Genomic DNA, 144,179 nt, shown 5'->3' with positions numbered 1-144,179 from the left:
AGCGTTATTTTGACCTGAAAATGACGGAATATGAGTATTTTAGATTCATTTGTATTTATTTGTCAAACTGTCATAGAATGACATTTCCACTTTAGAAACATCAATTCTTGCATGTTTTTGAAGGCCAGCATGTTTTCTTTTGAATTCGTGTTGAGTTAGTGTGAAAAGTGCAGTATATGTTCATTTTGTGCTTTTCTCGCTCAAATAGCGTTATTTTGACCTGAAAATGACGGAATATGAGTATTTTAGATTCATTTGTATTTATTTGTCAAACTGTCATAGAATGACATTTCCACTTTAGAAACATCAATTCTTGCATGTTTTTGAAGGCCAGCATGGTTTCTTTTGAATTCGTGTTGAGTTAGTGTGAAAAGTGCAGTATATGTTCATTTTGTGCTTTTCTCGCTCAAATAGCGTTATTTTGACCTGAAAATGACGGAATATGAGTATTTTAGATTCATTTGTATTTATTTGTCAAACTGTCATAGAATGACATTTCCACTTTAGAAACATCAATTCTTGCATGTTTTTGAAGGCCAGCATGGTTTCTTTTGAATTCGTGTTGAGTTAGTGTGAAAAGTGCAGTATATGTTCATTTTGTGCTTTTCTCGCTCAAATAGCGTTATTTTGACCTGAAAATGACGGAATATGAGTATGTTAGATTCATTTGTATTTATTTGTCAAACTGTCATAGAATGACATTTCCACTTTAGAAACATCAATTCTTGCATGTTTTTGAAGGCCAGCATGTTTTCTTTTGAATTCGAGTTGAGTTAGTGTGAAAAGTGCAGTATATGTTCATTTTGTGCTTTTCTCGCTCAAATAGCGTTATTTTGACCTGAAAATGACGGAATATGAGTATTTTAGATTCATTTGTATTTATTTGTCAAACTGTCATAGAATGACATTTCCACTTTAGAAACATCAATTCTTGCATGTTTTTGAAGGCCAGCATGGTTTCTTTTGAATTCGTGTTGAGTTAGTGTGAAAAGTGCAGTATATGTTCATTTTGTGCTTTTCTCGCTCAAATAGCGTTATTTTGACCTGAAAATGACGGAATATGAGTATTTTAGATTCATTTGTATTTATTTGTCAAACTGTCATAGAATGACATTTCCACTTTAGAAACATCAATTCTTGCATGTTTTTGAAGGCCAGCATGTTTTCTTTTGAATTCGTGTTGAGTTAGTGTGAAAAGTGCAGTATATGTTCATTTTGTGCTTTTCTCGCTCAAATAGCGTTATTTTGACCTGAAAATGACGGAATATGAGTATTTTAGATTCATTTGTATTTATTTGTCAAACTGTCATAGAATGACATTTCCACTTTAGAAACATCAATTCTTGCATGTTTTTGAAGGCCAGCATGGTTTCTTTTGAATTCGTGTTGAGTTAGTGTGAAAAGTGCAGTATATGTTCATTTTGTGCTTTTCTCGCTCAAATAGCGTTATTTTGAGCTGAAAATGACGGAATATGAGTATTTTAGATTCATTTGTATTTATTTGTCAAACTGTCATAGAATGACATTTCCACTTTAGAAACATCAATTCTTGCATGTTTTTGAAGGCCAGCATGGTTTCTTTTGAATTCGTGTTGAGTTAGTGTGAAAAGTGCAGTATATGTTCATTTTGTGCTTTTCTCGCTCAAATAGCGTTATTTTGACCTGAAAATGACGGAATATGAGTATTTTAGATTCATTTGTATTTATTTGTCAAACTGTCATAGAATGACATTTCCACTTTAGAAACATCAATTCTTGCATGTTTTTGAAGGCCAGCATGGTTTCTTTTGAATTCGTGTTGAGTTAGTGTGAAAAGTGCAGTATATGTTCATTTTGTGCTTTTCTCGCTCAAATAGCGTTATTTTGAGCTGAAAATGACGGAATATGAGTATGTTAGATTCATTTGTATTTATTTGTCAAACTGTCATAGAATGACATTTCCACTTTAGAAACATCAATTCTTGCATGTTTTTGAAGGACAGCATGGTTTCTTTTGAATTCGTGTTGAGTTAGTGTGAAAAGTGCAGTATATGTTCATTTTGTGCTTTTCTCGCTCAAATAGCGTTATTTTGAGCGGAAAATGACAGTATGTGCTTATTTCAGATTCATGTGTTTTTATGTATCAAACTGTGTGAGAATGACAATTCCACTGTAGAAACATCAAGTCTTGTATGTTTTTGAAGGACAGCATGGTTTATTTTGAATTCCTGTTGAGTTAGTGTGAAAAGTGCAGTATATGTTCATTTTGTGCTTTTCTCGCTCAAATAGCGTTATTCTGACTTGAAAATGACGGAATATGAGTATTTTAGATTCATTTGTATTTATTTGTCAAACTGTCAGAGAATGACATTTCCACTTTAGAAACATCAATTCTTGCATGTTTTTGAAGGCCAGCATGGTTTCTTTTGAATTCGTGTTGAGTTAGTGTGAAAAGTGCAGTATATGTTCATTTTGTGCTTTTCTCGCTCAAATAGCGTTATTTTGACCTGAAAATGACGGAATATGAGTATTTTAGATTCATTTGTATTTATTTGTCAAACTGTCATAGAATGACATTTCCACTTTAGAAACATCAATTCTTGCATGTTTTTGAAGGCCAGCATGGTTTCTTTTGAATTCGTGTTGAGTTAGTGTGAAAAGTGCAGTATATGTTCATTTTCTGCTTTTCTCGCTCAAATAGCGTTATTTTGAGCGGAAAATGACAGTATGTGCTTATTTCAGATTCATGTGTTTTTATGTATCAAACTGTGTGAGAATGACAATTCCACTGTAGAAACATCAAGTCTTGCATGTTTTTGAAGGACAGCATGGTTTATTTTGAATTCCTGTTGAGTTAGTGTGAAAAGTGCAGTATATGTTCATTTTGTGCTTTTCTCGCTCAAATAGCGTTATTCTGACTTGAAAATGACGGAATATGAGTATTTTAGATTCATTTGTATTTATTTGTCAAACTGTCAGAGAATGACATTTCCACTTTAGAAACATCAATTCTTGCATGTTTTTGAAGGCCAGCATGGTTTCTTTTGAATTCGTGTTGAGTTAGTGTGAAAAGTGCAGTATATGTTCATTTTGTGCTTTTCTCGCTCAAATAGCGTTATTTTGACCTGAAAATGACGGAATATGAGTATTTTAGATTCATTTGTATTTATTTGTCAAACTGTCATAGAATGACATTTCCACTTTAGAAACATCAATTCTTGCATGTTTTTGAAGGCCAGCATGGTTTCTTTTGAATTCGTGTTGAGTTAGTGTGAAAAGTGCAGTATATGTTCATTTTCTGCTTTTCTCGCTCAAATAGCGTTATTTTGAGCGGAAAATGACAGTATGTGCTTATTTCAGATTCATGTGTTTTTATGTATCAAACTGTGTGAGAATGACAATTCCACTGTAGAAACATCAAGTCTTGCATGTTTTTGAAGGACAGCATGGTTTATTTTGAATTCCTGTTGAGTTAGTGTGAAAAGTGCAGTATATGTTCATTTTGTGCTTTTCTCGCTCAAATAGCGTTATTCTGACTTGAAAATGACGGAATATGAGTATTTTAGATTCATTTGTATTTATTTGTCAAACTGTCATAGAATGACATTTCCACTTTAGAAACATCAATTCTTGCATGTTTTTGAAGGCCAGCATGGTTTCTTTTGAATTCGTGTTGAGTTAGTGTGAAAAGTGCAGTATATGTTCATTTTGTGCTTTTCTCGCTCAAATAGCGTTATTTTGACCTGAAAATGACGGAATATGAGTATTTTAGATTCATTTGTATTTATTTGTCAAACTGTCATAGAATGACATTTCCACTTTAGAAACATCAATTCTTGCATGTTTTTGAAGGCCAGCATGGTTTCTTTTGAATTCGTGTTGAGTTAGTGTGAAAAGTGCAGTATATGTTCATTTTGTGCTTTTCTCGCTCAAATAGCGTTATTTTGACCTGAAAATGACGGAATATGAGTATGTTAGATTCATTTGTATTTATTTGTCAAACTGTCATAGAATGACATTTCCACTTTAGAAACATCAATTCTTGCATGTTTTTGAAGGCCAGTATGTTTTCTTTTGAATTCGAGTTGAGTTAGTGTGAAAAGTGCAGTATATGTTCATTTTGTGCTTTTCTCGCTCAAATAGCGTTATTTTGACCTGAAAATGACGGAATATGAGTATTTTAGATTCATTTGTATTTATTTGTCAAACTGTCATAGAATGACATTTCCACTTTAGAAACATCAATTCTTGCATGTTTTTGAAGGCCAGCATGGTTTCTTTTGAATTCGTGTTGAGTTAGTGTGAAAAGTGCAGTATATGTTCATTTTGTGCTTTTCTCGCTCAAATAGCGTTATTTTGACCTGAAAATGACGGAATATGAGTATTTTAGATTCATTTGTATTTATTTGTCAAACTGTCATAGAATGACATTTCCACTTTAGAAACATCAATTCTTGCATGTTTTTGAAGGCCAGCATGTTTTCTTTTGAATTCGTGTTGAGTTAGTGTGAAAAGTGCAGTATATGTTCATTTTGTGCTTTTCTCGCTCAAATAGCGTTATTTTGACCTGAAAATGACGGAATATGAGTATTTTAGATTCATTTGTATTTATTTGTCAAACTGTCATAGAATGACATTTCCACTTTAGAAACATCAATTCTTGCATGTTTTTGAAGGCCAGCATGGTTTCTTTTGAATTCGTGTTGAGTTAGTGTGAAAAGTGCAGTATATGTTCATTTTGTGCTTTTCTCGCTCAAATAGCGTTATTTTGACCTGAAAATGACGGAATATGAGTATTTTAGATTCATTTGTATTTATTTGTCAAACTGTCATAGAATGACATTTCCACTTTAGAAACATCAATTCTTGCATGTTTTTGAAGGCCAGCATGGTTTCTTTTGAATTCGTGTTGAGTTAGTGTGAAAAGTGCAGTATATGTTCATTTTGTGCTTTTCTCGCTCAAATAGCGTTATTCTGACTTGAAAATGACGGAATATGAGTATTTTAGATTCATTTGTATTTATTTGTCAAACTGTCAGAGAATGACATTTCCACTTTAGAAACATCAATTCTTGCATGTTTTTGAAGGCCAGCATGGTTTCTTTTGAATTCGTGTTGAGTTAGTGTGAAAAGTGCAGTATATGTTCATTTTGTGCTTTTCTCGCTCAAATAGCGTTATTTTGACCTGAAAATGACGGAATATGAGTATTTTAGATTCATTTGTATTTATTTGTCAAACTGTCATAGAATGACATTTCCACTTTAGAAACATCAATTCTTGCATGTTTTTGAAGGCCAGCATGGTTTCTTTTGAATTCGTGTTGAGTTAGTGTGAAAAGTGCAGTATATGTTCATTTTCTGCTTTTCTCGCTCAAATCGCGTTATTTTGAGCGGAAAATGACAGTATGTGCTTATTTCAGATTCATGTGTTTTTATGTATCAAACTGTGTGAGAATGACAATTCCACTGTAGAAACATCAAGTCTTGCATGTTTTTGAAGGACAGCATGGTTTATTTTGAATTCCTGTTGAGTTAGTGTGAAAAGTGCAGTATATGTTCATTTTGTGCTTTTCTCGCTCAAATAGCGTTATTCTGACTTGAAAATGACGGAATATGAGTATTTTAGATTCATTTGTATTTATTTGTCAAACTGTCATAGAATGACATTTCCACTTTAGAAACATCAATTCTTGCATGTTTTTGAAGGCCAGCATGGTTTCTTTTGAATTCGTGTTGAGTTAGTGTGAAAAGTGCAGTATATGTTCATTTTGTGCTTTTCTCGCTCAAATAGCGTTATTTTGAGCGGAAAATGACAGTATGTGCTTATTTCAGATTCATGTGTTTTTATGTATCAAACTGTGTGAGAATGACAATTCCACTGTAGAAACATCAAGTCTTGCATGTTTTTGAAGGACAGCATGGTTTATTTTGAATTCCTGTTGAGTTAGTGTGAAAAGTGCAGTATATGTTCATTTTGTGCTTTTCTCGCTCAAATAGCGTTATTCTGACCTGAAAATGACGGAATATGAGTATTTTAGATTCATTTGTATTTATTTGTCAAACTGTCAGAGAATGACATTTCCACTTTAGAAACATCAATTCTTGCATGTTTTTGAAGGCCAGCATGGTTTCTTTTGAATTCGTGTTGAGTTAGTGTGAAAAGTGCAGTATATGTTCATTTTGTGCTTTTCTCGCTCAAATAGCGTTATTTTGACCTGAAAATGACGGAATATGAGTATTTTAGATTCATTTGTATTTATTTGTCAAACTGTCATAGAATGACATTTCCACTTTAGAAACATCAATTCTTGCATGTTTTTGAAGGCCAGCATGGTTTCTTTTGAATTCGTGTTGAGTTAGTGTGAAAAGTGCAGTATATGTTCATTTTCTGCTTTTCTCGCTCAAATAGCGTTATTTTGAGCGGAAAATGACAGTATGTGCTTATTTCAGATTCATGTGTTTTTATGTATCAAACTGTGTGAGAATGACAATTCCACTGTAGAAACATCAAGTCTTGCATGTTTTTGAAGGACAGCATGGTTTATTTTGAATTCCTGTTGAGTTAGTGTGAAAAGTGCAGTATATGTTCATTTTGTGCTTTTCTCGCTCAAATAGCGTTATTCTGACTTGAAAATGACGGAATATGAGTATTTTAGATTCATTTGTATTTATTTGTCAAACTGTCAGAGAATGACATTTCCACTTTAGAAACATCAATTCTTGCATGTTTTTGAAGGCCAGCATGGTTTCTTTTGAATTCGTGTTGAGTTAGTGTGAAAAGTGCAGTATATGTTCATTTTGTGCTTTTCTCGCTCAAATAGCGTTATTTTGACCTGAAAATGACGGAATATGAGTATTTTAGATTCATTTGTATTTATTTGTCAAACTGTCATAGAATGACATTTCCACTTTAGAAACATCAATTCTTGCATGTTTTTGAAGGCCAGCATGGTTTCTTTTGAATTCGTGTTGAGTTAGTGTGAAAAGTGCAGTATATGTTCATTTTCTGCTTTTCTCGCTCAAATAGCGTTATTTTGAGCGGAAAATGACAGTATGTGCTTATTTCAGATTCATGTGTTTTTATGTATCAAACTGTGTGAGAATGACAATTCCACTGTAGAAACATCAAGTCTTGCATGTTTTTGAAGGCCAGCATGGTTTCTTTTGAATTCGTGTTGAGTTAGTGTGAAAAGTGCAGTATATGTTCATTTTGTGCTTTTCTCGCTCAAATAGCGTTATTTTGACCTGAAAATGACGGAATATGAGTATTTTAGATTCATTTGTATTTATTTGTCAAACTGTCATAGAATGACATTTCCACTTTAGAAACATCAATTCTTGCATGTTTTTGAAGGCCAGCATGGTTTCTTTTGAATTCGTGTTGAGTTAGTGTGAAAAGTGCAGTATATGTTCATTTTGTGCTTTTCTCGCTCAAATAGCGTTATTTTGACCTGAAAATGACGGAATATGAGTATTTTAGATTCATTTGTATTTATTTGTCAAACTGTCATAGAATGACATTTCCACTTTAGAAACATCAATTCTTGCATGTTTTTGAAGGACAGCATGGTTTCTTTTGAATTCGTGTTGAGTTAGTGTGAAAAGTGCAGTATATGTTCATTTTCTGCTTTTCTCGCTCAAATAGCGTTATTCTGACTTGAAAATGACGGAATATGAGTATTTTAGATTCATTTGTATTTATTTGTCAAACTGTCAGAGAATGACATTTCCACTTTAGAAACATCAATTCTTGCATGTTTTTGAAGGACAGCATGGTTTCTTTTGAATTCGTGTTGAGTTAGTGTGAAAAGTGCAGTATATGTTCATTTTGTGCTTTTCTCGCTCAAATAGCGTTATTCTGACTTGAAAATGACGGAATATGAGTATTTTAGATTCATTTGTATTTATTTGTCAAACTGTCAGAGAATGACATTTCCACTTTAGAAACATCAATTCTTGCATGTTTTTGAAGGACAGCATGGTTTCTTTTGAATTCGTGTTGAGTTAGTGTGAAAAGTGCAGTATATGTTCATTTTGTGCTTTACTCGCTCAAATAGCGTTATTTTGACCTGAAAATGACGGAATATGAGTATTTTAGATTCATTTGTATTTATTTGTCAAACTGTCATAGAATGACATTTCCACTTTAGAAACATCAATTCTTGCATGTTTTTGAAGGCCAGCATGTTTTCTTTTGAATTCGTGTTGAGTTAGTGTGAAAAGTGCAGTATATGTTCATTTTGTGCTTTTCTCGCTCAAATAGCGTTATTTTGACCTGAAAATGACGGAATATGAGTATTTTAGATTCATTTGTATTTATTTGTCAAACTGTCATAGAATGACATTTCCACTTTAGAAACATCAATTCTTGCATGTTTTTGAAGGCCAGCATGGTTTCTTTTGAATTCGTGTTGAGTTAGTGTGAAAAGTGCAGTATATGTTCATTTTGTGCTTTTCTCGCTCAAATAGCGTTATTTTGACCTGAAAATGACGGAATATGAGTATTTTAGATTCATTTGTATTTATTTGTCAAACTGTCATAGAATGACATTTCCACTTTAGAAACATCAATTCTTGCATGTTTTTGAAGGCCAGCATGTTTTCTTTTGAATTCGTGTTGAGTTAGTGTGAAAAGTGCAGTATATGTTCATTTTGTGCTTTTCTCGCTCAAATAGCGTTATTTTGACCTGAAAATGACGGAATATGAGTATTTTAGATTCATTTGTATTTATTTGTCAAACTGTCATAGAATGACATTTCCACTTTAGAAACATCAATTCTTGCATGTTTTTGAAGGCCAGCATGGTTTCTTTTGAATTCGTGTTGAGTTAGTGTGAAAAGTGCAGTATATGTTCATTTTGTGCTTTTCTCGCTCAAATAGCGTTATTTTGACCTGAAAATGATGGAATATGAGTATGTTAGATTCATTTGTATTTATTTGTCAAACTGTCATAGAATGACATTTCCACTTTAGAAACATCAATTCTTGCATGTTTTTGAAGGCCAGCATGGTTTCTTTTGAATTCGTGTTGAGTTAGTGTGAAAAGTGCAGTATATGTTCATTTTGTGCTTTTCTCGCTCAAATAGCGTTATTTTGACCTGAAAATGACGGAATATGAGTATTTTAGATTCATTTGTATTTATTTGTCAAACTGTCATAGAATGACATTTCCACTTTAGAAACATCAATTCTTGCATGTTTTTGAAGGCCAGCATGTTTTCTTTTGAATTCGTGTTGAGTTAGTGTGAAAAGTGCAGTATATGTTCATTTTGTGCTTTTCTCGCTCAAATAGCGTTATTTTGACCTGAAAATGACGGAATATGAGTATTTTAGATTCATTTGTATTTATTTGTCAAACTGTCATAGAATGACATTTCCACTTTAGAAACATCAATTCTTGCATGTTTTTGAAGGCCAGCATGGTTTCTTTTGAATTCGTGTTGAGTTAGTGTGAAAAGTGCAGTATATGTTCATTTTGTGCTTTTCTCGCTCAAATAGCGTTATTCTGACTTGAAAATGACGGAATATGAGTATTTTAGATTCATTTGTATTTATTTGTCAAACTGTCAGAGAATGACATTTCCACTTTAGAAACATCAATTCTTGCATGTTTTTGAAGGACAGCATGGTTTCTTTTGAATTCGTGTTGAGTTAGTGTGAAAAGTGCAGTATATGTTCATTTTGTGCTTTTCTCGCTCAAATAGCGTTATTTTGACCTGAAAATGACGGAATATGAGTATTTTAGATTCATTTGTATTTATTTGTCAAACTGTCATAGAATGACATTTCCACTTTAGAAACATCAATTCTTGCATGTTTTTGAAGGCCAGCATGTTTTCTTTTGAATTCGTGTTGAGTTAGTGTGAAAAGTGCAGTATATGTTCATTTTGTGCTTTTCTCGCTCAAATAGCGTTATTTTGACCTGAAAATGACGGAATATGAGTATTTTAGATTCATTTGTATTTATTTGTCAAACTGTCATAGAATGACATTTCCACTTTAGAAACATCAATTCTTGCATGTTTTTGAAGGCCAGCATGGTTTCTTTTGAATTCGTGTTGAGTTAGTGTGAAAAGTGCAGTATATGTTCATTTTGTGCTTTTCTCGCTCAAATAGCGTTATTTTGACCTGAAAATGACGGAATATGAGTATTTTAGATTCATTTGTATTTATTTGTCAAACTGTCATAGAATGACATTTCCACTTTAGAAACATCAATTCTTGCATGTTTTTGAAGGCCAGCATGTTTTCTTTTGAATTCGTGTTGAGTTAGTGTGAAAAGTGCAGTATATGTTCATTTTGTGCTTTTCTCGCTCAAATAGCGTTATTTTGACCTGAAAATGACGGAATATGAGTATTTTAGATTCATTTGTATTTATTTGTCAAACTGTCATAGAATGACATTTCCACTTTAGAAACATCAATTCTTGCATGTTTTTGAAGGCCAGCATGGTTTCTTTTGAATTCGTGTTGAGTTAGTGTGAAAAGTGCAGTATATGTTCATTTTGTGCTTTTCTCGCTCAAATAGCGTTATTCTGACTTGAAAATGACGGAATATGAGTATTTTAGATTCATTTGTATTTATTTGTCAAACTGTCAGAGAATGACATTTCCACTTTAGAAACATCAATTCTTGCATGTTTTTGAAGGACAGCATGGTTTCTTTTGAATTCGTGTTGAGTTAGTGTGAAAAGTGCAGTATATGTTCATTTTGTGCTTTTCTCGCTCAAATAGCGTTATTCTGACTTGAAAATGACGGAATATGAGTATTTTAGATTCATTTGTATTTATTTGTCAAACTGTCAGAGAATGACATTTCCACTTTAGAAACATCAATTCTTGCATGTTTTTGAAGGACAGCATGGTTTCTTTTGAATTCGTGTTGAGTTAGTGTGAAAAGTGCAGTATATGTTCATTTTGTGCTTTTCTCGCTCAAATAGCGTTATTTTGACCTGAAAATGACGGAATATGAGTATTTTAGATTCATTTGTATTTATTTGTCAAACTGTCATAGAATGACATTTCCACTTTAGAAACATCAATTCTTGCATGTTTTTGAAGGCCAGCATGTTTTCTTTTGAATTCGTGTTGAGTTAGTGTGAAAAGTGCAGTATATGTTCATTTTGTGCTTTTCTCGCTCAAATAGCGTTATTTTGACCTGAAAATGACGGAATATGAGTATTTTAGATTCATTTGTATTTATTTGTCAAACTGTCATAGAATGACATTTCCACTTTAGAAACATCAATTCTTGCATGTTTTTGAAGGCCAGCATGGTTTCTTTTGAATTCGTGTTGAGTTAGTGTGAAAAGTGCAGTATATGTTCATTTTGTGCTTTTCTCGCTCAAATAGCGTTATTTTGACCTGAAAATGACGGAATATGAGTATTTTAGATTCATTTGTATTTATTTGTCAAACTGTCATAGAATGACATTTCCACTTTAGAAACATCAATTCTTGCATGTTTTTGAAGGCCAGCATGTTTTCTTTTGAATTCGTGTTGAGTTAGTGTGAAAAGTGCAGTATATGTTCATTTTGTGCTTTTCTCGCTCAAATAGCGTTATTTTGACCTGAAAATGACGGAATATGAGTATTTTAGATTCATTTGTATTTATTTGTCAAACTGTCATAGAATGACATTTCCACTTTAGAAACATCAATTCTTGCATGTTTTTGAAGGCCAGCATGGTTTCTTTTGAATTCGTGTTGAGTTAGTGTGAAAAGTGCAGTATATGTTCATTTTGTGCTTTTCTCGCTCAAATAGCGTTATTTTGACCTGAAAATGACGGAATATGAGTATGTTAGATTCATTTGTATTTATTTGTCAAACTGTCATAGAATGACATTTCCACTTTAGAAACATCAATTCTTGCATGTTTTTGAAGGCCAGCATGGTTTCTTTTGAATTCGTGTTGAGTTAGTGTGAAAAGTGCAGTATATGTTCATTTTGTGCTTTTCTCGCTCAAATAGCGTTATTTTGACCTGAAAATGACGGAATATGAGTATTTTAGATTCATTTGTATTTATTTGTCAAACTGTCATAGAATGACATTTCCACTTTAGAAACATCAATTCTTGCATGTTTTTGAAGGCCAGCATGGTTTCTTTTGAATTCGTGTTGAGTTAGTGTGAAAAGTGCAGTATATGTTCATTTTGTGCTTTTCTCGCTCAAATAGCGTTATTTTGACCTGAAAATGACGGAATATGAGTATTTTAGATTCATTTGTATTTATTTGTCAAACTGTCATAGAATGACATTTCCACTTTAGAAACATCAATTCTTGCATGTTTTTGAAGGCCAGCATGGTTTCTTTTGAATTCGTGTTGAGTTAGTGTGAAAAGTGCAGTATATGTTCATTTTGTGCTTTTCTCGCTCAAATAGCGTTATTTTGACCTGAAAATGACGGAATATGAGTATTTTAGATTCATTTGTATTTATTTGTCAAACTGTCATAGAATGACATTTCCACTTTAGAAACATCAATTCTTGCATGTTTTTGAAGGCCAGCATGGTTTCTTTTGAATTCGTGTTGAGTTAGTGTGAAAAGTGCAGTATATGTTCATTTTGTGCTTTTCTCGCTCAAATAGCGTTATTTTGACCTGAAAATGACGGAATATGAGTATTTTAGATTCATTTGTATTTATTTGTCAAACTGTCATAGAATGACATTTCCACTTTAGAAACATCAATTCTTGCATGTTTTTGAAGGCCAGCATGTTTTCTTTTGAATTCGTGTTGAGTTAGTGTGAAAAGTGCAGTCTATGTTCATTTTGTGCTTTTCTCGCTCAAATAGCGTTATTTTGACCTGAAAATGACGGAATATGAGTATTTTAGATTCATTTGTATTTATTTGTCAAACTGTCATATGACATTTCCACTTTAGAAACATCAATTCTTGCATGTTTTTGAAGGCCAGCATGGTTTCTTTTGAATTCGTGTTGAGTTAGTGTGAAAAGTGCAGTATATGTTCATTTTGTGCTTTTCTCGCTCAAATAGCGTTATTTTGACCTGAAAATGACGGAATATGAGTATTTTAGATTCATTTGTATTTATTTGTCAAACTGTCATAGAATGACATTTCCACTTTAGAAACATCAATTCTTGCATGTTTTTGAAGGCCAGCATGGTTTCTTTTGAATTCGTGTTGAGTTAGTGTGAAAAGTGCAGTATATGTTCATTTTGTGCTTTTCTCGCTCAAATAGCGTTTTCTGTGCTTCTCTCGCTGAAATAGCATCTTCTGTGCTTCTCTCGATGAAATATCGTCTTCTGTGTTTTTCTCGCTCGAATCGCGTCTTTTCAGGCTTTTCTCGCTCAAATAGCGTCTTTTTGTGCTTTTCTCGCTCAAACAGCGTTATTCTGACAGGAAAATGACAGTATGTGCTTATTTTAGATTTATGTGTTTTTATGTGTCAAACTTTCTTAGAATGACAATTCCACTTTAGAAACATCAAGTCTTGCATGTTTTTGAAGGACAGCATGGTTTATTTTGAATTCCTGTTGAGTTAGTGTGAAAAGTGCAACATATGTTCATTTTGTGCTTTTCTCGCTCAAATAGCGTTATTTTGACCTGAAAATGACGGAATATGAGTATGTTAGATTCATTTGTATTTATTTGTCAAACTGTCATAGAATGACATTTCCACTTTAGAAACATCAATTCTTGCATGTTTTTGAAGGCCAGCATGGTTTCTTTTGAATTCGTGTTGAGTTAGTGTGAAAAGTGCAGTATATGTTCATTTTGTGCTTTTCTCGCTCAAATAGCGTTATTTTGACCTGAAAATGACGGAATATGAGTATTTTAGATTCATTTGTATTTATTTGTCAAACTGTCATAGAATGACATTTCCACTTTAGAAACATCAATTCTTGCATGTTTTTGAAGGCCAGCATGGTTTCTTTTGAATTCGTGTTGAGTTAGTGTGAAAAGTGCAGTATATGTTCATTTTGTGCTTTTCTCGCTCAAATAGCGTTATTTTGACCTGAAAATGACGGAATATGAGTATTTTAGATTCATTTGTATTTATTTGTCAAACTGTCATAGAATGACATTTCCACTTTAGAAACATCAATTCTTGCATGTTTTTGAAGGCCAGCATGTTTTCTTTTGAATTCGTGTTGAGTTAGTGTGAAAAGTGCAGTATATGTTCATTTTGTGCTTTTCTCGCTCAAATAGCGTTATTTTGACCTGAAAATGACGGAATATGAGTATTTTAGATTCATTTGTATTTATTTGTCAAACTGTCATAGAATGACATTTCCACTTTAGAAACATCAATTCTTGCATGTTTTTGAAGGCCAGCATGTTTTCTTTTGAATTCGTGTTGAGTTAGTGTGAAAAGTGCAGTATATGTTCATTTTGTGCTTTTCTCGCTCAAATAGCGTTATTTTGACCTGAAAATGACGGAATATGAGTATTTTAGATTCATTTGTATTTATTTGTCAAACTGTCATAGAATGACATTTCCACTTTAGAAACATCAATTCTTGCATGTTTTTGAAGGCCAGCATGGTTTCTTTTGAATTCGTGTTGAGTTAGTGTGAAAAGTGCAGTATATGTTCATTTTGTGCTTTTCTCGCTCAAATAGCGTTATTCTGACTTGAAAATGACGGAATATGAGTATTTTAGATTCATTTGTATTTATTTGTCAAACTGTCAGAGAATGACATTTCCACTTTAGAAACATCAATTCTTGCATGTTTTTGAAGGCCAGCATGGTTTCTTTTGAATTCGTGTTGAGTTAGTGTGAAAAGTGCAGTATATGTTCATTTTGTGCTTTTCTCGCTCAAATAGCGTTATTTTGACCTGAAAATGACGGAATATGAGTATTTTAGATTCATTTGTATTTATTTGTCAAACTGTCATAGAATGACATTTCCACTTTAGAAACATCAATTCTTGCATGTTTTTGAAGGCCAGCATGGTTTCTTTTGAATTCGTGTTGAGTTAGTGTGAAAAGTGCAGTATATGTTCATTTTCTGCTTTTCTCGCTCAAATCGCGTTATTTTGAGCGGAAAATGACAGTATGTGCTTATTTCAGATTCATGTGTTTTTATGTATCAAACTGTGTGAGAATGACAATTCCACTGTAGAAACATCAAGTCTTGCATGTTTTTGAAGGACAGCATGGTTTATTTTGAATTCCTGTTGAGTTAGTGTGAAAAGTGCAGTATATGTTCATTTTGTGCTTTTCTCGCTCAAATAGCGTTATTCTGACTTGAAAATGACGGAATATGAGTATTTTAGATTCATTTGTATTTATTTGTCAAACTGTCATAGAATGACATTTCCACTTTAGAAACATCAATTCTTGCATGTTTTTGAAGGCCAGCATGGTTTCTTTTGAATTCGTGTTGAGTTAGTGTGAAAAGTGCAGTATATGTTCATTTTGTGCTTTTCTCGCTCAAATAGCGTTATTTTGAGCGGAAAATGACAGTATGTGCTTATTTCAGATTCATGTGTTTTTATGTATCAAACTGTGTGAGAATGACAATTCCACTGTAGAAACATCAAGTCTTGCATGTTTTTGAAGGACAGCATGGTTTATTTTGAATTCCTGTTGAGTTAGTGTGAAAAGTGCAGTATATGTTCATTTTGTGCTTTTCTCGCTCAAATAGCGTTATTCTGACCTGAAAATGACGGAATATGAGTATTTTAGATTCATTTGTATTTATTTGTCAAACTGTCAGAGAATGACATTTCCACTTTAGAAACATCAATTCTTGCATGTTTTTGAAGGCCAGCATGGTTTCTTTTGAATTCGTGTTGAGTTAGTGTGAAAAGTGCAGTATATGTTCATTTTGTGCTTTTCTCGCTCAAATAGCGTTATTTTGACCTGAAAATGACGGAATATGAGTATTTTAGATTCATTTGTATTTATTTGTCAAACTGTCATAGAATGACATTTCCACTTTAGAAACATCAATTCTTGCATGTTTTTGAAGGCCAGCATGGTTTCTTTTGAATTCGTGTTGAGTTAGTGTGAAAAGTGCAGTATATGTTCATTTTCTGCTTTTCTCGCTCAAATAGCGTTATTTTGAGCGGAAAATGACAGTATGTGCTTATTTCAGATTCATGTGTTTTTATGTATCAAACTGTGTGAGAATGACAATTCCACTGTAGAAACATCAAGTCTTGCATGTTTTTGAAGGACAGCATGGTTTATTTTGAATTCCTGTTGAGTTAGTGTGAAAAGTGCAGTATATGTTCATTTTGTGCTTTTCTCGCTCAAATAGCGTTATTCTGACTTGAAAATGACGGAATATGAGTATTTTAGATTCATTTGTATTTATTTGTCAAACTGTCAGAGAATGACATTTCCACTTTAGAAACATCAATTCTTGCATGTTTTTGAAGGCCAGCATGGTTTCTTTTGAATTCGTGTTGAGTTAGTGTGAAAAGTGCAGTATATGTTCATTTTGTGCTTTTCTCGCTCAAATAGCGTTATTTTGACCTGAAAATGACGGAATATGAGTATTTTAGATTCATTTGTATTTATTTGTCAAACTGTCATAGAATGACATTTCCACTTTAGAAACATCAATTCTTGCATGTTTTTGAAGGCCAGCATGGTTTCTTTTGAATTCGTGTTGAGTTAGTGTGAAAAGTGCAGTATATGTTCATTTTCTGCTTTTCTCGCTCAAATAGCGTTATTTTGAGCGGAAAATGACAGTATGTGCTTATTTCAGATTCATGTGTTTTTATGTATCAAACTGTGTGAGAATGACAATTCCACTGTAGAAACATCAAGTCTTGCATGTTTTTGAAGGCCAGCATGGTTTCTTTTGAATTCGTGTTGAGTTAGTGTGAAAAGTGCAGTATATGTTCATTTTGTGCTTTTCTCGCTCAAATAGCGTTATTTTGACCTGAAAATGACGGAATATGAGTATTTTAGATTCATTTGTATTTATTTGTCAAACTGTCATAGAATGACATTTCCACTTTAGAAACATCAATTCTTGCATGTTTTTGAAGGCCAGCATGGTTTCTTTTGAATTCGTGTTGAGTTAGTGTGAAAAGTGCAGTATATGTTCATTTTGTGCTTTTCTCGCTCAAATAGCGTTATTTTGACCTGAAAATGACGGAATATGAGTATTTTAGATTCATTTGTATTTATTTGTCAAACTGTCATAGAATGACATTTCCACTTTAGAAACATCAATTCTTGCATGTTTTTGAAGGCCAGCATGGTTTCTTTTGAATTCGTGTTGAGTTAGTGTGAAAAGTGCAGTATATGTTCATTTTCTGCTTTTCTCGCTCAAATAGCGTTATTCTGACTTGAAAATGACGGAATATGAGTATTTTAGATTCATTTGTATTTATTTGTCAAACTGTCAGAGAATGACATTTCCACTTTAGAAACATCAATTCTTGCATGTTTTTGAAGGACAGCATGGTTTCTTTTGAATTCGTGTTGAGTTAGTGTGAAAAGTGCAGTATATGTTCATTTTGTGCTTTTCTCGCTCAAATAGCGTTATTCTGACTTGAAAATGACGGAATATGAGTATTTTAGATTCATTTGTATTTATTTGTCAAACTGTCAGAGAATGACATTTCCACTTTAGAAACATCAATTCTTGCATGTTTTTGAAGGACAGCATGGTTTCTTTTGAATTCGTGTTGAGTTAGTGTGAAAAGTGCAGTATATGTTCATTTTGTGCTTTACTCGCTCAAATAGCGTTATTTTGACCTGAAAATGACGGAATATGAGTATTTTAGATTCATTTGTATTTATTTGTCAAACTGTCATAGAATGACATTTCCACTTTAGAAACATCAATTCTTGCATGTTTTTGAAGGCCAGCATGTTTTCTTTTGAATTCGTGTTGAGTTAGTGTGAAAAGTGCAGTATATGTTCATTTTGTGCTTTTCTCGCTCAAATAGCGTTATTTTGACCTGAAAATGACGGAATATGAGTATTTTAGATTCATTTGTATTTATTTGTCAAACTGTCATAGAATGACATTTCCACTTTAGAAACATCAATTCTTGCATGTTTTTGAAGGCCAGCATGGTTTCTTTTGAATTCGTGTTGAGTTAGTGTGAAAAGTGCAGTATATGTTCATTTTGTGCTTTTCTCGCTCAAATAGCGTTATTTTGACCTGAAAATGACGGAATATGAGTATTTTAGATTCATTTGTATTTATTTGTCAAACTGTCATAGAATGACATTTCCACTTTAGAAACATCAATTCTTGCATGTTTTTGAAGGCCAGCATGTTTTCTTTTGAATTCGTGTTGAGTTAGTGTGAAAAGTGCAGTATATGTTCATTTTGTGCTTTTCTCGCTCAAATAGCGTTATTTTGACCTGAAAATGACGGAATATGAGTATTTTAGATTCATTTGTATTTATTTGTCAAACTGTCATAGAATGACATTTCCACTTTAGAAACATCAATTCTTGCATGTTTTTGAAGGCCAGCATGGTTTCTTTTGAATTCGTGTTGAGTTAGTGTGAAAAGTGCAGTATATGTTCATTTTGTGCTTTTCTCGCTCAAATAGCGTTATTTTGACCTGAAAATGACGGAATATGAGTATGTTAGATTCATTTGTATTTATTTGTCAAACTGTCATAGAATGACATTTCCACTTTAGAAACATCAATTCTTGCATGTTTTTGAAGGCCAGCATGGTTTCTTTTGAATTCGTGTTGAGTTAGTGTGAAAAGTGCAGTATATGTTCATTTTGTGCTTTTCTCGCTCAAATAGCGTTATTTTGACCTGAAAATGACGGAATATGAGTATTTTAGATTCATTTGTATTTATTTGTCAAACTGTCATAGAATGACATTTCCACTTTAGAAACATCAATTCTTGCATGTTTTTGAAGGCCAGCATGTTTTCTTTTGAATTCGTGTTGAGTTAGTGTGAAAAGTGCAGTATATGTTCATTTTGTGCTTTTCTCGCTCAAATAGCGTTATTTTGACCTGAAAATGACGGAATATGAGTATTTTAGATTCATTTGTATTTATTTGTCAAACTGTCATAGAATGACATTTCCACTTTAGAAACATCAATTCTTGCATGTTTTTGAAGGCCAGCATGGTTTCTTTTGAATTCGTGTTGAGTTAGTGTGAAAAGTGCAGTATATGTTCATTTTGTGCTTTTCTCGCTCAAATAGCGTTATTCTGACTTGAAAATGACGGAATATGAGTATTTTAGATTCATTTGTATTTATTTGTCAAACTGTCAGAGAATGACATTTCCACTTTAGAAACATCAATTCTTGCATGTTTTTGAAGGACAGCATGGTTTCTTTTGAATTCGTGTTGAGTTAGTGTGAAAAGTGCAGTATATGTTCATTTTGTGCTTTTCTCGCTCAAATAGCGTTATTTTGACCTGAAAATGACGGAATATGAGTATTTTAGATTCATTTGTATTTATTTGTCAAACTGTCATAGAATGACATTTCCACTTTAGAAACATCAATTCTTGCATGTTTTTGAAGGCCAGCATGTTTTCTTTTGAATTCGTGTTGAGTTAGTGTGAAAAGTGCAGTATATGTTCATTTTGTGCTTTTCTCGCTCAAATAGCGTTATTTTGACCTGAAAATGACGGAATATGAGTATTTTAGATTCATTTGTATTTATTTGTCAAACTGTCATAGAATGACATTTCCACTTTAGAAACATCAATTCTTGCATGTTTTTGAAGGCCAGCATGGTTTCTTTTGAATTCGTGTTGAGTTAGTGTGAAAAGTGCAGTATATGTTCATTTTGTGCTTTTCTCGCTCAAATAGCGTTATTTTGACCTGAAAATGACGGAATATGAGTATTTTAGATTCATTTGTATTTATTTGTCAAACTGTCATAGAATGACATTTCCACTTTAGAAACATCAATTCTTGCATGTTTTTGAAGGCCAGCATGTTTTCTTTTGAATTCGTGTTGAGTTAGTGTGAAAAGTGCAGTATATGTTCATTTTGTGCTTTTCTCGCTCAAATAGCGTTATTTTGACCTGAAAATGACGGAATATGAGTATTTTAGATTCATTTGTATTTATTTGTCAAACTGTCATAGAATGACATTTCCACTTTAGAAACATCAATTCTTGCATGTTTTTGAAGGCCAGCATGGTTTCTTTTGAATTCGTGTTGAGTTAGTGTGAAAAGTGCAGTATATGTTCATTTTGTGCTTTTCTCGCTCAAATAGCGTTATTCTGACTTGAAAATGACGGAATATGAGTATTTTAGATTCATTTGTATTTATTTGTCAAACTGTCAGAGAATGACATTTCCACTTTAGAAACATCAATTCTTGCATGTTTTTGAAGGACAGCATGGTTTCTTTTGAATTCGTGTTGAGTTAGTGTGAAAAGTGCAGTATATGTTCATTTTGTGCTTTTCTCGCTCAAATAGCGTTATTCTGACTTGAAAATGACGGAATATGAGTATTTTAGATTCATTTGTATTTATTTGTCAAACTGTCAGAGAATGACATTTCCACTTTAGAAACATCAATTCTTGCATGTTTTTGAAGGACAGCATGGTTTCTTTTGAATTCGTGTTGAGTTAGTGTGAAAAGTGCAGTATATGTTCATTTTGTGCTTTTCTCGCTCAAATAGCGTTATTTTGACCTGAAAATGACGGAATATGAGTATTTTAGATTCATTTGTATTTATTTGTCAAACTGTCATAGAATGACATTTCCACTTTAGAAACATCAATTCTTGCATGTTTTTGAAGGCCAGCATGTTTTCTTTTGAATTCGTGTTGAGTTAGTGTGAAAAGTGCAGTATATGTTCATTTTGTGCTTTTCTCGCTCAAATAGCGTTATTTTGACCTGAAAATGACGGAATATGAGTATTTTAGATTCATTTGTATTTATTTGTCAAACTGTCATAGAATGACATTTCCACTTTAGAAACATCAATTCTTGCATGTTTTTGAAGGCCAGCATGGTTTCTTTTGAATTCGTGTTGAGTTAGTGTGAAAAGTGCAGTATATGTTCATTTTGTGCTTTTCTCGCTCAAATAGCGTTATTTTGACCTGAAAATGACGGAATATGAGTATTTTAGATTCATTTGTATTTATTTGTCAAACTGTCATAGAATGACATTTCCACTTTAGAAACATCAATTCTTGCATGTTTTTGAAGGCCAGCATGTTTTCTTTTGAATTCGTGTTGAGTTAGTGTGAAAAGTGCAGTATATGTTCATTTTGTGCTTTTCTCGCTCAAATAGCGTTATTTTGACCTGAAAATGACGGAATATGAGTATTTTAGATTCATTTGTATTTATTTGTCAAACTGTCATAGAATGACATTTCCACTTTAGAAACATCAATTCTTGCATGTTTTTGAAGGCCAGCATGGTTTCTTTTGAATTCGTGTTGAGTTAGTGTGAAAAGTGCAGTATATGTTCATTTTGTGCTTTTCTCGCTCAAATAGCGTTATTTTGACCTGAAAATGACGGAATATGAGTATGTTAGATTCATTTGTATTTATTTGTCAAACTGTCATAGAATGACATTTCCACTTTAGAAACATCAATTCTTGCATGTTTTTGAAGGCCAGCATGGTTTCTTTTGAATTCGTGTTGAGTTAGTGTGAAAAGTGCAGTATATGTTCATTTTGTGCTTTTCTCGCTCAAATAGCGTTATTTTGACCTGAAAATGACGGAATATGAGTATTTTAGATTCATTTGTATTTATTTGTCAAACTGTCATAGAATGACATTTCCACTTTAGAAACATCAATTCTTGCATGTTTTTGAAGGCCAGCATGGTTTCTTTTGAATTCGTGTTGAGTTAGTGTGAAAAGTGCAGTATATGTTCATTTTGTGCTTTTCTCGCTCAAATAGCGTTATTTTGACCTGAAAATGACGGAATATGAGTATTTTAGATTCATTTGTATTTATTTGTCAAACTGTCATAGAATGACATTTCCACTTTAGAAACATCAATTCTTGCATGTTTTTGAAGGCCAGCATGGTTTCTTTTGAATTCGTGTTGAGTTAGTGTGAAAAGTGCAGTATATGTTCATTTTGTGCTTTTCTCGCTCAAATAGCGTTATTTTGACCTGAAAATGACGGAATATGAGTATTTTAGATTCATTTGTATTTATTTGTCAAACTGTCATAGAATGACATTTCCACTTTAGAAACATCAATTCTTGCATGTTTTTGAAGGCCAGCATGGTTTCTTTTGAATTCGTGTTGAGTTAGTGTGAAAAGTGCAGTATATGTTCATTTTGTGCTTTTCTCGCTCAAATAGCGTTATTTTGACCTGAAAATGACGGAATATGAGTATTTTAGATTCATTTGTATTTATTTGTCAAACTGTCATAGAATGACATTTCCACTTTAGAAACATCAATTCTTGCATGTTTTTGAAGGCCAGCATGTTTTCTTTTGAATTCGTGTTGAGTTAGTGTGAAAAGTGCAGTCTATGTTCATTTTGTGCTTTTCTCGCTCAAATAGCGTTATTTTGACCTGAAAATGACGGAATATGAGTATTTTAGATTCATTTGTATTTATTTGTCAAACTGTCATATGACATTTCCACTTTAGAAACATCAATTCTTGCATGTTTTTGAAGGCCAGCATGGTTTCTTTTGAATTCGTGTTGAGTTAGTGTGAAAAGTGCAGTATATGTTCATTTTGTGCTTTTCTCGCTCAAATAGCGTTATTTTGACCTGAAAATGACGGAATATGAGTATTTTAGATTCATTTGTATTTATTTGTCAAACTGTCATAGAATGACATTTCCACTTTAGAAACATCAATTCTTGCATGTTTTTGAAGGCCAGCATGGTTTCTTTTGAATTCGTGTTGAGTTAGTGTGAAAAGTGCAGTATATGTTCATTTTGTGCTTTTCTCGCTCAAATAGCGTTTTCTGTGCTTCTCTCGCTGAAATAGCATCTTCTGTGCTTCTCTCGATGAAATATCGTCTTCTGTGTTTTTCTCGCTCGAATCGCGTCTTTTCAGGCTTTTCTCGCTCAAATAGCGTCTTTTTGTGCTTTTCTCGCTCAAACAGCGTTATTCTGACAGGAAAATGACAGTATGTGCTTATTTTAGATTTATGTGTTTTTATGTGTCAAACTTTCTTAGAATGACAATTCCACTTTAGAAACATCAAGTCTTGCATGTTTTTGAAGGACAGCATGGTTTATTTTGAATTCCTGTTGAGTTAGTGTGAAAAGTGCAACATATGTTCATTTTGTGCTTTTCTCGCTCAAATAGCGTTATTTTGACCTGAAAATGACGGAATATGAGTATGTTAGATTCATTTGTATTTATTTGTCAAACTGTCATAGAATGACATTTCCACTTTAGAAACATCAATTCTTGCATGTTTTTGAAGGCCAGCATGGTTTCTTTTGAATTCGTGTTGAGTTAGTGTGAAAAGTGCAGTATATGTTCATTTTGTGCTTTTCTCGCTCAAATAGCGTTATTTTGACCTGAAAATGACGGAATATGAGTATTTTAGATTCATTTGTATTTATTTGTCAAACTGTCATAGAATGACATTTCCACTTTAGAAACATCAATTCTTGCATGTTTTTGAAGGCCAGCATGGTTTCTTTTGAATTCGTGTTGAGTTAGTGTGAAAAGTGCAGTATATGTTCATTTTGTGCTTTTCTCGCTCAAATAGCGTTATTTTGACCTGAAAATGACGGAATATGAGTATTTTAGATTCATTTGTATTTATTTGTCAAACTGTCATAGAATGACATTTCCACTTTAGAAACATCAATTCTTGCATGTTTTTGAAGGCCAGCATGGTTTCTTTTGAATTCGTGTTGAGTTAGTGTGAAAAGTGCAGTATATGTTCATTTTGTGCTTTTCTCGCTCAAATAGCGTTATTTTGACCTGAAAATGACGGAATATGAGTATTTTAGATTCATTTGTATTTATTTGTCAAACTGTCATAGAATGACATTTCCACTTTAGAAACATCAATTCTTGCATGTTTTTGAAGGCCAGCATGGTTTCTTTTGAATTCGTGTTGAGTTAGTGTGAAAAGTGCAGTATATGTTCATTTTGTGCTTTTCTCGCTCAAATAGCGTTATTTTGACCTGAAAATGACGGAATATGAGTATTTTAGATTCATTTGTATTTATTTGTCAAACTGTCATAGAATGACATTTCCACTTTAGAAACATCAATTCTTGCATGTTTTTGAAGGCCAGCATGTTTTCTTTTGAATTCGTGTTGAGTTAGTGTGAAAAGTGCAGTCTATGTTCATTTTGTGCTTTTCTCGCTCAAATAGCGTTATTTTGACCTGAAAATGACGGAATATGAGTATTTTAGATTCATTTGTATTTATTTGTCAAACTGTCATATGACATTTCCACTTTAGAAACATCAATTCTTGCATGTTTTTGAAGGCCAGCATGGTTTCTTTTGAATTCGTGTTGAGTTAGTGTGAAAAGTGCAGTATATGTTCATTTTGTGCTTTTCTCGCTCAAATAGCGTTATTTTGACCTGAAAATGACGGAATATGAGTATTTTAGATTCATTTGTATTTATTTGTCAAACTGTCATAGAATGACATTTCCACTTTAGAAACATCAATTCTTGCATGTTTTTGAAGGCCAGCATGGTTTCTTTTGAATTCGTGTTGAGTTAGTGTGAAAAGTGCAGTATATGTTCATTTTGTGCTTTTCTCGCTCAAATAGCGTTTTCTGTGCTTCTCTCGCTGAAATAGCATCTTCTGTGCTTCTCTCGATGAAATATCGTCTTCTGTGTTTTTCTCGCTCGAATCGCGTCTTTTCAGGCTTTTCTCGCTCAAATAGCGTCTTTTTGTGCTTTTCTCGCTCAAACAGCGTTATTCTGACAGGAAAATGACAGTATGTGCTTATTTTAGATTTATGTGTTTTTATGTGTCAAACTTTCTTAGAATGACAATTCCACTTTAGAAACATCAAGTCTTGCATGTTTTTGAAGGACAGCATGGTTTATTTTGAATTCCTGTTGAGTTAGTGTGAAAAGTGCAACATATGTTCATTTTGTGCTTTTCTCGCTCAAATAGCGTTATTTTGAGCGGAAAATGACAGATTGTGCTTATTTCAGATTCATGTGTTTTTATGTATCAAACTGTGTGAGAATGACAATTCCACTGTAGAAACATCAAGTCTTGCATGTTTTTGAAGGACAGCATGGTTTATTTTGAATTCCTGTTGAATTAGTGTGAAAAGTGCAACATATGTTCATTTTGTGCTTTTCTCGCTCAAATAGCGTTATTTTGAGCGGAAAATGACAGTATGTGCTTATTTTAGATTCATGTGTTTTTATGTATCAAACTGTGTGAGAATGACAATTCCACTGTAGAAACATCAAGTCTTGCATGTTTTTGAAGGACAGCATGGTTTATTTTGAATTCCTGTTGAGTTAGTGTGAAAAGTGCAACATATGTTCATTTTGTGCTTTTCTCGCTCAAATAGCGTTATTTTGAGCGGAAAATGACAGATTGTGCTTATTTTAGATTCATGTGTTTTTATGTATCAAACTGTGTGAGAATGACAATTCCACTGTAGAAACATCAAGTCTTGCATGTTTTTGAAGGACAGCATGGTTTATTTTGAATTCCTGTTGAGTTAGTGTGAAAAGTGCAACATATGTTCATTTTGTGCTTTTCTCGCTCAAATAGCGTTTTCTGTGCTTCTCTCGCTGAAATAGCATCTTCTGTGCTTTTCTCGATGAAATAGCGTCTTCTGTGTTTTTCTCGCTCGAATCGCGTCTTTTCAGGCTTTTCTCGCTCAAATAGCGTCTTTTTGTGCTTTTCTCGCTCAAACAGCGTTATTCTGACAGGAAAATGACAGTATGTGCTTATTTTAGATTTATGTGTTTTTATGTGTCAAACTTTCTTAGAATGACAATTCCACTTTAGAAACATCAAGTCTTGCATGTTTTTGAAGGACAGCATGGTTTATTTTGAATTCCTGTTGAGTTCGTGTGAAAAGTGCAACATATGTTCATTTTGTGCTTTTCTCGCTCAAATAGCGTTATTTTGAGCGGAAAATGACAGTATATGCTTATTTCAGATTCATGTATTTTTATGTATCAAACTGTGTGAGAATGACAATTCCACTGTAGAAACATCAAGTCTTGCATGTTTTTGAAGGACAGCGTGGTTTATTTTGAATTCCTGTTGAGATAGTGTGAAAAGTGCAACATATGTTCATTTTGTGCTTTTCTCGCTCAAATAGCGTTATTTTGAGCGGAAAATGACAGTATGTGCTTATTTCAGATTCATGTGTTTTTATGTATCAAACTGTGTGAGAATGACAATTCCACTGTAGAAACATCAAGTCTTGCATGTTTTTGAAGGACAGCATGGTTTATTTTGAATTCCTGTTGAGTTAGTGTGAAAAGTGCAGTATATGTTCATTTTGTGCTTTTCTCGCTCAAATAGCGTTATTTTGACCTGAAAATGACGGAATATGAGTATGTTAGATTCATTTGTATTTATTTGTCAAACTGTCATAGAATGACATTTCCACTTTAGAAACATCAATTCTTGCATGTTTTTGAAGGCCAGCATGGTTTCTTTTGAATTCGTGTTGAGTTAGTGTGAAAAGTGCAGTATATGTTCATTTTGTGCTTTTCTCGCTCAAATAGCGTTTTCTGTGCTTCTCTCGCTGAAATAGCATCTTCTGTGCTTCTCTCGATGAAATAGCGTCTTCTGTGTTTTTCTCGCTCGAATCGCGTCTTTTCAGGCTTTTCTCGCTCAAATAGCGTCTTTTTGTGCTTTTCTCGCTCAAATAGCGTTATTCTGACAGGAAAATGACAGTATGTGCTTATTTTAGATTTATGTGTTTTTATGTGTCAAACTTTCTTAGAATGACAATTCCACTTTAGAAACATCAAGTCTTGCATGTTTTTGAAGGACAGCATGGTTTATTTTGAATTCCTGTTGAGTTCGTGTGAAAAGTGCAACATATGTTCATTTTGTGCTTTTCTCGCTCAAATAGCGTTATTTTGACCTGAAAATGACGGAATATGAGTATGTTAGATTCATTTGTATTTATTTGTCAAACTGTCATAGAATGACATTTCCACTTTAGAAACATCAATTCTTGCATGTTTTTGAAGGCCAGCATGGTTTCTTTTGAATTCGTGTTGAGTTAGTGTGAAAAGTGCAGTCTATGTTCATTTTGTGCTTTTCTCGCTCAAATAGCGTTATTTTGACCTGAAAATGACGGAATATGAGTATTTTAGATTCATTTGTATTTATTTGTCAAACTGTCATAGAATGACATTTCCACTTTAGAAACATCAATTCTTGCATGTTTTTGAAGGCCAGCATGGTTTATTTTGAATTCGTGTTGAGTTAGTGTGAAAAGTGCAGTATATGTTCATTTTGTGCTTTTCTCGCTCAAATAGCGTTATTTTGACCTGAAAATGACGGAATATGAGTATTTTAGATTCATTTGTATTTATTTGTCAAACTGTCATAGAATGACATTTCCACTTTAGAAACATCAATTCTTGCATGTTTTTGAAGGCCAGCATGGTTTCTTTTGAATTCGTGTTGAGTTAGTGTGAAAAGTGCAGTATATGTTCATTTTGTGCTTTTCTCGCTCAAATAGCGTTATTTTGACCTGAAAATGACGGAATATGAGTATTTTAGATTCATTTGTATTTATTTGTCAAACTGTCATAGAATGACATTTCCACTTTAGAAACATCAATTCTTGCATGTTTTTGAAGGCCAGCATGGTTTCTTTTGAATTCGTGTTGAGTTAGTGTGAAAAGTGCAGTATATGTTCATTTTGTGCTTTTCTCGCTCAAATAGCGTTTTCTGTGCTTCTCTCGCTGAAATAGCATCTTCTGTGCTTCTCTCGATGAAATAGCGTCTTCTGTGTTTTTCTCGCTCGAATCGCGTCTTTTCAGGCTTTTCTCGCTCAAATAGCGTCTTTTTGTGCTTTTCTCGCTCAAACAGCGTTATTCTGACAGGAAAATGACAGTATGTGCTTATTTTAGATTTATGTGTTTTTATGTGTCAAACTTTCTTAGAATGACAATTCCACTTTAGAAACATCAAGTCTTGCATGTTTTTGAAGGACAGCATGGTTTATTTTGAATTCCTGTTGAGTTAGTGTGAAAAGTGCAACATATGTTCATTTTGTGCTTTTCTCGCTCAAATAGCGTTATTTTGAGCGGAAAATGACAGATTGTGCTTATTTCAGATTCATGTGTTTTTATGTATCAAACTGTGTGAGAATGACAATTCCACTGTAGAAACATCAAGTCTTGCATGTTTTTGAAGGACAGCATGGTTTATTTTGAATTCCTGTTGAATTAGTGTGAAAAGTGCAACATATGTTCATTTTGTGCTTTTCTCGCTCAAATAGCGTTATTTTGAGCGGAAAATGACAGTATGTGCTTATTTTAGATTCATGTGTTTTTATGTATCAAACTGTGTGAGAATGACAATTCCACTGTAGAAACATCAAGTCTTGCATGTTTTTGAAGGACAGCATGGTTTATTTTGAATTCCTGTTGAGTTAGTGTGAAAAGTGCAACATATGTTCATTTTGTGCTTTTCTCGCTCAAATAGCGTTATTTTGAGCGGAAAATGACAGATTGTGCTTATTTTAGATTCATGTGTTTTTATGTATCAAACTGTGTGAGAATGACAATTCCACTGTAGAAACATCAAGTCTTGCATGTTTTTGAAGGACAGCATGGTTTATTTTGAATTCCTGTTGAGTTAGTGTGAAAAGTGCAACATATGTTCATTTTGTGCTTTTCTCGCTCAAATAGCGTTTTCTGTGCTTCTCTCGCTGAAATAGCATCTTCTGTGCTTTTCTCGATGAAATAGCGTCTTCTGTGTTTTTCTCGCTCGAATCGCGTCTTTTCAGGCTTTTCTCGCTCAAATAGCGTCTTTTTGTGCTTTTCTCGCTCAAACAGCGTTATTCTGACAGGAAAATGACAGTATGTGCTTATTTTAGATTTATGTGTTTTTATGTGTCAAACTTTCTTAGAATGACAATTCCACTTTAGAAACATCAAGTCTTGCATGTTTTTGAAGGACAGCGTGGTTTATTTTGAATTCCTGTTGAGTTCGTGTGAAAAGTGCAACATATGTTCATTTTGTGCTTTTCTCGCTCAAATAGCGTTATTTTGAGCGGAAAATGACAGTATGTGCTTATTTTAGATTTATGTGTTTTTATGTGTCAAACTTTCTTAGAATGACAATTCCACTGTAGAAACATCAAGTCTTGCATGTTTTTGAAGGACAGCGTGGTTTATTTTGAATTCCTGTTGAGATAGTGTGAAAAGTGCAACATATGTTCATTTTGTGCTTTTCTCGCTCAAATAGCGTTATTTTGAGCGGAAAATGACAGTATGTGCTTATTTCAGATTCATGTGTTTTTATGTATCAAACTGTGTGAGAATGACAATTCCACTGTAGAAACATCAAGTCTTGCATGTTTTTGAAGGACAGCGTGGTTTATTTTGAATTCCTGTTGAGTTAGTGTGAAAAGTGCAGTATATGTTCATTTTGTGCTTTTCTCGCTCAAATAGCGTTATTTTGACCTGAAAATGACGGAATATGAGTATGTTAGATTCATTTGTATTTATTTGTCAAACTGTCATAGAATGACATTTCCACTTTAGAAACATCAATTCTTGCATGTTTTTGAAGGCCAGCATGGTTTCTTTTGAATTCGTGTTGAGTTAGTGTGAAAAGTGCAGTATATGTTCATTTTGTGCTTTTCTCGCTCAAATAGCGTTTTCTGTGCTTCTCTCGCTGAAATAGCATCTTCTGTGCTTCTCTCGATGAAATAGCGTCTTCTGTGTTTTTCTCGCTCGAATCGCGTCTTTTCAGGCTTTTCTCGCTCAAATAGCGTCTTTTTGTGCTTTTCTCGCTCAAACAGCGTTATTCTGACAGGAAAATGACAGTATGTGCTTATTTTAGATTTATGTGTTTTTATGTGTCAAACTTTCTTAGAATGACAATTCCACTTTAGAAACATCAAGTCTTGCATGTTTTTGAAGGACAGCATGGTTTATTTTGAATTCCTGTTGAGTTCGTGTGAAAAGTGCAACATATGTTCATTTTGTGCTTTTCTCGCTCAAATAGCGTTATTTTGAGCGGAAAATGACAGTATGTGCTTATTTCAGATTCATGTGTTTTTATGTATCAAACTGTGTGAGAATGACAATTCCACTGTAGAAACATCAAGTCTTGCATGTTTTTGAAGGACAGCATGGTTTATTTTGAATTCCTGTTGAGTTAGTGTGAAAAGTGCAACATATGTTCATTTTGTGCTTTTCTCGCTCAAATAGCGTTATTTTGAGCGGAAAATGACAGATTGTGCTTATTTTAGATTCATGTGTTTTTATGTATCAAACTGTGTGAGAATGACAATTCCACTGTAGAAACATCAAGTCTTGCATGTTTTTGAAGGACAGCGTGGTTTATTTTGAATTCCTGTTGAGTTAGTGTGAAAAGTGCAACATATGTTCATTTTGTGCTTTTCTCGCTCAAATAGCGTTATTTTTGAGCGGAAAATGACAGTATGTGCTTATTTCAGATTCATGTGTTTTTATGTATCAAACTGTGTGAGAATGACAATTCCACTGTAGAAACATCAAGTCTTGCATGTTTTTGAAGGACAGCATGATTTATTTTGAATTCCTTTTGAGTTAGTGTGAAAAGTGCAGTATATGTTCATTTTGTGCTTTTCTCGCTCAAATAGCGTTATTTTGAGCGGAAAATGACAGAATGTGCTTATTTTAGATTCATGTGTTTTTATGAATCAAACTGTGTGAGAATGACAATTCCACTGTAGAAACATCAAGTCTTGTATGTTTTTGAAGGACAGCATGGTTTATTTTGAATTCCTGTTGAGTTAGTGTGAAAAGTGCAACATATGTTCATTTTGTGCTTTTCTCGCTCAAATAGCGTTTTCTGTGCTTCTCTCGCTGAAATAGCATCTTCTGTGCTTTTCTCGATGAAATAGCGTCTTCTGTGTTTTTCTCGCTCGAATCGCGTCTTTTCAGGCTTTTCTCGCTCAAATAGCGTCTTTTTGTGCTTTTCTCGCTCAAACAGCGTTATTCTGACAGGAAAATGACAGTATGTGCTTATTTTAGATTTATGTGTTTTTATGTGTCAAACTTTCTTAGAATGACAATTCCACTTTAGAAACATCAAGTCTTGCATGTTTTTGAAGGACAGCATGGTTTATTTTGAATTCCTGTTGAGTTCGTGTGAAAAGTGCAACATATGTTCATTTTGTGCTTTTCTCGCTCAAATAGCGTTATTTTGAGCGGAAAATGACAGTATATGCTTATTTCAGATTCATGTATTTTTATGTATCAAACTGTGTGAGAATGACAATTCCACTGTAGAAACATCAAGTCTTGCATGTTTTTGAAGGACAGCGTGGTTTATTTTGAATTCCTGTTGAGATAGTGTGAAAAGTGCAACATATGTTCATTTTGTGCTTTTCTCGCTCAAATAGCGTTATTTTGAGCGGAAAATGACAGTATGTGCTTATTTCAGATTCATGTGTTTTTATGTATCAAACTGTGTGAGAATGACAATTCCACTGTAGAAACATCAAGTCTTGCATGTTTTTGAAGGACAGCATGGTTTATTTTGAATTCCTGTTGAGTTAGTGTGAAAAGTGCAGTATATGTTCATTTTGTGCTTTTCTCGCTCAAATAGCGTTATTTTGACCTGAAAATGACGGAATATGAGTATGTTAGATTCATTTGTATTTATTTGTCAAACTGTCATAGAATGACATTTCCACTTTAGAAACATCAATTCTTGCATGTTTTTGAAGGCCAGCATGGTTTCTTTTGAATTCGTGTTGAGTTAGTGTGAAAAGTGCAGTATATGTTCATTTTGTGCTTTTCTCGCTCAAATAGCGTTTTCTGTGCTTCTCTCGCTGAAATAGCATCTTCTGTGCTTCTCTCGATGAAATAGCGTCTTCTGTGTTTTTCTCGCTCGAATCGCGTCTTTTCAGGCTTTTCTCGCTCAAATAGCGTCTTTTTGTGCTTTTCTCGCTCAAACAGCGTTATTCTGACAGGAAAATGACAGTATGTGCTTATTTTAGATTTATGTGTTTTTATGTGTCAAACTTTCTTAGAATGACAATTCCACTTTAGAAACATCAAGTCTTGCATGTTTTTGAAGGACAGCATGGTTTATTTTGAATTCCTGTTGAGTTCGTGTGAAAAGTGCAACATATGTTCATTTTGTGCTTTTCTCGCTCAAATAGCGTTATTTTGAGCGGAAAATGACAGTATGTGCTTATTTCAGATTCATGTGTTTTTATGTATCAAACTGTGTGAGAATGACAATTCCACTGTAGAAACATCAAGTCTTGCATGTTTTTGAAGGCCAGCATGGTTTCTTTTGAATTCGTGTTGAGTTAGTGTGAAAAGTGCAGTATATGTTCATTTTGTGCTTTTCTCGCTCAAATAGCGTTTTCTGTGCTTCTCTCGCTGAAATAGCATCTTCTGTGCTTCTCTCGATGAAATAGCGTCTTCTGTGTTTTTCTCGCTCGAATCGCGTCTTTTCAGGCTTTTCTCGCTCAAATAGCGTCTTTTTGTGCTTTTCTCGCTCAAACAGCGTTATTCTGACAGGAAAATGACAGTATGTGCTTATTTTAGATTTATGTGTTTTTATGTGTCAAACTTTCTTAGAATGACAATTCCACTTTAGAAACATCAAGTCTTGCATGTTTTTGAAGGACAGCATGGTTTATTTTGAATTCCTGTTGAGTTCGTGTGAAAAGTGCAACATATGTTCATTTTGTGCTTTTCTCGCTCAAATAGCGTTATTTTGAGCGGAAAATGACAGTATGTGCTTATTTCAGATTCATGTGTTTTTATGTATCAAACTGTGTGAGAATGACAATTCCACTGTAGAAACATCAAGTCTTGCATGTTTTTGAAGGACAGCATGGTTTATTTTGAATTCCTGTTGAGTTAGTGTGAAAAGTGCAACATATGTTCATTTTGTGCTTTTCTCGCTCAAATAGCGTTATTTTGAGCGGAAAATGACAGATTGTGCTTATTTTAGATTCATGTGTTTTTATGAATCAAACTGTGTGAGAATGACAATTCCACTGTAGAAACATCAAGTCTTGTATGTTTTTGAAGGACAGCATGGTTTATTTTGAATTCCTGTTGAGTTAGTGTGAAAAGTGCAACATATGTTCATTTTGTGCTTTTCTCGCTCAAATAGCGTTTTCTGTGCTTCTCTCGCTGAAATAGCATCTTCTGTGCTTTTCTCGATGAAATAGCGTCTTCTGTGTTTTTCTCGCTCGAATCGCGTCTTTTCAGGCTTTTCTCGCTCAAATAGCGTCTTTTTGTGCTTTTCTCGCTCAAACAGCGTTATTCTGACAGGAAAATGACAGTATGTGCTTATTTTAGATTTATGTGTTTTTATGTGTCAAACTTTCTTAGAATGACAATTCCACTTTAGAAACATCAAGTCTTGCATGTTTTTGAAGGACAGCATGGTTTATTTTGAATTCCTGTTGAGTTCGTGTGAAAAGTGCAACATATGTTCATTTTGTGCTTTTCTCGCTCAAATAGCGTTATTTTGAGCGGAAAATGACAGTATATGCTTATTTCAGATTCATGTATTTTTATGTATCAAACTGTGTGAGAATGACAATTCCACTGTAGAAACATCAAGTCTTGCATGTTTTTGAAGGACAGCGTGGTTTATTTTGAATTCCTGTTGAGATAGTGTGAAAAGTGCAACATATGTTCATTTTGTGCTTTTCTCGCTCAAATAGCGTTATTTTGAGCGGAAAATGACAGTATGTGCTTATTTCAGATTCATGTGTTTTTATGTATCAAACTGTGTGAGAATGACAATTCCACTGTAGAAACATCAAGTCTTGCATGTTTTTGAAGGACAGCATGGTTTATTTTGAATTCCTGTTGAGTTAGTGTGAAAAGTGCAGTATATGTTCATTTTGTGCTTTTCTCGCTCAAATAGCGTTATTTTGACCTGAAAATGACGGAATATGAGTATGTTAGATTCATTTGTATTTATTTGTCAAACTGTCATAGAATGACATTTCCACTTTAGAAACATCAATTCTTGCATGTTTTTGAAGGCCAGCATGGTTTCTTTTGAATTCGTGTTGAGTTAGTGTGAAAAGTGCAGTATATGTTCATTTTGTGCTTTTCTCGCTCAAATAGCGTTTTCTGTGCTTCTCTCGCTGAAATAGCATCTTCTGTGCTTCTCTCGATGAAATAGCGTCTTCTGTGTTTTTCTCGCTCGAATCGCGTCTTTTCAGGCTTTTCTCGCTCAAATAGCGTCTTTTTGTGCTTTTCTCGCTCAAACAGCGTTATTCTGACAGGAAAATGACAGTATGTGCTTATTTTAGATTTATGTGTTTTTATGTGTCAAACTTTCTTAGAATGACAATTCCACTTTAGAAACATCAAGTCTTGCATGTTTTTGAAGGACAGCATGGTTTATTTTGAATTCCTGTTGAGTTCGTGTGAAAAGTGCAACATATGTTCATTTTGTGCTTTTCTCGCTCAAATAGCGTTATTTTGAGCGGAAAATGACAGTATGTGCTTATTTCAGATTCATGTGTTTTTATGTATCAAACTGTGTGAGAATGACAATTCCACTGTAGAAACATCAAGTCTTGCATGTTTTTGAAGGCCAGCATGGTTTCTTTTGAATTCGTGTTGAGTTAGTGTGAAAAGTGCAGTATATGTTCATTTTGTGCTTTTCTCGCTCAAATAGCGTTTTCTGTGCTTCTCTCGCTGAAATAGCATCTTCTGTGCTTCTCTCGATGAAATAGCGTCTTCTGTGTTTTTCTCGCTCGAATCGCGTCTTTTCAGGCTTTTCTCGCTCAAATAGCGTCTTTTTGTGCTTTTCTCGCTCAAACAGCGTTATTCTGACAGGAAAATGACAGTATGTGCTTATTTTAGATTTATGTGTTTTTATGTGTCAAACTTTCTTTGAATGACAATTCCACTTTAGAAACATCAAGTCTTGCATGTTTTTGAAGGACAGCATGGTTTATTTTGAATTCCTGTTGAGTTCGTGTGAAAAGTGCAACATATGTTCATTTTGTGCTTTTCTCGCTCAAATAGCGTTATTTTGAGCGGAAAATGACAGTATGTGCTTATTTCAGATTCATGTGTTTTTATGTATCAAACTGTGTGAGAATGACAATTCCACTGTAGAAACATCAAGTCTTGCATGTTTTTGAAGGACAGCATGGTTTATTTTGAATTCCTGTTGAGTTAGTGTGAAAAGTGCAACATATGTTCATTTTGTGCTTTTCTCGCTCAAATAGCGTTATTTTGAGCGGAAAATGACAGATTGTGCTTATTTTAGATTCATGTGTTTTTATGTATCAAACTGTGTGAGAATGACAATTCCACTGTAGAAACATCAAGTCTTGCATGTTTTTGAAGGACAGCGTGGTTTATTTTGAATTCCTGTTGAGTTAGTGTGAAAAGTGCAACATATGTTCATTTTGTGCTTTTCTCGCTCAAATAGCGTTATTTTTGACAGGAAAATGACAGATTGTGCTTATTTCAGATTCATGTGTTTTTATGTATCAAACTGTGTGAGAATGACAATTCCACTGTAGAAACATCAAGTCTTGCATGTTTTTGAAGGACAGCATGATTTATTTTGAATTCCTTTTGAGTTAGTGTGAAAAGTGCAGTATATGTTCATTTTGTGCTTTTCTCGCTCAAATAGCGTTATTTTGAGCGGAAAATGACAGAATGTGCTTATTTTAGATTCATGTGTTTTTATGAATCAAACTGTGTGAGAATGACAATTCCACTGTAGAAACATCAAGTCTTGTATGTTTTTGAAGGACAGCATGGTTTATTTTGAATTCCTGTTGAGTTAGTGTGAAAAGTGCAACATATGTTCATTTTGTGCTTTTCTCGCTCAAATAGCGTTATTTTGAGCGGAAAATGACAGATTGTGCTTATTTTAGATTCATGTGTTTTTATGCATCAAAATGACAATTCCACTGTAGAAACATCGAGTCTTGCATGTTTTTGAAGGACAGCATGGTTTATTTTGAATTCGTGTTGAGTCAGTGTGAAAAGTGCAACAAGTGTTCATTTTGTGCTTCTCTCGCTCAAATAGCGTCTTTTCATGCTTTTCTCGCTCACATAGCGTCTTTTTTTGCTTTTCTCGCTCAAACAGCGTTATTCTGACAGGAAAATGAGAGAATGTGATTATTTTAGATTTATGTGTTTTTATGTATCAAAATGACAATTCCACTGTAGAAACATCAAGTCTTGCATGTTTTTGAAGGACAGCATGGTTTATTTTGAATTCGTGTTGAGCCAGTGTGAAAAGTGCAAAAAGTGTTCATTTTGAGCTTATCTCGCTCAAATAGCGTCTTTTTGTGCTTTTCTCGCTCAAATAGCGTTATTCTGACAGGAAAATGAGAGAATGTGATTATTTTAGATTTATGTGTTTTTATGTATCAAAATGACAATTCCACTGTAGAAACATCAAGTCTTGCATGTTTTTGAAGGACAGCATGGTTTATTTTGAATTCGTGTTGAGCCAGTGTGAAAAGTGCAAAAAGTGTTCATTTTGAGCTTATCTCGCTCAAATAGCGTCTTTTTGTGCTTTTCTCGCTCAAATAGCGTTATTCTGACAGGAAAATGACAGAATGTGATTATTTTAGATTCATGTGTTTTTATGTGTCAAACTGTCTTAGAATGACAATTCCACTGTAGAAACATCAAGTCTCGCATGTTTTTGAAGGACAGCATGGTTTATTTTGAATTCGTGTTGTTAGTGTGAAAAGTGCAACAAGTGTTCATTTTGTGCTTCTCTCGCTCAAATAGCGTCTTTTTTTGCTTTTCTCGCTCAAACAGCGTTATTCTGACAGGAAAATGAGAGAATGTGCTTATTTTAGATTCATGTGTTTTTATGCATCAAAATGACAATTCCACTGTAGAAACATGAAGTCTTGCATGTTTTTGAAGGACAGCATGGTTTATTTTGAATTCGTGTTGTTAGTGTGAAAAGTGCAACAAGTGTTCATTTTGTGCTTCTCTCGCTCAAATAGCGTCTTTTTTTGCTTTTCTCGCTCAAACAGCGTTATTCTGACAGGAAAATGACAGAATGTGATTATTTTAGATTTATGTGTTTTTATGTATCAAAATGACAATTCCACTGTAGAAACATCAAGTCTTGCATGTTTTTGAAGGACAGCATGGTTTATTTTGAATTCCTGTTGAGTTAGTGTGAAAAGTGCAACATATGTTCATTTTGGGGCGGCACGGTGGCGCAGCAGGTAGTGCGCGTGCCTCACAGCAAGAAGGTTGCTGGTTCGAACCCGGGGTCGGGCAGGGTCTTTCTGTGTGAAGTTTGCATGCAACGAAATTGTGATGACTTATGGATTTACATTTTATACAGCGATTATGCTTGTTAAGATGTACAAAAACATTACAAATTCCTCCTCCTCAAATATAAATAAATAAATCAAGTTTTTAATTGCTTGGATGTCGTCTTGTGTATCAATCTTAGTATAAAGGCTGTCCACATCAATTGTGAATAGAAAAGAGCGGACCTTGTGTGTAAAGTCCGGATCCTGGCATTGGACTCTGTTCTGAGCTGGTGTGTTTGGATTGTTGTTTGACTTACGGATGGGCTGCTGATACCGCCACGGTCGGTAGTTATTCCAGCCGTTATTGCGGTTGATGTACGGGCGCTGGTTAGATGATGAGCCGGCGGTCACACGCGGGCGTCCTCCGTCATACCAGCCGGTGCGCATCTGGCCGCGCGGCGCTGCTACAAAAGTCTTCGGGGACTGTTGGATAACCACGGCGGGACTGCTGGTCAGCTCTGGTCAATTGTGAAGTGATTATGTCAAGACATCTTGTTGCTTTGACTGAGTTGAGTCAACCTATAGTGTCAAATTTATTACACTTCAAAACACGAGTTGATGCAACATACAGTCTGTTGACTCAACTTCCTGTATCAAGTAAGTTGAACTTAAAAATATTATTTGAGATCACTTAAAGAGATGTTGGTTGAATTTATTTTATCAAGTTCCTACAACTGTGAATCAAGTTGGCTCAACATGGAATACATAATAGATACAACTTGCGATTTGTTGACTCAACTTTTTGTATCAAGTAATGTGGACTGGAAAACATTACTTAAGAGAACTAAAAAAGATGTTGGTTGAAGTCATTTTATCAAGTTAGGGCAACATTATTATATTTTTCTCATGCTCTATTGCCCAGTTACTGGAGTTTACAGAAATTGCTAGATTTCAAAAATGTAAGCAAAATAATATCTACCACGAATCTACATGAGAATTAGCCAAACTAAATATTAACAAGAAAAAAATAGCTGCAAAGACAGTTCTATAAGGACCTTTATTTAAACCCCAACAAGTACAACTTCAACCAGCCTTGCTTCAAAATAAGTGTCAATGGATGTCGATGCATCAAAAAAGACCTTCCTTGGGACATGTTAAAAAAATAGCCTTTACACCCTCTAACACACTGTTGCTTGGGACTGCTCACAAACTGAAATTACACTGTCCAACACATAAATAATAAAAATAATATAATACATAAAAAGAAGAGCACCCTTCCTTTGGGGAAAAACAATAACTCTCCGAGTTCAACAGGGTCCATTCTGAGTGAATGTTCAGAGTTGCTGCAGTAAATTGCAGAGATTCATAAAAACAAACAAAAACATGTATCTGAGAAACTTGCTCAAATTGCTGAAAATGAAAACATTCAAACATTACTGAAATGTCCACTCTCTTGACAATTTATAATATTACATGGATCAGTGTTCCTCCAAACAGAGCAATAGAAATAAGTCAGAAAATGAAAACAAGGTGGAGTGACCAACAGAAGGGCAATACATTTCTTCTCCTCGTACTAAATACTGTAAAAAATGAGAATTCTTCCTCTGCAGACAAAAAAACCTTCCCTCTTAAACATCCATGCTCTTTCAACTCTTTCAGGGCTGGTCAAAAACCAAAATTATAGTGTCCCACTTGTAAGAAAAAAAAAAAAAGATCATCCTTCCTTTGAGGGGAAAAAAACAACTCTTTAAGTGATGTGATCATACATATATATATATATATATGTATATATATACGTATATATATATATACGTATATATATACGTATATATACGTGTGTGTGTGTATATATATATATATATATATATATATATGTATATATATACGTATATATATACACACACACAGGGTTCTAAATTAACTTTTTTGATCACCAGCCAATGTGGCTGGTGATCTTCTAAAGTTACCAGCCAATCAGAATTTCCACTAGCCAAATTTTTTCCCGGTGAAAATAAGAGAGATTATGAGTGCCACTGAATGCATTTGATCATTTTATTTACATTATTGGCATGAAAAATGCACAGAAAGTACAACACATGAAACAAAATATAAACAGAAAGTGCAAATATTTAATTTATACAAACAAAAAATGCTGTCAGATTTATTATTTTCTAAAATACATTTTTCCAGTATTTAGTATCATTACATTCCTAATAAAATGTATTTTTCCTTTCAACTTAAAGTGTTTCTGCTTTCCTTCTTTAATAAGAAATATATATATAAGTAACAGCCATGACTTAAACACTTGCAAAAAATTGCATTGGTAATAAATTGAATTATGTATGTACAACTAGAAAACACAAACAGTGCAGCAGTCAGTACTGCAGACTCCTTCGGCTCTCCTGATGACTTCGGGCATTCTCATGGTCCTTTACTGCCTCCACTTTAAAATTATTAGTCCCCACCACAAAATTATTCGTCTTGTTTTTTTCTTTCGTGTACATGCGGCAATCCTTACAAAACATGACGGCATTTTCGTGATCAAACTCAAGCCATTCACGACCTGTCAGCCATTTAGCGTTAAACTTTCTTTTCTTCGTTTCGCACGCTTTGTCGACATTCTCATCCCCTGCCTCCTTCCTCTTCTCCCCCCAGACGTCTGTCCCAACCACCGCAGCATTTAGTTTAACTTTACTTTTTACTTTTAGCTAGCTCACTCTCCTTTTTTACAGTTTATACGCCGCCGTTCATTCTTCTTCTTCTTCTTCTTCGTGTTTGCGTTTCCGTGGTTTCTCGCGCCGGTTGCACTACAAACTGTAGTGTGCTTGCGCACAGCCAATGGGCGTTTTGTACGTCATCACGTAGCATTACGACAGTGTTCATGGGAACTGTAGGACGGACTGTCAGGGGGACAAATGACCAAGAACTGTAGAGCGGCTCTGACTGACATGATTGCCTAATGCATTACCGGCCAAATTGGCTAGTAAGTTTTTATTTACACCCGCCAATATGAATTTTAACCCGCATTTGGCGGGTTGGCGGGTGTTAATTTAGAACCCTGCACACACATATATATATACACACACACACACACACACATACAAATGCAGAAACATCCTCCTGAGCCATCCCTCTAACTGAGCAGTTTATTCTTTAGAGAGTGGACCGTGGGACTGCATATCTCAGACCCGATTACCATGAACAGGCGTTGAATCACCTCAAAAGTATATTTCAGGTCTTTCGGATAGTCGAGGTTCAGCATGTACAGCAGGCCCATCAGGTTCACAAAAGCGTTGGGTACATCAACTAGATGACGCATGACAATCTTTTCCTTGATGTCAATGGCAACGTCGTTGTAGGAAACTGGAAGGGGCTCCTTCACATCTTCAACGATCAAAAGGATTCCAATCACCATTCCCTTGATGACGTCCTCCTCAGGATCTGTTGGCTTCATGCAAAAACAAACAAAAAACGAAAAGGTGCCTATGCTTTAGACATGTTTTGCTATATAATGTATCCACACAGAGTATACCTGTAATGATATGTGTAACCCTGCCCATTGTGAACTAGTTTTTGTATCACTGAACAACATTTTCATCAATGTAGAAGGATTTTCCTTCATGTACCTCGGCAGTCCCTGCAAAGCTGCTGCTCTCTTCCTTTGGTTTGATGCCTGCAAAAACACGATACGTGAATTCAGTTGATATCAGAACTCTGATTTTTGTCAACCCTCAAATGACGGAAACTGAGCTTTCAGTTTAAGAGAGGTAACCGCTTATTTCAGTGGGGAAGCGGCTCATAGTTACCGGGCTGACACGTTTTTCTTATTTAAACGGTGGTCGACCCGCTTTCAAACGGCATAGAGCTCCGTTCCCACTGGCCAAAAAACCCACACGCAGCTGGTGGGCTGCGTGGCCGTTCACCCCCACTGCTGCGCGTTGCCAGGGATACAGAGTGTAACGGCACACCTGAAAACAATCACCTATCTCTACGTGTTTATACAGCGTCTAACTCTACATTAAAAAATATCCATACAGTACGGCGGTGGTCAGTGTTTTTCCACTCATCTTCCTCATGGACCATAAGTTGCTGTTATTTCGCTGTCTTATCAATGCTGTGCCAGGTTGTTTTGAGTGCGAGCAAAGCCTCTCGTACAAATCACAACGTCACGTATATTTGCGGGTTGATCCAGTTATAATATTCCCACTGTTCACACATTTTCCCGTAATAATAAGGACAGGTCTCGCACTGTTTCACTCCTATATGAGTATATTATCGGTGCCGGAAACTTGTTACAATCAAATATGAGGCTCAACCCTACATGAACTTGCTGTTTCACTCTGGCGGCGCTAGCCAACTAGCGCTACATGCTAACGTGTTTCCGAAAATGAACGATCATGAAATATTCATCACAGGTTTAATATCTTGACGGATCATTTGAGATGGAGAGACATTAGACGACCAATGCACATTACCAACAGATGAACTAACTAAGCTAAAATAATTAAAAATGTACTAACTTGGACGGCTCGGCTCAGAGGAAAAAAGGCGGCGCTCGGCTCGGATTTTCAGTTCAACACTGCGCGTGACGTCACATTGCGGGCGCATGCGTGTTGGTTGAAATGCACACGACGTATTTTCTGAAGTTAACTGAATGGATTATCATGGGTTTTTAATGAGTTTCCGCGCATTTTTCAAGTTGAAGTTGTTCTAACTCTTCTTACTTTGTTGTAGTCGGCAATGAATTCTCTCAGCTTGACAGGAATAGTCTTTCTGACTAAAAGCCCAAATCCCTTTTAACAGTGTGTTGAGTTACAGTGAAAAATGCAACACGTCTCATTTTGTGTTTGTCTCGCTGTACAGTTTGAGATTGACAGTGAAATCAGATGAATGTCACTATTTAAAACTCAGCTGTTGTTATGTGTCAAACTGTCTTCGAATGACAATTCCCCTCCCCACCCTCTGCTCTCCTCTCGACACTTTCATTAAGGCCGTGTGGATATGCTGTTCCTGATTAATTAACCCAATCTCTCTCAGCTCTTCTTCTCTGGACCATGGACCATTTTGGTTTACACTCCAGGGTCAGGGCATGTACTGGATCCCAGTCAGGGGAGACAAATGCTGGAAAACATGCCGGTCAGTATTCTTTAGAAACATCAATTGTGCGTGTTTTTGAAGGACAACATGATTTATTTTGACTTGGTTACTGTGAAAATGCAACACGTCTCATCTTGTGCTTGTCTCGCTCGTACAGTTTGAGATTGACAGTGAAATCAGATGAATGCCACTATTTAAAACTCAGCTGTTGTTTTGTGTCAAACTGTCTTCGAATGACAATTCCCCTCCCCACCCTCTGCTCTCCTCCTCCACACTTTCATTAAGGCCGTGTGGATATGCTGTTCCTGATTTAATTAATCAGGAGCAGCATATCCACTGCACCCAATCTCTCTCAGCTCTTCTTCTCTGGGCCGTGGACCATTTTGGTTTACACTCCAGGGTCATGGCATGTACTGGATCCCAGTCAGGGGAGACAAATGCTGGAAAACATGCCGGTCAGTATTCTTTTGTTCTACAATATTGTATTTATGAGATGCAATCTGTACATGTATTGTCAGGCTCCTCGACACTTTCATTAAGGCCGTGTGGATATGCTGTTCCTGATTAATTAACCAGAATCAGAAAAAGCTTTATTGCCAAGAATGCTTTTACACATACGAGGAATTTTTTCTGGTGAAATTGGTGCATGACACATCTACTAAAATATGACACATCTACTAAAATAAGAGCATAAAAAATAACAATTTAAATATATATACACAAGTCTGTTATTGTTAGAAACACAGTACTGTTTTTCAGAAAGAAGTCCCAGTTGAGCGTTAATGTAACGCATAGAGCTATATTTATATCACTCAATGTGACAGAATGAGTCCGAGGTGGAATGTGAAGAGTGTCAGGGGGGGTTCTGGGCCTTGTTGGTAAGGCTGACAGCAGACGGGAAAAAACTGTTCTTGTGGCGTGAGGTTTTGGTCCTGATGGACCGCAGCCTCCTGCCAGAGGGGAGTGGCTCAAAGAGTTTGTGTCCGGGGTGAGAGGGATCAGCCACAATCTTTTCTGCACGCCTCAGGGTCCTGGAGGCGTACAGGTCCTGAAGAGATGGTAGATTGCAGCCAATCACCTTCTCTGCAGACCGAATGACACGCTGCAGTCTGCCCTTGTCCTTGGCGGTGGCAGCAGCGTACCAGATGGTGATGGAGGAGGTGAGGATGGACTCGATGATGGCTGTGTAGAAGTGCACCATCATTGTCTTTGGCAGGCTGAATTTCTTCAGCTGCCGTAGGAAGTACATCCTCTGCTGTGCTTTCCTGATGAGGGAGCTGATGTTCGGCTCCCACTTGAGGTCCTGGGAGATGATAGTTCCCAGGAAGCCGAAAGACTCCACAGTGTCAATAGTGGAGTCACAGAGGGTGATGGGGGCGGGTGAGGCTGAGTTCTTCCTGTAGTCCACAACCATCTCCACTGTCTTTAGAGCATTTAGCTCCAGGTTGTTCTGATTGCACCAGGTCACCAGATGGTCAACCTCCCACCTGTAGGCGGACTCGTCGCCATCAGAGATGAGTCCGATGAGGGTGGTGTCGTCCGCAAACTTCAGGAGCTTGACAGACTGGTGACTGGAGGTGCAGCTGTTCGTGTACAGGGAGAAGAGCAGAGGAGAAAGAACACAGCCCTGGGGGGATCCGGTGCTGATGGTCTTAGCGTCGGAGAGGTGTTTCCCCAGCTTCACGCACTGTTTCCTGTCAGACAGGAAGTCTGTGATCCACCTGCAGGTGGAGTCAGGCACGCTCAGCTGGGAGAGCTTCTCCTGAAGCAGAGTTGGGACGATGGTGTTGAAGGCAGAACTGAAATCCACAAACAGGATCCTAGCGTAGGTTCCTGCGGAGTCCAGGTGCTGGAGGATGAAGTGGAGGGCCAAGTTGACTGCATCGTCTACAGACCTGTTGGCTCTGTAGGCAAACTGCAGGGGGTCCAGGAGAGGGTCAGTGATGTCTCTGATGTGTGAGAGCAAAAGGCGCTCAAAGGACTTCATGACCACAGAGGTCAGGGCGACGGGTCTGAAGTCATTAAGTCCAATCTCTCTCAGCTCTTCTTCTCTGGGCCGTGGACCATTTTGGTTTACACTCCAGGGTCAGGGCATGTACTGGATCCCAGTCAGGGGAGACAAATGCTGGAAAACATGCCGGTCAGTATTCTTTTGTTCTACAATATTGTATTTATGACATGCAATCTGTACATGTATTGTCAGGCTTGTTTCTCCCACATATCTTTTGCCACATTATTTACAAATCACCATATACACACATTTTTGAAAGAAATATTCCCCTGTCTGGCGCTTTTAAACCCCTCTTATTCGCGCAAATTGTCTAGCAATCCTTGTCGTTCGAAATAATTCCAAAAATGGCCCTGGAGTGCCCTCTGCTGGATAAAGCCGAGAACAGCACTTTGGTGGCTTGTTTAAAATCCTCTGTCTGTGTGTATATTCTGTGGAACCGTGATAATTGTCATTTGAAATAAACTTTTGTGTCCAATTGGTTGTGTAGAGTGAATATGGGTCCGTTGAATGTGGTTGTGTCCAAGAAATTAACCAAATTGTGATGACTTATGGATTTACATTTTATACAGCGATTATGCTTGTTAAGATGTACAAAAACATTACAAATTCCTCCTCCTCAAATATAAATAAATAAATCAAGTTTTTAATTGCTTGGATGTCGTCTTGTGTATCAATCTTAGTATAAAGGCTGTCCACATCAATTGTGAATAGAAAAGAGCGGACCTTGTGTGTAAAGTCCGGATCCTGGCATTGGACTCTGTTCTGAGCTGGTGTGTTTGGATTGTTGTTTGACTTACGGATGGGCTGCTGATACCGCCACGGTCGGTAGTTATTCCAGCCTTTATTGCGGATGATGTACGGGCGCTGGTTAGATGATGAGCCGGCGGTCACACGCGGGCGTCCTCCGTCATACCAGCCGGTGCGCATGTGGCCGCGCGGCGCTGCTACAAAAGTCTTCGGGGACTGTTGGATAACCACGGCGGGACTGCTGGTCAGCTCTGGTCAATTGTGAATGTTTGTGAAAGACAACATTGTTTATTTTGACCACCGTATGTAGTTACTGTGAAAAATGTAACAAGTGTTCATCTTGTCTCATTTTGTGCTTGTCTCGCTCATATAGCGTCATTTTGCCAGGAAAATCAAAGGAAAGTCAATATTTAAGATTCATTTCTTTTTCTGTGTCAAACTGTCTTAGAATGACAATCCCACTTTAGAAACATCAATTGTGCATGTTTTTGAAGGACAACGTGATTTATTTTGACTTGGTTACTGTGAAAAATGCAACACGTCTCATTTTGTGCTTGTCTCGCTCGTACAGTTTGAGATTGACAGTGAAATCAGATGAATGTCACTATTTAAAACTCAGCTGTTGTTATGTGTCAAACTGTCTTGGAATGACAATTCCCCTCCCCAGGGCCGTGGACCATTTTGGTTTACACTCCAGGGTCAGGGCATGTACTGGATCCCAGTCAGGGGAGACAAATGCTGGAAAACATGCCGGTCAGTATTCTTTTGTTCTACAATATTGTATTTATGACATGCAATCTGTACATGTATTGTCAGGCTTGTTTCTCCCACATATCTTTTGCCACATTATTTACAAATCACCATATACACACATTTTTGAAAGAAATATTCACCTGTCTGGCGCTTTTAAACCCCTCTTATTCGCGCAAGTGGTCTAGCAATCCTTGTCGTTCGAAATAATTCCAAAAATGGCCCTGGAGTGCCCTCTGCTGGATAAAGCCGAGAACAGCACTTTGGTGGCTTGTTTAAAATCCTCTGTCTGTGTGTATATTCTGTGGAACCGTGATAATTGTCATTTGAAATAAACTTTTGTGTCCAATTGGTTGTGTAGAGTGAATATGGGTCCGTTGAATGTGGTTGTGTCCAAGAAATTAACCAAATTGTGATGACTTATGGATTTACATTTTATACAGCGATTATGCTCGTTAAGATGTACAAAAACATTACAAATTCCTCCTTCTCAAATATAAATAAATAAATAAATAAATCAAGTTTTTAATTGCTTGGATGTCGTCTTGTGTATCAATCTTAGTATAAAGGCTGTCCACATCAATTGTGAATAGAAAAGAGCGGACCTTGTGTGTAAAGTCCGGATCCTGGCATTGGACTCTGTTCTGAGCTGGTGTGTTTGGATTGTTGTTTGACTTACGGATGGGCTGCTGATACCGCCACGGTCGGTAGTTATTCCAGCCTTTATTGCGGATGATGTACGGGCGCTGGTTAGATGATGAGCCGGCGGTCACACGCGGGCGTCCTCCGTCATACCAGCCGGTGCGCATCTGGCCGCGCGGCGCTGCTACAAAAGTCTTCGGGGACTGTTGGATAACCACGGCGGGACTGCTGGTCAGCTCTGGTCAATTGAGAATGTTTGTGAAAGACAACATTGTTTATTTTGACCACCGTATGTAGTTACTGTGAAAAATGTAACAAGTGTTCATCTTGTCTCATTTTGTGCTTGTCTCGCTCGTACAGTTTGAGATTGACAGTGAAATCAGATGAATGTCACTATTTAAAACTCAGCTGTTGTTATGTGTCAAACTGTCTTCGAATGACAATTCCCCTCCCCAGGGCCGTGGACCATTTTGGTTTACACTCCAGGGTCAGGGCATGTACTGGATCCCAGTCAGGGGAGACAAATGCTGGAAAACATGCCGGTCAGTATTCTTTTGTTCTACAATATTGTATTTATGACATGCAATCTGTACATGTATTGTCAGGCTTGTTTCTCCCACATATCTTTTGCCACATTGTTTACAAATCACCATATACACACATTTTTGAAAGAAATATTCACCTGTCTGGCGCTTTTAAACCCCTCTTATTCGCGCAAGTCGTCTAGCAATCCTTGTCGTTCGAAATAATTCCAAATATGGCCCTGGAGTGCCCTCTGCTGGATAAAGCTGAGAACAGCACTTTGGTGGCTTGTTTAAAATCCTCTGTCTGTGTGTATATTCTGTGGAACCGTGATAATTGTCATTTGAAATAAACTTTTGTGTCCAATTGGTTGTGTAGAGTGAATATGGGTCCGTTGAATGTGGTTGTGTCCAAGAAATTAACCAAATTGTGATGACTTATGGATTTACATTTTATACAGCGATTATGCTTGTTAAGATGTACAAAAACATTACAAATTCCTCCTCCTCAAATATAAATAAATAAATCAAGTTTTTAATTGCTTGGATGTCGTCTTGTGTATCAATCTTAGTATAAAGGCTGTCCACATCAATTGTGAATAGAAAAGAGCGGACCTTGTGTGTAAAGTCCGGATCCTGGCATTGGACTTTGTTCTGAGCTGGTGTGTTTGGATTGTTGTTTGACTTACGGATGGGCTGCTGATACCGCTACGGTCGGTAGTTATTCCAGCCATTATTGCGGATGATGTACGGGCGCTGGTTAGATGATGAGCCGGCGGTCACACGCGGGCGTCCTCCGTCATACCAGCCGGTGCGCATCTGGCCGTACGGCGCTGCTACAAAAGTCTTCGGTGACTGTTGGATAACCACGGCGGGACTGCTGGTCAGCTCTGGTCAATTGTGAATGTTTGTGAAAGACAACATTGTTTATTTTGACCACCGTATGTAGTTACTGTGAAAAATGTAACAAGTGTTCATCTTGTCTCATTTTGTGCTTGTCTCGCTCATATAGCGTCATTTTGCCAGGAAAATCAAAGGAAAGTCAATATTTAAGATTCATTTCTTTTTCTGTGTCAAACTGTCTTAGAATGACAATCCCACTTTAGAAACATCAATTGTGCATGTTTTTGAAGGACAACATGATTTATTTTGACTTGGTGTTGAGTTACTGTGAAAAATGCAACACGTCTCATTTTGTGCTTGTCTCGCTCGTACAGTTTGAGATTGACAGTGAAATCAGATGAATGTCACTATTTAAAACTCAGCTGTTGTTATGTGTCAAACTGTCTTGGAATGACAATTCCCCTCCCCAGGGCCGTGGACCATTTTGGTTTACACTCCAGGGTCAGGGCATGTACTGGATCCCAGTCAGGGGAGACAAATGCTGGAAAACATGCCGGTCAGTATTCTTTTGTTCTACAATATTGTATTTATGACATGCAATCTGTACATGTATTGTCAGGCTTGTTTCTCCCACATATCTTTTGCCACATTATTTACAAATCACCATATACACACATTTTTGAAAGAAATATTCCCCTGTCTGGCGCTTTTAAACCCCTCTTATTCACGCAAGTCGTCTAGCAATACTTGTCGTTCGAAATAATTCCAAATATGGCCCTGGAGTGCCCTCTGCTGGATAAAGCCGAGAACAGCACTTTGGTGGCTTGTTTAAAATCCTCTGTCTGTGTGTATATTCTGTGGAACCGTGATAATTGTCATTTGAAATAAACTTTTGTGTCCAATTAGTGAATATGGGTCCGTTGAATGTGGTTGTGTCCAAGAAATTAACCAAATTGTGATGACTTATGGATTTACATTTTATACAGCGATTATGCTTGTTAAGATGTACAAAAACATTACAAATTCCTCCTCCTCAAATATAAATAAATAAATCAAGTTTTTAATTGCTTGGATGTCGTCTTGTGTATCAATCTTAGTATAAAGGCTGTCCACATCAATTGTGAATAGAAAAGAGCGGACCTTGTGTGTAAAGTCCGGATCCTGGCATTGGACTCTGTTCTGAGCTGGTGTGTTTGGATTGTTGTTTGACTTACGGATGGGCTGCTGATACCGCCACGGTCGGTAGTTATTCCAGCCTTTATTGCGGATGATGTACGGGCGCTGGTTAGATGATGAGCCGGCGGTCACACGCGGGCGTCCTCCGTCATACCAGCCGGTGCGCATCTGGCCGCGCGGCGCTGCTACAAAAGTCTTCGGGGACTGTTGGATAACCACGGCGGGACTGCTGGTCAGCTCTGGTCAATTGAGAATGTTTGTGAAAGACAACATTGTTTATTTTGACCACCGTATGTAGTTACTGTGAAAAATGTAACAAGTGTTCATCTTGTCTCATTTTGTGCTTGTCTCGCTCATATAGCGTCATTTTGCCAGGAAAATCAAAGGAAAGTCAATATTTAAGATTCATTTCTTTTTCTGTGTCAAACTGTCTTAGAATGACAATCCCACTTTAGAAACATCAATTGTGCATGTTTTTGAAGGACAACATGATTTATTTTGACTTGGTGTTGAGTTACTGTGAAAAATGCAACACGTCTCATTTTGTGCTTGTCTCGCTGGTACAGTTTGAGATTGACAGTGAAATCAGATGAATGTCACTATTTAAAACTCAGCTGTTGTTATGTGTCAAACTGTCTTCGAATGACAATTCCCCTCCCCACCCTCTGCTCTCCTCCTCGACACTTTCATTAAGGCCGTGTGGATATGCTGTTCCTGATTAATTAACCCAATCTCTCTCAGCTCTTCTTCTCTGGGCCGTGGACCATTTTGGTTTACACTCCAGGGTCAGGGCATGTACTGGATCCCAGTCAGGGGAGACAAATGCTGGAAAACATGCCGGTCAGTATTCTTTTGTTCTACAATATTGTATTTATGACATGCAATCTGTACATGTATTGTCAGGCTTGTTTCTCCCACATATCTTTTGCCACATTATTTACAAATCACCATATACACACATTTTTGAAAGAAATATTCACCTGTCTGGCGCTTTTAAACCCCTCTTATTCGCGCAAGTGGTCTAGCAATCCTTGTCGTTCGAAATAATTCCAAAAATGGCCCTGGAGTGCCCTCTGCTGGATAAAGCCGAGAACAGCACTTTGGTGGCTTGTTTAAAATCCTCTGTCTGTGTGTATATTCTGTGGAACCGTGATAATTGTCATTTGAAATAAACTTTTGTGTCCAATTGGTTGTGTAGAGTGAATATGGGTCCGTTGAATGTGGTTGTGTCCAAGAAATTAACCAAATTGTGATGACTTATGGATTTACATTTTATACAGCGATTATGCTCGTTAAGATGTACAAAAACATTACAAATTCCTCCTTCTCAAATATAAATAAATAAATAAATAAATCAAGTTTTTAATTGCTTGGATGTCGTCTTGTGTATCAATCTTAGTATAAAGGCTGTCCACATCAATTGTGAATAGAAAAGAGCGGACCTTGTGTGTAAAGTCCGGATCCTGGCATTGGACTCTGTTCTGAGCTGGTGTGTTTGGATTGTTGTTTGACTTACGGATGGGCTGCTGATACCGCCACGGTCGGTAGTTATTCCAGCCTTTATTGCGGATGATGTACGGGCGCTGGTTAGATGATGAGCCGGCGGTCACACGCGGGCGTCCTCCGTCATACCAGCCGGTGCGCATCTGGCCGCGCGGCGCTGCTACAAAAGTCTTCGGGGACTGTTGGATAACCACGGCGGGACTGCTGGTCAGCTCTGGTCAATTGAGAATGTTTGTGAAAGACAACATTGTTTATTTTGACCACCGTATGTAGTTACTGTGAAAAATGTAACAAGTGTTCATCTTGTCTCATTTTGTGCTTGTCTCGCTCATATAGCGTCATTTTGCCAGGAAAATCAAAGGAAAGTCAATATTTAAGATTCATTTCTTTTTCTGTGTCAAACTGTCTTAGAATGACAATCCCACTTTAGAAACATCAATTGTGCATGTTTTTGAAGGACAACATGATTTATTTTGACTTGGTGTTGAGTTACTGTGAAAAATGCAACACGTCTCATTTTGTGCTTGTCTCGCTGGTACAGTTTGAGATTGACAGTGAAATCAGATGAATGTCACTATTTAAAACTCAGCTGTTGTTATGTGTCAAACTGTCTTCGAATGACAATTCCCCTCCCCACCCTCTGCTCTCCTCCTCGACACTTTCATTAAGGCCGTGTGGATATGCTGTTCCTGATTAATTAACCCAATCTCTCTCAGCTCTTCTTCTCTGGGCCGTGGACCATTTTGGTTTACACTCCAGGGTCAGGGCATGTACTGGATCCCAGTCAGGGGAGACAAATGCTGGAAAACATGCCGGTCAGTATTCTTTTGTTCTACAATATTGTATTTATGACATGCAATCTGTACATGTATTGTCAGGCTTGTTTCTCCCACATATCTTTTGCCACATTATTTACAAATCACCATATACACACATTTTTGAAAGAAATATTCACCTGTCTGGCGCTTTTAAACCCCTCTTATTCGCGCAAGTGGTCTAGCAATCCTTGTCGTTCGAAATAATTCCAAAAATGGCCCTGGAGTGCCCTCTGCTGGATAAAGCCGAGAACAGCACTTTGGTGGCTTGTTTAAAATCCTCTGTCTGTGTGTATATTCTGTGGAACCGTGATAATTGTCATTTGAAATAAACTTTTGTGTCCAATTGGTTGTGTAGAGTGAATATGGGTCCGTTGAATGTGGTTGTGTCCAAGAAATTAACCAAATTGTGATGACTTATGGATTTACATTTTATACAGCGATTATGCTCGTTAAGATGTACAAAAACATTACAAATTCCTCCTTCTCAAATATAAATAAATAAATAAATAAATCAAGTTTTTAATTGCTTGGATGTCGTCTTGTGTATCAATCTTAGTATAAAGGCTGTCCACATCAATTGTGAATAGAAAAGAGCGGACCTTGTGTGTAAAGTCCGGATCCTGGCATTGGACTCTGTTCTGAGCTGGTGTGTTTGGATTGTTGTTTGACTTACGGATGGGCTGCTGATACCGCCACGGTCGGTAGTTATTCCAGCCTTTATTGCGGATGATGTACGGGCGCTGGTTAGATGATGAGCCGGCGGTCACACGCGGGCGTCCTCCGTCATACCAGCCGGTGCGCATCTGGCCGCGCGGCGCTGCTACAAAAGTCTTCGGGGACTGTTGGATAACCACGGCGGGACTGCTGGTCAGCTCTGGTCAATTGAGAATGTTTGTGAAAGACAACATTGTTTATTTTGACCACCGTATGTAGTTACTGTGAAAAATGTAACAAGTGTTCATCTTGTCTCATTTTGTGCTTGTCTCGCTCATATAGCGTCATTTTGCCAGGAAAATCAAAGGAAAGTCAATATTTAAGATTCATTTCTTTTTCTGTGTCAAACTGTCTTAGAATGACAATCCCACTTTAGAAACATCAATTGTGCATGTTTTTGAAGGACAACATGATTTATTTTGACTTGGTGTTGAGTTACTGTGAAAAATGCAACACGTCTCATTTTGTGCTTGTCTCGCTGGTACAGTTTGAGATTGACAGTGAAATCAGATGAATGTCACTATTTAAAACTCAGCTGTTGTTATGTGTCAAACTGTCTTCGAATGACAATTCCCCTCCCCACCCTCTGCTCTCCTCCTCGACACTTTCATTAAGGCCGTGTGGATATGCTGTTCCTGATTAATTAACCCAATCTCTCTCAGCTCTTCTTCTCTGGGCCGTGGACCATTTTGGTTTACACTCCAGGGTCAGGGCATGTACTGGATCCCAGTCAGGGGAGACAAATGCTGGAAAACATGCCGGTCAGTATTCTTTTGTTCTACAATATTGTATTTATGACATGCAATCTGTACATGTATTGTCAGGCTTGTTTCTCCCACATATCTTTTGCCACATTATTTACAAATCACCATATACACACATTTTTGAAAGAAATATTCACCTGTCTGGCGCTTTTAAACCCCTCTTATTCGCGCAAGTGGTCTAGCAATCCTTGTCGTTCGAAATAATTCCAAAAATGGCCCTGGAGTGCCCTCTGCTGGATAAAGCCGAGAACAGCACTTTGGTGGCTTGTTTAAAATCCTCTGTCTGTGTGTATATTCTGTGGAACCGTGATAATTGTCATTTGAAATAAACTTTTGTGTCCAATTGGTTGTGTAGAGTGAATATGGGTCCGTTGAATGTGGTTGTGTCCAAGAAATTAACCAAATTGTGATGACTTATGGATTTACATTTTATACAGCGATTATGCTCGTTAAGATGTACAAAAACATTACAAATTCCTCCTTCTCAAATATAAATAAATAAATCCAGTTTTTAATTGCTTGGATGTCGTCTTGTGTATCAATCTTAGTATAAAGGCTGTCCACATCAATTGTGAATAGAAAAGAGCGGACCTTGTGTGTAAAGTCCGGATCCTGGCATTGGACTCTGTTCTGAGCTGGTGTGTTTGGATTGTTGTTTGACTTACGGATGGGCTGCTGATACCGCCACGGTCGGTAGTTATTCCAGCCTTTATTGCGGATGATGTACGGGCGCTGGTTAGATGATGAGCCGGCGGTCACACGCGGGCGTCCTCCGTCATACCAGCCGGTGCGCATCTGGCCGCGCGGCGCTGCTACAAAAGTCTTCGGGGACTGTTGGATAACCACGGCGGGACTGCTGGTCAGCTCTGGTCAATTGAGAATGTTTGTGAAAGACAACATTGTTTATTTTGACCACCGTATGTAGTTACTGTGAAAAATGTAACAAGTGTTCATCTTGTCTCATTTTGTGCTTGTCTCGCTCATATAGCGTCATTTTGCCAGGAAAATCAAAGGAAAGTCAATATTTAAGATTCATTTCTTTTTCTGTGTCAAACTGTCTTAGAATGACAATCCCACTTTAGAAACATCAATTGTGCATGTTTTTGAAGGACAACATGATTTATTTTGACTTGGTGTTGAGTTACTGTGAAAAATGCAACACGTCTCATTTTGTGCTTGTCTCGCTGGTACAGTTTGAGATTGACAGTGAAATCAGATGAATGTCACTATTTAAAACTCAGCTGTTGTTATGTGTCAAACTGTCTTCGAATGACAATTCCCCTCCCCACCCTCTGCTCTCCTCCTCGACACTTTCATTAAGGCCGTGTGGATATGCTGTTCCTGATTAATTAACCCAATCTCTCTCAGCTCTTCTTCTCTGGGCCGTGGACCATTTTGGTTTACACTCCAGGGTCAGGGCATGTACTGGATCCCAGTCAGGGGAGACAAATGCTGGAAAACATGCCGGTCAGTATTCTTTTGTTCTACAATATTGTATTTATGACATGCAATCTGTACATGTATTGTCAGGCTTGTTTCTCCCACATATCTTTTGCCACATTATTTACAAATCACCATATACACACATTTTTGAAAGAAATATTCACCTGTCTGGCGCTTTTAAACCCCTCTTATTCGCGCAAGTGGTCTAGCAATCCTTGTCGTTCGAAATAATTCCAAAAATGGCCCTGGAGTGCCCTCTGCTGGATAAAGCCGAGAACAGCACTTTGGTGGCTTGTTTAAAATCCTCTGTCTGTGTGTATATTCTGTGGAACCGTGATAATTGTCATTTGAAATAAACTTTTGTGTCCAATTGGTTGTGTAGAGTGAATATGGGTCCGTTGAATGTGGTTGTGTCCAAGAAATTAACCAAATTGTGATGACTTATGGATTTACATTTTATACAGCGATTATGCTCGTTAAGATGTACAAAAACATTACAAATTCCTCCTTCTCAAATATAAATAAATAAATAAATAAATCAAGTTTTTAATTGCTTGGATGTCGTCTTGTGTATCAATCTTAGTATAAAGGCTGTCCACATCAATTGTGAATAGAAAAGAGCGGACCTTGTGTGTAAAGTCCGGATCCTGGCATTGGACTCTGTTCTGAGCTGGTGTGTTTGGATTGTTGTTTGACTTACGGATGGGCTGCTGATACCGCCACGGTCGGTAGTTATTCCAGCCTTTATTGCGGATGATGTACGGGCGCTGGTTAGATGATGAGCCGGCGGTCACACGCGGGCGTCCTCCGTCATACCAGCCGGTGCGCATCTGGCCGCGCGGCGCTGCTACAAAAGTCTTCGGGGACTGTTGGATAACCACGGCGGGACTGCTGGTCAGCTCTGGTCAATTGAGAATGTTTGTGAAAGACAACATTGTTTATTTTGACCACCGTATGTAGTTACTGTGAAAAATGTAACAAGTGTTCATCTTGTCTCATTTTGTGCTTGTCTCGCTCATATAGCGTCATTTTGCCAGGAAAATCAAAGGAAAGTCAATATTTAAGATTCATTTCTTTTTCTGTGTCAAACTGTCTTAGAATGACAATCCCACTTTAGAAACATCAATTGTGCATGTTTTTGAAGGACAACATGATTTATTTTGACTTGGTGTTGAGTTACTGTGAAAAATGCAACACGTCTCATTTTGTGCTTGTCTCGCTGGTACAGTTTGAGATTGACAGTGAAATCAGATGAATGTCACTATTTAAAACTCAGCTGTTGTTATGTGTCAAACTGTCTTCGAATGACAATTCCCCTCCCCACCCTCTGCTCTCCTCCTCGACACTTTCATTAAGGCCGTGTGGATATGCTGTTCCTGATTAATTAACCCAATCTCTCTCAGCTCTTCTTCTCTGGGCCGTGGACCATTTTGGTTTACACTCCAGGGTCAGGGCATGTACTGGATCCCAGTCAGGGGAGACAAATGCTGGAAAACATGCCGGTCAGTATTCTTTTGTTCTACAATATTGTATTTATGACATGCAATCTGTACATGTATTGTCAGGCTTGTTTCTCCCACATATCTTTTGCCACATTATTTACAAATCACCATATACACACATTTTTGAAAGAAATATTCACCTGTCTGGCGCTTTTAAACCCCTCTTATTCGCGCAAGTGGTCTAGCAATCCTTGTCGTTCGAAATAATTCCAAAAATGGCCCTGGAGTGCCCTCTGCTGGATAAAGCCGAGAACAGCACTTTGGTGGCTTGTTTAAAATCCTCTGTCTGTGTGTATATTCTGTGGAACCGTGATAATTGTCATTTGAAATAAACTTTTGTGTCCAATTGGTTGTGTAGAGTGAATATGGGTCCGTTGAATGTGGTTGTGTCCAAGAAATTAACCAAATTGTGATGACTTATGGATTTACATTTTATACAGCGATTATGCTCGTTAAGATGTACAAAAACATTACAAATTCCTCCTTCTCAAATATAAATAAATAAATCCAGTTTTTAATTGCTTGGATGTCGTCTTGTGTATCAATCTTAGTATAAAGGCTGTCCACATCAATTGTGAATAGAAAAGAGCGGACCTTGTGTGTAAAGTCCGGATCCTGGCATTGGACTCTGTTCTGAGCTGGTGTGTTTGGATTGTTGTTTGACTTACGGATGGGCTGCTGATACCGCCACGGTCGGTAGTTATTCCAGCCTTTATTGCGGATGATGTACGGGCGCTGGTTAGATGATGAGCCGGCGGTCACACGCGGGCGTCCTCCGTCATACCAGCCGGTGCGCATCTGGCCGCGCGGCGCTGCTACAAAAGTCTTCGGGGACTGTTGGATAACCACGGCGGGACTGCTGGTCAGCTCTGGTCAATTGAGAATGTTTGTGAAAGACAACATTGTTTATTTTGACCACCGTATGTAGTTACTGTGAAAAATGTAACAAGTGTTCATCTTGTCTCATTTTGTGCTTGTCTCGCTCATATAGCGTCATTTTGCCAGGAAAATCAAAGGAAAGTCAATATTTAAGATTCATTTCTTTTTCTGTGTCAAACTGTCTTAGAATGACAATCCCACTTTAGAAACATCAATTGTGCATGTTTTTGAAGGACAACATGATTTATTTTGACTTGGTGTTGAGTTACTGTGAAAAATGCAACACGTCTCATTTTGTGCTTGTCTCGCTGGTACAGTTTGAGATTGACAGTGAAATCAGATGAATGTCACTATTTAAAACTCAGCTGTTGTTATGTGTCAAACTGTCTTCGAATGACAATTCCCCTCCCCACCCTCTGCTCTCCTCCTCGACACTTTCATTAAGGCCGTGTGGATATGCTGTTCCTGATTAATTAACCCAATCTCTCTCAGCTCTTCTTCTCTGGGCCGTGGACCATTTTGGTTTACACTCCAGGGTCAGGGCATGTACTGGATCCCAGTCAGGGGAGACAAATGCTGGAAAACATGCCGGTCAGTATTCTTTTGTTCTACAATATTGTATTTATGACATGCAATCTGTACATGTATTGTCAGGCTTGTTTCTCCCACATATCTTTTGCCACATTATTTACAAATCACCATATACACACATTTTTGAAAGAAATATTCACCTGTCTGGCGCTTTTAAACCCCTCTTATTCGCGCAAGTGGTCTAGCAATCCTTGTCGTTCGAAATAATTCCAAAAATGGCCCTGGAGTGCCCTCTGCTGGATAAAGCCGAGAACAGCACTTTGGTGGCTTGTTTAAAATCCTCTGTCTGTGTGTATATTCTGTGGAACCGTGATAATTGTCATTTGAAATAAACTTTTGTGTCCAATTGGTTGTGTAGAGTGAATATGGGTCCGTTGAATGTGGTTGTGTCCAAGAAATTAACCAAATTGTGATGACTTATGGATTTACATTTTATACAGCGATTATGCTCGTTAAGATGTACAAAAACATTACAAATTCCTCCTTCTCAAATATAAATAAATAAATAAATAAATCAAGTTTTTAATTGCTTGGATGTCGTCTTGTGTATCAATCTTAGTATAAAGGCTGTCCACATCAATTGTGAATAGAAAAGAGCGGACCTTGTGTGTAAAGTCCGGATCCTGGCATTGGACTCTGTTCTGAGCTGGTGTGTTTGGATTGTTGTTTGACTTACGGATGGGCTGCTGATACCGCCACGGTCGGTAGTTATTCCAGCCTTTATTGCGGATGATGTACGGGCGCTGGTTAGATGATGAGCCGGCGGTCACACGCGGGCGTCCTCCGTCATACCAGCCGGTGCGCATCTGGCCGCGCGGCGCTGCTACAAAAGTCTTCGGGGACTGTTGGATAACCACGGCGGGACTGCTGGTCAGCTCTGGTCAATTGAGAATGTTTGTGAAAGACAACATTGTTTATTTTGACCACCGTATGTAGTTACTGTGAAAAATGTAACAAGTGTTCATCTTGTCTCATTTTGTGCTTGTCTCGCTCATATAGCGTCATTTTGCCAGGAAAATCAAAGGAAAGTCAATATTTAAGATTCATTTCTTTTTCTGTGTCAAACTGTCTTAGAATGACAATCCCACTTTAGAAACATCAATTGTGCATGTTTTTGAAGGACAACATGATTTATTTTGACTTGGTGTTGAGTTACTGTGAAAAATGCAACACGTCTCATTTTGTGCTTGTCTCGCTGGTACAGTTTGAGATTGACAGTGAAATCAGATGAATGTCACTATTTAAAACTCAGCTGTTGTTATGTGTCAAACTGTCTTCGAATGACAATTCCCCTCCCCACCCTCTGCTCTCCTCCTCGACACTTTCATTAAGGCCGTGTGGATATGCTGTTCCTGATTAATTAACCCAATCTCTCTCAGCTCTTCTTCTCTGGGCCGTGGACCATTTTGGTTTACACTCCAGGGTCAGGGCATGTACTGGATCCCAGTCAGGGGAGACAAATGCTGGAAAACATGCCGGTCAGTATTCTTTTGTTCTACAATATTGTATTTATGACATGCAATCTGTACATGTATTGTCAGGCTTGTTTCTCCCACATATCTTTTGCCACATTATTTACAAATCACCATATACACACATTTTTGAAAGAAATATTCACCTGTCTGGCGCTTTTAAACCCCTCTTATTCGCGCAAGTGGTCTAGCAATCCTTGTCGTTCAAAATAATTCCAAAAATGGCCCTGGAGTGCCCTCTGCTGGATAAAGCCGAGAACAGCACTTTGGTGGCTTGTTTAAAATCCTCTGTCTGTGTGTATATTCTGTGGAACCGTGATAATTGTCATTTGAAATAAACTTTTGTGTCCAATTGGTTGTGTAGAGTGAATATGGGTCCGTTGAATGTGGTTGTGTCCAAGAAATTAACCAAATTGTGATGACTTATGGATTTACATTTTATACAGCGATTATGCTCGTTAAGATGTACAAAAACATTACAAATTCCTCCTTCTCAAATATAAATAAATAAATCCAGTTTTTAATTGCTTGGATGTCGTCTTGTGTATCAATCTTAGTATAAAGGCTGTCCACATCAATTGTGAATAGAAAAGAGCGGACCTTGTGTGTAAAGTCCGGATCCTGGCATTGGACTCTGTTCTGAGCTGGTGTGTTTGGATTGTTGTTTGACTTACGGATGGGCTGCTGATACCGCCACGGTCGGTAGTTATTCCAGCCTTTATTGCGGATGATGTACGGGCGCTGGTTAGATGATGAGCCGGCGGTCACACGCGGGCGTCCTCCGTCATACCAGCCGGTGCGCATCTGGCCGCGCGGCGCTGCTACAAAAGTCTTCGGGGACTGTTGGATAACCACGGCGGGACTGCTGGTCAGCTCTGGTCAATTGAGAATGTTTGTGAAAGACAACATTGTTTATTTTGACCACCGTATGTAGTTACTGTGAAAAATGTAACAAGTGTTCATCTTGTCTCATTTTGTGCTTGTCTCGCTCATATAGCGTCATTTTGCCAGGAAAATCAAAGGAAAGTCAATATTTAAGATTCATTTCTTTTTCTGTGTCAAACTGTCTTAGAATGACAATCCCACTTTAGAAACATCAATTGTGCATGTTTTTGAAGGACAACATGATTTATTTTGACTTGGTGTTGAGTTACTGTGAAAAATGCAACACGTCTCATTTTGTGCTTGTCTCGCTGGTACAGTTTGAGATTGACAGTGAAATCAGATGAATGTCACTATTTAAAACTCAGCTGTTGTTATGTGTCAAACTGTCTTCGAATGACAATTCCCCTCCCCACCCTCTGCTCTCCTCCTCGACACTTTCATTAAGGCCGTGTGGATATGCTGTTCCTGATTAATTAACCCAATCTCTCTCAGCTCTTCTTCTCTGGGCCGTGGACCATTTTGGTTTACACTCCAGGGTCAGGGCATGTACTGGATCCCAGTCAGGGGAGACAAATGCTGGAAAACATGCCGGTCAGTATTCTTTTGTTCTACAATATTGTATTTATGACATGCAATCTGTACATGTATTGTCAGGCTTGTTTCTCCCACATATCTTTTGCCACATTATTTACAAATCACCATATACACACATTTTTGAAAGAAATATTCACCTGTCTGGCGCTTTTAAACCCCTCTTATTCGCGCAAGTGGTCTAGCAATCCTTGTCGTTCGAAATAATTCCAAAAATGGCCCTGGAGTGCCCTCTGCTGGATAAAGCCGAGAACAGCACTTTGGTGGCTTGTTTAAAATCCTCTGTCTGTGTGTATATTCTGTGGAACCGTGATAATTGTCATTTGAAATAAACTTTTGTGTCCAATTGGTTGTGTAGAGTGAATATGGGTCCGTTGAATGTGGTTGTGTCCAAGAAATTAACCAAATTGTGATGACTTATGGATTTACATTTTATACAGCGATTATGCTCGTTAAGATGTACAAAAACATTACAAATTCCTCCTTCTCAAATATAAATAAATAAATAAATAAATCAAGTTTTTAATTGCTTGGATGTCGTCTTGTGTATCAATCTTAGTATAAAGGCTGTCCACATCAATTGTGAATAGAAAAGAGCGGACCTTGTGTGTAAAGTCCGGATCCTGGCATTGGACTCTGTTCTGAGCTGGTGTGTTTGGATTGTTGTTTGACTTACGGATGGGCTGCTGATACCGCCACGGTCGGTAGTTATTCCAGCCTTTATTGCGGATGATGTACGGGCGCTGGTTAGATGATGAGCCGGCGGTCACACGCGGGCGTCCTCCGTCATACCAGCCGGTGCGCATCTGGCCGCGCGGCGCTGCTACAAAAGTCTTCGGGGACTGTTGGATAACCACGGCGGGACTGCTGGTCAGCTCTGGTCAATTGAGAATGTTTGTGAAAGACAACATTGTTTATTTTGACCACCGTATGTAGTTACTGTGAAAAATGTAACAAGTGTTCATCTTGTCTCATTTTGTGCTTGTCTCGCTCATATAGCGTCATTTTGCCAGGAAAATCAAAGGAAAGTCAATATTTAAGATTCATTTCTTTTTCTGTGTCAAACTGTCTTAGAATGACAATCCCACTTTAGAAACATCAATTGTGCATGTTTTTGAAGGACAACATGATTTATTTTGACTTGGTGTTGAGTTACTGTGAAAAATGCAACACGTCTCATTTTGTGCTTGTCTCGCTGGTACAGTTTGAGATTGACAGTGAAATCAGATGAATGTCACTATTTAAAACTCAGCTGTTGTTATGTGTCAAACTGTCTTCGAATGACAATTCCCCTCCCCACCCTCTGCTCTCCTCCTCGACACTTTCATTAAGGCCGTGTGGATATGCTGTTCCTGATTAATTAACCCAATCTCTCTCAGCTCTTCTTCTCTGGGCCGTGGACCATTTTGGTTTACACTCCAGGGTCAGGGCATGTACTGGATCCCAGTCAGGGGAGACAAATGCTGGAAAACATGCCGGTCAGTATTCTTTTGTTCTACAATATTGTATTTATGACATGCAATCTGTACATGTATTGTCAGGCTTGTTTCTCCCACATATCTTTTGCCACATTATTTACAAATCACCATATACACACATTTTTGAAAGAAATATTCACCTGTCTGGCGCTTTTAAACCCCTCTTATTCGCGCAAGTGGTCTAGCAATCCTTGTCGTTCGAAATAATTCCAAAAATGGCCCTGGAGTGCCCTCTGCTGGATAAAGCCGAGAACAGCACTTTGGTGGCTTGTTTAAAATCCTCTGTCTGTGTGTATATTCTGTGGAACCGTGATAATTGTCATTTGAAATAAACTTTTGTGTCCAATTGGTTGTGTAGAGTGAATATGGGTCCGTTGAATGTGGTTGTGTCCAAGAAATTAACCAAATTGTGATGACTTATGGATTTACATTTTATACAGCGATTATGCTCGTTAAGATGTACAAAAACATTACAAATTCCTCCTTCTCAAATATAAATAAATAAATCCAGTTTTTAATTGCTTGGATGTCGTCTTGTGTATCAATCTTAGTATAAAGGCTGTCCACATCAATTGTGAATAGAAAAGAGCGGACCTTGTGTGTAAAGTCCGGATCCTGGCATTGGACTCTGTTCTGAGCTGGTGTGTTTGGATTGTTGTTTGACTTACGGATGGGCTGCTGATACCGCCACGGTCGGTAGTTATTCCAGCCTTTATTGCGGATGATGTACGGGCGCTGGTTAGATGATGAGCCGGCGGTCACACGCGGGCGTCCTCCGTCATACCAGCCGGTGCGCATCTGGCCGCGCGGCGCTGCTACAAAAGTCTTCGGGGACTGTTGGATAACCACGGCGGGACTGCTGGTCAGCTCTGGTCAATTGAGAATGTTTGTGAAAGACAACATTGTTTATTTTGACCACCGTATGTAGTTACTGTGAAAAATGTAACAAGTGTTCATCTTGTCTCATTTTGTGCTTGTCTCGCTCATATAGCGTCATTTTGCCAGGAAAATCAAAGGAAAGTCAATATTTAAGATTCATTTCTTTTTCTGTGTCAAACTGTCTTAGAATGACAATCCCACTTTAGAAACATCAATTGTGCATGTTTTTGAAGGACAACATGATTTATTTTGACTTGGTGTTGAGTTACTGTGAAAAATGCAACACGTCTCATTTTGTGCTTGTCTCGCTGGTACAGTTTGAGATTGACAGTGAAATCAGATGAATGTCACTATTTAAAACTCAGCTGTTGTTATGTGTCAAACTGTCTTCGAATGACAATTCCCCTCCCCACCCTCTGCTCTCCTCCTCGACACTTTCATTAAGGCCGTGTGGATATGCTGTTCCTGATTAATTAACCCAATCTCTCTCAGCTCTTCTTCTCTGGGCCGTGGACCATTTTGGTTTACACTCCAGGGTCAGGGCATGTACTGGATCCCAGTCAGGGGAGACAAATGCTGGAAAACATGCCGGTCAGTATTCTTTTGTTCTACAATATTGTATTTATGACATGCAATCTGTACATGTATTGTCAGGCTTGTTTCTCCCACATATCTTTTGCCACATTATTTACAAATCACCATATACACACATTTTTGAAAGAAATATTCACCTGTCTGGCGCTTTTAAACCCCTCTTATTCGCGCAAGTGGTCTAGCAATCCTTGTCGTTCGAAATAATTCCAAAAATGGCCCTGGAGTGCCCTCTGCTGGATAAAGCCGAGAACAGCACTTTGGTGGCTTGTTTAAAATCCTCTGTCTGTGTGTATATTCTGTGGAACCGTGATAATTGTCATTTGAAATAAACTTTTGTGTCCAATTGGTTGTGTAGAGTGAATATGGGTCCGTTGAATGTGGTTGTGTCCAAGAAATTAACCAAATTGTGATGACTTATGGATTTACATTTTATACAGCGATTATGCTCGTTAAGATGTACAAAAACATTACAAATTCCTCCTTCTCAAATATAAATAAATAAATAAATAAATCAAGTTTTTAATTGCTTGGATGTCGTCTTGTGTATCAATCTTAGTATAAAGGCTGTCCACATCAATTGTGAATAGAAAAGAGCGGACCTTGTGTGTAAAGTCCGGATCCTGGCATTGGACTCTGTTCTGAGCTGGTGTGTTTGGATTGTTGTTTGACTTACGGATGGGCTGCTGATACCGCCACGGTCGGTAGTTATTCCAGCCTTTATTGCGGATGATGTACGGGCGCTGGTTAGATGATGAGCCGGCGGTCACACGCGGGCGTCCTCCGTCATACCAGCCGGTGCGCATCTGGCCGCGCGGCGCTGCTACAAAAGTCTTCGGGGACTGTTGGATAACCACGGCGGGACTGCTGGTCAGCTCTGGTCAATTGAGAATGTTTGTGAAAGACAACATTGTTTATTTTGACCACCGTATGTAGTTACTGTGAAAAATGTAACAAGTGTTCATCTTGTCTCATTTTGTGCTTGTCTCGCTCATATAGCGTCATTTTGCCAGGAAAATCAAAGGAAAGTCAATATTTAAGATTCATTTCTTTTTCTGTGTCAAACTGTCTTAGAATGACAATCCCACTTTAGAAACATCAATTGTGCATGTTTTTGAAGGACAACATGATTTATTTTGACTTGGTGTTGAGTTACTGTGAAAAATGCAACACGTCTCATTTTGTGCTTGTCTCGCTGGTACAGTTTGAGATTGACAGTGAAATCAGATGAATGTCACTATTTAAAACTCAGCTGTTGTTATGTGTCAAACTGTCTTCGAATGACAATTCCCCTCCCCACCCTCTGCTCTCCTCCTCGACACTTTCATTAAGGCCGTGTGGATATGCTGTTCCTGATTAATTAACCCAATCTCTCTCAGCTCTTCTTCTCTGGGCCGTGGACCATTTTGGTTTACACTCCAGGGTCAGGGCATGTACTGGATCCCAGTCAGGGGAGACAAATGCTGGAAAACATGCCGGTCAGTATTCTTTTGTTCTACAATATTGTATTTATGACATGCAATCTGTACATGTATTGTCAGGCTTGTTTCTCCCACATATCTTTTGCCACATTATTTACAAATCACCATATACACACATTTTTGAAAGAAATATTCACCTGTCTGGCGCTTTTAAACCCCTCTTATTCGCGCAAGTGGTCTAGCAATCCTTGTCGTTCGAAATAATTCCAAAAATGGCCCTGGAGTGCCCTCTGCTGGATAAAGCCGAGAACAGCACTTTGGTGGCTTGTTTAAAATCCTCTGTCTGTGTGTATATTCTGTGGAACCGTGATAATTGTCATTTGAAATAAACTTTTGTGTCCAATTGGTTGTGTAGAGTGAATATGGGTCCGTTGAATGTGGTTGTGTCCAAGAAATTAACCAAATTGTGATGACTTATGGATTTACATTTTATACAGCGATTATGCTCGTTAAGATGTACAAAAACATTACAAATTCCTCCTTCTCAAATATAAATAAATAAATCCAGTTTTTAATTGCTTGGATGTCGTCTTGTGTATCAATCTTAGTATAAAGGCTGTCCACATCAATTGTGAATAGAAAAGAGCGGACCTTGTGTGTAAAGTCCGGATCCTGGCATTGGACTCTGTTCTGAGCTGGTGTGTTTGGATTGTTGTTTGACTTACGGATGGGCTGCTGATACCGCCACGGTCGGTAGTTATTCCAGCCTTTATTGCGGATGATGTACGGGCGCTGGTTAGATGATGAGCCGGCGGTCACACGCGGGCGTCCTCCGTCATACCAGCCGGTGCGCATCTGGCCGCGCGGCGCTGCTACAAAAGTCTTCGGGGACTGTTGGATAACCACGGCGGGACTGCTGGTCAGCTCTGGTCAATTGAGAATGTTTGTGAAAGACAACATTGTTTATTTTGACCACCGTATGTAGTTACTGTGAAAAATGTAACAAGTGTTCATCTTGTCTCATTTTGTGCTTGTCTCGCTCATATAGCGTCATTTTGCCAGGAAAATCAAAGGAAAGTCAATATTTAAGATTCATTTCTTTTTCTGTGTCAAACTGTCTTAGAATGACAATCCCACTTTAGAAACATCAATTGTGCATGTTTTTGAAGGACAACATGATTTATTTTGACTTGGTGTTGAGTTACTGTGAAAAATGCAACACGTCTCATTTTGTGCTTGTCTCGCTGGTACAGTTTGAGATTGACAGTGAAATCAGATGAATGTCACTATTTAAAACTCAGCTGTTGTTATGTGTCAAACTGTCTTCGAATGACAATTCCCCTCCCCACCCTCTGCTCTCCTCCTCGACACTTTCATTAAGGCCGTGTGGATATGCTGTTCCTGATTAATTAACCCAATCTCTCTCAGCTCTTCTTCTCTGGGCCGTGGACCATTTTGGTTTACACTCCAGGGTCAGGGCATGTACTGGATCCCAGTCAGGGGAGACAAATGCTGGAAAACATGCCGGTCAGTATTCTTTTGTTCTACAATATTGTATTTATGACATGCAATCTGTACATGTATTGTCAGGCTTGTTTCTCCCACATATCTTTTGCCACATTATTTACAAATCACCATATACACACATTTTTGAAAGAAATATTCACCTGTCTGGCGCTTTTAAACCCCTCTTATTCGCGCAAGTGGTCTAGCAATCCTTGTCGTTCGAAATAATTCCAAAAATGGCCCTGGAGTGCCCTCTGCTGGATAAAGCCGAGAACAGCACTTTGGTGGCTTGTTTAAAATCCTCTGTCTGTGTGTATATTCTGTGGAACCGTGATAATTGTCATTTGAAATAAACTTTTGTGTCCAATTGGTTGTGTAGAGTGAATATGGGTCCGTTGAATGTGGTTGTGTCCAAGAAATTAACCAAATTGTGATGACTTATGGATTTACATTTTATACAGCGATTATGCTCGTTAAGATGTACAAAAACATTACAAATTCCTCCTTCTCAAATATAAATAAATAAATAAATAAATCAAGTTTTTAATTGCTTGGATGTCGTCTTGTGTATCAATCTTAGTATAAAGGCTGTCCACATCAATTGTGAATAGAAAAGAGCGGACCTTGTGTGTAAAGTCCGGATCCTGGCATTGGACTCTGTTCTGAGCTGGTGTGTTTGGATTGTTGTTTGACTTACGGATGGGCTGCTGATACCGCCACGGTCGGTAGTTATTCCAGCCTTTATTGCGGATGATGTACGGGCGCTGGTTAGATGATGAGCCGGCGGTCACACGCGGGCGTCCTCCGTCATACCAGCCGGTGCGCATCTGGCCGCGCGGCGCTGCTACAAAAGTCTTCGGGGACTGTTGGATAACCACGGCGGGACTGCTGGTCAGCTCTGGTCAATTGAGAATGTTTGTGAAAGACAACATTGTTTATTTTGACCACCGTATGTAGTTACTGTGAAAAATGTAACAAGTGTTCATCTTGTCTCATTTTGTGCTTGTCTCGCTCATATAGCGTCATTTTGCCAGGAAAATCAAAGGAAAGTCAATATTTAAGATTCATTTCTTTTTCTGTGTCAAACTGTCTTAGAATGACAATCCCACTTTAGAAACATCAATTGTGCATGTTTTTGAAGGACAACATGATTTATTTTGACTTGGTGTTGAGTTACTGTGAAAAATGCAACACGTCTCATTTTGTGCTTGTCTCGCTGGTACAGTTTGAGATTGACAGTGAAATCAGATGAATGTCACTATTTAAAACTCAGCTGTTGTTATGTGTCAAACTGTCTTCGAATGACAATTCCCCTCCCCACCCTCTGCTCTCCTCCTCGACACTTTCATTAAGGCCGTGTGGATATGCTGTTCCTGATTAATTAACCCAATCTCTCTCAGCTCTTCTTCTCTGGGCCGTGGACCATTTTGGTTTACACTCCAGGGTCAGGGCATGTACTGGATCCCAGTCAGGGGAGACAAATGCTGGAAAACATGCCGGTCAGTATTCTTTTGTTCTACAATATTGTATTTATGACATGCAATCTGTACATGTATTGTCAGGCTTGTTTCTCCCACATATCTTTTGCCACATTATTTACAAATCACCATATACACACATTTTTGAAAGAAATATTCACCTGTCTGGCGCTTTTAAACCCCTCTTATTCGCGCAAGTGGTCTAGCAATCCTTGTCGTTCGAAATAATTCCAAAAATGGCCCTGGAGTGCCCTCTGCTGGATAAAGCCGAGAACAGCACTTTGGTGGCTTGTTTAAAATCCTCTGTCTGTGTGTATATTCTGTGGAACCGTGATAATTGTCATTTGAAATAAACTTTTGTGTCCAATTGGTTGTGTAGAGTGAATATGGGTCCGTTGAATGTGGTTGTGTCCAAGAAATTAACCAAATTGTGATGACTTATGGATTTACATTTTATACAGCGATTATGCTCGTTAAGATGTACAAAAACATTACAAATTCCTCCTTCTCAAATATAAATAAATAAATCCAGTTTTTAATTGCTTGGATGTCGTCTTGTGTATCAATCTTAGTATAAAGGCTGTCCACATCAATTGTGAATAGAAAAGAGCGGACCTTGTGTGTAAAGTCCGGATCCTGGCATTGGACTCTGTTCTGAGCTGGTGTGTTTGGATTGTTGTTTGACTTACGGATGGGCTGCTGATACCGCCACGGTCGGTAGTTATTCCAGCCTTTATTGCGGATGATGTACGGGCGCTGGTTAGATGATGAGCCGGCGGTCACACGCGGGCGTCCTCCGTCATACCAGCCGGTGCGCATCTGGCCGCGCGGCGCTGCTACAAAAGTCTTCGGGGACTGTTGGATAACCACGGCGGGACTGCTGGTCAGCTCTGGTCAATTGAGAATGTTTGTGAAAGACAACATTGTTTATTTTGACCACCGTATGTAGTTACTGTGAAAAATGTAACAAGTGTTCATCTTGTCTCATTTTGTGCTTGTCTCGCTCGTACAGTTTGAGATTGACAGTGAAATCAGATGAATGTCACTATTTAAAACTCAGCTGTTGTTATGTGTCAAACTGTCTTCGAATGACAATTCCCCTCCCCAGGGCCGTGGACCATTTTGGTTTACACTCCAGGGTCAGGGCATGTACTGGATCCCAGTCAGGGGAGACAAATGCTGGAAAACATGCCGGTCAGTATTCTTTTGTTCTACAATATTGTATTTATGACATGCAATCTGTACATGTATTGTCAGGCTTGTTTCTCCCACATATCTTTTGCCACATTGTTTACAAATCACCATATACACACATTTTTGAAAGAAATATTCACCTGTCTGGCGCTTTTAAACCCCTCTTATTCGCGCAAGTGGTCTAGCAATCCTTGTCGTTCGAAATAATTCCAAATATGGCCCTGGAGTGCCCTCTGCTGGATAAAGCTGAGAACAGCACTTTGGTGGCTTGTTTAAAATCCTCTGTCTGTGTGTATATTCTGTGGAACCGTGATAATTGTCATTTGAAATAAACTTTTGTGTCCAATTGGTTGTGTAGAGTGAATATGGGTCCGTTGAATGTGGTTGTGTCCAAGAAATTAACCAAATTGTGATGACTTATGGATTTACATTTTATACAGCGATTATGCTTGTTAAGATGTACAAAAACATTACAAATTCCTCCTCCTCAAATATAAATAAATAAATCAAGTTTTTAATTGCTTGGATGTCGTCTTGTGTATCAATCTTAGTATAAAGGCTGTCCACATCAATTGTGAATAGAAAAGAGCGGACCTTGTGTGTAAAGTCCGGATCCTGGCATTGGACTTTGTTCTGAGCTGGTGTGTTTGGATTGTTGTTTGACTTACGGATGGGCTGCTGATACCGCTACGGTCGGTAGTTATTCCAGCCATTATTGCGGATGATGTACGGGCGCTGGTTAGATGATGAGCCGGCGGTCACACGCGGGCGTCCTCCGTCATACCAGCCGGTGCGCATCTGGCCGTACGGCGCTGCTACAAAAGTCTTCGGTGACTGTTGGATAACCACGGCGGGACTGCTGGTCAGCTCTGGTCAATTGTGAATGTTTGTGAAAGACAACATTGTTTATTTTGACCACCGTATGTAGTTACTGTGAAAAATGTAACAAGTGTTCATCTTGTCTCATTTTGTGCTTGTCTCGCTCATATAGCGTCATTTTGCCAGGAAAATCAAAGGAAAGTCAATATTTAAGATTCATTTCTTTTTCTGTGTCAAACTGTCTTAGAATGACAATCCCACTTTAGAAACATCAATTGTGCATGTTTTTGAAGGACAACATGATTTATTTTGACTTGGTGATGAGTTACTGTGAAAAATGCAACACGTCTCATTTTGTGCTTGTCTCGCTCGTACAGTTTGAGATTGACAGTGAAATCAGATGAATGTCACTATTTAAAACTCAGCTGTTGTTATGTGTCAAACTGTCTTGGAATGACAATTCCCCTCCCCAGGGCCGTGGACCATTTTGGTTTACACTCCAGGGTCAGGGCATGTACTGGATCCCAGTCAGGGGAGACAAATGCTGGAAAACATGCCGGTCAGTATTCTTTTGTTCTACAATATTGTATTTATGACATGCAATCTGTACATGTATTGTCAGGCTTGTTTCTCCCACATATCTTTTGCCACATTATTTACAAATCACCATATACACACATTTTTGAAAGAAATATTCCCCTGTCTGGCGCTTTTAAACCCCTCTTATTCACGCAAGTCGTCTAGCAATACTTGTCGTTCGAAATAATTCCAAATATGGCCCTGGAGTGCCCTCTGCTGGATAAAGCCGAGAACAGCACTTTGGTGGCTTGTTTAAAATCCTCTGTCTGTGTGTATATTCTGTGGAACCGTGATAATTGTCATTTGAAATAAACTTTTGTGTCCAATTAGTGAATATGGGTCCGTTGAATGTGGTTGTGTCCAAGAAATTAACCAAATTGTGATGACTTATGGATTTACATTTTATACAGCGATTATGCTTGTTAAGATGTACAAAAACATTACAAATTCCTCCTCCTCAAATATAAATAAATAAATCAAGTTTTTAATTGCTTGGATGTCGTCTTGTGTATCAATCTTAGTATAAAGGCTGTCCACATCAATTGTGAATAGAAAAGAGCGGACCTTGTGTGTAAAGTCCGGATCCTGGCATTGGACTCTGTTCTGAGCTGGTGTGTTTGGATTGTTGTTTGACTTACGGATGGGCTGCTGATACCGCCACGGTCGGTAGTTATTCCAGCCTTTATTGCGGATGATGTACGGGCGCTGGTTAGATGATGAGCCGGCGGTCACACGCGGGCGTCCTCCGTCATACCAGCCGGTGCGCATCTGGCCGCGCGGCGCTGCTACAAAAGTCTTCGGGGACTGTTGGATAACCACGGCGGGACTGCTGGTCAGCTCTGGTCAATTGAGAATGTTTGTGAAAGACAACATTGTTTATTTTGACCACCGTATGTAGTTACTGTGAAAAATGTAACAAGTGTTCATCTTGTCTCATTTTGTGCTTGTCTCGCTCATATAGCGTCATTTTGCCAGGAAAATCAAAGGAAAGTCAATATTTAAGATCCATTTCTTTTTCTGTGTCAAACTGTCTTAGAATGACAATCCCACTTTAGAAACATCAATTGTGCATGTTTTTGAAGGACAACATGATTTATTTTGACTTGGTGTTGAGTTACTGTGACAAATGCAACACGTCTCATTTTGTGCTTGTCTCGCTCGTACAGTTTGAGATTGACAGTGAAATCAGATGAATGTCACTATTTAAAACTCAGCTGTTGTTATGTGTCAAACTGTCTTCGAATGACAATTCCCCTCCCCACCCTCTGCTCTCCTCCTCGACACTTTCATTAAGTCCGTGTGGATATGCTGTTCCTGATTAATTAACCCAATCTCTCTCAGCTCTTCTTCTCTGGGCCGTGGACCATTTTGGTTTACACTCCAGGGTCAGGGCATGTACTGGATCCCAGTCAGGGGAGACAAATGCTGGAAAACATGCCGGTCAGTATTCTTTTGTTCTACAATATTGTATTTATGACATGCAATCTGTACATGTATTGTCAGGCTTGTTTCTCCCACATATCTTTTGCCACATTATTTACAAATCACCATATACACACATTTTTGAAAGAAATATTCACCTGTCTGGCGCTTTTAAACCCCTCTTATTCGCGCAAGTGGTCTAGCAATCCTTGTCGTTCGAAATAATTCCAAAAATGGCCCTGGAGTGCCCTCTGCTGGATAAAGCCGAGAACAGCACTTTGGTGGCTTGTTTAAAATCCTCTGTCTGTGTGTATATTCTGTGGAACCGTGATAATTGTCATTTGAAATAAACTTTTGTGTCCAATTGGTTGTGTAGAGTGAATATGGGTCCGTTGAATGTGGTTGTGTCCAAGAAATTAACCAAATTGTGATGACTTATGGATTTACATTTTATACAGCGATTATGCTCGTTAAGATGTACAAAAACATTACAAATTCCTCCTTCTCAAATATAAATAAATAAATAAATAAATCAAGTTTTTAATTGCTTGGATGTCGTCTTGTGTATCAATCTTAGTATAAAGGCTGTCCACATCAATTGTGAATAGAAAAGAGCGGACCTTGTGTGTAAAGTCCGGATCCTGGCATTGGACTCTGTTCTGAGCTGGTGTGTTTGGATTGTTGTTTGACTTACGGATGGGCTGCTGATACCGCCACGGTCGGTAGTTATTCCAGCCTTTATTGCGGATGATGTACGGGCGCTGGTTAGATGATGAGCCGGCGGTCACACGCGGGCGTCCTCCGTCATACCAGCCGGTGCGCATCTGGCCGCGCGGCGCTGCTACAAAAGTCTTCGGGGACTGTTGGATAACCACGGCGGGACTGCTGGTCAGCTCTGGTCAATTGAGAATGTTTGTGAAAGACAACATTGTTTATTTTGACCACCGTATGTAGTTACTGTGAAAAATGTAACAAGTGTTCATCTTGTCTCATTTTGTGCTTGTCTCGCTCATATAGCGTCATTTTGCCAGGAAAATCAAAGGAAAGTCAATATTTAAGATTCATTTCTTTTTCTGTGTCAAACTGTCTTAGAATGACAATCCCACTTTAGAAACATCAATTGTGCATGTTTTTGAAGGACAACATGATTTATTTTGACTTGGTGTTGAGTTACTGTGAAAAATGCAACACGTCTCATTTTGTGCTTGTCTCGCTGGTACAGTTTGAGATTGACAGTGAAATCAGATGAATGTCACTATTTAAAACTCAGCTGTTGTTATGTGTCAAACTGTCTTCGAATGACAATTCCCCTCCCCACCCTCTGCTCTCCTCCTCGACACTTTCATTAAGGCCGTGTGGATATGCTGTTCCTGATTAATTAACCCAATCTCTCTCAGCTCTTCTTCTCTGGGCCGTGGACCATTTTGGTTTACACTCCAGGGTCAGGGCATGTACTGGATCCCAGTCAGGGGAGACAAATGCTGGAAAACATGCCGGTCAGTATTCTTTTGTTCTACAATATTGTATTTATGACATGCAATCTGTACATGTATTGTCAGGCTTGTTTCTCCCACATATCTTTTGCCACATTATTTACAAATCACCATATACACACATTTTTGAAAGAAATATTCACCTGTCTGGCGCTTTTAAACCCCTCTTATTCGCGCAAGTGGTCTAGCAATCCTTGTCGTTCGAAATAATTCCAAAAATGGCCCTGGAGTGCCCTCTGCTGGATAAAGCCGAGAACAGCACTTTGGTGGCTTGTTTAAAATCCTCTGTCTGTGTGTATATTCTGTGGAACCGTGATAATTGTCATTTGAAATAAACTTTTGTGTCCAATTGGTTGTGTAGAGTGAATATGGGTCCGTTGAATGTGGTTGTGTCCAAGAAATTAACCAAATTGTGATGACTTATGGATTTACATTTTATACAGCGATTATGCTCGTTAAGATGTACAAAAACATTACAAATTCCTCCTTCTCAAATATAAATAAATAAATAAATAAATCAAGTTTTTAATTGCTTGGATGTCGTCTTGTGTATCAATCTTAGTATAAAGGCTGTCCACATCAATTGTGAATAGAAAAGAGCGGACCTTGTGTGTAAAGTCCGGATCCTGGCATTGGACTCTGTTCTGAGCTGGTGTGTTTGGATTGTTGTTTGACTTACGGATGGGCTGCTGATACCGCCACGGTCGGTAGTTATTCCAGCCTTTATTGCGGATGATGTACGGGCGCTGGTTAGATGATGAGCCGGCGGTCACACGCGGGCGTCCTCCGTCATACCAGCCGGTGCGCATCTGGCCGCGCGGCGCTGCTACAAAAGTCTTCGGGGACTGTTGGATAACCACGGCGGGACTGCTGGTCAGCTCTGGTCAATTGAGAATGTTTGTGAAAGACAACATTGTTTATTTTGACCACCGTATGTAGTTACTGTGAAAAATGTAACAAGTGTTCATCTTGTCTCATTTTGTGCTTGTCTCGCTCATATAGCGTCATTTTGCCAGGAAAATCAAAGGAAAGTCAATATTTAAGATTCATTTCTTTTTCTGTGTCAAACTGTCTTAGAATGACAATCCCACTTTAGAAACATCAATTGTGCATGTTTTTGAAGGACAACATGATTTATTTTGACTTGGTGTTGAGTTACTGTGAAAAATGCAACACGTCTCATTTTGTGCTTGTCTCGCTGGTACAGTTTGAGATTGACAGTGAAATCAGATGAATGTCACTATTTAAAACTCAGCTGTTGTTATGTGTCAAACTGTCTTCGAATGACAATTCCCCTCCCCACCCTCTGCTCTCCTCCTCGACACTTTCATTAAGGCCGTGTGGATATGCTGTTCCTGATTAATTAACCCAATCTCTCTCAGCTCTTCTTCTCTGGGCCGTGGACCATTTTGGTTTACACTCCAGGGTCAGGGCATGTACTGGATCCCAGTCAGGGGAGACAAATGCTGGAAAACATGCCGGTCAGTATTCTTTTGTTCTACAATATTGTATTTATGACATGCAATCTGTACATGTATTGTCAGGCTTGTTTCTCCCACATATCTTTTGCCACATTATTTACAAATCACCATATACACACATTTTTGAAAGAAATATTCACCTGTCTGGCGCTTTTAAACCCCTCTTATTCGCGCAAGTGGTCTAGCAATCCTTGTCGTTCGAAATAATTCCAAAAATGGCCCTGGAGTGCCCTCTGCTGGATAAAGCCGAGAACAGCACTTTGGTGGCTTGTTTAAAATCCTCTGTCTGTGTGTATATTCTGTGGAACCGTGATAATTGTCATTTGAAATAAACTTTTGTGTCCAATTGGTTGTGTAGAGTGAATATGGGTCCGTTGAATGTGGTTGTGTCCAAGAAATTAACCAAATTGTGATGACTTATGGATTTACATTTTATACAGCGATTATGCTCGTTAAGATGTACAAAAACATTACAAATTCCTCCTTCTCAAATATAAATAAATAAATCCAGTTTTTAATTGCTTGGATGTCGTCTTGTGTATCAATCTTAGTATAAAGGCTGTCCACATCAATTGTGAATAGAAAAGAGCGGACCTTGTGTGTAAAGTCCGGATCCTGGCATTGGACTCTGTTCTGAGCTGGTGTGTTTGGATTGTTGTTTGACTTACGGATGGGCTGCTGATACCGCCACGGTCGGTAGTTATTCCAGCCTTTATTGCGGATGATGTACGGGCGCTGGTTAGATGATGAGCCGGCGGTCACACGCGGGCGTCCTCCGTCATACCAGCCGGTGCGCATCTGGCCGCGCGGCGCTGCTACAAAAGTCTTCGGGGACTGTTGGATAACCACGGCGGGACTGCTGGTCAGCTCTGGTCAATTGAGAATGTTTGTGAAAGACAACATTGTTTATTTTGACCACCGTATGTAGTTACTGTGAAAAATGTAACAAGTGTTCATCTTGTCTCATTTTGTGCTTGTCTCGCTCGTACAGTTTGAGATTGACAGTGAAATCAGATGAATGTCACTATTTAAAACTCAGCTGTTGTTATGTGTCAAACTGTCTTCGAATGACAATTCCCCTCCCCAGGGCCGTGGACCATTTTGGTTTACACTCCAGGGTCAGGGCATGTACTGGATCCCAGTCAGGGGAGACAAATGCTGGAAAACATGCCGGTCAGTATTCTTTTGTTCTACAATATTGTATTTATGACATGCAATCTGTACATGTATTGTCAGGCTTGTTTCTCCCACATATCTTTTGCCACATTGTTTACAAATCACCATATACACACATTTTTGAAAGAAATATTCACCTGTCTGGCGCTTTTAAACCCCTCTTATTCGCGCAAGTGGTCTAGCAATCCTTGTCGTTCGAAATAATTCCAAATATGGCCCTGGAGTGCCCTCTGCTGGATAAAGCTGAGAACAGCACTTTGGTGGCTTGTTTAAAATCCTCTGTCTGTGTGTATATTCTGTGGAACCGTGATAATTGTCATTTGAAATAAACTTTTGTGTCCAATTGGTTGTGTAGAGTGAATATGGGTCCGTTGAATGTGGTTGTGTCCAAGAAATTAACCAAATTGTGATGACTTATGGATTTACATTTTATACAGCGATTATGCTTGTTAAGATGTACAAAAACATTACAAATTCCTCCTCCTCAAATATAAATAAATAAATCAAGTTTTTAATTGCTTGGATGTCGTCTTGTGTATCAATCTTAGTATAAAGGCTGTCCACATCAATTGTGAATAGAAAAGAGCGGACCTTGTGTGTAAAGTCCGGATCCTGGCATTGGACTTTGTTCTGAGCTGGTGTGTTTGGATTGTTGTTTGACTTACGGATGGGCTGCTGATACCGCTACGGTCGGTAGTTATTCCAGCCATTATTGCGGATGATGTACGGGCGCTGGTTAGATGATGAGCCGGCGGTCACACGCGGGCGTCCTCCGTCATACCAGCCGGTGCGCATCTGGCCGTACGGCGCTGCTACAAAAGTCTTCGGTGACTGTTGGATAACCACGGCGGGACTGCTGGTCAGCTCTGGTCAATTGTGAATGTTTGTGAAAGACAACATTGTTTATTTTGACCACCGTATGTAGTTACTGTGAAAAATGTAACAAGTGTTCATCTTGTCTCATTTTGTGCTTGTCTCGCTCATATAGCGTCATTTTGCCAGGAAAATCAAAGGAAAGTCAATATTTAAGATTCATTTCTTTTTCTGTGTCAAACTGTCTTAGAATGACAATCCCACTTTAGAAACATCAATTGTGCATGTTTTTGAAGGACAACATGATTTATTTTGACTTGGTGATGAGTTACTGTGAAAAATGCAACACGTCTCATTTTGTGCTTGTCTCGCTCGTACAGTTTGAGATTGACAGTGAAATCAGATGAATGTCACTATTTAAAACTCAGCTGTTGTTATGTGTCAAACTGTCTTGGAATGACAATTCCCCTCCCCAGGGCCGTGGACCATTTTGGTTTACACTCCAGGGTCAGGGCATGTACTGGATCCCAGTCAGGGGAGACAAATGCTGGAAAACATGCCGGTCAGTATTCTTTTGTTCTACAATATTGTATTTATGACATGCAATCTGTACATGTATTGTCAGGCTTGTTTCTCCCACATATCTTTTGCCACATTATTTACAAATCACCATATACACACATTTTTGAAAGAAATATTCCCCTGTCTGGCGCTTTTAAACCCCTCTTATTCACGCAAGTCGTCTAGCAATACTTGTCGTTCGAAATAATTCCAAATATGGCCCTGGAGTGCCCTCTGCTGGATAAAGCCGAGAACAGCACTTTGGTGGCTTGTTTAAAATCCTCTGTCTGTGTGTATATTCTGTGGAACCGTGATAATTGTCATTTGAAATAAACTTTTGTGTCCAATTAGTGAATATGGGTCCGTTGAATGTGGTTGTGTCCAAGAAATTAACCAAATTGTGATGACTTATGGATTTACATTTTATACAGCGATTATGCTTGTTAAGATGTACAAAAACATTACAAATTCCTCCTCCTCAAATATAAATAAATAAATCAAGTTTTTAATTGCTTGGATGTCGTCTTGTGTATCAATCTTAGTATAAAGGCTGTCCACATCAATTGTGAATAGAAAAGAGCGGACCTTGTGTGTAAAGTCCGGATCCTGGCATTGGACTCTGTTCTGAGCTGGTGTGTTTGGATTGTTGTTTGACTTACGGATGGGCTGCTGATACCGCCACGGTCGGTAGTTATTCCAGCCTTTATTGCGGATGATGTACGGGCGCTGGTTAGATGATGAGCCGGCGGTCACACGCGGGCGTCCTCCGTCATACCAGCCGGTGCGCATCTGGCCGCGCGGCGCTGCTACAAAAGTCTTCGGGGACTGTTGGATAACCACGGCGGGACTGCTGGTCAGCTCTGGTCAATTGAGAATGTTTGTGAAAGACAACATTGTTTATTTTGACCACCGTATGTAGTTACTGTGAAAAATGTAACAAGTGTTCATCTTGTCTCATTTTGTGCTTGTCTCGCTCATATAGCGTCATTTTGCCAGGAAAATCAAAGGAAAGTCAATATTTAAGATCCATTTCTTTTTCTGTGTCAAACTGTCTTAGAATGACAATCCCACTTTAGAAACATCAATTGTGCATGTTTTTGAAGGACAACATGATTTATTTTGACTTGGTGTTGAGTTACTGTGACAAATGCAACACGTCTCATTTTGTGCTTGTCTCGCTCGTACAGTTTGAGATTGACAGTGAAATCAGATGAATGTCACTATTTAAAACTCAGCTGTTGTTATGTGTCAAACTGTCTTCGAATGACAATTCCCCTCCCCACCCTCTGCTCTCCTCCTCGACACTTTCATTAAGTCCGTGTGGATATGCTGTTCCTGATTAATTAACCCAATCTCTCTCAGCTCTTCTTCTCTGGGCCGTGGACCATTTTGGTTTACACTCCAGGGTCAGGGCATGTACTGGATCCCAGTCAGGGGAGACAAATGCTGGAAAACATGCCGGTCAGTATTCTTTTGTTCTACAATATTGTATTTATGACATGCAATCTGTACATGTATTGTCAGGCTTGTTTCTCCCACATATCTTTTGCCACATTATTTACAAATCACCATATACACACATTTTTGAAAGAAATATTCACCTGTCTGGCGCTTTTAAACCCCTCTTATTCGCGCAAGTGGTCTAGCAATCCTTGTCGTTCGAAATAATTCCAAAAATGGCCCTGGAGTGCCCTCTGCTGGATAAAGCCGAGAACAGCACTTTGGTGGCTTGTTTAAAATCCTCTGTCTGTGTGTATATTCTGTGGAACCGTGATAATTGTCATTTGAAATAAACTTTTGTGTCCAATTGGTTGTGTAGAGTGAATATGGGTCCGTTGAATGTGGTTGTGTCCAAGAAATTAACCAAATTGTGATGACTTATGGATTTACATTTTATACAGCGATTATGCTCGTTAAGATGTACAAAAACATTACAAATTCCTCCTTCTCAAATATAAATAAATAAATAAATAAATCAAGTTTTTAATTGCTTGGATGTCGTCTTGTGTATCAATCTTAGTATAAAGGCTGTCCACATCAATTGTGAATAGAAAAGAGCGGACCTTGTGTGTAAAGTCCGGATCCTGGCATTGGACTCTGTTCTGAGCTGGTGTGTTTGGATTGTTGTTTGACTTACGGATGGGCTGCTGATACCGCCACGGTCGGTAGTTATTCCAGCCATTATTGCGGATGATGTACGGGCGCTGGTTAGATGATGAGCCGGCGGTCACACGCGGGCGTCCTCCGTCATACCAGCCGGTGCGCATCTGGCCGCGCGGCGCTGCTACAAAAGTCTTCGGGGACTGTTGGATAACCACGGCGGGACTGCTGGTCAGCTCTGGTCAATTGAGAATGTTTGTGAAAGACAACATTGTTTATTTTGACCACCGTATGTAGTTACTGTGAAAAATGTAACAAGTGTTCATCTTGTCTCATTTTGTGCTTGTCTCGCTCATATAGCGTCATTTTGCCAGGAAAATCAAAGGAAAGTCAATATTTAAGATTCATTTCTTTTTCTGTGTCAAACTGTCTTAGAATGACAATCCCACTTTAGAAACATCAATTGTGCATGTTTTTGAAGGACAACATGATTTATTTTGACTTGGTGTTGAGTTACTGTGAAAAATGCAACACGTCTCATTTTGTGCTTGTCTCGCTGGTACAGTTTGAGATTGACAGTGAAATCAGATGAATGTCACTATTTAAAACTCAGCTGTTGTTATGTGTCAAACTGTCTTCGAATGACAATTCCCCTCCCCACCCTCTGCTCTCCTCCTCGACACTTTCATTAAGGCCGTGTGGATATGCTGTTCCTGATTAATTAACCCAATCTCTCTCAGCTCTTCTTCTCTGGGCCGTGGACCATTTTGGTTTACACTCCAGGGTCAGGGCATGTACTGGATCCCAGTCAGGGGAGACAAATGCTGGAAAACATGCCGGTCAGTATTCTTTTGTTCTACAATATTGTATTTATGACATGCAATCTGTACATGTATTGTCAGGCTTGTTTCTCCCACATATCTTTTGCCACATTATTTACAAATCACCATATACACACATTTTTGAAAGAAATATTCACCTGTCTGGCGCTTTTAAACCCCTCTTATTCGCGCAAGTGGTCTAGCAATCCTTGTCGTTCGAAATAATTCCAAAAATGGCCCTGGAGTGCCCTCTGCTGGATAAAGCCGAGAACAGCACTTTGGTGGCTTGTTTAAAATCCTCTGTCTGTGTGTATATTCTGTGGAACCGTGATAATTGTCATTTGAAATAAACTTTTGTGTCCAATTGGTTGTGTAGAGTGAATATGGGTCCGTTGAATGTGGTTGTGTCCAAGAAATTAACCAAATTGTGATGACTTATGGATTTACATTTTATACAGCGATTATGCTCGTTAAGATGTACAAAAACATTACAAATTCCTCCTTCTCAAATATAAATAAATAAATAAATAAATCAAGTTTTTAATTGCTTGGATGTCGTCTTGTGTATCAATCTTAGTATAAAGGCTGTCCACATCAATTGTGAATAGAAAAGAGCGGACCTTGTGTGTAAAGTCCGGATCCTGGCATTGGACTCTGTTCTGAGCTGGTGTGTTTGGATTGTTGTTTGACTTACGGATGGGCTGCTGATACCGCCACGGTCGGTAGTTATTCCAGCCTTTATTGCGGATGATGTACGGGCGCTGGTTAGATGATGAGCCGGCGGTCACACGCGGGCGTCCTCCGTCATACCAGCCGGTGCGCATCTGGCCGCGCGGCGCTGCTACAAAAGTCTTCGGGGACTGTTGGATAACCACGGCGGGACTGCTGGTCAGCTCTGGTCAATTGAGAATGTTTGTGAAAGACAACATTGTTTATTTTGACCACCGTATGTAGTTACTGTGAAAAATGTAACAAGTGTTCATCTTGTCTCATTTTGTGCTTGTCTCGCTCATATAGCGTCATTTTGCCAGGAAAATCAAAGGAAAGTCAATATTTAAGATTCATTTCTTTTTCTGTGTCAAACTGTCTTAGAATGACAATCCCACTTTAGAAACATCAATTGTGCATGTTTTTGAAGGACAACATGATTTATTTTGACTTGGTGTTGAGTTACTGTGAAAAATGCAACACGTCTCATTTTGTGCTTGTCTCGCTGGTACAGTTTGAGATTGACAGTGAAATCAGATGAATGTCACTATTTAAAACTCAGCTGTTGTTATGTGTCAAACTGTCTTCGAATGACAATTCCCCTCCCCACCCTCTGCTCTCCTCCTCGACACTTTCATTAAGGCCGTGTGGATATGCTGTTCCTGATTAATTAACCCAATCTCTCTCAGCTCTTCTTCTCTGGGCCGTGGACCATTTTGGTTTACACTCCAGGGTCAGGGCATGTACTGGATCCCAGTCAGGGGAGACAAATGCTGGAAAACATGCCGGTCAGTATTCTTTTGTTCTACAATATTGTATTTATGACATGCAATCTGTACATGTATTGTCAGGCTTGTTTCTCCCACATATCTTTTGCCACATTATTTACAAATCACCATATACACACATTTTTGAAAGAAATATTCACCTGTCTGGCGCTTTTAAACCCCTCTTATTCGCGCAAGTGGTCTAGCAATCCTTGTCGTTCGAAATAATTCCAAAAATGGCCCTGGAGTGCCCTCTGCTGGATAAAGCCGAGAACAGCACTTTGGTGGCTTGTTTAAAATCCTCTGTCTGTGTGTATATTCTGTGGAACCGTGATAATTGTCATTTGAAATAAACTTTTGTGTCCAATTGGTTGTGTAGAGTGAATATGGGTCCGTTGAATGTGGTTGTGTCCAAGAAATTAACCAAATTGTGATGACTTATGGATTTACATTTTATACAGCGATTATGCTCGTTAAGATGTACAAAAACATTACAAATTCCTCCTTCTCAAATATAAATAAATAAATCCAGTTTTTAATTGCTTGGATGTCGTCTTGTGTATCAATCTTAGTATAAAGGCTGTCCACATCAATTGTGAATAGAAAAGAGCGGACCTTGTGTGTAAAGTCCGGATCCTGGCATTGGACTCTGTTCTGAGCTGGTGTGTTTGGATTGTTGTTTGACTTACGGATGGGCTGCTGATACCGCCACGGTCGGTAGTTATTCCAGCCTTTATTGCGGATGATGTACGGGCGCTGGTTAGATGATGAGCCGGCGGTCACACGCGGGCGTCCTCCGTCATACCAGCCGGTGCGCATCTGGCCGCGCGGCGCTGCTACAAAAGTCTTCGGGGACTGTTGGATAACCACGGCGGGACTGCTGGTCAGCTCTGGTCAATTGAGAATGTTTGTGAAAGACAACATTGTTTATTTTGACCACCGTATGTAGTTACTGTGAAAAATGTAACAAGTGTTCATCTTGTCTCATTTTGTGCTTGTCTCGCTCATATAGCGTCATTTTGCCAGGAAAATCAAAGGAAAGTCAATATTTAAGATTCATTTCTTTTTCTGTGTCAAACTGTCTTAGAATGACAATCCCACTTTAGAAACATCAATTGTGCATGTTTTTGAAGGACAACATGATTTATTTTGACTTGGTGTTGAGTTACTGTGAAAAATGCAACACGTCTCATTTTGTGCTTGTCTCGCTGGTACAGTTTGAGATTGACAGTGAAATCAGATGAATGTCACTATTTAAAACTCAGCTGTTGTTATGTGTCAAACTGTCTTCGAATGACAATTCCCCTCCCCACCCTCTGCTCTCCTCCTCGACACTTTCATTAAGGCCGTGTGGATATGCTGTTCCTGATTAATTAACCCAATCTCTCTCAGCTCTTCTTCTCTGGGCCGTGGACCATTTTGGTTTACACTCCAGGGTCAGGGCATGTACTGGATCCCAGTCAGGGGAGACAAATGCTGGAAAACATGCCGGTCAGTATTCTTTTGTTCTACAATATTGTATTTATGACATGCAATCTGTACATGTATTGTCAGGCTTGTTTCTCCCACATATCTTTTGCCACATTATTTACAAATCACCATATACACACATTTTTGAAAGAAATATTCACCTGTCTGGCGCTTTTAAACCCCTCTTATTCGCGCAAGTGGTCTAGCAATCCTTGTCGTTCGAAATAATTCCAAAAATGGCCCTGGAGTGCCCTCTGCTGGATAAAGCCGAGAACAGCACTTTGGTGGCTTGTTTAAAATCCTCTGTCTGTGTGTATATTCTGTGGAACCGTGATAATTGTCATTTGAAATAAACTTTTGTGTCCAATTGGTTGTGTAGAGTGAATATGGGTCCGTTGAATGTGGTTGTGTCCAAGAAATTAACCAAATTGTGATGACTTATGGATTTACATTTTATACAGCGATTATGCTCGTTAAGATGTACAAAAACATTACAAATTCCTCCTTCTCAAATATAAATAAATAAATCCAGTTTTTAATTGCTTGGATGTCGTCTTGTGTATCAATCTTAGTATAAAGGCTGTCCACATCAATTGTGAATAGAAAAGAGCGGACCTTGTGTGTAAAGTCCGGATCCTGGCATTGGACTCTGTTCTGAGCTGGTGTGTTTGGATTGTTGTTTGACTTACGGATGGGCTGCTGATACCGCCACGGTCGGTAGTTATTCCAGCCTTTATTGCGGATGATGTACGGGCGCTGGTTAGATGATGAGCCGGCGGTCACACGCGGGCGTCCTCCGTCATACCAGCCGGTGCGCATCTGGCCGCGCGGCGCTGCTACAAAAGTCTTCGGGGACTGTTGGATAACCACGGCGGGACTGCTGGTCAGCTCTGGTCAATTGAGAATGTTTGTGAAAGACAACATTGTTTATTTTGACCACCGTATGTAGTTACTGTGAAAAATGTAACAAGTGTTCATCTTGTCTCATTTTGTGCTTGTCTCGCTCATATAGCGTCATTTTGCCAGGAAAATCAAAGGAAAGTCAATATTTAAGATTCATTTCTTTTTCTGTGTCAAACTGTCTTAGAATGACAATCCCACTTTAGAAACATCAATTGTGCATGTTTTTGAAGGACAACATGATTTATTTTGACTTGGTGTTGAGTTACTGTGAAAAATGCAACACGTCTCATTTTGTGCTTGTCTCGCTGGTACAGTTTGAGATTGACAGTGAAATCAGATGAATGTCACTATTTAAAACTCAGCTGTTGTTATGTGTCAAACTGTCTTCGAATGACAATTCCCCTCCCCACCCTCTGCTCTCCTCCTCGACACTTTCATTAAGGCCGTGTGGATATGCTGTTCCTGATTAATTAACCCAATCTCTCTCAGCTCTTCTTCTCTGGGCCGTGGACCATTTTGGTTTACACTCCAGGGTCAGGGCATGTACTGGATCCCAGTCAGGGGAGACAAATGCTGGAAAACATGCCGGTCAGTATTCTTTTGTTCTACAATATTGTATTTATGACATGCAATCTGTACATGTATTGTCAGGCTTGTTTCTCCCACATATCTTTTGCCACATTATTTACAAATCACCATATACACACATTTTTGAAAGAAATATTCACCTGTCTGGCGCTTTTAAACCCCTCTTATTCGCGCAAGTGGTCTAGCAATCCTTGTCGTTCGAAATAATTCCAAAAATGGCCCTGGAGTGCCCTCTGCTGGATAAAGCCGAGAACAGCACTTTGGTGGCTTGTTTAAAATCCTCTGTCTGTGTGTATATTCTGTGGAACCGTGATAATTGTCATTTGAAATAAACTTTTGTGTCCAATTGGTTGTGTAGAGTGAATATGGGTCCGTTGAATGTGGTTGTGTCCAAGAAATTAACCAAATTGTGATGACTTATGGATTTACATTTTATACAGCGATTATGCTCGTTAAGATGTACAAAAACATTACAAATTCCTCCTTCTCAAATATAAATAAATAAATCCAGTTTTTAATTGCTTGGATGTCGTCTTGTGTATCAATCTTAGTATAAAGGCTGTCCACATCAATTGTGAATAGAAAAGAGCGGACCTTGTGTGTAAAGTCCGGATCCTGGCATTGGACTCTGTTCTGAGCTGGTGTGTTTGGATTGTTGTTTGACTTACGGATGGGCTGCTGATACCGCCACGGTCGGTAGTTATTCCAGCCTTTATTGCGGATGATGTACGGGCGCTGGTTAGATGATGAGCCGGCGGTCACACGCGGGCGTCCTCCGTCATACCAGCCGGTGCGCATCTGGCCGCGCGGCGCTGCTACAAAAGTCTTCGGGGACTGTTGGATAACCACGGCGGGACTGCTGGTCAGCTCTGGTCAATTGAGAATGTTTGTGAAAGACAACATTGTTTATTTTGACCACCGTATGTAGTTACTGTGAAAAATGTAACAAGTGTTCATCTTGTCTCATTTTGTGCTTGTCTCGCTCGTACACTTTGAGATTGACAGTGAAATCAGATGAATGTCACTATTTAAAACTCAGCTGTTGTTATGTGTCAAACTGTCTTCGAATGACAATTCCCCTCCCCAGGGCCGTGGACCATTTTGGTTTACACTCCAGGGTCAGGGCATGTACTGGATCCCAGTCAGGGGAGACAAATGCTGGAAAACATGCCGGTCAGTATTCTTTTGTTCTACAATATTGTATTTATGACATGCAATCTGTACATGTATTGTCAGGCTTGTTTCTCCCACATATCTTTTGCCACATTGTTTACAAATCACCATATACACACATTTTTGAAAGAAATATTCACCTGTCTGGCGCTTTTAAACCCCTCTTATTCGCGCAAGTGGTCTAGCAATCCTTGTCGTTCGAAATAATTCCAAATATGGCCCTGGAGTGCCCTCTGCTGGATAAAGCTGAGAACAGCACTTTGGTGGCTTGTTTAAAATCCTCTGTCTGTGTGTATATTCTGTGGAACCGTGATAATTGTCATTTGAAATAAACTTTTGTGTCCAATTGGTTGTGTAGAGTGAATATGGGTCCGTTGAATGTGGTTGTGTCCAAGAAATTAACCAAATTGTGATGACTTATGGATTTACATTTTATACAGCGATTATGCTTGTTAAGATGTACAAAAACATTACAAATTCCTCCTCCTCAAATATAAATAAATAAATCAAGTTTTTAATTGCTTGGATGTCGTCTTGTGTATCAATCTTAGTATAAAGGCTGTCCACATCAATTGTGAATAGAAAAGAGCGGACCTTGTGTGTAAAGTCCGGATCCTGGCATTGGACTTTGTTCTGAGCTGGTGTGTTTGGATTGTTGTTTGACTTACGGATGGGCTGCTGATACCGCTACGGTCGGTAGTTATTCCAGCCATTATTGCGGATGATGTACGGGCGCTGGTTAGATGATGAGCCGGCGGTCACACGCGGGCGTCCTCCGTCATACCAGCCGGTGCGCATCTGGCCGTACGGCGCTGCTACAAAAGTCTTCGGTGACTGTTGGATAACCACGGCGGGACTGCTGGTCAGCTCTGGTCAATTGTGAATGTTTGTGAAAGACAACATTGTTTATTTTGACCACCGTATGTAGTTACTGTGAAAAATGTAACAAGTGTTCATCTTGTCTCATTTTGTGCTTGTCTCGCTCATATAGCGTCATTTTGCCAGGAAAATCAAAGGAAAGTCAATATTTAAGATTCATTTCTTTTTCTGTGTCAAACTGTCTTAGAATGACAATCCCACTTTAGAAACATCAATTGTGCATGTTTTTGAAGGACAACATGATTTATTTTGACTTGGTGATGAGTTACTGTGAAAAATGCAACACGTCTCATTTTGTGCTTGTCTCGCTCGTACAGTTTGAGATTGACAGTGAAATCAGATGAATGTCACTATTTAAAACTCAGCTGTTGTTATGTGTCAAACTGTCTTGGAATGACAATTCCCCTCCCCAGGGCCGTGGACCATTTTGGTTTACACTCCAGGGTCAGGGCATGTACTGGATCCCAGTCAGGGGAGACAAATGCTGGAAAACATGCCGGTCAGTATTCTTTTGTTCTACAATATTGTATTTATGACATGCAATCTGTACATGTATTGTCAGGCTTGTTTCTCCCACATATCTTTTGCCACATTATTTACAAATCACCATATACACACATTTTTGAAAGAAATATTCCCCTGTCTGGCGCTTTTAAACCCCTCTTATTCACGCAAGTCGTCTAGCAATACTTGTCGTTCGAAATAATTCCAAATATGGCCCTGGAGTGCCCTCTGCTGGATAAAGCCGAGAACAGCACTTTGGTGGCTTGTTTAAAATCCTCTGTCTGTGTGTATATTCTGTGGAACCGTGATAATTGTCATTTGAAATAAACTTTTGTGTCCAATTAGTGAATATGGGTCCGTTGAATGTGGTTGTGTCCAAGAAATTAACCAAATTGTGATGACTTATGGATTTACATTTTATACAGCGATTATGCTTGTTAAGATGTACAAAAACATTACAAATTCCTCCTCCTCAAATATAAATAAATAAATCAAGTTTTTAATTGCTTGGATGTCGTCTTGTGTATCAATCTTAGTATAAAGGCTGTCCACATCAATTGTGAATAGAAAAGAGCGGACCTTGTGTGTAAAGTCCGGATCCTGGCATTGGACTCTGTTCTGAGCTGGTGTGTTTGGATTGTTGTTTGACTTACGGATGGGCTGCTGATACCGCCACGGTCGGTAGTTATTCCAGCCTTTATTGCGGATGATGTACGGGCGCTGGTTAGATGATGAGCCGGCGGTCACACGCGGGCGTCCTCCGTCATACCAGCCGGTGCGCATCTGGCCGCGCGGCGCTGCTACAAAAGTCTTCGGGGACTGTTGGATAACCACGGCGGGACTGCTGGTCAGCTCTGGTCAATTGAGAATGTTTGTGAAAGACAACATTGTTTATTTTGACCACCGTATGTAGTTACTGTGAAAAATGTAACAAGTGTTCATCTTGTCTCATTTTGTGCTTGTCTCGCTCATATAGCGTCATTTTGCCAGGAAAATCAAAGGAAAGTCAATATTTAAGATCCATTTCTTTTTCTGTGTCAAACTGTCTTAGAATGACAATCCCACTTTAGAAACATCAATTGTGCATGTTTTTGAAGGACAACATGATTTATTTTGACTTGGTGTTGAGTTACTGTGACAAATGCAACACGTCTCATTTTGTGCTTGTCTCGCTCGTACAGTTTGAGATTGACAGTGAAATCAGATGAATGTCACTATTTAAAACTCAGCTGTTGTTATGTGTCAAACTGTCTTCGAATGACAATTCCCCTCCCCACCCTCTGCTCTCCTCCTCGACACTTTCATTAAGTCCGTGTGGATATGCTGTTCCTGATTAATTAACCCAATCTCTCTCAGCTCTTCTTCTCTGGGCCGTGGACCATTTTGGTTTACACTCCAGGGTCAGGGCATGTACTGGATCCCAGTCAGGGGAGACAAATGCTGGAAAACATGCCGGTCAGTATTCTTTTGTTCTACAATATTGTATTTATGACATGCAATCTGTACATGTATTGTCAGGCTTGTTTCTCCCACATATCTTTTGCCACATTATTTACAAATCACCATATACACACATTTTTGAAAGAAATATTCACCTGTCTGGCGCTTTTAAACCCCTCTTATTCGCGCAAGTGGTCTAGCAATCCTTGTCGTTCGAAATAATTCCAAAAATGGCCCTGGAGTGCCCTCTGCTGGATAAAGCCGAGAACAGCACTTTGGTGGCTTGTTTAAAATCCTCTGTCTGTGTGTATATTCTGTGGAACCGTGATAATTGTCATTTGAAATAAACTTTTGTGTCCAATTGGTTGTGTAGAGTGAATATGGGTCCGTTGAATGTGGTTGTGTCCAAGAAATTAACCAAATTGTGATGACTTATGGATTTACATTTTATACAGCGATTATGCTCGTTAAGATGTACAAAAACATTACAAATTCCTCCTTCTCAAATATAAATAAATAAATAAATAAATCAAGTTTTTAATTGCTTGGATGTCGTCTTGTGTATCAATCTTAGTATAAAGGCTGTCCACATCAATTGTGAATAGAAAAGAGCGGACCTTGTGTGTAAAGTCCGGATCCTGGCATTGGACTCTGTTCTGAGCTGGTGTGTTTGGATTGTTGTTTGACTTACGGATGGGCTGCTGATACCGCCACGGTCGGTAGTTATTCCAGCCTTTATTGCGGATGATGTACGGGCGCTGGTTAGATGATGAGCCGGCGGTCACACGCGGGCGTCCTCCGTCATACCAGCCGGTGCGCATCTGGCCGCGCGGCGCTGCTACAAAAGTCTTCGGGGACTGTTGGATAACCACGGCGGGACTGCTGGTCAGCTCTGGTCAATTGAGAATGTTTGTGAAAGACAACATTGTTTATTTTGACCACCGTATGTAGTTACTGTGAAAAATGTAACAAGTGTTCATCTTGTCTCATTTTGTGCTTGTCTCGCTCATATAGCGTCATTTTGCCAGGAAAATCAAAGGAAAGTCAATATTTAAGATTCATTTCTTTTTCTGTGTCAAACTGTCTTAGAATGACAATCCCACTTTAGAAACATCAATTGTGCATGTTTTTGAAGGACAACATGATTTATTTTGACTTGGTGTTGAGTTACTGTGAAAAATGCAACACGTCTCATTTTGTGCTTGTCTCGCTGGTACAGTTTGAGATTGACAGTGAAATCAGATGAATGTCACTATTTAAAACTCAGCTGTTGTTATGTGTCAAACTGTCTTCGAATGACAATTCCCCTCCCCACCCTCTGCTCTCCTCCTCGACACTTTCATTAAGGCCGTGTGGATATGCTGTTCCTGATTAATTAACCCAATCTCTCTCAGCTCTTCTTCTCTGGGCCGTGGACCATTTTGGTTTACACTCCAGGGTCAGGGCATGTACTGGATCCCAGTCAGGGGAGACAAATGCTGGAAAACATGCCGGTCAGTATTCTTTTGTTCTACAATATTGTATTTATGACATGCAATCTGTACATGTATTGTCAGGCTTGTTTCTCCCACATATCTTTTGCCACATTATTTACAAATCACCATATACACACATTTTTGAAAGAAATATTCACCTGTCTGGCGCTTTTAAACCCCTCTTATTCGCGCAAGTGGTCTAGCAATCCTTGTCGTTCGAAATAATTCCAAAAATGGCCCTGGAGTGCCCTCTGCTGGATAAAGCCGAGAACAGCACTTTGGTGGCTTGTTTAAAATCCTCTGTCTGTGTGTATATTCTGTGGAACCGTGATAATTGTCATTTGAAATAAACTTTTGTGTCCAATTGGTTGTGTAGAGTGAATATGGGTCCGTTGAATGTGGTTGTGTCCAAGAAATTAACCAAATTGTGATGACTTATGGATTTACATTTTATACAGCGATTATGCTCGTTAAGATGTACAAAAACATTACAAATTCCTCCTTCTCAAATATAAATAAATAAATAAATAAATCAAGTTTTTAATTGCTTGGATGTCGTCTTGTGTATCAATCTTAGTATAAAGGCTGTCCACATCAATTGTGAATAGAAAAGAGCGGACCTTGTGTGTAAAGTCCGGATCCTGGCATTGGACTCTGTTCTGAGCTGGTGTGTTTGGATTGTTGTTTGACTTACGGATGGGCTGCTGATACCGCCACGGTCGGTAGTTATTCCAGCCTTTATTGCGGATGATGTACGGGCGCTGGTTAGATGATGAGCCGGCGGTCACACGCGGGCGTCCTCCGTCATACCAGCCGGTGCGCATCTGGCCGCGCGGCGCTGCTACAAAAGTCTTCGGGGACTGTTGGATAACCACGGCGGGACTGCTGGTCAGCTCTGGTCAATTGAGAATGTTTGTGAAAGACAACATTGTTTATTTTGACCACCGTATGTAGTTACTGTGAAAAATGTAACAAGTGTTCATCTTGTCTCATTTTGTGCTTGTCTCGCTCATATAGCGTCATTTTGCCAGGAAAATCAAAGGAAAGTCAATATTTAAGATTCATTTCTTTTTCTGTGTCAAACTGTCTTAGAATGACAATCCCACTTTAGAAACATCAATTGTGCATGTTTTTGAAGGACAACATGATTTATTTTGACTTGGTGTTGAGTTACTGTGAAAAATGCAACACGTCTCATTTTGTGCTTGTCTCGCTGGTACAGTTTGAGATTGACAGTGAAATCAGATGAATGTCACTATTTAAAACTCAGCTGTTGTTATGTGTCAAACTGTCTTCGAATGACAATTCCCCTCCCCACCCTCTGCTCTCCTCCTCGACACTTTCATTAAGGCCGTGTGGATATGCTGTTCCTGATTAATTAACCCAATCTCTCTCAGCTCTTCTTCTCTGGGCCGTGGACCATTTTGGTTTACACTCCAGGGTCAGGGCATGTACTGGATCCCAGTCAGGGGAGACAAATGCTGGAAAACATGCCGGTCAGTATTCTTTTGTTCTACAATATTGTATTTATGACATGCAATCTGTACATGTATTGTCAGGCTTGTTTCTCCCACATATCTTTTGCCACATTATTTACAAATCACCATATACACACATTTTTGAAAGAAATATTCACCTGTCTGGCGCTTTTAAACCCCTCTTATTCGCGCAAGTGGTCTAGCAATCCTTGTCGTTCGAAATAATTCCAAAAATGGCCCTGGAGTGCCCTCTGCTGGATAAAGCCGAGAACAGCACTTTGGTGGCTTGTTTAAAATCCTCTGTCTGTGTGTATATTCTGTGGAACCGTGATAATTGTCATTTGAAATAAACTTTTGTGTCCAATTGGTTGTGTAGAGTGAATATGGGTCCGTTGAATGTGGTTGTGTCCAAGAAATTAACCAAATTGTGATGACTTATGGATTTACATTTTATACAGCGATTATGCTCGTTAAGATGTACAAAAACATTACAAATTCCTCCTTCTCAAATATAAATAAATAAATCCAGTTTTTAATTGCTTGGATGTCGTCTTGTGTATCAATCTTAGTATAAAGGCTGTCCACATCAATTGTGAATAGAAAAGAGCGGACCTTGTGTGTAAAGTCCGGATCCTGGCATTGGACTCTGTTCTGAGCTGGTGTGTTTGGATTGTTGTTTGACTTACGGATGGGCTGCTGATACCGCCACGGTCGGTAGTTATTCCAGCCTTTATTGCGGATGATGTACGGGCGCTGGTTAGATGATGAGCCGGCGGTCACACGCGGGCGTCCTCCGTCATACCAGCCGGTGCGCATCTGGCCGCGCGGCGCTGCTACAAAAGTCTTCGGGGACTGTTGGATAACCACGGCGGGACTGCTGGTCAGCTCTGGTCAATTGAGAATGTTTGTGAAAGACAACATTGTTTATTTTGACCACCGTATGTAGTTACTGTGAAAAATGTAACAAGTGTTCATCTTGTCTCATTTTGTGCTTGTCTCGCTCATATAGCGTCATTTTGCCAGGAAAATCAAAGGAAAGTCAATATTTAAGATTCATTTCTTTTTCTGTGTCAAACTGTCTTAGAATGACAATCCCACTTTAGAAACATCAATTGTGCATGTTTTTGAAGGACAACATGATTTATTTTGACTTGGTGTTGAGTTACTGTGAAAAATGCAACACGTCTCATTTTGTGCTTGTCTCGCTGGTACAGTTTGAGATTGACAGTGAAATCAGATGAATGTCACTATTTAAAACTCAGCTGTTGTTATGTGTCAAACTGTCTTCGAATGACAATTCCCCTCCCCACCCTCTGCTCTCCTCCTCGACACTTTCATTAAGGCCGTGTGGATATGCTGTTCCTGATTAATTAACCCAATCTCTCTCAGCTCTTCTTCTCTGGGCCGTGGACCATTTTGGTTTACACTCCAGGGTCAGGGCATGTACTGGATCCCAGTCAGGGGAGACAAATGCTGGAAAACATGCCGGTCAGTATTCTTTTGTTCTACAATATTGTATTTATGACATGCAATCTGTACATGTATTGTCAGGCTTGTTTCTCCCACATATCTTTTGCCACATTATTTACAAATCACCATATACACACATTTTTGAAAGAAATATTCACCTGTCTGGCGCTTTTAAACCCCTCTTATTCGCGCAAGTGGTCTAGCAATCCTTGTCGTTCGAAATAATTCCAAAAATGGCCCTGGAGTGCCCTCTGCTGGATAAAGCCGAGAACAGCACTTTGGTGGCTTGTTTAAAATCCTCTGTCTGTGTGTATATTCTGTGGAACCGTGATAATTGTCATTTGAAATAAACTTTTGTGTCCAATTGGTTGTGTAGAGTGAATATGGGTCCGTTGAATGTGGTTGTGTCCAAGAAATTAACCAAATTGTGATGACTTATGGATTTACATTTTATACAGCGATTATGCTCGTTAAGATGTACAAAAACATTACAAATTCCTCCTTCTCAAATATAAATAAATAAATAAATAAATCAAGTTTTTAATTGCTTGGATGTCGTCTTGTGTATCAATCTTAGTATAAAGGCTGTCCACATCAATTGTGAATAGAAAAGAGCGGACCTTGTGTGTAAAGTCCGGATCCTGGCATTGGACTCTGTTCTGAGCTGGTGTGTTTGGATTGTTGTTTGACTTACGGATGGGCTGCTGATACCGCCACGGTCGGTAGTTATTCCAGCCTTTATTGCGGATGATGTACGGGCGCTGGTTAGATGATGAGCCGGCGGTCACACGCGGGCGTCCTCCGTCATACCAGCCGGTGCGCATCTGGCCGCGCGGCGCTGCTACAAAAGTCTTCGGGGACTGTTGGATAACCACGGCGGGACTGCTGGTCAGCTCTGGTCAATTGAGAATGTTTGTGAAAGACAACATTGTTTATTTTGACCACCGTATGTAGTTACTGTGAAAAATGTAACAAGTGTTCATCTTGTCTCATTTTGTGCTTGTCTCGCTCATATAGCGTCATTTTGCCAGGAAAATCAAAGGAAAGTCAATATTTAAGATTCATTTCTTTTTCTGTGTCAAACTGTCTTAGAATGACAATCCCACTTTAGAAACATCAATTGTGCATGTTTTTGAAGGACAACATGATTTATTTTGACTTGGTGTTGAGTTACTGTGAAAAATGCAACACGTCTCATTTTGTGCTTGTCTCGCTGGTACAGTTTGAGATTGACAGTGAAATCAGATGAATGTCACTATTTAAAACTCAGCTGTTGTTATGTGTCAAACTGTCTTCGAATGACAATTCCCCTCCCCACCCTCTGCTCTCCTCCTCGACACTTTCATTAAGGCCGTGTGGATATGCTGTTCCTGATTAATTAACCCAATCTCTCTCAGCTCTTCTTCTCTGGGCCGTGGACCATTTTGGTTTACACTCCAGGGTCAGGGCATGTACTGGATCCCAGTCAGGGGAGACAAATGCTGGAAAACATGCCGGTCAGTATTCTTTTGTTCTACAATATTGTATTTATGACATGCAATCTGTACATGTATTGTCAGGCTTGTTTCTCCCACATATCTTTTGCCACATTATTTACAAATCACCATATACACACATTTTTGAAAGAAATATTCACCTGTCTGGCGCTTTTAAACCCCTCTTATTCGCGCAAGTGGTCTAGCAATCCTTGTCGTTCGAAATAATTCCAAAAATGGCCCTGGAGTGCCCTCTGCTGGATAAAGCCGAGAACAGCACTTTGGTGGCTTGTTTAAAATCCTCTGTCTGTGTGTATATTCTGTGGAACCGTGATAATTGTCATTTGAAATAAACTTTTGTGTCCAATTGGTTGTGTAGAGTGAATATGGGTCCGTTGAATGTGGTTGTGTCCAAGAAATTAACCAAATTGTGATGACTTATGGATTTACATTTTATACAGCGATTATGCTCGTTAAGATGTACAAAAACATTACAAATTCCTCCTTCTCAAATATAAATAAATAAATCCAGTTTTTAATTGCTTGGATGTCGTCTTGTGTATCAATCTTAGTATAAAGGCTGTCCACATCAATTGTGAATAGAAAAGAGCGGACCTTGTGTGTAAAGTCCGGATCCTGGCATTGGACTCTGTTCTGAGCTGGTGTGTTTGGATTGTTGTTTGACTTACGGATGGGCTGCTGATACCGCCACGGTCGGTAGTTATTCCAGCCTTTATTGCGGATGATGTACGGGCGCTGGTTAGATGATGAGCCGGCGGTCACACGCGGGCGTCCTCCGTCATACCAGCCGGTGCGCATCTGGCCGCGCGGCGCTGCTACAAAAGTCTTCGGGGACTGTTGGATAACCACGGCGGGACTGCTGGTCAGCTCTGGTCAATTGAGAATGTTTGTGAAAGACAACATTGTTTATTTTGACCACCGTATGTAGTTACTGTGAAAAATGTAACAAGTGTTCATCTTGTCTCATTTTGTGCTTGTCTCGCTCATATAGCGTCATTTTGCCAGGAAAATCAAAGGAAAGTCAATATTTAAGATTCATTTCTTTTTCTGTGTCAAACTGTCTTAGAATGACAATCCCACTTTAGAAACATCAATTGTGCATGTTTTTGAAGGACAACATGATTTATTTTGACTTGGTGTTGAGTTACTGTGAAAAATGCAACACGTCTCATTTTGTGCTTGTCTCGCTGGTACAGTTTGAGATTGACAGTGAAATCAGATGAATGTCACTATTTAAAACTCAGCTGTTGTTATGTGTCAAACTGTCTTCGAATGACAATTCCCCTCCCCACCCTCTGCTCTCCTCCTCGACACTTTCATTAAGGCCGTGTGGATATGCTGTTCCTGATTAATTAACCCAATCTCTCTCAGCTCTTCTTCTCTGGGCCGTGGACCATTTTGGTTTACACTCCAGGGTCAGGGCATGTACTGGATCCCAGTCAGGGGAGACAAATGCTGGAAAACATGCCGGTCAGTATTCTTTTGTTCTACAATATTGTATTTATGACATGCAATCTGTACATGTATTGTCAGGCTTGTTTCTCCCACATATCTTTTGCCACATTATTTACAAATCACCATATACACACATTTTTGAAAGAAATATTCACCTGTCTGGCGCTTTTAAACCCCTCTTATTCGCGCAAGTGGTCTAGCAATCCTTGTCGTTCGAAATAATTCCAAAAATGGCCCTGGAGTGCCCTCTGCTGGATAAAGCCGAGAACAGCACTTTGGTGGCTTGTTTAAAATCCTCTGTCTGTGTGTATATTCTGTGGAACCGTGATAATTGTCATTTGAAATAAACTTTTGTGTCCAATTGGTTGTGTAGAGTGAATATGGGTCCGTTGAATGTGGTTGTGTCCAAGAAATTAACCAAATTGTGATGACTTATGGATTTACATTTTATACAGCGATTATGCTCGTTAAGATGTACAAAAACATTACAAATTCCTCCTTCTCAAATATAAATAAATAAATAAATAAATCAAGTTTTTAATTGCTTGGATGTCGTCTTGTGTATCAATCTTAGTATAAAGGCTGTCCACATCAATTGTGAATAGAAAAGAGCGGACCTTGTGTGTAAAGTCCGGATCCTGGCATTGGACTCTGTTCTGAGCTGGTGTGTTTGGATTGTTGTTTGACTTACGGATGGGCTGCTGATACCGCCACGGTCGGTAGTTATTCCAGCCTTTATTGCGGATGATGTACGGGCGCTGGTTAGATGATGAGCCGGCGGTCACACGCGGGCGTCCTCCGTCATACCAGCCGGTGCGCATCTGGCCGCGCGGCGCTGCTACAAAAGTCTTCGGGGACTGTTGGATAACCACGGCGGGACTGCTGGTCAGCTCTGGTCAATTGAGAATGTTTGTGAAAGACAACATTGTTTATTTTGACCACCGTATGTAGTTACTGTGAAAAATGTAACAAGTGTTCATCTTGTCTCATTTTGTGCTTGTCTCGCTCATATAGCGTCATTTTGCCAGGAAAATCAAAGGAAAGTCAATATTTAAGATTCATTTCTTTTTCTGTGTCAAACTGTCTTAGAATGACAATCCCACTTTAGAAACATCAATTGTGCATGTTTTTGAAGGACAACATGATTTATTTTGACTTGGTGTTGAGTTACTGTGAAAAATGCAACACGTCTCATTTTGTGCTTGTCTCGCTGGTACAGTTTGAGATTGACAGTGAAATCAGATGAATGTCACTATTTAAAACTCAGCTGTTGTTATGTGTCAAACTGTCTTCGAATGACAATTCCCCTCCCCACCCTCTGCTCTCCTCCTCGACACTTTCATTAAGGCCGTGTGGATATGCTGTTCCTGATTAATTAACCCAATCTCTCTCAGCTCTTCTTCTCTGGGCCGTGGACCATTTTGGTTTACACTCCAGGGTCAGGGCATGTACTGGATCCCAGTCAGGGGAGACAAATGCTGGAAAACATGCCGGTCAGTATTCTTTTGTTCTACAATATTGTATTTATGACATGCAATCTGTACATGTATTGTCAGGCTTGTTTCTCCCACATATCTTTTGCCACATTATTTACAAATCACCATATACACACATTTTTGAAAGAAATATTCACCTGTCTGGCGCTTTTAAACCCCTCTTATTCGCGCAAGTGGTCTAGCAATCCTTGTCGTTCGAAATAATTCCAAAAATGGCCCTGGAGTGCCCTCTGCTGGATAAAGCCGAGAACAGCACTTTGGTGGCTTGTTTAAAATCCTCTGTCTGTGTGTATATTCTGTGGAACCGTGATAATTGTCATTTGAAATAAACTTTTGTGTCCAATTGGTTGTGTAGAGTGAATATGGGTCCGTTGAATGTGGTTGTGTCCAAGAAATTAACCAAATTGTGATGACTTATGGATTTACATTTTATACAGCGATTATGCTCGTTAAGATGTACAAAAACATTACAAATTCCTCCTTCTCAAATATAAATAAATAAATCCAGTTTTTAATTGCTTGGATGTCGTCTTGTGTATCAATCTTAGTATAAAGGCTGTCCACATCAATTGTGAATAGAAAAGAGCGGACCTTGTGTGTAAAGTCCGGATCCTGGCATTGGACTCTGTTCTGAGCTGGTGTGTTTGGATTGTTGTTTGACTTACGGATGGGCTGCTGATACCGCCACGGTCGGTAGTTATTCCAGCCTTTATTGCGGATGATGTACGGGCGCTGGTTAGATGATGAGCCGGCGGTCACACGCGGGCGTCCTCCGTCATACCAGCCGGTGCGCATCTGGCCGCGCGGCGCTGCTACAAAAGTCTTCGGGGACTGTTGGATAACCACGGCGGGACTGCTGGTCAGCTCTGGTCAATTGAGAATGTTTGTGAAAGACAACATTGTTTATTTTGACCACCGTATGTAGTTACTGTGAAAAATGTAACAAGTGTTCATCTTGTCTCATTTTGTGCTTGTCTCGCTCATATAGCGTCATTTTGCCAGGAAAATCAAAGGAAAGTCAATATTTAAGATTCATTTCTTTTTCTGTGTCAAACTGTCTTAGAATGACAATCCCACTTTAGAAACATCAATTGTGCATGTTTTTGAAGGACAACATGATTTATTTTGACTTGGTGTTGAGTTACTGTGAAAAATGCAACACGTCTCATTTTGTGCTTGTCTCGCTGGTACAGTTTGAGATTGACAGTGAAATCAGATGAATGTCACTATTTAAAACTCAGCTGTTGTTATGTGTCAAACTGTCTTCGAATGACAATTCCCCTCCCCACCCTCTGCTCTCCTCCTCGACACTTTCATTAAGGCCGTGTGGATATGCTGTTCCTGATTAATTAACCCAATCTCTCTCAGCTCTTCTTCTCTGGGCCGTGGACCATTTTGGTTTACACTCCAGGGTCAGGGCATGTACTGGATCCCAGTCAGGGGAGACAAATGCTGGAAAACATGCCGGTCAGTATTCTTTTGTTCTACAATATTGTATTTATGACATGCAATCTGTACATGTATTGTCAGGCTTGTTTCTCCCACATATCTTTTGCCACATTATTTACAAATCACCATATACACACATTTTTGAAAGAAATATTCACCTGTCTGGCGCTTTTAAACCCCTCTTATTCGCGCAAGTGGTCTAGCAATCCTTGTCGTTCGAAATAATTCCAAAAATGGCCCTGGAGTGCCCTCTGCTGGATAAAGCCGAGAACAGCACTTTGGTGGCTTGTTTAAAATCCTCTGTCTGTGTGTATATTCTGTGGAACCGTGATAATTGTCATTTGAAATAAACTTTTGTGTCCAATTGGTTGTGTAGAGTGAATATGGGTCCGTTGAATGTGGTTGTGTCCAAGAAATTAACCAAATTGTGATGACTTATGGATTTACATTTTATACAGCGATTATGCTCGTTAAGATGTACAAAAACATTACAAATTCCTCCTTCTCAAATATAAATAAATAAATCCAGTTTTTAATTGCTTGGATGTCGTCTTGTGTATCAATCTTAGTATAAAGGCTGTCCACATCAATTGTGAATAGAAAAGAGCGGACCTTGTGTGTAAAGTCCGGATCCTGGCATTGGACTCTGTTCTGAGCTGGTGTGTTTGGATTGTTGTTTGACTTACGGATGGGCTGCTGATACCGCCACGGTCGGTAGTTATTCCAGCCTTTATTGCGGATGATGTACGGGCGCTGGTTAGATGATGAGCCGGCGGTCACACGCGGGCGTCCTCCGTCATACCAGCCGGTGCGCATCTGGCCGCGCGGCGCTGCTACAAAAGTCTTCGGGGACTGTTGGATAACCACGGCGGGACTGCTGGTCAGCTCTGGTCAATTGAGAATGTTTGTGAAAGACAACATTGTTTATTTTGACCACCGTATGTAGTTACTGTGAAAAATGTAACAAGTGTTCATCTTGTCTCATTTTGTGCTTGTCTCGCTCGTACAGTTTGAGATTGACAGTGAAATCAGATGAATGTCACTATTTAAAACTCAGCTGTTGTTATGTGTCAAACTGTCTTCGAATGACAATTCCCCTCCCCAGGGCCGTGGACCATTTTGGTTTACACTCCAGGGTCAGGGCATGTACTGGATCCCAGTCAGGGGAGACAAATGCTGGAAAACATGCCGGTCAGTATTCTTTTGTTCTACAATATTGTATTTATGACATGCAATCTGTACATGTATTGTCAGGCTTGTTTCTCCCACATATCTTTTGCCACATTGTTTACAAATCACCATATACACACATTTTTGAAAGAAATATTCACCTGTCTGGCGCTTTTAAACCCCTCTTATTCGCGCAAGTGGTCTAGCAATCCTTGTCGTTCGAAATAATTCCAAATATGGCCCTGGAGTGCCCTCTGCTGGATAAAGCTGAGAACAGCACTTTGGTGGCTTGTTTAAAATCCTCTGTCTGTGTGTATATTCTGTGGAACCGTGATAATTGTCATTTGAAATAAACTTTTGTGTCCAATTGGTTGTGTAGAGTGAATATGGGTCCGTTGAATGTGGTTGTGTCCAAGAAATTAACCAAATTGTGATGACTTATGGATTTACATTTTATACAGCGATTATGCTTGTTAAGATGTACAAAAACATTACAAATTCCTCCTCCTCAAATATAAATAAATAAATCAAGTTTTTAATTGCTTGGATGTCGTCTTGTGTATCAATCTTAGTATAAAGGCTGTCCACATCAATTGTGAATAGAAAAGAGCGGACCTTGTGTGTAAAGTCCGGATCCTGGCATTGGACTTTGTTCTGAGCTGGTGTGTTTGGATTGTTGTTTGACTTACGGATGGGCTGCTGATACCGCTACGGTCGGTAGTTATTCCAGCCATTATTGCGGATGATGTACGGGCGCTGGTTAGATGATGAGCCGGCGGTCACACGCGGGCGTCCTCCGTCATACCAGCCGGTGCGCATCTGGCCGTACGGCGCTGCTACAAAAGTCTTCGGTGACTGTTGGATAACCACGGCGGGACTGCTGGTCAGCTCTGGTCAATTGTGAATGTTTGTGAAAGACAACATTGTTTATTTTGACCACCGTATGTAGTTACTGTGAAAAATGTAACAAGTGTTCATCTTGTCTCATTTTGTGCTTGTCTCGCTCATATAGCGTCATTTTGCCAGGAAAATCAAAGGAAAGTCAATATTTAAGATTCATTTCTTTTTCTGTGTCAAACTGTCTTAGAATGACAATCCCACTTTAGAAACATCAATTGTGCATGTTTTTGAAGGACAACATGATTTATTTTGACTTGGTGATGAGTTACTGTGAAAAATGCAACACGTCTCATTTTGTGCTTGTCTCGCTCGTACAGTTTGAGATTGACAGTGAAATCAGATGAATGTCACTATTTAAAACTCAGCTGTTGTTATGTGTCAAACTGTCTTGGAATGACAATTCCCCTCCCCAGGGCCGTGGACCATTTTGGTTTACACTCCAGGGTCAGGGCATGTACTGGATCCCAGTCAGGGGAGACAAATGCTGGAAAACATGCCGGTCAGTATTCTTTTGTTCTACAATATTGTATTTATGACATGCAATCTGTACATGTATTGTCAGGCTTGTTTCTCCCACATATCTTTTGCCACATTATTTACAAATCACCATATACACACATTTTTGAAAGAAATATTCCCCTGTCTGGCGCTTTTAAACCCCTCTTATTCACGCAAGTCGTCTAGCAATACTTGTCGTTCGAAATAATTCCAAATATGGCCCTGGAGTGCCCTCTGCTGGATAAAGCCGAGAACAGCACTTTGGTGGCTTGTTTAAAATCCTCTGTCTGTGTGTATATTCTGTGGAACCGTGATAATTGTCATTTGAAATAAACTTTTGTGTCCAATTAGTGAATATGGGTCCGTTGAATGTGGTTGTGTCCAAGAAATTAACCAAATTGTGATGACTTATGGATTTACATTTTATACAGCGATTATGCTTGTTAAGATGTACAAAAACATTACAAATTCCTCCTCCTCAAATATAAATAAATAAATCAAGTTTTTAATTGCTTGGATGTCGTCTTGTGTATCAATCTTAGTATAAAGGCTGTCCACATCAATTGTGAATAGAAAAGAGCGGACCTTGTGTGTAAAGTCCGGATCCTGGCATTGGACTCTGTTCTGAGCTGGTGTGTTTGGATTGTTGTTTGACTTACGGATGGGCTGCTGATACCGCCACGGTCGGTAGTTATTCCAGCCTTTATTGCGGATGATGTACGGGCGCTGGTTAGATGATGAGCCGGCGGTCACACGCGGGCGTCCTCCGTCATACCAGCCGGTGCGCATCTGGCCGCGCGGCGCTGCTACAAAAGTCTTCGGGGACTGTTGGATAACCACGGCGGGACTGCTGGTCAGCTCTGGTCAATTGAGAATGTTTGTGAAAGACAACATTGTTTATTTTGACCACCGTATGTAGTTACTGTGAAAAATGTAACAAGTGTTCATCTTGTCTCATTTTGTGCTTGTCTCGCTCATATAGCGTCATTTTGCCAGGAAAATCAAAGGAAAGTCAATATTTAAGATCCATTTCTTTTTCTGTGTCAAACTGTCTTAGAATGACAATCCCACTTTAGAAACATCAATTGTGCATGTTTTTGAAGGACAACATGATTTATTTTGACTTGGTGTTGAGTTACTGTGACAAATGCAACACGTCTCATTTTGTGCTTGTCTCGCTCGTACAGTTTGAGATTGACAGTGAAATCAGATGAATGTCACTATTTAAAACTCAGCTGTTGTTATGTGTCAAACTGTCTTCGAATGACAATTCCCCTCCCCACCCTCTGCTCTCCTCCTCGACACTTTCATTAAGTCCGTGTGGATATGCTGTTCCTGATTAATTAACCCAATCTCTCTCAGCTCTTCTTCTCTGGGCCGTGGACCATTTTGGTTTACACTCCAGGGTCAGGGCATGTACTGGATCCCAGTCAGGGGAGACAAATGCTGGAAAACATGCCGGTCAGTATTCTTTTGTTCTACAATATTGTATTTATGACATGCAATCTGTACATGTATTGTCAGGCTTGTTTCTCCCACATATCTTTTGCCACATTATTTACAAATCACCATATACACACATTTTTGAAAGAAATATTCACCTGTCTGGCGCTTTTAAACCCCTCTTATTCGCGCAAGTGGTCTAGCAATCCTTGTCGTTCGAAATAATTCCAAAAATGGCCCTGGAGTGCCCTCTGCTGGATAAAGCCGAGAACAGCACTTTGGTGGCTTGTTTAAAATCCTCTGTCTGTGTGTATATTCTGTGGAACCGTGATAATTGTCATTTGAAATAAACTTTTGTGTCCAATTGGTTGTGTAGAGTGAATATGGGTCCGTTGAATGTGGTTGTGTCCAAGAAATTAACCAAATTGTGATGACTTATGGATTTACATTTTATACAGCGATTATGCTCGTTAAGATGTACAAAAACATTACAAATTCCTCCTTCTCAAATATAAATAAATAAATAAATAAATCAAGTTTTTAATTGCTTGGATGTCGTCTTGTGTATCAATCTTAGTATAAAGGCTGTCCACATCAATTGTGAATAGAAAAGAGCGGACCTTGTGTGTAAAGTCCGGATCCTGGCATTGGACTCTGTTCTGAGCTGGTGTGTTTGGATTGTTGTTTGACTTACGGATGGGCTGCTGATACCGCCACGGTCGGTAGTTATTCCAGCCTTTATTGCGGATGATGTACGGGCGCTGGTTAGATGATGAGCCGGCGGTCACACGCGGGCGTCCTCCGTCATACCAGCCGGTGCGCATCTGGCCGCGCGGCGCTGCTACAAAAGTCTTCGGGGACTGTTGGATAACCACGGCGGGACTGCTGGTCAGCTCTGGTCAATTGAGAATGTTTGTGAAAGACAACATTGTTTATTTTGACCACCGTATGTAGTTACTGTGAAAAATGTAACAAGTGTTCATCTTGTCTCATTTTGTGCTTGTCTCGCTCATATAGCGTCATTTTGCCAGGAAAATCAAAGGAAAGTCAATATTTAAGATTCATTTCTTTTTCTGTGTCAAACTGTCTTAGAATGACAATCCCACTTTAGAAACATCAATTGTGCATGTTTTTGAAGGACAACATGATTTATTTTGACTTGGTGTTGAGTTACTGTGAAAAATGCAACACGTCTCATTTTGTGCTTGTCTCGCTGGTACAGTTTGAGATTGACAGTGAAATCAGATGAATGTCACTATTTAAAACTCAGCTGTTGTTATGTGTCAAACTGTCTTCGAATGACAATTCCCCTCCCCACCCTCTGCTCTCCTCCTCGACACTTTCATTAAGGCCGTGTGGATATGCTGTTCCTGATTAATTAACCCAATCTCTCTCAGCTCTTCTTCTCTGGGCCGTGGACCATTTTGGTTTACACTCCAGGGTCAGGGCATGTACTGGATCCCAGTCAGGGGAGACAAATGCTGGAAAACATGCCGGTCAGTATTCTTTTGTTCTACAATATTGTATTTATGACATGCAATCTGTACATGTATTGTCAGGCTTGTTTCTCCCACATATCTTTTGCCACATTATTTACAAATCACCATATACACACATTTTTGAAAGAAATATTCACCTGTCTGGCGCTTTTAAACCCCTCTTATTCGCGCAAGTGGTCTAGCAATCCTTGTCGTTCGAAATAATTCCAAAAATGGCCCTGGAGTGCCCTCTGCTGGATAAAGCCGAGAACAGCACTTTGGTGGCTTGTTTAAAATCCTCTGTCTGTGTGTATATTCTGTGGAACCGTGATAATTGTCATTTGAAATAAACTTTTGTGTCCAATTGGTTGTGTAGAGTGAATATGGGTCCGTTGAATGTGGTTGTGTCCAAGAAATTAACCAAATTGTGATGACTTATGGATTTACATTTTATACAGCGATTATGCTCGTTAAGATGTACAAAAACATTACAAATTCCTCCTTCTCAAATATAAATAAATAAATAAATAAATCAAGTTTTTAATTGCTTGGATGTCGTCTTGTGTATCAATCTTAGTATAAAGGCTGTCCACATCAATTGTGAATAGAAAAGAGCGGACCTTGTGTGTAAAGTCCGGATCCTGGCATTGGACTCTGTTCTGAGCTGGTGTGTTTGGATTGTTGTTTGACTTACGGATGGGCTGCTGATACCGCCACGGTCGGTAGTTATTCCAGCCTTTATTGCGGATGATGTACGGGCGCTGGTTAGATGATGAGCCGGCGGTCACACGCGGGCGTCCTCCGTCATACCAGCCGGTGCGCATCTGGCCGCGCGGCGCTGCTACAAAAGTCTTCGGGGACTGTTGGATAACCACGGCGGGACTGCTGGTCAGCTCTGGTCAATTGAGAATGTTTGTGAAAGACAACATTGTTTATTTTGACCACCGTATGTAGTTACTGTGAAAAATGTAACAAGTGTTCATCTTGTCTCATTTTGTGCTTGTCTCGCTCATATAGCGTCATTTTGCCAGGAAAATCAAAGGAAAGTCAATATTTAAGATTCATTTCTTTTTCTGTGTCAAACTGTCTTAGAATGACAATCCCACTTTAGAAACATCAATTGTGCATGTTTTTGAAGGACAACATGATTTATTTTGACTTGGTGTTGAGTTACTGTGAAAAATGCAACACGTCTCATTTTGTGCTTGTCTCGCTGGTACAGTTTGAGATTGACAGTGAAATCAGATGAATGTCACTATTTAAAACTCAGCTGTTGTTATGTGTCAAACTGTCTTCGAATGACAATTCCCCTCCCCACCCTCTGCTCTCCTCCTCGACACTTTCATTAAGGCCGTGTGGATATGCTGTTCCTGATTAATTAACCCAATCTCTCTCAGCTCTTCTTCTCTGGGCCGTGGACCATTTTGGTTTACACTCCAGGGTCAGGGCATGTACTGGATCCCAGTCAGGGGAGACAAATGCTGGAAAACATGCCGGTCAGTATTCTTTTGTTCTACAATATTGTATTTATGACATGCAATCTGTACATGTATTGTCAGGCTTGTTTCTCCCACATATCTTTTGCCACATTATTTACAAATCACCATATACACACATTTTTGAAAGAAATATTCACCTGTCTGGCGCTTTTAAACCCCTCTTATTCGCGCAAGTGGTCTAGCAATCCTTGTCGTTCGAAATAATTCCAAAAATGGCCCTGGAGTGCCCTCTGCTGGATAAAGCCGAGAACAGCACTTTGGTGGCTTGTTTAAAATCCTCTGTCTGTGTGTATATTCTGTGGAACCGTGATAATTGTCATTTGAAATAAACTTTTGTGTCCAATTGGTTGTGTAGAGTGAATATGGGTCCGTTGAATGTGGTTGTGTCCAAGAAATTAACCAAATTGTGATGACTTATGGATTTACATTTTATACAGCGATTATGCTCGTTAAGATGTACAAAAACATTACAAATTCCTCCTTCTCAAATATAAATAAATAAATCCAGTTTTTAATTGCTTGGATGTCGTCTTGTGTATCAATCTTAGTATAAAGGCTGTCCACATCAATTGTGAATAGAAAAGAGCGGACCTTGTGTGTAAAGTCCGGATCCTGGCATTGGACTCTGTTCTGAGCTGGTGTGTTTGGATTGTTGTTTGACTTACGGATGGGCTGCTGATACCGCCACGGTCGGTAGTTATTCCAGCCTTTATTGCGGATGATGTACGGGCGCTGGTTAGATGATGAGCCGGCGGTCACACGCGGGCGTCCTCCGTCATACCAGCCGGTGCGCATCTGGCCGCGCGGCGCTGCTACAAAAGTCTTCGGGGACTGTTGGATAACCACGGCGGGACTGCTGGTCAGCTCTGGTCAATTGAGAATGTTTGTGAAAGACAACATTGTTTATTTTGACCACCGTATGTAGTTACTGTGAAAAATGTAACAAGTGTTCATCTTGTCTCATTTTGTGCTTGTCTCGCTCATATAGCGTCATTTTGCCAGGAAAATCAAAGGAAAGTCAATATTTAAGATTCATTTCTTTTTCTGTGTCAAACTGTCTTAGAATGACAATCCCACTTTAGAAACATCAATTGTGCATGTTTTTGAAGGACAACATGATTTATTTTGACTTGGTGTTGAGTTACTGTGAAAAATGCAACACGTCTCATTTTGTGCTTGTCTCGCTGGTACAGTTTGAGATTGACAGTGAAATCAGATGAATGTCACTATTTAAAACTCAGCTGTTGTTATGTGTCAAACTGTCTTCGAATGACAATTCCCCTCCCCACCCTCTGCTCTCCTCCTCGACACTTTCATTAAGGCCGTGTGGATATGCTGTTCCTGATTAATTAACCCAATCTCTCTCAGCTCTTCTTCTCTGGGCCGTGGACCATTTTGGTTTACACTCCAGGGTCAGGGCATGTACTGGATCCCAGTCAGGGGAGACAAATGCTGGAAAACATGCCGGTCAGTATTCTTTTGTTCTACAATATTGTATTTATGACATGCAATCTGTACATGTATTGTCAGGCTTGTTTCTCCCACATATCTTTTGCCACATTATTTACAAATCACCATATACACACATTTTTGAAAGAAATATTCACCTGTCTGGCGCTTTTAAACCCCTCTTATTCGCGCAAGTGGTCTAGCAATCCTTGTCGTTCGAAATAATTCCAAAAATGGCCCTGGAGTGCCCTCTGCTGGATAAAGCCGAGAACAGCACTTTGGTGGCTTGTTTAAAATCCTCTGTCTGTGTGTATATTCTGTGGAACCGTGATAATTGTCATTTGAAATAAACTTTTGTGTCCAATTGGTTGTGTAGAGTGAATATGGGTCCGTTGAATGTGGTTGTGTCCAAGAAATTAACCAAATTGTGATGACTTATGGATTTACATTTTATACAGCGATTATGCTCGTTAAGATGTACAAAAACATTACAAATTCCTCCTTCTCAAATATAAATAAATAAATAAATAAATCAAGTTTTTAATTGCTTGGATGTCGTCTTGTGTATCAATCTTAGTATAAAGGCTGTCCACATCAATTGTGAATAGAAAAGAGCGGACCTTGTGTGTAAAGTCCGGATCCTGGCATTGGACTCTGTTCTGAGCTGGTGTGTTTGGATTGTTGTTTGACTTACGGATGGGCTGCTGATACCGCCACGGTCGGTAGTTATTCCAGCCTTTATTGCGGATGATGTACGGGCGCTGGTTAGATGATGAGCCGGCGGTCACACGCGGGCGTCCTCCGTCATACCAGCCGGTGCGCATCTGGCCGCGCGGCGCTGCTACAAAAGTCTTCGGGGACTGTTGGATAACCACGGCGGGACTGCTGGTCAGCTCTGGTCAATTGAGAATGTTTGTGAAAGACAACATTGTTTATTTTGACCACCGTATGTAGTTACTGTGAAAAATGTAACAAGTGTTCATCTTGTCTCATTTTGTGCTTGTCTCGCTCATATAGCGTCATTTTGCCAGGAAAATCAAAGGAAAGTCAATATTTAAGATTCATTTCTTTTTCTGTGTCAAACTGTCTTAGAATGACAATCCCACTTTAGAAACATCAATTGTGCATGTTTTTGAAGGACAACATGATTTATTTTGACTTGGTGTTGAGTTACTGTGAAAAATGCAACACGTCTCATTTTGTGCTTGTCTCGCTGGTACAGTTTGAGATTGACAGTGAAATCAGATGAATGTCACTATTTAAAACTCAGCTGTTGTTATGTGTCAAACTGTCTTCGAATGACAATTCCCCTCCCCACCCTCTGCTCTCCTCCTCGACACTTTCATTAAGGCCGTGTGGATATGCTGTTCCTGATTAATTAACCCAATCTCTCTCAGCTCTTCTTCTCTGGGCCGTGGACCATTTTGGTTTACACTCCAGGGTCAGGGCATGTACTGGATCCCAGTCAGGGGAGACAAATGCTGGAAAACATGCCGGTCAGTATTCTTTTGTTCTACAATATTGTATTTATGACATGCAATCTGTACATGTATTGTCAGGCTTGTTTCTCCCACATATCTTTTGCCACATTATTTACAAATCACCATATACACACATTTTTGAAAGAAATATTCACCTGTCTGGCGCTTTTAAACCCCTCTTATTCGCGCAAGTGGTCTAGCAATCCTTGTCGTTCGAAATAATTCCAAAAATGGCCCTGGAGTGCCCTCTGCTGGATAAAGCCGAGAACAGCACTTTGGTGGCTTGTTTAAAATCCTCTGTCTGTGTGTATATTCTGTGGAACCGTGATAATTGTCATTTGAAATAAACTTTTGTGTCCAATTGGTTGTGTAGAGTGAATATGGGTCCGTTGAATGTGGTTGTGTCCAAGAAATTAACCAAATTGTGATGACTTATGGATTTACATTTTATACAGCGATTATGCTCGTTAAGATGTACAAAAACATTACAAATTCCTCCTTCTCAAATATAAATAAATAAATCCAGTTTTTAATTGCTTGGATGTCGTCTTGTGTATCAATCTTAGTATAAAGGCTGTCCACATCAATTGTGAATAGAAAAGAGCGGACCTTGTGTGTAAAGTCCGGATCCTGGCATTGGACTCTGTTCTGAGCTGGTGTGTTTGGATTGTTGTTTGACTTACGGATGGGCTGCTGATACCGCCACGGTCGGTAGTTATTCCAGCCTTTATTGCGGATGATGTACGGGCGCTGGTTAGATGATGAGCCGGCGGTCACACGCGGGCGTCCTCCGTCATACCAGCCGGTGCGCATCTGGCCGCGCGGCGCTGCTACAAAAGTCTTCGGGGACTGTTGGATAACCACGGCGGGACTGCTGGTCAGCTCTGGTCAATTGAGAATGTTTGTGAAAGACAACATTGTTTATTTTGACCACCGTATGTAGTTACTGTGAAAAATGTAACAAGTGTTCATCTTGTCTCATTTTGTGCTTGTCTCGCTCATATAGCGTCATTTTGCCAGGAAAATCAAAGGAAAGTCAATATTTAAGATTCATTTCTTTTTCTGTGTCAAACTGTCTTAGAATGACAATCCCACTTTAGAAACATCAATTGTGCATGTTTTTGAAGGACAACATGATTTATTTTGACTTGGTGTTGAGTTACTGTGAAAAATGCAACACGTCTCATTTTGTGCTTGTCTCGCTGGTACAGTTTGAGATTGACAGTGAAATCAGATGAATGTCACTATTTAAAACTCAGCTGTTGTTATGTGTCAAACTGTCTTCGAATGACAATTCCCCTCCCCACCCTCTGCTCTCCTCCTCGACACTTTCATTAAGGCCGTGTGGATATGCTGTTCCTGATTAATTAACCCAATCTCTCTCAGCTCTTCTTCTCTGGGCCGTGGACCATTTTGGTTTACACTCCAGGGTCAGGGCATGTACTGGATCCCAGTCAGGGGAGACAAATGCTGGAAAACATGCCGGTCAGTATTCTTTTGTTCTACAATATTGTATTTATGACATGCAATCTGTACATGTATTGTCAGGCTTGTTTCTCCCACATATCTTTTGCCACATTATTTACAAATCACCATATACACACATTTTTGAAAGAAATATTCACCTGTCTGGCGCTTTTAAACCCCTCTTATTCGCGCAAGTGGTCTAGCAATCCTTGTCGTTCGAAATAATTCCAAAAATGGCCCTGGAGTGCCCTCTGCTGGATAAAGCCGAGAACAGCACTTTGGTGGCTTGTTTAAAATCCTCTGTCTGTGTGTATATTCTGTGGAACCGTGATAATTGTCATTTGAAATAAACTTTTGTGTCCAATTGGTTGTGTAGAGTGAATATGGGTCCGTTGAATGTGGTTGTGTCCAAGAAATTAACCAAATTGTGATGACTTATGGATTTACATTTTATACAGCGATTATGCTCGTTAAGATGTACAAAAACATTACAAATTCCTCCTTCTCAAATATAAATAAATAAATAAATAAATCAAGTTTTTAATTGCTTGGATGTCGTCTTGTGTATCAATCTTAGTATAAAGGCTGTCCACATCAATTGTGAATAGAAAAGAGCGGACCTTGTGTGTAAAGTCCGGATCCTGGCATTGGACTCTGTTCTGAGCTGGTGTGTTTGGATTGTTGTTTGACTTACGGATGGGCTGCTGATACCGCCACGGTCGGTAGTTATTCCAGCCTTTATTGCGGATGATGTACGGGCGCTGGTTAGATGATGAGCCGGCGGTCACACGCGGGCGTCCTCCGTCATACCAGCCGGTGCGCATCTGGCCGCGCGGCGCTGCTACAAAAGTCTTCGGGGACTGTTGGATAACCACGGCGGGACTGCTGGTCAGCTCTGGTCAATTGAGAATGTTTGTGAAAGACAACATTGTTTATTTTGACCACCGTATGTAGTTACTGTGAAAAATGTAACAAGTGTTCATCTTGTCTCATTTTGTGCTTGTCTCGCTCATATAGCGTCATTTTGCCAGGAAAATCAAAGGAAAGTCAATATTTAAGATTCATTTCTTTTTCTGTGTCAAACTGTCTTAGAATGACAATCCCACTTTAGAAACATCAATTGTGCATGTTTTTGAAGGACAACATGATTTATTTTGACTTGGTGTTGAGTTACTGTGAAAAATGCAACACGTCTCATTTTGTGCTTGTCTCGCTGGTACAGTTTGAGATTGACAGTGAAATCAGATGAATGTCACTATTTAAAACTCAGCTGTTGTTATGTGTCAAACTGTCTTCGAATGACAATTCCCCTCCCCACCCTCTGCTCTCCTCCTCGACACTTTCATTAAGGCCGTGTGGATATGCTGTTCCTGATTAATTAACCCAATCTCTCTCAGCTCTTCTTCTCTGGGCCGTGGACCATTTTGGTTTACACTCCAGGGTCAGGGCATGTACTGGATCCCAGTCAGGGGAGACAAATGCTGGAAAACATGCCGGTCAGTATTCTTTTGTTCTACAATATTGTATTTATGACATGCAATCTGTACATGTATTGTCAGGCTTGTTTCTCCCACATATCTTTTGCCACATTATTTACAAATCACCATATACACACATTTTTGAAAGAAATATTCACCTGTCTGGCGCTTTTAAACCCCTCTTATTCGCGCAAGTGGTCTAGCAATCCTTGTCGTTCGAAATAATTCCAAAAATGGCCCTGGAGTGCCCTCTGCTGGATAAAGCCGAGAACAGCACTTTGGTGGCTTGTTTAAAATCCTCTGTCTGTGTGTATATTCTGTGGAACCGTGATAATTGTCATTTGAAATAAACTTTTGTGTCCAATTGGTTGTGTAGAGTGAATATGGGTCCGTTGAATGTGGTTGTGTCCAAGAAATTAACCAAATTGTGATGACTTATGGATTTACATTTTATACAGCGATTATGCTCGTTAAGATGTACAAAAACATTACAAATTCCTCCTTCTCAAATATAAATAAATAAATCCAGTTTTTAATTGCTTGGATGTCGTCTTGTGTATCAATCTTAGTATAAAGGCTGTCCACATCAATTGTGAATAGAAAAGAGCGGACCTTGTGTGTAAAGTCCGGATCCTGGCATTGGACTCTGTTCTGAGCTGGTGTGTTTGGATTGTTGTTTGACTTACGGATGGGCTGCTGATACCGCCACGGTCGGTAGTTATTCCAGCCTTTATTGCGGATGATGTACGGGCGCTGGTTAGATGATGAGCCGGCGGTCACACGCGGGCGTCCTCCGTCATACCAGCCGGTGCGCATCTGGCCGCGCGGCGCTGCTACAAAAGTCTTCGGGGACTGTTGGATAACCACGGCGGGACTGCTGGTCAGCTCTGGTCAATTGAGAATGTTTGTGAAAGACAACATTGTTTATTTTGACCACCGTATGTAGTTACTGTGAAAAATGTAACAAGTGTTCATCTTGTCTCATTTTGTGCTTGTCTCGCTCATATAGCGTCATTTTGCCAGGAAAATCAAAGGAAAGTCAATATTTAAGATTCATTTCTTTTTCTGTGTCAAACTGTCTTAGAATGACAATCCCACTTTAGAAACATCAATTGTGCATGTTTTTGAAGGACAACATGATTTATTTTGACTTGGTGTTGAGTTACTGTGAAAAATGCAACACGTCTCATTTTGTGCTTGTCTCGCTGGTACAGTTTGAGATTGACAGTGAAATCAGATGAATGTCACTATTTAAAACTCAGCTGTTGTTATGTGTCAAACTGTCTTCGAATGACAATTCCCCTCCCCACCCTCTGCTCTCCTCCTCGACACTTTCATTAAGGCCGTGTGGATATGCTGTTCCTGATTAATTAACCCAATCTCTCTCAGCTCTTCTTCTCTGGGCCGTGGACCATTTTGGTTTACACTCCAGGGTCAGGGCATGTACTGGATCCCAGTCAGGGGAGACAAATGCTGGAAAACATGCCGGTCAGTATTCTTTTGTTCTACAATATTGTATTTATGACATGCAATCTGTACATGTATTGTCAGGCTTGTTTCTCCCACATATCTTTTGCCACATTATTTACAAATCACCATATACACACATTTTTGAAAGAAATATTCACCTGTCTGGCGCTTTTAAACCCCTCTTATTCGCGCAAGTGGTCTAGCAATCCTTGTCGTTCGAAATAATTCCAAAAATGGCCCTGGAGTGCCCTCTGCTGGATAAAGCCGAGAACAGCACTTTGGTGGCTTGTTTAAAATCCTCTGTCTGTGTGTATATTCTGTGGAACCGTGATAATTGTCATTTGAAATAAACTTTTGTGTCCAATTGGTTGTGTAGAGTGAATATGGGTCCGTTGAATGTGGTTGTGTCCAAGAAATTAACCAAATTGTGATGACTTATGGATTTACATTTTATACAGCGATTATGCTCGTTAAGATGTACAAAAACATTACAAATTCCTCCTTCTCAAATATAAATAAATAAATCCAGTTTTTAATTGCTTGGATGTCGTCTTGTGTATCAATCTTAGTATAAAGGCTGTCCACATCAATTGTGAATAGAAAAGAGCGGACCTTGTGTGTAAAGTCCGGATCCTGGCATTGGACTCTGTTCTGAGCTGGTGTGTTTGGATTGTTGTTTGACTTACGGATGGGCTGCTGATACCGCCACGGTCGGTAGTTATTCCAGCCTTTATTGCGGATGATGTACGGGCGCTGGTTAGATGATGAGCCGGCGGTCACACGCGGGCGTCCTCCGTCATACCAGCCGGTGCGCATCTGGCCGCGCGGCGCTGCTACAAAAGTCTTCGGGGACTGTTGGATAACCACGGCGGGACTGCTGGTCAGCTCTGGTCAATTGAGAATGTTTGTGAAAGACAACATTGTTTATTTTGACCACCGTATGTAGTTACTGTGAAAAATGTAACAAGTGTTCATCTTGTCTCATTTTGTGCTTGTCTCGCTCGTACAGTTTGAGATTGACAGTGAAATCAGATGAATGTCACTATTTAAAACTCAGCTGTTGTTATGTGTCAAACTGTCTTCGAATGACAATTCCCCTCCCCAGGGCCGTGGACCATTTTGGTTTACACTCCAGGGTCAGGGCATGTACTGGATCCCAGTCAGGGGAGACAAATGCTGGAAAACATGCCGGTCAGTATTCTTTTGTTCTACAATATTGTATTTATGACATGCAATCTGTACATGTATTGTCAGGCTTGTTTCTCCCACATATCTTTTGCCACATTGTTTACAAATCACCATATACACACATTTTTGAAAGAAATATTCACCTGTCTGGCGCTTTTAAACCCCTCTTATTCGCGCAAGTGGTCTAGCAATCCTTGTCGTTCGAAATAATTCCAAATATGGCCCTGGAGTGCCCTCTGCTGGATAAAGCTGAGAACAGCACTTTGGTGGCTTGTTTAAAATCCTCTGTCTGTGTGTATATTCTGTGGAACCGTGATAATTGTCATTTGAAATAAACTTTTGTGTCCAATTGGTTGTGTAGAGTGAATATGGGTCCGTTGAATGTGGTTGTGTCCAAGAAATTAACCAAATTGTGATGACTTATGGATTTACATTTTATACAGCGATTATGCTTGTTAAGATGTACAAAAACATTACAAATTCCTCCTCCTCAAATATAAATAAATAAATCAAGTTTTTAATTGCTTGGATGTCGTCTTGTGTATCAATCTTAGTATAAAGGCTGTCCACATCAATTGTGAATAGAAAAGAGCGGACCTTGTGTGTAAAGTCCGGATCCTGGCATTGGACTTTGTTCTGAGCTGGTGTGTTTGGATTGTTGTTTGACTTACGGATGGGCTGCTGATACCGCTACGGTCGGTAGTTATTCCAGCCATTATTGCGGATGATGTACGGGCGCTGGTTAGATGATGAGCCGGCGGTCACACGCGGGCGTCCTCCGTCATACCAGCCGGTGCGCATCTGGCCGTACGGCGCTGCTACAAAAGTCTTCGGTGACTGTTGGATAACCACGGCGGGACTGCTGGTCAGCTCTGGTCAATTGTGAATGTTTGTGAAAGACAACATTGTTTATTTTGACCACCGTATGTAGTTACTGTGAAAAATGTAACAAGTGTTCATCTTGTCTCATTTTGTGCTTGTCTCGCTCATATAGCGTCATTTTGCCAGGAAAATCAAAGGAAAGTCAATATTTAAGATTCATTTCTTTTTCTGTGTCAAACTGTCTTAGAATGACAATCCCACTTTAGAAACATCAATTGTGCATGTTTTTGAAGGACAACATGATTTATTTTGACTTGGTGATGAGTTACTGTGAAAAATGCAACACGTCTCATTTTGTGCTTGTCTCGCTCGTACAGTTTGAGATTGACAGTGAAATCAGATGAATGTCACTATTTAAAACTCAGCTGTTGTTATGTGTCAAACTGTCTTGGAATGACAATTCCCCTCCCCAGGGCCGTGGACCATTTTGGTTTACACTCCAGGGTCAGGGCATGTACTGGATCCCAGTCAGGGGAGACAAATGCTGGAAAACATGCCGGTCAGTATTCTTTTGTTCTACAATATTGTATTTATGACATGCAATCTGTACATGTATTGTCAGGCTTGTTTCTCCCACATATCTTTTGCCACATTATTTACAAATCACCATATACACACATTTTTGAAAGAAATATTCCCCTGTCTGGCGCTTTTAAACCCCTCTTATTCACGCAAGTCGTCTAGCAATACTTGTCGTTCGAAATAATTCCAAATATGGCCCTGGAGTGCCCTCTGCTGGATAAAGCCGAGAACAGCACTTTGGTGGCTTGTTTAAAATCCTCTGTCTGTGTGTATATTCTGTGGAACCGTGATAATTGTCATTTGAAATAAACTTTTGTGTCCAATTAGTGAATATGGGTCCGTTGAATGTGGTTGTGTCCAAGAAATTAACCAAATTGTGATGACTTATGGATTTACATTTTATACAGCGATTATGCTTGTTAAGATGTACAAAAACATTACAAATTCCTCCTCCTCAAATATAAATAAATAAATCAAGTTTTTAATTGCTTGGATGTCGTCTTGTGTATCAATCTTAGTATAAAGGCTGTCCACATCAATTGTGAATAGAAAAGAGCGGACCTTGTGTGTAAAGTCCGGATCCTGGCATTGGACTCTGTTCTGAGCTGGTGTGTTTGGATTGTTGTTTGACTTACGGATGGGCTGCTGATACCGCCACGGTCGGTAGTTATTCCAGCCTTTATTGCGGATGATGTACGGGCGCTGGTTAGATGATGAGCCGGCGGTCACACGCGGGCGTCCTCCGTCATACCAGCCGGTGCGCATCTGGCCGCGCGGCGCTGCTACAAAAGTCTTCGGGGACTGTTGGATAACCACGGCGGGACTGCTGGTCAGCTCTGGTCAATTGAGAATGTTTGTGAAAGACAACATTGTTTATTTTGACCACCGTATGTAGTTACTGTGAAAAATGTAACAAGTGTTCATCTTGTCTCATTTTGTGCTTGTCTCGCTCATATAGCGTCATTTTGCCAGGAAAATCAAAGGAAAGTCAATATTTAAGATCCATTTCTTTTTCTGTGTCAAACTGTCTTAGAATGACAATCCCACTTTAGAAACATCAATTGTGCATGTTTTTGAAGGACAACATGATTTATTTTGACTTGGTGTTGAGTTACTGTGACAAATGCAACACGTCTCATTTTGTGCTTGTCTCGCTCGTACAGTTTGAGATTGACAGTGAAATCAGATGAATGTCACTATTTAAAACTCAGCTGTTGTTATGTGTCAAACTGTCTTCGAATGACAATTCCCCTCCCCACCCTCTGCTCTCCTCCTCGACACTTTCATTAAGTCCGTGTGGATATGCTGTTCCTGATTAATTAACCCAATCTCTCTCAGCTCTTCTTCTCTGGGCCGTGGACCATTTTGGTTTACACTCCAGGGTCAGGGCATGTACTGGATCCCAGTCAGGGGAGACAAATGCTGGAAAACATGCCGGTCAGTATTCTTTTGTTCTACAATATTGTATTTATGACATGCAATCTGTACATGTATTGTCAGGCTTGTTTCTCCCACATATCTTTTGCCACATTATTTACAAATCACCATATACACACATTTTTGAAAGAAATATTCACCTGTCTGGCGCTTTTAAACCCCTCTTATTCGCGCAAGTGGTCTAGCAATCCTTGTCGTTCGAAATAATTCCAAAAATGGCCCTGGAGTGCCCTCTGCTGGATAAAGCCGAGAACAGCACTTTGGTGGCTTGTTTAAAATCCTCTGTCTGTGTGTATATTCTGTGGAACCGTGATAATTGTCATTTGAAATAAACTTTTGTGTCCAATTGGTTGTGTAGAGTGAATATGGGTCCGTTGAATGTGGTTGTGTCCAAGAAATTAACCAAATTGTGATGACTTATGGATTTACATTTTATACAGCGATTATGCTCGTTAAGATGTACAAAAACATTACAAATTCCTCCTTCTCAAATATAAATAAATAAATAAATAAATCAAGTTTTTAATTGCTTGGATGTCGTCTTGTGTATCAATCTTAGTATAAAGGCTGTCCACATCAATTGTGAATAGAAAAGAGCGGACCTTGTGTGTAAAGTCCGGATCCTGGCATTGGACTCTGTTCTGAGCTGGTGTGTTTGGATTGTTGTTTGACTTACGGATGGGCTGCTGATACCGCCACGGTCGGTAGTTATTCCAGCCTTTATTGCGGATGATGTACGGGCGCTGGTTAGATGATGAGCCGGCGGTCACACGCGGGCGTCCTCCGTCATACCAGCCGGTGCGCATCTGGCCGCGCGGCGCTGCTACAAAAGTCTTCGGGGACTGTTGGATAACCACGGCGGGACTGCTGGTCAGCTCTGGTCAATTGAGAATGTTTGTGAAAGACAACATTGTTTATTTTGACCACCGTATGTAGTTACTGTGAAAAATGTAACAAGTGTTCATCTTGTCTCATTTTGTGCTTGTCTCGCTCATATAGCGTCATTTTGCCAGGAAAATCAAAGGAAAGTCAATATTTAAGATTCATTTCTTTTTCTGTGTCAAACTGTCTTAGAATGACAATCCCACTTTAGAAACATCAATTGTGCATGTTTTTGAAGGACAACATGATTTATTTTGACTTGGTGTTGAGTTACTGTGAAAAATGCAACACGTCTCATTTTGTGCTTGTCTCGCTGGTACAGTTTGAGATTGACAGTGAAATCAGATGAATGTCACTATTTAAAACTCAGCTGTTGTTATGTGTCAAACTGTCTTCGAATGACAATTCCCCTCCCCACCCTCTGCTCTCCTCCTCGACACTTTCATTAAGGCCGTGTGGATATGCTGTTCCTGATTAATTAACCCAATCTCTCTCAGCTCTTCTTCTCTGGGCCGTGGACCATTTTGGTTTACACTCCAGGGTCAGGGCATGTACTGGATCCCAGTCAGGGGAGACAAATGCTGGAAAACATGCCGGTCAGTATTCTTTTGTTCTACAATATTGTATTTATGACATGCAATCTGTACATGTATTGTCAGGCTTGTTTCTCCCACATATCTTTTGCCACATTATTTACAAATCACCATATACACACATTTTTGAAAGAAATATTCACCTGTCTGGCGCTTTTAAACCCCTCTTATTCGCGCAAGTGGTCTAGCAATCCTTGTCGTTCGAAATAATTCCAAAAATGGCCCTGGAGTGCCCTCTGCTGGATAAAGCCGAGAACAGCACTTTGGTGGCTTGTTTAAAATCCTCTGTCTGTGTGTATATTCTGTGGAACCGTGATAATTGTCATTTGAAATAAACTTTTGTGTCCAATTGGTTGTGTAGAGTGAATATGGGTCCGTTGAATGTGGTTGTGTCCAAGAAATTAACCAAATTGTGATGACTTATGGATTTACATTTTATACAGCGATTATGCTCGTTAAGATGTACAAAAACATTACAAATTCCTCCTTCTCAAATATAAATAAATAAATAAATAAATCAAGTTTTTAATTGCTTGGATGTCGTCTTGTGTATCAATCTTAGTATAAAGGCTGTCCACATCAATTGTGAATAGAAAAGAGCGGACCTTGTGTGTAAAGTCCGGATCCTGGCATTGGACTCTGTTCTGAGCTGGTGTGTTTGGATTGTTGTTTGACTTACGGATGGGCTGCTGATACCGCCACGGTCGGTAGTTATTCCAGCCTTTATTGCGGATGATGTACGGGCGCTGGTTAGATGATGAGCCGGCGGTCACACGCGGGCGTCCTCCGTCATACCAGCCGGTGCGCATCTGGCCGCGCGGCGCTGCTACAAAAGTCTTCGGGGACTGTTGGATAACCACGGCGGGACTGCTGGTCAGCTCTGGTCAATTGTGAATGTTTGTGAAAGACAACATTGTTTATTTTGACCACCGTATGTAGTTACTGTGAAAAATGTAACAAGTGTTCATCTTGTCTCATTTTGTGCTTGTCTCGCTCATATAGCGTCATTTTGCCAGGAAAATCAAAGGAAAGTCAATATTTAAGATTCATTTCTTTTTCTGTGTCAAACTGTCTTAGAATGACAATCCCACTTTAGAAACATCAATTGTGCATGTTTTTGAAGGACAACATGATTTATTTTGACTTGGTGTTGAGTTACTGTGAAAAATGCAACACGTCTCATTTTGTGCTTGTCTCGCTCGTACAGTTTGAGATTGACAGTGAAATCAGATGAATGTCACTATTTAAAACTCAGCTGTTGTTATGTGTCAAACTGTCTTCGAATGACAATTCCCCTCCCCACCCTCTGCTCTCCTCCTCGACACTTTCATTAAGGCCGTGTGGATATGCTGTTCCTGATTAATTAACCCAATCTCTCTCAGCTCTTCTTCTCTGGGCCGTGGACCATTTTGGTTTACACTCCAGGGTCAGGGCATGTACTGGATCCCAGTCAGGGGAGACAAATGCTGGAAAACATGCCGGTCAGTATTCTTTTGTTCTACAATATTGTATTTATGACATGCAATCTGTACATGTATTGTCAGGCTTGTTTCTCCCACATATCTTTTGCCACCTTATTTACAAATCACCATATACACACATTTTTGAAAGAAATATTCACCTGTCTGGCGCTTTTAAACCCCTCTTATTCGCGCAAGTGGTCTAGCAATCCTTGTCGTTCGAAATAATTCCAAAAATGGCCCTGGAGTGCCCTCTGCTGGATAAAGCCGAGAACAGCACTTTGGTGGCTTGTTTAAAATCCTCTGTCTGTGTGTATATTCTGTGGAACCGTGATAATTGTCATTTGAAATAAACTTTTGTGTCCAACTGGTTGTGTAGAGTGAATATGGGTCCGTTGAATGTGCTTGTGTCCAAGAAATTAACCAAATTGTGATGACTTATGGATTTACATTTTATACAGCGATTATGCTTGTTAAGATGTACAAAAACATTACAAATTCCTCCTCCTCAAATATAAATAAATAAATCAAGTTTTTAATTGCTTGGATGTCGTCTTGTGTATCAATCTTAGTATAAAGGCTGTCCACATCAATTGTGAATAGAAAAGAGCGGACCTTGTGTGTAAAGTCCGGATCCTGGCATTGGACTCTGTTCTGAGCTGGTGTGTTTGGATTGTTGTTTGACTTACGGATGGGCTGCTGATACCGCCACGGTCGGTAGTTATTCCAGCCTTTATTGCGGATGATGTACGGGCGCTGGTTAGATGATGAGCCGGCGGTCACACGCGGGCGTCCTCCGTCATACCAGCCGGTGCGCATCTGGCCGCGCGGCGCTGCTACAAAAGTCTTCGGGGACTGTTGGATAACCACGGCGGGACTGCTGGTCAGCTCTGGTCAATTGTGAATGTTTGTGAAAGACAACATTGTTTATTTTGACCACCGTATGTAGTTACTGTGAAAAATGTAACAAGTGTTCATCTTGTCTCATTTTGTGCTTGTCTCGCTCATATAGCGTCATTTTGCCAGGAAAATCAAAGGAAAGTCAATATTTAAGATTCATTTCTTTTTCTGTGTCAAACTGTCTTAGAATGACAATCCCACTTTAGAAACATCAATTGTGCATGTTTTTGAAGGACAACATGATTTATTTTGACTTGGTGTTGAGTTACTGTGAAAAATGCAACACGTCTCATTTTGTGCTTGTCTCGCTCGTACAGTTTGAGATTGACAGTGAAATCAGATGAATGTCACTATTTAAAACTCAGCTGTTGTTATGTGTCAAACTGTCTTCGAATGACAATTCCCCTCCCCAGGGCCGTGGACCATTTTGGTTTACACTCCAGGGTCAGGGCATGTACTGGATCCCAGTCAGGGGAGACAAATGCTGGAAAACATGCCGGTCAGTATTCTTTTGTTCTACAAAATTGTATTTATGCCATGCAATCTCTACATGTATTGTCAGGCTTGTTTCTCCCACATATCTTTTGCCACATTATTTACAAATCACCATATACACACATTTTTGAAAGAAATATTCCCCTGTCTGGCGCTTTTAAACCCCTCTTATTCACGCAAGTCGTCTAGCAATCCTTGTCGTTCGAAATAATTCCAAATATGGCCCTGGAGTGCCCTCTGCTGGATAAAGCCGAGAACAGCACTTTGGTGGCTTGTTTAAAATCCTCTGTCTGTGTGTATATTCTGTGGAACCGTGATAATTGTCATTTGAAATAAACTTTTGTGTCCAATTGGTTGTGTAGAGTGAATATGGGTCCGTTGAATGTGGTTGTGTCCAAGAAATTAACCAAATTGTGATGACTTATGGATTTACATTTTATACAGCGATTATGCTTGTTAAGATGTACAAAAACATTACAAATTCCTCCTTCTCAAATATAAATAAATAAATAAATAAATCCAGTTTTTAATTGCTTGGATGTCGTCTTGTGTATCAATCTTAGTATAAAGGCTGTCCACATCAATTGTGAATAGAAAAGAGCGGACCTTGTGTGTAAAGTCCGGATCCTGGCATTGGACTCTGTTCTGAGCTGGTGTGTTTGGATTGTTGTTTGACTTACGGATGGGCTGCTGATACCGCCACGGTCGGTAGTTATTCCAGCCTTTATTGCGGATGATGTACGGGCGCTGGTTAGATGATGAGCCGGCGGTCACACGCGGGCGTCCTCCGTCATACCAGCCGGTGCGCATCTGGCCGCGCGGCGCTGCTACAAAAGTCTTCGGGGACTGTTGGATAACCACGGCGGGACTGCTGGTCAGCTCTGGTCAATTGTGAATGTTTGTGAAAGACAACATTGTTTATTTTGACCACCGTATGTAGTTACTGTGAAAAATGTAACAAGTGTTCATCTTGTCTCATTTTGTGCTTGTCTCGCTCATATAGCGTCATTTTGCCAGGAAAATCAAAGGAAAGTCAATATTTAAGATTCATTTCTTTTTCTGTGTCAAACTGTCTTAGAATGACAATCCCACTTTAGAAACATCAATTGTGCATGTTTTTGAAGGACAACATGATTTATTTTGACTTGGTGTTGAGTTACTGTGAAAAATGCAACACGTCTCATTTTGTGCTTGTCTCGCTCGTACAGTTTGAGATTGACAGTGAAATCAGATGAATGTCACTATTTAAAACTCAGCTGTTGTTATGTGTCAAACTGTCTTCGAATGACAATTCCCCTCCCCACCCTCTGCTCTCCTCCTCGACACTTTCATTAAGGCCGTGTGGATATGCTGTTCCTGATTAATTAACCCAATCTCTCTCAGCTCTTCTTCTCTGGGCCGTGGACCATTTTGGTTTACACTCCAGGGTCAGGGCATGTACTGGATCCCAGTCAGGGGAGACAAATGCTGGAAAACATGCCGGTCAGTATTCTTTTGTTCTACAATATTGTATTTATGACATGCAATCTGTACATGTATTGTCAGGCTTGTTTCTCCCACATATCTTTTGCCACCTTATTTACAAATCACCATATACACACATTTTTGAAAGAAATATTCACCTGTCTGGCGCTTTTAAACCCCTCTTATTCGCGCAAGTGGTCTAGCAATCCTTGTCGTTCGAAATAATTCCAAAAATGGCCCTGGAGTGCCCTCTGCTGGATAAAGCCGAGAACAGCACTTTGGTGGCTTGTTTAAAATCCTCTGTCTGTGTGTATATTCTGTGGAACCGTGATAATTGTCATTTGAAATAAACTTTTGTGTCCAACTGGTTGTGTAGAGTGAATATGGGTCCGTTGAATGTGCTTGTGTCCAAGAAATTAACCAAATTGTGATGACTTATGGATTTACATTTTATACAGCGATTATGCTTGTTAAGATGTACAAAAACATTACAAATTCCTCCTCCTCAAATATAAATAAATAAATCAAGTTTTTAATTGCTTGGATGTCGTCTTGTGTATCAATCTTAGTATAAAGGCTGTCCACATCAATTGTGAATAGAAAAGAGCGGACCTTGTGTGTAAAGTCCGGATCCTGGCATTGGACTCTGTTCTGAGCTGGTGTGTTTGGATTGTTGTTTGACTTACGGATGGGCTGCTGATACCGCCACGGTCGGTAGTTATTCCAGCCTTTATTGCGGATGATGTACGGGCGCTGGTTAGATGATGAGCCGGCGGTCACACGCGGGCGTCCTCCGTCATACCAGCCGGTGCGCATCTGGCCGCGCGGCGCTGCTACAAAAGTCTTCGGGGACTGTTGGATAACCACGGCGGGACTGCTGGTCAGCTCTGGTCAATTGTGAATGTTTGTGAAAGACAACATTGTTTATTTTGACCACCGTATGTAGTTACTGTGAAAAATGTAACAAGTGTTCATCTTGTCTCATTTTGTGCTTGTCTCGCTCATATAGCGTCATTTTGCCAGGAAAATCAAAGGAAAGTCAATATTTAAGATTCATTTCTTTTTCTGTGTCAAACTGTCTTAGAATGACAATCCCACTTTAGAAACATCAATTGTGCATGTTTTTGAAGGACAACATGATTTATTTTGACTTGGTGTTGAGTTACTGTGAAAAATGCAACACGTCTCATTTTGTGCTTGTCTCGCTCGTACAGTTTGAGATTGACAGTGAAATCAGATGAATGTCACTATTTAAAACTCAGCTGTTGTTATGTGTCAAACTGTCTTCGAATGACAATTCCCCTCCCCAGGGCCGTGGACCATTTTGGTTTACACTCCAGGGTCAGGGCATGTACTGGATCCCAGTCAGGGGAGACAAATGCTGGAAAACATGCCGGTCAGTATTCTTTTGTTCTACAAAATTGTATTTATGCCATGCAATCTCTACATGTATTGTCAGGCTTGTTTCTCCCACATATCTTTTGCCACATTATTTACAAATCACCATATACACACATTTTTGAAAGAAATATTCCCCTGTCTGGCGCTTTTAAACCCCTCTTATTCACGCAAGTCGTCTAGCAATCCTTGTCGTTCGAAATAATTCCAAATATGGCCCTGGAGTGCCCTCTGCTGGATAAAGCCGAGAACAGCACTTTGGTGGCTTGTTTAAAATCCTCTGTCTGTGTGTATATTCTGTGGAACCGTGATAATTGTCATTTGAAATAAACTTTTGTGTCCAATTGGTTGTGTAGAGTGAATATGGGTCCGTTGAATGTGGTTGTGTCCAAGAAATTAACCAAATTGTGATGACTTATGGATTTACATTTTATACAGCGATTATGCTTGTTAAGATGTACAAAAACATTACAAATTCCTCCTTCTCAAATATAAATAAATAAATAAATAAATCCAGTTTTTAATTGCTTGGATGTCGTCTTGTGTATCAATCTTAGTATAAAGGCTGTCCACATCAATTGTGAATAGAAAAGAGCGGACCTTGTGTGTAAAGTCCGGATCCTGGCATTGGACTCTGTTCTGAGCTGGTGTGTTTGGATTGTTGTTTGACTTACGGATGGGCTGCTGATACCGCCACGGTCGGTAGTTATTCCAGCCTTTATTGCGGATGATGTACGGGCGCTGGTTAGATGATGAGCCGGCGGTCACACGCGGGCGTCCTCCGTCATACCAGCCGGTGCGCATCTGGCCGCGCGGCGCTGCTACAAAAGTCTTCGGGGACTGTTGGATAACCACGGCGGGACTGCTGGTCAGCTCTGGTCAATTGTGAATGTTTGTGAAAGACAACATTGTTTATTTTGACCACCGTATGTAGTTACTGTGAAAAATGTAACAAGTGTTCATCTTGTCTCATTTTGTGCTTGTCTCGCTCATATAGCGTCATTTTGCCAGGAAAATCAAAGGAAAGTCAATATTTAAGATTCATTTCTTTTTCTGTGTCAAACTGTCTTAGAATGACAATCCCACTTTAGAAACATCAATTGTGCATGTTTTTGAAGGACAACGTGATTTATTTTGACTTGGTTACTGTGAAAAATGCAACACGTCTCATTTTGTGCTTGTCTCGCTCGTACAGTTTGAGATTGACAGTGAAATCAGATGAATGTCACTATTTAAAACTCAGCTGTTGTTATGTGTCAAACTGTCTTCGAATGACATTTCCCCTCCCCACCCTCTGCTCTCCTCCTCGACACTTTCATTAAGGCCGTGTGGATATGCTGTTCCTGATTAATTAACCCAATCTCTCTCAGCTCTTCTTCTCTGGGCCGTGGACCATTTTGGTTTACACTCCAGGGTCAGGGCATGTACTGGATCCCAGTCAGGGGAGACAAATGCTGGAAAACATGCCGGTCAGTATTCTTTTGTTCTACAATATTGTATTTATGACATGCAATCTGTACATGTATTGTCAGGCTTGTTTCTCCCACATATCTTTTGCCACATTATTTACAAATCACCATATACTCACATTTTTGAAAGAAATATTCCCCTGTCTGGCGCTTTTAAACCCCTCTTATTCGCGCAAGTCGTCTAGCAATCCTTGTCGTTCGAAATAATTCCAAATATGGCCCTGGAGTGCCCTCTGCTGGATAAAGCCGAGAACAGCACTTTGGTGGCTTGTTTAGAATCCTCTGTCTGTGTGTATATTCTGTGGAACCGTGATAATTGTCATTTGAAATAAACTTTTGTGTCCAATTGGTTGTGTAGAGTGAATATGGGTCCGTTGAATGTGGTTGTGTCCAAGAAATTAACCAAATTGTGATGACTTATGGATTTACATTTGATACAGCAATTATGCTTGTTAAGATGTACAAAAACATTACAAATTCCTCCTCCTCAAATATAAATAAATAAATCAAGTTTTTAATTGCTTGGATGTCGTCTTGTGTATCAATCTTAGTATAAAGGCTGTCCACATCAATTGTGAATAGAAAAGAGCGGACCTTGTGTGTAAAGTCCGGATCCTGGCATTGGACTCTGTTCTGAGCTGGTGTGTTTGGATTGTTGTTTGACTTACGGATGGGCTGCTGATACCGCCACGGTCGGTAGTTATTCCAGCCTTTATTGCGGATGATGTACGGGCGCTGGTTAGATGATGAGCCGGCGGTCACACGCGGGCGTCCTCCGTCATACCAGCTGGTGCGCATCTGGCCGCGCGGCGCTGCTACAAAAGTCTTCGGGGACTGTTGGATAACCACGGCGGGACTGCTGGTCAGCTCTGGTCAATTGAGAATGTTTGTGAAAGACAACATTGTTTATTTTGACCACCGTATGTAGTTACTGTGAAAAATGTAACAAGTGTTCATCTTGTCTCATTTTGTGCTTGTCTCGCTCATATAGCGTCATTTTGCCAGGAAAATCAAAGGAAAGTCAATATTTAAGATTCATTTCTTTTTCTGTGTCAAACTGTCTTAGAATGACAATCCCACTTTAGAAACATCAATTGTGCATGTTTTTGAAGGACAACATGATTTATTTTGACTTGGTGTTGAGTTACTGTGAAAAATGCAACACGTCTCATTTTGTGCTTGTCTCGCTCGTACAGTTTGAGATTGACAGTGAAATCAGATGAATGTCACTATTTAAAACTCAGCTGTTGTTATGTGTCAAACTGTCTTCGAATGACAATTCCCCTCCCCAGGGCCGTGGACCATTTTGGTTTACACTCCAGGGTCAGGGCATGTACTGGATCCCAGTCAGGGGAGACAAATGCTGGAAAACATGCCGGTCAGTATTCTTTTGTTCTACAAAATTGTATTTATGCCATGCAATCTCTACATGTATTGTCAGGCTTGTTTCTCCCACATATCTTTTGCCACATTATTTACAAATCACCATATACACACATTTTTGAAAGAAATATTCCCCTGTCTGGCGCTTTTAAACCCCTCTTATTCACGCAAGTCGTCTAGCAATCCTTGTCGTTCGAAATAATTCCAAATATGGCCCTGGAGTGCCCTCTGCTGGATAAAGCCGAGAACAGCACTTTGGTGGCTTGTTTAAAATCCTCTGTCTGTGTGTATATTCTGTGGAACCGTGATAATTGTCATTTGAAATAAACTTTTGTGTCCAATTGGTTGTGTAGAGTGAATATGGGTCCGTTGAATGTGGTTGTGTCCAAGAAATTAACCAAATTGTGATGACTTATGGATTTACATTTTATACAGCGATTATGCTTGTTAAGATGTACAAAAACATTACAAATTCCTCCTTCTCAAATATAAATAAATAAATAAATAAATCCAGTTTTTAATTGCTTGGATGTCGTCTTGTGTATCAATCTTAGTATAAAGGCTGTCCACATCAATTGTGAATAGAAAAGAGCGGACCTTGTGTGTAAAGTCCGGATCCTGGCATTGGACTCTGTTCTGAGCTGGTGTGTTTGGATTGTTGTTTGACTTACGGATGGGCTGCTGATACCGCCACGGTCGGTAGTTATTCCAGCCTTTATTGCGGATGATGTACGGGCGCTGGTTAGATGATGAGCCGGCGGTCACACGCGGGCGTCCTCCGTCATACCAGCCGGTGCGCATCTGGCCGCGCGGCGCTGCTACAAAAGTCTTCGGGGACTGTTGGATAACCACGGCGGGACTGCTGGTCAGCTCTGGTCAATTGTGAATGTTTGTGAAAGACAACATTGTTTATTTTGACCACCGTATGTAGTTACTGTGAAAAATGTAACAAGTGTTCATCTTGTCTCATTTTGTGCTTGTCTCGCTCATATAGCGTCATTTTGCCAGGAAAATCAAAGGAAAGTCAATATTTAAGATTCATTTCTTTTTCTGTGTCAAACTGTCTTAGAATGACAATCCCACTTTAGAAACATCAATTGTGCATGTTTTTGAAGGACAACATGATTTATTTTGACTTGGTGTTGAGTTACTGTGAAAAATGCAACACGTCTCATTTTGTGCTTGTCTCGCTCGTACAGTTTGAGATTGACAGTGAAATCAGATGAATGTCACTATTTAAAACTCAGCTGTTGTTATGTGTCAAACTGTCTTCGAATGACAATTCCCCTCCCCACCCTCTGCTCTCCTCCTCGACACTTTCATTAAGGCCGTGTGGATATGCTGTTCCTGATTAATTAACCCAATCTCTCTCAGCTCTTCTTCTCTGGGCCGTGGACCATTTTGGTTTACACTCCAGGGTCAGGGCATGTACTGGATCCCAGTCAGGGGAGACAAATGCTGGAAAACATGCCGGTCAGTATTCTTTTGTTCTACAATATTGTATTTATGACATGCAATCTGTACATGTATTGTCAGGCTTGTTTCTCCCACATATCTTTTGCCACCTTATTTACAAATCACCATATACACACATTTTTGAAAGAAATATTCACCTGTCTGGCGCTTTTAAACCCCTCTTATTCGCGCAAGTGGTCTAGCAATCCTTGTCGTTCGAAATAATTCCAAAAATGGCCCTGGAGTGCCCTCTGCTGGATAAAGCCGAGAACAGCACTTTGGTGGCTTGTTTAAAATCCTCTGTCTGTGTGTATATTCTGTGGAACCGTGATAATTGTCATTTGAAATAAACTTTTGTGTCCAACTGGTTGTGTAGAGTGAATATGGGTCCGTTGAATGTGCTTGTGTCCAAGAAATTAACCAAATTGTGATGACTTATGGATTTACATTTTATACAGCGATTATGCTTGTTAAGATGTACAAAAACATTACAAATTCCTCCTCCTCAAATATAAATAAATAAATCAAGTTTTTAATTGCTTGGATGTCGTCTTGTGTATCAATCTTAGTATAAAGGCTGTCCACATCAATTGTGAATAGAAAAGAGCGGACCTTGTGTGTAAAGTCCGGATCCTGGCATTGGACTCTGTTCTGAGCTGGTGTGTTTGGATTGTTGTTTGACTTACGGATGGGCTGCTGATACCGCCACGGTCGGTAGTTATTCCAGCCTTTATTGCGGATGATGTACGGGCGCTGGTTAGATGATGAGCCGGCGGTCACACGCGGGCGTCCTCCGTCATACCAGCCGGTGCGCATCTGGCCGCGCGGCGCTGCTACAAAAGTCTTCGGGGACTGTTGGATAACCACGGCGGGACTGCTGGTCAGCTCTGGTCAATTGTGAATGTTTGTGAAAGACAACATTGTTTATTTTGACCACCGTATGTAGTTACTGTGAAAAATGTAACAAGTGTTCATCTTGTCTCATTTTGTGCTTGTCTCGCTCATATAGCGTCATTTTGCCAGGAAAATCAAAGGAAAGTCAATATTTAAGATTCATTTCTTTTTCTGTGTCAAACTGTCTTAGAATGACAATCCCACTTTAGAAACATCAATTGTGCATGTTTTTGAAGGACAACATGATTTATTTTGACTTGGTGTTGAGTTACTGTGAAAAATGCAACACGTCTCATTTTGTGCTTGTCTCGCTCGTACAGTTTGAGATTGACAGTGAAATCAGATGAATGTCACTATTTAAAACTCAGCTGTTGTTATGTGTCAAACTGTCTTCGAATGACAATTCCCCTCCCCAGGGCCGTGGACCATTTTGGTTTACACTCCAGGGTCAGGGCATGTACTGGATCCCAGTCAGGGGAGACAAATGCTGGAAAACATGCCGGTCAGTATTCTTTTGTTCTACAAAATTGTATTTATGCCATGCAATCTCTACATGTATTGTCAGGCTTGTTTCTCCCACATATCTTTTGCCACATTATTTACAAATCACCATATACACACATTTTTGAAAGAAATATTCCCCTGTCTGGCGCTTTTAAACCCCTCTTATTCACGCAAGTCGTCTAGCAATCCTTGTCGTTCGAAATAATTCCAAATATGGCCCTGGAGTGCCCTCTGCTGGATAAAGCCGAGAACAGCACTTTGGTGGCTTGTTTAAAATCCTCTGTCTGTGTGTATATTCTGTGGAACCGTGATAATTGTCATTTGAAATAAACTTTTGTGTCCAATTGGTTGTGTAGAGTGAATATGGGTCCGTTGAATGTGGTTGTGTCCAAGAAATTAACCAAATTGTGATGACTTATGGATTTACATTTTATACAGCGATTATGCTTGTTAAGATGTACAAAAACATTACAAATTCCTCCTTCTCAAATATAAATAAATAAATAAATAAATCCAGTTTTTAATTGCTTGGATGTCGTCTTGTGTATCAATCTTAGTATAAAGGCTGTCCACATCAATTGTGAATAGAAAAGAGCGGACCTTGTGTGTAAAGTCCGGATCCTGGCATTGGACTCTGTTCTGAGCTGGTGTGTTTGGATTGTTGTTTGACTTACGGATGGGCTGCTGATACCGCCACGGTCGGTAGTTATTCCAGCCTTTATTGCGGATGATGTACGGGCGCTGGTTAGATGATGAGCCGGCGGTCACACGCGGGCGTCCTCCGTCATACCAGCCGGTGCGCATCTGGCCGCGCGGCGCTGCTACAAAAGTCTTCGGGGACTGTTGGATAACCACGGCGGGACTGCTGGTCAGCTCTGGTCAATTGTGAATGTTTGTGAAAGACAACATTGTTTATTTTGACCACCGTATGTAGTTACTGTGAAAAATGTAACAAGTGTTCATCTTGTCTCATTTTGTGCTTGTCTCGCTCATATAGCGTCATTTTGCCAGGAAAATCAAAGGAAAGTCAATATTTAAGATTCATTTCTTTTTCTGTGTCAAACTGTCTTAGAATGACAATCCCACTTTAGAAACATCAATTGTGCATGTTTTTGAAGGACAACGTGATTTATTTTGACTTGGTTACTGTGAAAAATGCAACACGTCTCATTTTGTGCTTGTCTCGCTCGTACAGTTTGAGATTGACAGTGAAATCAGATGAATGTCACTATTTAAAACTCAGCTGTTGTTATGTGTCAAACTGTCTTCGAATGACATTTCCCCTCCCCACCCTCTGCTCTCCTCCTCGACACTTTCATTAAGGCCGTGTGGATATGCTGTTCCTGATTAATTAACCCAATCTCTCTCAGCTCTTCTTCTCTGGGCCGTGGACCATTTTGGTTTACACTCCAGGGTCAGGGCATGTACTGGATCCCAGTCAGGGGAGACAAATGCTGGAAAACATGCCGGTCAGTATTCTTTTGTTCTACAATATTGTATTTATGACATGCAATCTGTACATGTATTGTCAGGCTTGTTTCTCCCACATATCTTTTGCCACATTATTTACAAATCACCATATACTCACATTTTTGAAAGAAATATTCCCCTGTCTGGCGCTTTTAAACCCCTCTTATTCGCGCAAGTCGTCTAGCAATCCTTGTCGTTCGAAATAATTCCAAATATGGCCCTGGAGTGCCCTCTGCTGGATAAAGCCGAGAACAGCACTTTGGTGGCTTGTTTAGAATCCTCTGTCTGTGTGTATATTCTGTGGAACCGTGATAATTGTCATTTGAAATAAACTTTTGTGTCCAATTGGTTGTGTAGAGTGAATATGGGTCCGTTGAATGTGGTTGTGTCCAAGAAATTAACCAAATTGTGATGACTTATGGATTTACATTTGATACAGCAATTATGCTTGTTAAGATGTACAAAAACATTACAAATTCCTCCTCCTCAAATATAAATAAATAAATCAAGTTTTTAATTGCTTGGATGTCGTCTTGTGTATCAATCTTAGTATAAAGGCTGTCCACATCAATTGTGAATAGAAAAGAGCGGACCTTGTGTGTAAAGTCCGGATCCTGGCATTGGACTCTGTTCTGAGCTGGTGTGTTTGGATTGTTGTTTGACTTACGGATGGGCTGCTGATACCGCCACGGTCGGTAGTTATTCCAGCCTTTATTGCGGATGATGTACGGGCGCTGGTTAGATGATGAGCCGGCGGTCACACGCGGGCGTCCTCCGTCATACCAGCTGGTGCGCATCTGGCCGCGCGGCGCTGCTACAAAAGTCTTCGGGGACTGTTGGATAACCACGGCGGGACTGCTGGTCAGCTCTGGTCAATTGTGAATGTTTGTGAAAGACAACATTGTTTATTTTGACCACCGTATGTAGTTACAGTGAAAAATGTAACAAGTCTTCATCTTGTCTCATTTTGTGCTTGTCTCGCTCATATAGCGTCATTTTGCCAGGAAAATCAAAGGAAAGTCAATATTTAAGATTCATTTCTTTTTCTGTGTCAAACTGTCTTAGAATGACAATCCCACTTTGGAAACATCAATTGTGCATGTTTTTGAAGGACAACGTGATTTATTTTGACTTGGTTACTGTGAAAAATGCAACACGTCTCATTTTGTGCTTGTCTCGCTCGTACAGTTTGAGATTGACAGTGAAATCAGATGAATGTCACTATTTAAAACTCAGCTGTTGTTATGTGTCAAACTGTCTTCGAATGACAATTCCCCTCCCCAGGGCCGTGGACCATTTTGGTTTACACTCCAGGGTCAGGGCATGTACTGGATCCCAGTCAGGGGAGACAAATGCTGGAAAACATGCCGGTCAGTATTCTTTTGTTCTACAAAATTGTATTTATGCCATGCAATCTCTACATGTATTGTCAGGCTTGTTTCTCCCACATATCTTTTGCCACATTATTTACAAATCACCATATACACACATTTTTGAAAGAAATATTCCCCTGTCTGGCGCTTTTAAACCCCTCTTATTCGCGCAAGTGGTCTAGCAATCCTTGTCGTTCGAAATAATTCCAAAAATGGCCCTGGAGTGCCCTCTGCTGGATAAAGCCGAGAACAGCACTTTGGTGGCTTGTTTAAAATCCTCTGTCTGTGTGTATATTCTGTGGAACCGTGATAATTGTCATTTGAAATAAACTTTTGTGTCCAATTGGTTGTGTAGAGTGAATATGGGTCCGTTGAATGTGCTTGTGTCCAAGAAATTAACCAAATTGTGATGACTTATGGATTTACATTTTATACAGCGATTATGCTTGTTAAGATGTACAAAAACATTACAAATTCCTCCTCCTCAAATATAAATAAATAAATCCAGTTTTTAATTGCTTGGATGTCGTCTTGTGTATCAATCTTAGTATAAAGGCTGTCCACATCAATTGTGAATAGAAAAGAGCGGACCTTGTGTGTAAAGTCCGGATCCTGGCATTGGACTCTGTTCTGAGCTGGTGTGTTTGGATTGTTGTTTGACTTACGGATGGGCTGCTGATACCGCCACGGTCGGTAGTTATTCCAGCCTTTATTGCGGATGATGTACGGGCGCTGGTTAGATGATGAGCCGGCGGTCACACGCGGGCGTCCTCCGTCATACCAGCCGGTGCGCATCTGGCCGCGCGGCGCTGCTACAAAAGTCTTCGGGGACTGTTGGATAACCACGGCGGGACTGCTGGTCAGCTCTGGTCAATTGTGAATGTTTGTGAAAGACAACATTGTTTATTTTGACCACTGTATGTAGTTACTGTGAAAAATGTAACAAGTGTTCATCTTGTCTCATTTTGTGCTTGTCTCGCTCATATAGCGTCATTTTGCCAGGAAAATCAAAGGAAAGTCAATATTTAAGATTCATTTCTTTTTCTGTGTCAAACTGTCTTAGAATGACAATCCCACTTTAGAAACATCAATTGTGCATGTTTTTGAAGGACAACATGATTTATTTTGACTTGGTGTTGAGTTACTGTGAAAAATGCAACACGTCTCATTTTGTGCTTGTCTCGCTCGTACAGTTTGAGATTGACAGTGAAATCACATGAATGTCACTATTTAAAACTCAGCTGTTGTTATGTGTCAAACTGTCTTCGAATGACATTTCCCCTCCCCACCCTCTGCTCTCCTCCTCGACACTTTCATTAAGGCCGTGTGGATATGCTGTTCCTGATTAATTAACCCAATCTCTTTCAGCTCTTCTTGTCTGGGCCGTGGACCATTTTGGTTTACACTCCAGGGTCAGGGCATGTACTGGATCCCAGTCAGGGGAGACAAATGCTGGAAAACATGCCGGTCAGTATTCTTTTGTTCTACAATATTGTATTTATGACATGCAATCTGTACATGTATTGTCAGGCTTGTTTCTCCCACATATCTTTTGCCACATATTTTACAAATCACCATATACACACATTTTTGAAAGAAATATTCCCCTGTCTGGCGCTTTTAAACCCCTCTTATTCGCGCAAGTGGTCTAGCAATCCTTGTCGTTCGAAATAATTCCAAATATGGCCCTGGAGTGCCCTCTGCAGGATAATGCCGAGAACAGCACTTTGGTGGCTTGTTTAGAATCCTCTGTCTGTGTGTATATTCTGTGGAACCGTGATAATTGTCATTTGAAATAAACTTTTGTGTCCAATTGGTTGTGTAGAGTGAATATGGGTCCGTTGAATGTGCTTGTGTCCAAGAAATTAACCAAATTGTGATGACTTATGGATTTACATTTTATACAGCGATTATGCTTGTTAAGATGTACAAAAACATTACAAATTCCTCCTCCTCAAATATAAATAAATAAATCAAGTTTTTAATTGCTTGGATGTCGTCTTGTGTATCAATCTTAGTATAAAGGCTGTCCACATCAATTGTGAATAGAAAAGAGCGGACCTTGTGTGTAAAGTCCGGATCCTGGCATTGGACTCTGTTCTGAGCTGGTGTGTTTGGATTGTTGTTTGACTTACGGATGGGCTGCTGATACCGCCACGGTCGGTAGTTATTCCAGCCTTTATTGCGGATGATGTACGGGCGCTGGTTAGATGATGAGCCGGCGGTCACACGCGGGCGTCCTCCGTCATACCAGCTGGTGCGCATCTGGCCGCGCGGCGCTGCTACAAAAGTCTTCGGGGACTGTTGGATAACCACGGCGGGACTGCTGGTCAGCTCTGGTCAATTGAGAATGTTTGTGAAAGACAACATTGTTTATTTTGACCACCGTATGTAGTTACTGTGAAAAATGTAACAAGTGTTCATCTTGTCTCATTTTGTGCTTGTCTCGCTCATATAGCGTCATTTTGCCAGGAAAATCAAAGGAAAGTCAATATTTAAGATTCATTTCTTTTTCTGTGTCAAACTGTCTTAGAATGACAATCCCACTTTAGAAACATCAATTGTGCATGTTTTTGAAGGACAACATGATTTATTTTGACTTGGTGTTGAGTTACTGTGAAAAATGCAACACGTCTCATTTTGTGCTTGTCTCGCTCGTACAGTTTGAGATTGACAGTGAAATCAGATGAATGTCACTATTTAAAACTCAGCTGTTGTTATGTGTCAAACTGTCTTCGAATGACAATTCCCCTCCCCAGGGCCGTGGACCATTTTGGTTTACACTCCAGGGTCAGGGCATGTACTGGATCCCAGTCAGGGGAGACAAATGCTGGAAAACATGCCGGTCAGTATTCTTTTGTTCTACAATATTGTATTTATGACATGCAATCTGTACATGTATTGTCAGGCTTGTTTCTCCCACATATCTTTTGCCACATTATTTACAAATCACCATATACACACATTTTTGAAAGAAATATGCCCCTGTCTGTCGCTTTTAAACCCCTCTTATTCGCGCAAGTCGTCTAGCAATCCTTGTCGTTCGAAATAATTCCAAATATGGCCCTGGAGTGCCCTCTGCTGGATAAAGCCGAGAACAGCACTTTGGTGGCTTGTTTAAAATCCTCTGTCTGTGTGTATATTCTGTGGAACCGTGATAATTGTCATTTGAAATAAACTTTTGTGTCCAATTGGTTGTGTAGAGTGAATATGGGTCCGTTGAATGTGGTTGTGTCCAAGAAATTAACCAAATTGTGATGACTTATGGATTTACATTTTATACAGCAATTATGCTTGTTAAGATGTACAAAAACATTACAAATTCCTCCTCCTCAAATATAAATAAATAAATCAAGTTTTTAATTGCTTGGATGTCGTCTTGTGTATCAATCTTAGTATAAAGGCTGTCCACATCAATTGTGAATAGAAAAGAGCGGACCTTGTGTGTAAAGTCCGGATCCTGGCATTGGACTCTGTTCTGAGCTGGTGTGTTTGGATTGTTGTTTGACTTACGGATGGGCTGCTGATACCGCCACGGTCGGTAGTTATTCCAGCCTTTATTGCGGATGATGTACGGGCGCTGGTTAGATGATGAGCCGGCGGTCACACGCGGGCGTCCTCCGTCATACCAGCCGGTGCGCATCTGGCCGCGCGGCGCTGCTACAAAAGTCTTCGGGGACTGTTGGATAACCACGGTGGGACTGCTGGTCAGCTCTGGTCAATTGTGAATGTTTGTGAAAGACAACATTGTTTATTTTGACCACCGTATGTAGTTACAGTGAAAAATGTAACAAGTGTTCATCTTGTCTCATTTTGTGCTTGTCTCGCTCATATAGCGTCATTTTGCCAGGAAAATCAAAGGAAAGTCAATATTTAAGATTCATTTCTTTTTCTGTGTCAAACTGTCTTAGAATGACAATCCCACTTTAGAAACATCAATTGTGCATGTTTTTGAAGGACAACGTGATTTATTTTGACTTGGTTACTGTGAAAAATGCAACACGTCTCATTTTGTGCTTGTCTCGCTCGTACAGTTTGAGATTGACAGTGAAATCAGATGAATGTCACTATTTAAAACTCAGCTGTTGTTATGTGTCAAACTGTCTTCGAATGACATTTCCCCTCCCCAGGGCCGTGGACCATTTTGGTTTACACTCCAGGGTCAGGGCATGTACTGGATCCCAGTCAGGGGAGACAAATGCTGGAAAACATGCCGGTCAGTATTCTTTTGTTCTACAATATTGTATTTATGACATGCAATCTGTACATGTATTGTCAGGCTTGTTTCTCCCACATATCTTTTGCCACATTATTTACAAATCACCATATACACACATTTCTGAAAGAAATATTCCCCTGTCTGGCGCTTTTAAACCCCTCTTATTCGCGCAAGTCGTCTAGCAATCCTTGTCGTTCGAAATAATTCCAAATATGGCCCTGGAGTGCCCTCTGCTGGATAAAGCCGAGAACAGCACTTTGGTGGCTTGTTTAAAATCCTCTGTCTGTGTGTATATTCTGTGGAACCGTGATAATTGTCATTTGAAATAAACTTTTGTGTCCAATTGGTTGTGTAGAGTGAATATGGGTCCGTTGAATGTGGTTGTGTCCAAGAAATTAACCAAATTGTGATGACCTACGGATTTACATTTTATACAGCGATTATGCTTGTTAAGATGTACAAAAACATTACAAATTCCTCCTTCTCAAATATAAATAAATAAATCAAGTTTTTAATTGCTTGGATGTCGTCTTGTGTATCAATCTTAGTATAAAGGCTGTCCACATCAATTGTGAATAGAAAAGAGCGGACCTTGTGTGTAAAGTCCGGATCCTGGCATTGGACTCTGTTCTGCGCTGGTGTGTTTGGATTGTTGTTTGACTTACGGATGGGCTGCTGATACCGCCACGGTCGGTAGTTATTCCAGCCATTATTGCGGATGATGTACGGGCGCTGGTTAGATGATGAGCCGGCGGTCACACGCGGGCGTCCTCCGTCATACCAGCCGGTGCGCATCTGGCCGCGCGGCGCTGCTACAAATGTCTTCGGGGACTGTTGGATAACCACGGCGGGACTGCTGGTCAGCTCTGGTCAATTGTGAATGTTTGTGAAAGACAACATTGTTTATTTTGACCACCGTATGTAGTTACTGTGAAAAATGTAACAAGTGTTCATCTTGTCTCATTTTGTGCTTGTCTCGCTCATATAGCGTCATTTTGCCAGGAAAATCAAAGGAAAGTCAATATTTAAGATTCATTTCTTTTTCTGTGTCAAACTGTCTTAGAATGACAATCCCACTTTAGAAACATCAATTGTGCATGTTTTTGAAGGACAACATGATTTATTTTGACTTGGTGTTGAGTTACTGTGAAAAATGCAACACGTCTCATTTTGTGCTTGTCTCGCTCGTACAGTTTGAGATTGACAGTGAAATCAGATGAATGTCACTATTTAAAACTCAGCTGTTGTTATGTGTCAAACTGTCTTGGAATGACAATTCCCCTCCCCAGGGCCGTGGACCATTTTGGTTTACAATCCAGGGTCAGGGCATGTACTGGATCCCAGTCAGGGGAGACAAATGCTGGAAAACATGCCGGTCAGTATTCTTTTGTTCTACAATATTGTATTTATGACATGCAATCTGTACATGTATTGTCAGGCTTGTTTCTCCCACATATCTTTTGCCACATTATTTACAAATCACCATATACACACATTTTTGAAAGAAATATTCCCCTGTCTGGCGCTTTTAAACCCCTCTTATTCGCGCAAGTCGTCTAGCAATCCTTGTCGTTCGAAATAATTCCAAATATGGCCCTGGAGTGCCCTCTGCTGGATAAAGCCGAGAACAGCACTTTGGTGGCTTGTTTAGAATCCTCTGTCTGTGTGTATATTCTGTGGAACCGTGATAATTGTCATTTGAAATAAACTTTTGTGTCCAATTGGTTGTGTAGAGTGAATATGGGTCCGTTGAATGTGGTTGTGTCCAAGAAATTAACCAAATTGTGATGACTTATGGATTTACATTTTATACAGCGATTATGCTTGTTAAGATGTACAAAAACATTACAAATTCCTCCTCCTCAAATATAAATAAATAAATCAAGTTTTTAATTGCTTGGATGTCGTCTTGTGTATCAATCTTAGTATAAAGGCTGTCCACATCAATTGTGAATAGAAAAGAGCGGACCTTGTGTGTAAAGTCCGGATCCTGGCATTGGACTCTGTTCTGAGCTGGTGTGTTTGGATTGTTGTTTGACTTACGGATGGGCTGCTGATACCGCCACGGTCGGTAGTTATTCCAGCCTTTATTGCGGATGATGTACGGGCGCTGGTTAGATGATGAGCCGGCGGTCACACGCGGGCGTCCTCCGTCATACCAGCTGGTGCGCATCTGGCCGCGCGGCGCTGCTACAAAAGTCTTCGGGGACTGTTGGATAACCACGGCGGGACTGCTGGTCAGCTCTGGTCAATTGTGAATGTTTGTGAAAGACAACATTGTTTATTTTGACCACCGTATGTAGTTACAGTGAAAAATGTAACAAGTCTTCATCTTGTCTCATTTTGTGCTTGTCTCGCTCATATAGCGTCATTTTGCCAGGAAAATCAAAGGAAAGTCAATATTTAAGATTCATTTCTTTTTCTGTGTCAAACTGTCTTAGAATGACAATCCCACTTTGGAAACATCAATTGTGCATGTTTTTGAAGGACAACGTGATTTATTTTGACTTGGTTACTGTGAAAAATGCAACACGTCTCATTTTGTGCTTGTCTCGCTCGTACAGTTTGAGATTGACAGTGAAATCAGATGAATGTCACTATTTAAAACTCAGCTGTTGTTATGTGTCAAACTGTCTTCGAATGACATTTCCCCTCCCCACCCTCTGCTCTCCTCCTCGACACTTTCATTAAGGCCGTGTGGATATGCTGTTCCTGATTAATTAACCCAATCTCTCTCAGCTCTTCTTCTCTGGGCCGTGGACCATTTTGGTTTACACTCCAGGGTCAGGGCATGTACTGGATCCCAGTCAGGGGAGACAAATGCTGGAAAACATGCCGGTCAGTATTCTTTTGTTCTACAATATTGTATTTATGACATGCAATCTGTACATGTATTGTCAGGCTTGTTTCTCCCACATATCTTTTGCCACATTATTTACAAATCACCATATACACACATTTTTGAAAGAAATATTCCCCTGTCTGGCGCTTTTAAACCCCTCTTATTCGCGCAAGTCGTCTAGCAATCCTTGTCGTTCGAAATAATTCCAAATATGGCCCTGGAGTGCCCTCTGCTGGATAAAGCCGAGAACAGCACTTTGGTGGCTTGTTTAAAATCCTCTGTCTGTGTGTATATTCTGTGGAACCGTGATAATTGTCATTTGAAATAAACTTTTGTGTCCAATTGGTTGTGTAGAGTGAATATGGGTCCGTTGAATGTGGTTGTGTCCAAGAAATTAACCAAATTGTGATGACCTACGGATTTACATTTTATACAGCGATTATGCTTGTTAAGATGTACAAAAACATTACAAATTCCTCCTTCTCAAATATAAATAAATAAATCAAGTTTTTAATTGCTTGGATGTCGTCTTGTGTATCAATCTTAGTATAAAGGCTGTCCACATCAATTGTGAATAGAAAAGAGCGGACCTTGTGTGTAAAGTCCGGATCCTGGCATTGGACTCTGTTCTGCGCTGGTGTGTTTGGATTGTTGTTTGACTTACGGATGGGCTGCTGATACCGCCACGGTCGGTAGTTATTCCAGCCATTATTGCGGATGATGTACGGGCGCTGGTTAGATGATGAGCCGGCGGTCACACGCGGGCGTCCTCCGTCATACCAGCCGGTGCGCATCTGGCCGCGCGGCGCTGCTACAAATGTCTTCGGGGACTGTTGGATAACCACGGCGGGACTGCTGGTCAGCTCTGGTCAATTGTGAATGTTTGTGAAAGACAACATTGTTTATTTTGACCACCGTATGTAGTTACTGTGAAAAATGTAACAAGTGTTCATCTTGTCTCATTTTGTGCTTGTCTCGCTCATATAGCGTCATTTTGCCAGGAAAATCAAAGGAAAGTCAATATTTAAGATTCATTTCTTTTTCTGTGTCAAACTGTCTTAGAATGACAATCCCACTTTAGAAACATCAATTGTGCATGTTTTTGAAGGACAACATGATTTATTTTGACTTGGTGTTGAGTTACTGTGAAAAATGCAACACGTCTCATTTTGTGCTTGTCTCGCTCGTACAGTTTGAGATTGACAGTGAAATCAGATGAATGTCACTATTTAAAACTCAGCTGTTGTTATGTGTCAAACTGTCTTGGAATGACAATTCCCCTCCCCAGGGCCGTGGACCATTTTGGTTTACAATCCAGGGTCAGGGCATGTACTGGATCCCAGTCAGGGGAGACAAATGCTGGAAAACATGCCGGTCAGTATTCTTTTGTTCTACAATATTGTATTTATGACATGCAATCTGTACATGTATTGTCAGGCTTGTTTCTCCCACATATCTTTTGCCACATTATTTACAAATCACCATATACACACATTTTTGAAAGAAATATTCCCCTGTCTGGCGCTTTTAAACCCCTCTTATTCGCGCAAGTCGTCTAGCAATCCTTGTCGTTCGAAATAATTCCAAATATGGCCCTGGAGTGCCCTCTGCTGGATAAAGCCGAGAACAGCACTTTGGTGGCTTGTTTAGAATCCTCTGTCTGTGTGTATATTCTGTGGAACCGTGATAATTGTCATTTGAAATAAACTTTTGTGTCCAATTGGTTGTGTAGAGTGAATATGGGTCCGTTGAATGTGGTTGTGTCCAAGAAATTAACCAAATTGTGATGACTTATGGATTTACATTTTTTACAGCAATTATGCTTGTTAAGATGTACAAAAACATTACAAATTCCTCCTCCTCAAATATAAATAAATAAATCAAGTTTTTAATTGCTTGGATGTCGTCTTGTGTATCAATCTTAGTATAAAGGCTGTCCACATCAATTGTGAATAGAAAAGAGCGGACCTTGTGTGTAAAGTCCGGATCCTGGCATTGGACTCTGTTCTGAGCTGGCGTGTTTGGATTGTTGTTTGACTTACGGATGGGCTGCTGATACCGCCACGGTCGGTAGTTATTCCAGCCTTTATTGCGGATGATGTACGGGCGCTGGTTAGATGATGAGCCGGCGGTCACACGCGGGCGTCCTCCGTCATACCAGCTGGTGCGCATCTGGCCGCGCGGCGCTGCTACAAAAGTCTTCGGGGACTGTTGGATAACCACGGCGGGACTGCTGGTCAGCTCTGGTCAATTGTGAATGTTTGTGAAAGACAACATTGTTTATTTTGACCACCGTATGTAGTTACAGTGAAAAATGTAACAAGTGTTCATCTTGTCTCATTTTGTGCTTGTCTCGCTCATATAGCGTCATTTTGCCAGGAAAATCAAAGGAAAGTCAATATTTAAGATTCATTTCTTTTTCTGTGTCAAACTGTCTTAGAATGACAATCCCACTTTGGAAACATCAATTGTGCATGTTTTTGAAGGACAACGTGATTTATTTTGACTTGGTTACTGTGAAAAATGCAACACGTCTCATTTTGTGCTTGTCTCGCTCGTACAGTTTGAGATTGACAGTGAAATCAGATGAATGTCACTATTTAAAACTCAGCTGTTGTTATGTGTCAAACTGTCTTCGAATGACATTTCCCCTCCCCACCCTCTGCTCTCCTCCTCGACACTTTCATTAAGGCCGTGTGGATATGCTGTTCCTGATTAATTAACCCAATCTCTCTCAGCTCTTCTTCTCTGGGCCGTGGACCATTTTGGTTTACACTCCAGGGTCAGGGCATGTACTGGATCCCAGTCAGGGGAGACAAATGCTGGAAAACATGCCGGTCAGTATTCTTTTGTTCTACAATATTGTATTTATGACATGCAATCTGTACATGTATTGTCAGGCTTGTTTCTCCCACATATCTTTTGCCACATTATTTACAAATCACCATATACACACATTTTTGAAAGAAATATTCCCCTGTCTGGCGCTTTTAAACCCCTCTTATTCGCGCAAGTCGTCTAGCAATCCTTGTCGTTCGAAATAATTCCAAATATGGCCCTGGAGTGCCCTCTGCTGGATAAAGCCGAGAACAGCACTTTGGTGGCTTGTTTAGAATCCTCTGTCTGTGTGTATATTCTGTGGAACCGTGATAATTGTCATTTGAAATAAACTTTTGTGTCCAATTGGTTGTGTAGAGTGAATATGGGTCCGTTGAATGTGGTTGTGTCCAAGAAATTAACCAAATTGTGATGACTTATGGATTTACATTTTATACAGCAATTATGCTTGTTAAGATGTACAAAAACATTACAAATTCCTCCTCCTCAAATATAAATAAATAAATCAAGTTTTTAATTGCTTGGATGTCGTCTTGTGTATCAATCTTAGTATAAAGGCTGTCCACATCAATTGTGAATAGAAAAGAGCGGACCTTGTGTGTAAAGTCCGGATCCTGGCATTGGACTCTCTTCTGAGCTGGTGTGTTTGGATTGTTGTTTGACTTACGGATGGGCTGCTGATACCGCCACGGTCGGTAGTTATTCCAGCCTTTATTGCGGATGATGTACGGGCGCTGGTTAGATGATGAGCCGGCGGTCACACGCGGGCGTCCTCCGTCATACCAGCCGGTGCGCATCTGGCCGCGCGGCGTTGCTACAAAAGTCTTCGGGGACTGTTGGATAACCACGGCGGGACTGCTGGTCAGCTCTGGTCAATTGTGAATGTTTGTGAAAGACAACTTTGTTTATTTTGACCACCGTATGTAGTTACTGTGAAAAATGTAACAAGTGTTCATCTTGTCTCATTTTGTGCTTGTCTCGCTCATATAGCGTCATTTTGCCAGGAAAATCAAAGGAAAGTCAATATTTAAGATTCATTTCTTTTTCTGTGTCAAACTGTCTTAGAATGACAATCCCACTTTAGAAACATCAATTGTGCATGTTTTTGAAGGACAACATGATTTATTTTGACTTGGTGTTGAGTTACTGTGAAAAATGCAACACGTCTCATTTTGTGCTTGTCTCGCTCGTACAGTTTGAGATTGACAGTGAAATCAGATGAATGTCACTATTTAAAACTCAGCTGTTGTTATGTGTCAAACTGTCTTGGAATGACAATTCCCCTCCCCAGGGCCGTGGACCATTTTGGTTTACACTCCAGGGTCAGGGCATGTACTGGATCCCAGTCAGGGGAGACAAATGCTGGAAAACATGCCGGTCAGTATTCTTTTGTTCTACAATATTGTATTTATGACATGCAATCTGTACATGT

This window comes from Chaetodon auriga, unplaced genomic scaffold, assembly GCF_051107435.1.
Source record: "Chaetodon auriga isolate fChaAug3 unplaced genomic scaffold, fChaAug3.hap1 Scaffold_225, whole genome shotgun sequence".
Classification (NCBI taxonomy): domain Eukaryota; kingdom Metazoa; phylum Chordata; class Actinopteri; order Chaetodontiformes; family Chaetodontidae; genus Chaetodon; species Chaetodon auriga.
Note: the sequence above shows the minus strand (reverse complement) of the source record.